The sequence below is a fragment of the Grampus griseus genome (genome assembly GCF_964374135.1).
Source record: "Grampus griseus genome assembly, chromosome: 4".
Classification (NCBI taxonomy): Eukaryota; Metazoa; Chordata; class Mammalia; order Artiodactyla; family Delphinidae; genus Grampus; species Grampus griseus.
In genome coordinates, this window is record NC_138997.1 from 143,700,610 (window position 1) to 143,822,868 (window position 122,259).

At 56.0% G+C, this 122,259-nt stretch overlaps 3 protein-coding genes across 6 annotated transcripts; all 3 read left to right on the forward strand.

Annotated features, from left to right (window-relative positions):
• The first annotated feature begins 26,091 nt into the window (after nt 1-26,091).
• On the forward strand, nt 26,092-50,097 carry CTBP1 (C-terminal binding protein 1). Of its 3 annotated transcripts, XM_082653605.1 has the most exons (10): nt 26,092-26,289; nt 33,393-33,585; nt 34,987-35,141; nt 43,169-43,313; nt 44,590-44,796; nt 46,686-46,900; nt 47,578-47,708; nt 48,299-48,426; nt 48,922-49,039; nt 49,195-50,097. In XM_082653605.1, the coding sequence occupies exons 2-10, from the start codon at nt 33,579-33,581 to the stop codon at nt 49,379-49,381; spliced, it is 1,293 nt and encodes a 430-aa protein (XP_082509731.1). In that variant the 5' UTR covers nt 26,092-26,289; nt 33,393-33,578; the 3' UTR covers nt 49,382-50,097. The 3 variants fall into 3 exon arrangements, with proteins under 3 accessions (XP_082509731.1, XP_082509729.1, XP_082509730.1); XM_082653603.1 differs by lacking the exon at nt 33,393-33,585; XM_082653604.1 differs by lacking the exon at nt 33,393-33,585 and having other exon boundaries at nt 49,198-50,097.
• A 29,558-nt stretch (nt 50,098-79,655) lies between these two features.
• On the forward strand, nt 79,656-83,187 carry SPON2 (spondin 2). Of its 2 annotated transcripts, XM_082653937.1 has the most exons (6): nt 79,664-79,835; nt 80,260-80,485; nt 80,848-81,071; nt 81,150-81,341; nt 81,443-81,614; nt 82,776-83,187. In XM_082653937.1, exons 2-6 carry the CDS (start codon nt 80,263-80,265, stop codon nt 82,958-82,960), a joined length of 996 nt encoding a protein of 331 aa, XP_082510063.1. In that variant the 5' UTR covers nt 79,664-79,835; nt 80,260-80,262; the 3' UTR covers nt 82,961-83,187. The 2 variants fall into 2 exon arrangements, with proteins under 2 accessions (XP_082510064.1, XP_082510063.1); XM_082653938.1 differs by lacking the exon at nt 81,443-81,614 and having other exon boundaries at nt 79,656-79,835.
• Nucleotides 83,188-96,994: 13,807 nt separating this feature from the next.
• On the forward strand, nt 96,995-120,959 carry LOC309821431 (transmembrane emp24 domain-containing protein 11; the record flags this gene model as incomplete). Its single annotated transcript, XM_082652705.1, has 5 exons — nt 96,995-97,184; nt 108,147-108,247; nt 119,067-119,192; nt 119,878-120,024; nt 120,810-120,959. The coding sequence occupies exons 1-5, from the start codon at nt 97,061-97,063 to the stop codon at nt 120,957-120,959; spliced, it is 648 nt and encodes a 215-aa protein (XP_082508831.1). The 5' UTR covers nt 96,995-97,060.
• Nucleotides 120,960-122,259: the final 1,300 nt, after the last annotated feature.

The following is a 122,259-nucleotide window of genomic DNA, read 5'->3' on the forward strand; positions in this document are numbered from 1 at the left end:
CTGGTGGCGCAGTGGTTAAGAATCCGCCTGCCAGTGCTGGGGACATAGGTTCGAGCCCTGGTCCGGGAAGCTCCCACATGCCGTGGAGCAACTAAGCCTGTGCGCCACAACTACTGAGCCTGCGCTCTAGAGCCCGCGAGCCACAACTGCTGAAGCCCAGACGCCTAGAGCCTGTGCTCTGTAATAAGAGAAGCCACCGCAATGAGAAGCCCGCTCACTGCAACGAAGAGTGGTCCCCACTTGCCGCAACTAGAGAAAGGCCATGCCCAGCAACAAAGACCCAACTCAGGCAAAAATAAATAAATAAATAAATTTATATATAAAAAAAGATTAGAGCAGAAATAAATGAAATAAGGGATAGGAAAACAATAGAGAAAATCAGTAAAGCCAAAAGTTGGTTATTTGGAAAGATCAACATAATTCATGTCATCTAGATGGACAAAGAAAAATAGCTCAAATGACTAAAGTCAGAAATGAAAGTGGAAACACTAAAACTAATGCTACAGAAATAAAAAGGATTATAAGAGAGCACTGTGAACAATGTACACCAACAAATTAGATAATTTAGCTGAAATGGACAAATTCCTGGAAATACAACACCTACCAGGACTGGATCATGAAAAAATAGAAAATAAGAATAGAAATATGACTAGTAAGGAGATTGAATCGGTAATAACAGCAATAATAAACCTCTCAACAAAGAAACTGGACCTGATGGCTGCACTGGTGAATTCTACCAAACATTTAAAGAGGAACTAATACGAATCCTTCTCAAACTTTTCAAAAAATTTAAGAGGGGGGAACACTTCCTGACTCATTCTTTGAGGCCAGTGTTACCCTAAACCAAAGCCACACACACTAAGACACTACAAGGAAACTACAGACCAGTACCCTTTATGCGCTCACTGGGCACACACTGGGCACACAGGGAGTACTGGCTCCCTGCCCCTCCCTGTCTGCGCCCCCGAGGACTGCCCTCCCGACCCTTCACCCCATAAATCAGCTTCCTCAAGCTTCATGGAAGTGGACTTGCACAGACCTGACCTTACGTGTTGGCACGATAATGTGAATAGACTTCCTCCCATGCTCGTCCCCTCCTTTCTTTTTTTTTTCCAGCTTGTGGGATCTTAGTACCCCAGCCAGCCATTGAACCTGGGCCGCCTGCGGCGTCTTAGCCACTGGACCCCCAGGGAAGTCCCAACTTGCTCCCTCTTCTTGAGACAGCAGTGGTCTGGTCTCAGGGGCGCTGCCCACAGCACCCAAGCCCTTCCCGGGGGCCCCACCTCCAGTTACCTCCAAATACAGGAGGTAGGATGTCAACATAAGAGTTTGGGGACGCAAACACTCAGCCCAGAGTTTGCATGTCACAGAAGTGTGTAAACCCTCACAGTTCATGTGCGGCATGCATTCTCGGAATCCACTTATTTGAAGACAAAACTGCATTTGGATTACTTGGTTCTTTCTGAATAAGCTTCATTAGTATAAAAACCTTATTTCCTTTGCGTCCCTCGCCGTAAAGATGGTTCGCGCCCCAACCCCAGCTTCTGGAACCACGTTGGTCCCGTGGCCGTGTGGCTGGTGCTCTGGCCGGTCAGCTCCGTGGGAATGGCCACCGCTTCATCTCTGAGGGCCCCGGGGCTGCACAACCCCATTCTTTGAGGCAACCAAGTGACTGCCTCTTTTAAACGCTTTTCACTTATCGTCTGTTTTGTGACCGCCCTGGACCTGAGGGACGTTATTACCCCTTTCGCTTTAGCAGGATGTGTGGTGCTCATGCAACACAGACGTCAGGACTGGGGCGCTGGGGGGGAAGCCTCCTCTGTACTTGCCCCGGGACCAGGCGTCACTTGTTGCCCTCGGATGCAGCTTCCCCGGCAGATCTTCCCTCTGGGACGCCGGTGGTGTCCGGCGCCTGGCGCCCGGGGAGCCCACAGCCCACAGCCCACAGCGTCCCGCCTGTGGCGCCCCTGACTCAGGGGCACGGCCATGCTTTTGAAGTTGTTTCTGGAAGGTTTAGCCTCAACAAAAGTAGAATAAAAGGGGAAAGTCTGTGTCACAGGCGGTGTCTGGGTGAGGGGGACCCTTGTCTGCAGGCGAGCCTGGCTCACCCTGCGGGGTTGCACTGGGGTCCAGAGTGAGGAGGGTGCCTGATCTCGGCGGGATTAAGGTCAAGTGGAAAGGCCGCGCTTTTCCGCTAATCCAGATGCTATGAGCCAGCAAGACGCGGCATCTGGGCCCTGGACACAGAGGCGAGTGGCTTCCCGGCCGCCACTGCACCCCGTCCTCCTGCCGCGTCCCCGCGTGGCCCTGGCGTCAAGTGAGCCGAGGGCCCAGCCACGCGGAGTCGCTCGGGCCTCCGGGATCACAGGTCACAGAACCGTCTCGGGGGAGGCGGCTTGTCTCTGGCCCATCTGTGTTCGCGAGACGCCCTCGGAGCGGAGCCTGTGGGAGCCCGTGGGCACGTGCGGCTGAAGAGGTTCTCGCACGACGTGTACCTTTCTGTATTTTACGCCTCTTATTAAAATCCATGTGTTTGTACACGTAACCTTTGTCCACGTGGGAGCAGCGCTCGCGCGCCCTTTTCTCTCTGACGCTTCGTTTCGGGCCACGCAGAGCCACTGCCCCCTCTGTGCTCCGGAAGCACATTTGGCACAAACTCCGGCGGACGCCTGCCCGCGGTGGGAGGGCGGGGCTGGGGACAGGTCCTCCGGCTCCGGTGAGTCACACCTTCGCATCCCGGAAACGCCTCGGGCGGCTGGCCCAAGGGCCGCACCCAGGGTCCCTCCTGCCTGCGGGGTCTTCCTGCGGGTCCCCTCACTCTGCAGCTCCTGAGGGCACCGTCGGCAGGGCCCGGCACAGGACCGGGCATGGGGAGGGGGCTCTGGGGGCGGGGCAGAATGGGGCCTGACCAGGCCGCGAAGCAAGACGCGCTCGAGCTCCAGGGCAGAGGGGTAAAAAGGACCCTAGTCCTGAGTAATGGGAGTTAATTCAAGCCCCCTGTGAAAGGGAGAGACGGGAGAGACACAGAGACGCAGAGATAGAGATGGAAAGAGGCTGGGAGAGACACAGAGAGAGGTGGAGACGGGGCGTGGAGGCTGCATCGCCTGAGGGAGACCGGGGGCTCCCGGAAGCCGGCTTCCCTCCCGGACCCCACCAGTCACATGCCCGGCGCGTCCTCCACCATCTGGATGCCCCTCCCCCCGAGTCAGCGCCGCCCGCAGTAGGGCTGAGTCCCGCGGGGCTGCCCCCTCCAGCGCCACCTGTACGTGGGCCCCCACCACCACGTGGGACTTCTCCCTGGCGGTGACAACTTCGGTGGTTCCCACCCTTCCTCTGGTTCACCGATTCACTAGAACGATTCAGATCTCAGGAAAATGTATTTACTTGTTCATGATAAAGGACACAGCTCAGGACCAGTGGAAGAGCCCAGTATGGGGCGGGGGTTGCCGGGGTGGGGGCGGGATGGAGCCACTCACTCTCGGCCGTGAGCCTCCCAGCGTCCCCTCGCATTCACCAACCTGGTGCTCTCCAGTCTCACCATTCAAGAGCTCTGACTCTGTCTCCAGCCCCGTCCCCTCCCCGGAGGTCTGGGGGTGGGGGCGCTGAGGGTTCCCACCCTGGTCACTTGGCTTTTCTAGTGACCAACCCCTGTCCTGAAGCTCTCACAGGCCCCAGCGGCGTCGCCTCATTGGCATAAACTCAGCTGTGCTTGGAAGGAGATGGTTATGAACCGCAGAAGACACTCATCACCCAGGAGATCCCGGGGGTCTGAGGGGCAAAGGCCAAGTCTGGCTTTGTTGTCACATAGCGCCCATGAGCTGCCAGGTCCTCTCCATTCAAGCTTCCAGCATCTCAGGATCCGACTCATCAGCTGTGCTAGGGGTGCAGGGTGGCTCATGCGCGAGTACCAACACCCCCTTCCCGGTGGGTCAGGGGGATCTAGAGAAGAGAGGCTGGCGGCTCCCGGACAGGTCTGTGGGAGGACGTCCCGGCGGGGCTGTGCAGATGAGGGTGGGAGGCTGTTTGTTACAGGATGGGGGCTTCCCTGTCCGGCCCCGGGGCCCCTTCTTTCATCTCAGCTGCCCACAGGACAGCCAGGGCGTCAATAACCCCCCAGGGCTCAGGGACACTGCCCAGTCCGCTGTCCAACCAGAACTGACCTCCGGTGATTTTGATCTCACAGGAGGCGGCTGACACCTGCCCATTCTGTTTAAAATACTGATTCTTGAATCAAACACGTGCCCCACACAGGAGGATAAGATTTTACACGCAGTTAGCTGGCTTACTGGTAAAAAAATAACATTTTTTGGTTTTCCCCTGAAATCATTTAGTAAAACAACCTATAATTAGTTTCTATGATCAGCCGTAGAGATAGAATCCACCCAGACTACGTGACTGTCATTTTCACAACACCCGCCGCTAAACTCTCCAGGCGGCAGCCTCCAGGGCTGCGAGGCTGGAGGCCAGGGCAGCGGCCAGGCTGTGGGCCCTCCCTGGTCCTGAGTGGGGCTCAGACGTGTGCTCGGTGTTCAAGACCACTCCTGTCAGGGCCCAGCATTGTAAGCGTTCCTTCGGAAAGGTGCTATGAGCCTGAAAATAAGAAGGCTGGGACGCAGGACAGAGCTAAGACCTAGCTGGTGTGTGTCGCTGCTAGAGGGGCAGCCCTGCAGGGACTCAAGAGCTGAGGAAGCTACAGGGAGTGGGGCCGGCCGCCTGGGTCCAGGTGTCCCTGTGACTCTCGCTAAAGAAATCAGGCACCCGTGTGCACGTACGTGTGTGCACGTGTGTGTGTGTGTGTGTACGGCCCGTCCTCCCCAACGTGCGGCCCCCTCCGAAAGGACGCAATCGGTGTCTTGGTAAATCTGCCTGGAGACACCCCTACCCCCATGGTTTAATTATGGAAATGGGTGCTGGGAAGGAGAAAATGGTAACCGGGGTGGAGAGTAGATCGTCTGTGGCATGAGGCCGCCCAGGCGGTGTAAAGAGTTTTCTTCTTACTCGGGGCCACGTTAGTGAAATGCACCCACCCTGTCCCAAACTCTCAAGAACCGAGCCCAGAAGGTAATCCAGGCACTCACAGGAGAGGTGCTGCTGAGACGGCCCACCCAGCAGCCTGCAAAGGAGACAGCGGGCACTGCAGAGCAGAAACAGGACGGGCGACTTTCTCGATCACGTCGCACCCAAACTAGGAGAAAAGAGTGTTTCCGCCCAGAAACGGCAAAGCCTCTCTCTGGAGCCAAAGAGAAGCTAGGTACAGAGCACAGAACTTCTAGAGAACAGTAAAAATAGAAGAGTGCAGTAAAATTCACAGCTTTAGAAAGTTGCATTAAAATCAAAACCACAATGAGATATCACAGCACACCTGTCAGAACGGCTGCTATGAAAAAGAACACAGACATTGGAGAGGGTGTGGAGAAAAGAGAACCCTCGTGCACTGTTGGTGGGAATGTAAACTGGTGCAGCTACTGTGGAGAACAGTACGGAGGGTCCTTAAGAAACTAAAAATAGAGCTACCATATGACCCAGCAATCCCACTCCTGAGTATATATCTGAAAAAAACAAACACACTAAGTCGAAAAGATATGTGCACCCCAATGTTCATAGCAGCATTATTCACAGTAGCCAAGGCGTGGAAGCAACCTAAGTGTTGATCAACAGATGAAGAGATAAAGAAGATGTGGTACATATACACAATGGGATATTACTCAGCCATAAAACAGAACGAAATAATGCCTCTTGCAGCAACATTGTTGGACTTGGAGGGCATTATGCTGATAAGTCAGACAGAAAGACAAATACTATGATATCACTTATATGTGGAATCTAAAGAAATGGACAAAGCACTTGAACAGACATTTCCCCATAGAACATACACGAACGGCGATGAGCTCGTGAAAGGACGCTCAGCGTGGCGAGGGCAGGGGCTCAGGACGTGCCGCTCCGTGCTGCGCTGCTGTGGCACATTGGTTACCTTGTGTTAAAGGCGCTTGCAAAACAGCAGGTGCAGGGAGGGCGCTCTGTCTCCCCTTTTCCTCCTGAAGGCAGAGGTGAGACTCGACGTGGAGGACATCCTCCCTGCACCGAGAAGAAACACTCGTCACCAGAGGCGGGTTGCCAGGCGAGGACCCTGCGAGCAGACCTCGTTAAATCCCTCGTATTTTCCTTCCATCCCCCAGATACTCCCCCTTCTGTCCCACAGTTGCCACTCCTTGTTCAACCTACCTTATAAACACCTGGCCCTCACCACCTCTCGGGGCGTCCTTGTCCTGGGAGGACTCCCACGTACACATAACATTTTATTAAATAAAATGTGTCTGCTTTTCTCCTGCTGCTCTGTCCTGTGTCAGTCCGGCGAAGGCTAAGGGGATAAAGGAGAAGTCTTACCTCCCACCTCAGTCACTAGGAAAACGCAAATCAAAACCACAGTGAGAAAACAAAAAAACAAAACACAGTGAGATGCCACTTCAAACAACAAAATAATCCCCAAACAGAAAATAGCGAGCGTTAGTGAGGGTGTGGAGAGGCGGGAACCCTCCCACTGCGCAAGTAGGGATGCAAATGGTGACGCTGCTGTGGACACCGTGCTGGTGGCTTCTCAGAAAGTGACACACGGGACGCAGAGTTCCACTCCTAGGGAGAAGCCCCAGAGAACCTAGAGCAGACGTTCAGACGAACGCTTCCTGGACAACACGCTTCGGCGCGGTCCCGGTGAGCTGTGTCGCCGCAGATGAGACCTGGAGGGTTGCCAGGCCGGACGGTGGGGTAACCAGACCTCCCGGTCCCTTCTCGGCAAGTCGGAACCTGGGGCACAAAACGACAGTTCAACACGTCAAGACGCTTTGCTGTTGCTGCCGAGATTGTCACAGTCATAACTCATGTGTTCTGGAAAATAAATGGAAGCCACAGGCACACAGGCCCTGTGCCACCCGCGCAGAGACCCCTCGGTGGAGGGCGAGCCCCCAGGCCGAGGAGCGCCACACTCCTTCTCCACATGGAAGCCAGGCCTGGGCCTCGGCCCCACGGGCTCCTGGGCTCCTTCGAGCCCAGGCATGGAGGCTCCGGGCCGAGTGGACGGGTCAGCTGCTGCCACCACCCTCCATCTCCAAGTCCGCTCTGAGGGCCGGACACCCCCAGCTGCTGTGCCCGAGTCCCGGCCGCGCTGACGCGGAGGCCCTGGGTCTCCAGGGGTCCCACAGCTCTGCTCGGGGGTGGGAAGGTGGAGGGGCGCTGAGGGCCAGGGCAGCCGGGCCCTCGGTGTGTGAGCCCTGACTTTGCTTTTGGCACCACCGCGAACCTGTCCTTCCAGCAGCTGGACAAGTAGGGGTGCAGAGGCAGCAGTGGGACCCCACGGCAGGGTGGTGGAAGAGGTCAGAGATCCCCCCGAACGCAGACACACACCGCAGTCAAGATGTCTCATCTCCCAGACTGATCTCCGGGTTTAACACATTCCTACAGAAATCCCAGAAAGTTTTATTTTATAGACACTGACAAAACTATTCTAAAGTTTATATGGAAACGCAAAGGAACTAGGACAGCCAGAACAACTTGAAAAGGGACAAAATGGAAGAATGAAGTCAGTGCACTCCATCGCAAGACGGGTATGGGTGGAGGCAAAGACCCAGGACCAGCGAGAAGAGCAGGGGACCCGGAAGTAGACCACACTCACTCACCACCCGGAAGTAGACCACACCCACGTGGCTGATCTTTGACAAAGGTGAAAAGTCGTTTTAACATAGAAGGATGGTCTTTGCAGAGCAACTAGACAGCCACAGGCCACGAAACAAGGACAAAACAAAGGAACAAAAATACCACGACCTAAGCTTCACCCCTCATACAAAAGTGGACACAAATCGACCACAGCCTAGATTTAAAAGTAAGATGTAGAGCTACAAGACTACCAGAAGGAAGCACAGGAGAAAATCTCCAGGACGCAGACGCGACACTAAAAGCACAATCCGTAAAATAAAGCACGTGCTAAATCGGACTTCAGCAAAATGAAATCTGTTTTCTCTACTAAAGATCCTGTTCGGATGAAAAGACAAGCAAGGTACAGACTAGGAGGACACACCTGCAAACCGCACATCTGACAAAGGAGCTCTCAAACTCAGCGGTAAAAAACACAAGCCACCCGAATAGAAAATGCACAAAAGACATGAACAGACATTCACCAAAGAGAATACACAGGGGGCAAATAAGCACATGAAACATTGCCCGGTATCACCAGCCCCAAGGGAGACGCAAAGGGAAACCTGAAGGACGCCACTGCGCACCTGCCAGAAGACAGCAGACCGGAAGGGGCGCAGGGCTCTCACGGCTGGTGGGAATGTGCGTGCGCTGCTAAGACAGCTTGACGGGTTCTAAAAAGCTAAACACAAGCCCGAGCAGTATCTCAAAAGGTCACGGCCGTATGACTCCATTCAGGCCACACTCTCGAGATGACAAAGCTCCCAAGATGGAGAGCGGATGGGTGGCTGCCGCGGGCAGGGCGACGGAAGGACAGGACCCTGCACGCATGCCACACTGACCCCAGCTTCCTAGGGAGTGCTGTCTTACGGTGACGTGAGATGTCACCACCGGGGCGAAATGGGTGAAGTGTGCCCGGGGCCTCTCGGCCCTATCTGCACCCTCCTGTGAACCCATACATATTTCAGAACATATACATATGTTCTAATGCCGCATCTGTCAACACTCCCTCAAGCCAGCCGTCCCAGCCCGGCTCCCTGGAGCTCAAAGCTTCCCTGTGCACCCCGAGCCCCGAGGTGAGGGGCGGTGGCCAGCGGCATTGAGGAAGTAAGAGGGTTCTGGGCAGAGCAGGTGCTGAGCTGCAGCCTGTGGCCGAGTGGGGGAGAGAGGGAGCAAGAGCACTGCCCTGCGCCCCGGCGCACCTGAGCTCCCCCCAGCCCCGGCATCCAACTCCTCAGCTCTGCCTCGTGGAGGCAGCCACCTCCCTCATCCCCCAGATGCACCTGTTCCCACCTGCCCCCCATCCCGCAGGGCCTCCCTCCCGCGCACGCAGCCCGCCAGCCCGGCCCCCTCTCCGGTCTCCCACCTGCTGTCCTCACCCCACACCCCTCACCCGATGCCCCTGGCCTCTCTCCACCCTGGTCTCACCCCTCACATTTGCTCATCAGAGACCTGCATCAGACCGGCACCTGCTGCTGTAACGCCAAGGTCCAAACCCAAGTTTTGCCACAGACTGGCTGGGAGGCCTTGGGCCAGAAACGGTCTTTGTTGGAATCCCTGGGTTCGGGCCCTCTGCTTGGTTTGCTGCCCCTGAGAACAGCGCCCGGCTCGGCGCTGGCTTTGAGTGTTGGCGGGTCTGCAGTTCAGACCCAGTTGGGACCCAATCAGCTGGAGGCTGTGAGCACGCGTGTCGGGGGGAGCGACCGCGACCCCTGGTGTCCCCATCACCAGGAACACTTCTGTCCCCTTCCAACGCGGTTTATTCAAAACTCCTATACGTGGTGAAGCACCTCTACCCCGCTTCTAGGCCCCCCTCCCAGGGTGGGGTGCACAGGGGTGCCAGGCCTTCGTACCGCGAAAACGTCCGCGGTGCAAAAGCTTCCAGGAAGCCCCGCATCTTAAGGAAGAAGCTCTCCAGCTCTCGGACCTGGGCCTCCTTCCCACCCCAACGCTCAGCCTGTTCTTGTAATGCCTCCCCCTCCCCTTCAGGCGGGGGAACCTGTCCTTGACCTGGAGGAGCTCTGCCGAGGACCCCTCCGCGCTCAGGGCCCACGGCTCCCCCTGGGATGTGCTCGCAGGCTCCCTCATCTCCAGCCGCGTCCTGGGACGTCTGTTCTCTGGCGAGTTCTTTAAATGGTGTCCTTCTGTGACAAGTGGAATAGATTTTTCCTCCTGTGGTTTTCTTCAGACATTCCGAGCAATTCCTTCAGTTCAGACACTTTCTTGGATAGATTTTTATTAATTTCCCTTTCTGTGAAAAACTGTCTTCATAAATTTAAGCTTTCTGTCAAATTCCTCCAAAGTTTATCCGCGAGTTTCCTGCCTGTGGACAGCTCTCCTGTCCTTGTCCTGTTCTAAGCCCTCCCCAGAAGACGAAGACTCCTCAGGTGATATACCACCAGAAGAGCAAAGGTCTCCAGGCCAGAGGCCCATCAGCACCTCGGCACGGTGACCCTCCCGGGGGACCACGCCACGCACGGCTCCAAGCACCGGCCATGAGGCGCTGCCGTTTCTGAGTCGGAGCCCCGGCCATGGAAGGCCGAGTCCCGCCTGGCTGGTGGCCTTGGATTTCTCCTGTCTGGGTCAGGAGGCCCCACTTCTTTGGGTCCAGGTCGCTCTCCCTGTCCCACTTCCTGCTTTCCGCCAGTCTCACAGAGCGATTGAACTGCTGTTGGGTGGGGGGGGCTGCCGGGGCTGGTCCTTCCCTTTCTGGTGGCTGGGGCCCAGAGTCAGGGAGCGGGTCAGGGCCATGGTCGCCCGGCAGCAATGGGAGGTGTCCAAGGTGGCTTGGGAGGGCCGTGCGGTGGTGGGGTGCACGGTGAGTGGGACGAGGCATTTCTCTTCTACCAGGTAGTAGCCCCTTCCAGCCAGAGGTGCCGAGGGCCACAGGCACAAGAGGACTCGGGGAACATCAAGGGAAAGCTCAGGGCTGGATTCCCCATGCACATGTGGGTGGGGTCCTGTAGGAGGGGGAGTGGGGCTGGATTCCCCATGCACACGTGGGTGGGGTCCTGTAGGAGGGGGAGTGGGGCTGGATTCCCCATGCACACGTGGGTGGGGTCCTGTAGGAGGGGGAGTGGGGCTGGATTCCCCATGCACACGTGGGTGGGGTCCTGTAGGAGGGGGAGTGGGGCTGGATACCCCATGCCCACGTGGGTGGGGTCCTGTAGGAGGGGGGGTGGGGCTGGATTCCCCATGCACACGTGGGTGGGGTCCTGTGGGGGGGGGTGGGGCTGGATTCCCCATGCACACGTGGGTGGGGTCCTGTAGGAGGGGGGGTGGGGCTGGATTCCCCATGCACACGTGGGTGGGGTCCTGTAGGAGGGGGAGTGGGGCTGGATTCCGCATGCACACGTGGGTGGGGTCCTGTAGGAGGGGGAGTGGGGCTGGATTCCCCATGCACACGTGGGTGGGGTCCTGTAGGAGGGGGAGTGGGGCTGGATTCCCCATGCACACGTGGGTGGGGTCCTGTAGGGGGGGAGTGGGGCTGGATTCCCCATGCACACGTGGGTGGGGTCCTGTAGGAGGGGGAGTGGGGCTGGATTCCCCATGCACACAGCTTGGGTGGTGGTGGGCGGAGGTCCAGGGCACGCTCAGTTGGATGAGAAGGTTGCCTTTTCTCCTGGGGGGAGACCAAAGCAGAGACCTTGGGATCTGGTTCCCTAAGTCCAGGGGCACCCAAGGGGCTCTGGGTGCTGGTAGGTGGGAGTCCCCTGCTCAGTGGGGCATCCAAGGTGGGGACCTGCTGCTACATGGATGACTCTGGGGGCTGACTGTGGGATGGTGCTTTGTCCTCTTATGGGAGTAGATTCAAGTGCAGTTAAGATTAGATGTAAGGTCCCCAGGCTCAGGTAGGGCCACGGGACTGTCAGTGCACATCAGTGGTTGGCCTCTGCCCGGCTTGGGGTCCAAGGAGACCTTGGTTTAAGGTTCCTAGGTGGGTCAGGGCACACGGGCCTGTGACTGCTCTGCAGGGAGCCCACTGAGAGGTTGCATGGAGGTGGGCAGGGGTCCCAGGAACTCTCCCTGTGAGTCAGCGGCTGGCCTTTGTGGAGCAGGAAGTCCAAGGTGCAGGCCCTGGATCTGGCGTCCGGCGGTGGTCCAAGGCCGACCGGTGTCCCAGTAGGGGGTTGGCGGCCACCCTCTGACCAGCGCGGAGCTGGAGGCCCGGCCCGGCGTCTGTCGGGGGCGCTCCGCCGGCGTGTGCGGAGCCGGTTTGCGACGCTGGAGGTCTGGGAGGGGCAATCTCCGGCGGGGTAGGGGTCCGCTGTGCTGCGGTTCCCGGCGCCCGATCCCTCGCTGCTGGACGGGACCGCGAGGGCGAGGGGCCGGGCCAGCCCCGCCAAGGGGCGAGGGTGCAGGAGGCGCCCGGTGCGGGTGCGTGAACTCGCCAGCCCGCAGAGAGGCGCGAAGGTGCACGCGAGCACCAACGTGGAGTGCACGGTGTGGGCGAGGGGCCCGGGGCAGGACGAGTGCGCGCGGGTCGCGCCGTGGGCTGGCTCGGGGAAGGCGGCGGCGGAGGACGCGGCGACGAGCTGCAGGAGTTGCAGCAGAAGCGCCACGTCCTCTGGGAGACCACGGCCGCGCCGGGCTCTTATAACAGCCCCGCGCGTCCCAATGCCTCCCTGTGATGTCCCGCCGCGCTTCCAAGCCTGCCTGGGTCCTGACGCTGCAACCGCTCGCTTTTGTTCCTCAGCTTCTGCCATCTGATAGCTGGTTCAGAAGACAGGCCCTCAGAGAAAGGGAGATGGAGTACGGGCGGATGGGCTGCAGGCGGCATGGGGCAAGGACAGGGGAGGCGAGGCTCTAAGAAGAGGAAGGACCTTCATACCGCAGGGTCCAGGACAGCAGAGGGAGTGGGCCACCCATGTGGAGAGGTGGATGTATCCTTCCTAGATAGCACCTCATCGCTCCTGTGCAGTCGTCACCAGACACAAGTCCGTGTGCCTGAGGCACCGTGAGGCCAAACAACACCAGAACATCAGAGCTGGGAACAGAGAGAGGTTCATTGCAGGGCCACGCAAGGAGACGGGTGGCTCATGCCTTAAAACCCCCAACTCCCCGAAACCCTTCAGCAAAGCCCTGTTATGGGAAAGGAGGGGGGGGCGTGGTTAGCTGTTGCACACTCCTTGGTGTCAGAGCCTTTGTTTTTGAGGTCAGGTCATGGTCAGGTCACAATGTTCCTGTAAACCTCCACCAAACAAACGTTATTCTCTCTTCTGACAGGAAAGGGCAAGGTCCCAAGGCACAGCTGTCACCCTCTGAGGTCCAGGTCCTGGCTAAGAGGAAGGGGTCCCTGCTTGGGAGTGTTCATCAGCACCCGGTCTGGGTCCTCCCGCCAGTGCCCGGGCCCAGCTGAAGAGGCAGATCTCAGGCTGGTGGAACACAATTCCGGTGCTTGGATCTGGGCTGTGGTCCTAACAGCCCCCAGATAAGCGCCTCTTCATTACAGCCAGGTCTTTGTTCTTGGTTAACAGAGAGAAGAAACAAGCAACCATGGGGGCTTTCGGGCCCTGGTGGAGGGCCGTGGGGAGGGTGGCTCTGGCTTCGCTCTGGCTTCTTTCCGGCACTGGATGAGTCTGACCCGGAGCTGTGTGACCCTTTGTGGGGACAAGATGACTAAGGAGATGCATCAGACGGCACCCCTTCTCCCCTCCCTCACTGTGCCCCCGGCTCCGGGAGGACCCCGTGGCCCAGGCACTTGGCTGAGTTGGCCCCTCAGGACCCAGGCAGGGCGTCACGTTAGGGGGCAGCTGGGTTACCTGAGGCCGGCTGTCTCCTTGCACAAGGGCCACGGCCTCTGTCCAGAGGGATCTCCAGGCAGCTCCCCATGCAGCCACAGGGACTGCCTCCTTCACCCTTCAGCTCTCCCATCACTAGCCCCACACTATCTTCAAGTGCACAGTGTCCTTTATCATTTTCCAATAGTAATTAGGCTGGGACTTCCCTGGGGGCCCAGTGGTAAAGAATCCGCCTGCCAATGCAGGGGACACAGGTTCGACCCCGGTCCGGGAAGATCCCACATGCCGCGGAGCAACTAGGCCTGTGCACCACAACTACTGAGCCTGCGCTCTAGAGCCCGCGAGCCACAGCCACTGAGCCCACGTGCCACAACTACTGAAGCCTGCGTGCCTAGAGCCCGTGTTCTGCAACAAGAGAAGCCACCACAATGAGAAGCCCACACACCGCAACGAACAGTAGCCCCCGCTCGCCACAACTACAGAAAGCCCACGTGCAGCAAGGAGGACCCAATGCAGCCAAAAATAAATAAATAAATTTAAAAAGAAAAAAAGAAGAACACTCACTTTGTTGTGTAACCATTGCCACACCATCGCTTACAGTGCTTGCGGCTGACTTGTGGTTAATACTCTTTATCAAGTCAAGGAATTTCCCAGCTACTCATAGTTTTCTCACAGGGTTTCATCAGCAATGTTTGTTAAGGAGTGACATCAGTGCAAATGGTGCAGTAAGGGACTCCAAAAGCTAGCAGATACTCTCGCAGAAACTATCAGAATAAACTTTATCAAAACTCTGGAATACAGTCAAGGATTTAAAGAAACAAGGTGAATGAATAATAAGGGGAAAGGCAGCTCACTCTCAGCATGAGGGCTCTGGGTCACTTTTCTCACCCTTGCCCTACTGCCCCCATCCCTGGCCTGGCTTGGCAGTCTTGACGATGGCAGCCCATGTGCCAGGTGTGGGTGTCTGGTGCCAGAGGCAGCAGAGTGGACCTCCTTCCCAAGGAGCTGTGGTTCTTTGTTTTGACCTTCTGGTGGCTCCCTGAAGGACTGTTGCAAAGGGCTTGCCTTTATTTTACCGAACTAGGAACTCTCTCAGCATGGAGAAGTAGCTACCTAAGGGGCTGATTTTTGTCAAAACATTTATCGAAAACATTTAAAGGCAAAGGTATTAGCTGTTGCTACTGGGGCAAACAACAGACACACTAAAAAGTTTGGGAGGAAAAGCTGGGCAGTGAGGTACTTTGGGGAATAAGGTTTTGAAAACCTCCCACATATCCTTGGGAATCTAGAGGTGCATGTGCATAGCCAGGGCTGGGCACATCCTCAGAAAAGAATTGAGAGGCCCTAATCGCTCACCTCTGTGTGACCTTTGGGCTCCATGTAAATGGAAGTGAAGGCTAAGGCAGAGCTGTCAGCTCCTTGGGTGAGAGGTGAAGGCACTGAGCTCACACACAGCCCCTCTGCAAAGACTCGGAGGGTTTTTGGTGTTTCTGTTACTTATCTGTTTTTTTCTTTTGTTTCAGGCTTTTAAGAAAGTCTTTGTCAAATCACTAACTAACTATGAAGCTAACTGACCAGAGATTTCAGTGGCCACATGACAAAGGACACAGACTTTACAAATTTAGTTCAGAAAAATCACTAAAGAAAACAACAGTAACCACAAGACATGACAACAAGTCCTGGAGAAGGAGGAGAATCTGATTTCCAAAGTTGCCACATTGTAATATTCAAAATGTCCAGTTTCCAACAGCAAAAATTGTTATGAGGCATGCAAAGAAATGAGAGAGTATGGTTCATACAAAATAAGTATACAGAAGCTGTCCCTGAGAAAGCTTAGACATTAGACTTATTATACAAAGGCTTTAAATATACTATTTAAATATGCTCAAAGAGCTAAATATACATGTACAAATAACCAAAGGAAACCATGAGAACAATGTCAAACCAAATGGAGACTATCAATAAAAATATAGAAATGATCAGAATGAACCAAATAGTAATTCTGGTGTTGAGCAGTACAGTAACTGAAAGGAAAAATTCACTAGAGGTGTTTCAACAGAAGATTTGAGCAGACAAAAGACTCAGTATACCTGAAAATAAGTCAATAGGCATTAGACCATCTGAGAAGCAGAAAGAAAAAGGAATAATGAAAAGAGCCTGAGACTTGTGGAATATCACCAAGTGAACCAACATATGCATAACGGGAGTCACAGAAGGAGGAGATAGAGGAAAAGGGGCAGAAAGAATATTTGAAGAAACAATGGCCAAAATCTTTCCAAATATGATGAAAATAATGAATGTACTCATCCCAGAAGCTTAACAAATTCCAAGTAGGATAAACTCAAAGAGATCCACACTAAGACACATAACAATCAGGCTGCTGAAAACCAAATACAAAGTGAGAATACTGACTTGTAGGAGGGAACCTCTGTAATAGTAACAGCTGATTTCTCGTCAGAGATCATGGAGGCCAGGAGGCAGTGGAATGATAAACACATTGAAGTAGCTATCAACCGAGAATTCGACACCCACAGAACTATCCTTCGAAATTTAAGAAGAAATTAAGACATTCTCAGATAAACAAAAACTGAGAGAATCTGTCACTAGTAGACCGGCCCTGCAAGAAATGCTAAAGAGACTCCTTCAGGTTGAAATGAAAGGACACTAGACAGTAACTCAAATCCATACAAAGAAGTAAAGAGCATAGGTAAATATAAAAGCCAGTATCACTGTGCTTTGGTTTCTAAGTCCACTTTTATTTCCTATTGATTTAAAAGACGTTTACATAAAACAATAATTATAAATGATATCGATGGACGTACAATGTATAAAAGTGTGATTTGTGATGAAAACAACAGAAGGGGGTGGGGATGGAACTAAATAGGAGCAAAGTTTTTAAACTACTGAACATAAGTGTGTATTAATTCAGACGAGATTATTATAAATTAAGATATTACTTGTAATCCACAGAACCACCACTAAGAAATTAACAAATATATATATATATATATATATTTCCGGGAACAAAATATATGTAAGATAAATAGAAAACAAGTAGCAAAATGGCAGAAGTAAGTCCCTCTTCATCAGTAATTACACTAAATATAAGTGGATTGAACTCTCTGATAAAAAGGCAGGCAAAAAAAAAAAACAAAACAAAAACAAACAAACAAACAAAAACAAAACAAAACAAAAAACAACAAAAAAAAGGCAGGCAAAAAAGTGGAAAACACTCAAATGTCTATCAACTGATGAATGGACTAACAAAATGTATAACTATACAATGCAATTGTATCCAGCCATAAAAAGGAATGATGTACTGATACGTGCTACAACATGGATGAACCTTGAAAACATTACACTAAGTGAAAGAAATCAGACACAACAGTCTACATATGGCATGACTCAATTTAAATGTAATTATAGGCAAATTCATGGGGACATTAATCTGCAGCTTAATGGTTGTCGGGGTCTGAGGGGAGGGGGAAATAGGGAGTGACTGCTAAATGGACACAGGGTTTCTTTGGGGGTTGATGAAAATGGTCTGGAATTATATAGTGGTGATGGTTGCGTAACACTGTGAATATACTAGAAGCTACTGAATTGTCCAGTTTAAAATAATTGAATTTTATGTTATGTCAATTTCACCTTGATGAAAAAATAATTTTTACCAGATTTTACCAAATATTTTTCTTGTATTTATTGCGATGATTCAATGAAAAAGTTCTACTGATTTTTTAAAAAATTTATTTATTTTTGGCTGCATTGGGTCTTTGTTGCTGTGCACAGGCCTTCTCTAGTTGTGGTGAGCGGGGGTTACTCTTCATTGTGGTGTGCGGGCTTCTCTTTGCGGTGGCTTCTCTTGTTGCAGAGCATGGGCTCTAGGCACGCAGGCTTCACTAGTTGTGGCTCGCGGGCTCTAGAGCGCAGGCTCAGTAGTTGTGGCGCACAGGCTTAGTTGCTCCGCGGCATGTGGGATCTTCTCGGACCAGGGCTTGAACCTGTGTCCCCGGCATTGGCAGGTGGATTCTTAACCACTGCACCACCAGGGAAGCCCCTCCATTGATTTTTAGTGTGTTAAATGTTAATATATTTTCTAATGATAAATCATCTTTACATGCCTGAAATTAACCTAATTTGGTGTAATTATTTTTATACATATTGATGGGTTTGGTTTGCTGGTATTTTATTTGATAATCTTGTATTTCTGTTTCTAAATATGACTAGTCTATATCTTAAAATTTTTCATTGTAACATCTGAGTTTGATGCCTCAAGATTATTTGGGTAGCTTTCCTACTTCTTTTTTTTGTGGTTCGCGGGCCTCTCACTGTTGTGGCCTCTCCCGTTGCGGAGCACAGGCTCCAGACGCGTAGGCTCAGCGGCCATGGCTCACGGGCCCAGCCGCTCCGCGGCATGTGGGATCTTCCCGGACGGGGGCACGAACCCGGTCCCCTGCATTGGCAGGCGGACTCTCAACCACTACGCCACCAGGGAAGCCCTTTCCTACTTCTTAATTACCTGAAACACTTTAATAAGATTTGTATTACCTGCTCTTTAAATATTTGACAGAACTTTCCTTTAAACCATCTGCATTTTTGCAGGGGGTCCACCTTTAAACGAGTGATCCATTTTCTCTGTGGTTACTGGGTTATTTGGGTATTCTATTGTTTCTTGAGTGAGTTTTGGTTAGCTTAATTTTTAACAGAATATTGTTTATTTTATTTAAGCTTTGAATTTCTTGGCAAAATTGGTTATATCTTCTTTTGATTTTAAAATCTCTGTTCTATCTGTGGTTATATCTCACTGTTCATTGCTAATATTTAGTAAAGCCATCCTTCCTCCTTTCTTTTTCAATCTTGCCACATTGTGACTTTTGTAGTTTGTATTAGTTATTGATTGCTGTGTAACAGGTTACATCGAAACTCAGTGATTGAAAACCACAAACATGTATCACCTCACAGTTTCCCAGTGTTAGGAACCAGACGTGATGAGCTTGGGGCTTCTTCCTCAGGGTCTCACAAGTCTGCCATCAATGTGTCAACTGGGGCTGCAGTCATCTGAGGGCTCAACTGGGGTCACAGCCACTTCCCAGCTCACTCACAGAGCCATTGACTGGAGACCTCAGTGTCTCCACATGGGGCCCCTCCACGGGACAGCTCACAACAGAGCAACCACTTTTCCCAGAGCAAGGAGCCGGAGAGAGATAGAGAGAAGGAGATGGAGATAGAGATAAAGATGCAGATGGAGAGGGAGAGGGAGAGGGAGATGGGGATGGGGATGGAGATAGGGCTGGAGAAGGAGGGAGAGAGAAACAGGAGCCACAGCCTTCTTGTAGCTTCACCTTGGAGGTGACATCCCATTGCTTCTGCTGTATTCTAGTCTGTGGAACCATCAGGTAATCCAGGCGGGTTCTGGCTTTGCTCATCCTGCCTAATGTTTACTTTCCTTCTGATCTTTAGTCCTGTGAATCGCTTCTCTAGACCTGACTGTTTTCCTCCTTCTTCTCTCCATGGCTGTGCTCTGCTATCCACGTCTAACCTCCTGAATCGGACACTTAGGTCCCTGCTTCTCCACTTCTCTTCTTTTCCCACATGTGCAGTTTCAGAACAGTTTCCCTTCCAAGTGTGTGTTTAGCTGCATCCTAAGCATTTTCTTTATCGCCAAGTTCTACATGGTTTAAGTTTCATTCTGATTCTTCAGTATCTCACCTCCTCTCTGCCTTTCTTCCCCAAAGTACCGTCATTATCACCTTGTGTGAGTAGCTCGCAGTTGCTTCTTTTGCTCACGCCCTTTCCTTCTCAGCCCCACTCCTTTCTTCCTGAAGTGCTTCCTCTAGCAGTGTCTTCGGCAAGGACCTGTCACTGATAAACTCCTTAGTCACGCATGTTGGAAGATGTTTTGGTTTAAGCCCTCTCTCTCAAGTGACAATCTGACTATTGAGTTAGACGGACTTCTGACGAGACCTTTACGATCCTCCGCTCCTTGTGGAATTCCCCCCCCACACACACACTGTTACCTAGTAACAGCGTTAACATAGTAACCTGGTAACTGGTAACCAACAGAATGTGGCAAACGGGCTTCACACCCACGATTTGGTTACAAATGCCTGTGACCTCCACCTTGCTGGAAGACTCCTGTCACCAAGATGCCATTTGGGAGAAGCCCGTGAGGCCAGCAAGTGAGGTGCCTCAGCCCAACAGCCAGGGGCAGCCAAGCACTGAGTGAGCCCGGCAGCAGACCCTTCCCCAGGGGCGCCTTCGGGCGGGACCCCGACCCGGGCCAGCGCCTTGACTGCGGCCTCGTGAGACCATCAGGCCAACCCCGGCCACTCCTGTGCTCCTGACCGGCAGAAGCTGAGATACTAGATGCGTTCTGTTCTAACTTGTTTAGTTTGGGGTAATTTTTTTATACCACAGCAGATAACCACGCTGTGTGTAAAATCCCGTCAGTAGTTATTTTATCTCGAGACTTTGACAAAATAGGTATAGAATTATTGTTTGTTTTTATCATCTTAACAAGTCTGCTGTCGTCATCGCTACTTTGGAGGTATCTGGGGTGCTTTCGTCTCCTGCACTGTTTGGCTTTTGTGCTCTGTGGTTTCTCTCCCACACGTACAAGCACAGGTTCCTTTTTCCAGCTCTAGACTCAGGTGCTCCGGAGTCCGAGGACTGCATCTCTCAGCCGGAGGAAAGTTCCCAGGCGTTATCGTTCCTTCCTCACCCTCTCAGTCTCCCTGAATGGCAGCCCCTGGACACTCTGCCTGCCCCTCTGCGTCCCCCGCACTCCACGCCGCGTCCTGGGTGGCGTGCACACACCTGGCAAACTCAACGTCCAGGGGCTTCCCGGCCGCTCACCCAGCGGCCGGTTCCTTGCAGTGAGTGTGGCTTCCTGCTGGAGGTTCCATTCTCCCCACCGGGGGTCTCGCCCCTGCTGGCTCGCCTGTCCTCTTATTCCCTTAGCCCTGGCAGTGCCTCACCGTGTGGACCGGCCGGCCGTGTGGAGACTGCGCCTGCTGCCCCCGGCCTCCCTCTCCCGCTTCCCATTGTGAGTTCACCTTCGCTGGTCAGAATCCAACGGTGCTGGAAGGAGAGCTTCTCCCCGCAGTGATGATGTGTTTGCCTCCGTCCTGGGCCCCGCGGGTGTCGTTGGCCGAGGCCCGGGCTCCGTGTCAGTTTATCTGCTGCAGGGGTGACGGGGCCTGTACTGTGAGACCCGTGAAGATCCAGGGTCTCAGCTCCAGGGAGGCTCCGAGCCTGTGTCTGAGCAGCCCAGGCACACAGGCCTCCTACTTCGTGTTCCTCCCTGCAAGGGCCCTCGTCTCATGAGGGCTGATGCGGGTGTCAAGACGGACACCCTGAGACTCTGAGACCAGCTCTCCTGGGTGCCACCCGTCTGCCCTCACTCTGTTTGTGTCCGGCTGCTGGAATATCCCGGCTTCCTCAGGAGCTGGTTCCACATGGAAAGGATGCTGCTTCCATCTTGCCTTTGCAAGTTTGAAGTGGGAGGGGCCTGGGGCTCTGCCGTCATGGGTAACGCCAGAGCGGGGAGTCTCCTTTCGCTTTGTTTCTAAGATCATTTTCCGGTCTGGTCTTCAGAACATTTGCCATTCCCCTCTGTGCCGATTTTCTAGGGCTGCCCTTTCAAAGCACCACAGACTGGGTGGCTTGTACAACAGCAGTTTATTGTCTTAGTTCTGGAGGCCACAAGTCCACGTTCAAGACGGTAGTAGGTGGTTACTTCTGAGGCTCTGAGAAGAACCTGTCCAGGCCTCTCCCCTCGCTCTGGTGGTTGCTGGAAACCTTTGGCCTCACCCTGATCTCCGCCCCCATCTTCACCCAGCCTTCTCCCTGTCCCAATATCTCTTTCCTTCTCTTATAAGGACACCAGTCATTGGATTAGGGCCCACCTTACTGACCTCATCCTAATTTGATTACCTGCAAAGCCCCTCTCTCCAAATAAGGTCACATTTGAGGTCCTGGGGGCACGAGTCAACCCGTAACAGACTCTGTTACCCGGAACTCAATGAATGGGTCACAGGTTCCATGTTCCTGCTGAACTCACCAAGGTGACCTGTCTCAAGAGGAGCTCTGCACTGGCGGGACACCTTCTCCCTGAACGTCCAAGGTCACATCCACACGCTTACCAGGAGAGCCTCCTCAGGGCTGGGAGCTGGGCCGGGGGGACTTGCCAGGGGGTGGGCCCCCCACGCGTGCCCCAGCCCCACACATCAGGGAGTAAGAAGCAGCCTTCGGGTAGCGTGTTTCATCGAGTCCCAGCCAGCCTGCCGGACAGGCGACTTTTTATTCCCTCTTTATGATGGAGGAAACTGGGACCTGGGGGGAGGCGGAGAACACCCACCCAGCCGCCGCAGCCCCTCTCCACCTCTCCACCCTGGGAGCACTTCACAGTCTGCAATCCCCTCGAAGGGAGACGTCATTATTCTTCTCATCTTACGGCTGGCATCCTGAGTGTCACGGAAGTTGTTTGGTAGTTTTCAGTCTGGATAAGTTATTGTAGGTATCTGTCCATTTCTGCTTCAAGCGCGCCTGTGGTGGTTTTGCTGACCAGCCGTTTCTGGCCATGTGTCCGGCTGGCAGCCGGGGGCTCTCCTTCAGCACCTCATGGTTTCCAGGCCCTGCGTTTGCGGACCACGACAAGACGCTGAGACTTTACTGACCAGGCAACCTGAAGCCTGGGGTGGAGCGCTGGGCGCTGGGCAAGGCGCTGACCCTCAGCCTCTGGAGCGTGCTCGGGCAGCGGAGCCGTGGACGCAGCGCCCCTCCTGGTCGGTTCCAGCGTGAAATGACTTGGACCGGAGCGCGGCTCCCACACGTGGCCAGCACGAGTGTTTAAACTGAGTTCAAGGCCACAGACGCGGGGCCCCACGAAGAACATTTGTTTTTTAACCAAAACGCTCGCTTCTGGTTCCTTACGGGTGTGGTATCCCTGAGCCCCACCGTTCCCTGGTCACGGCTTCCCCACCCAGGTGACCCTCCGGGGCCTCCTGCGCTCAGGCATGTGGTGGGCCCAGGCACAGGAGAAGGGAAGGGGTGCCAAGGTGGCTGGCACGCACGCCCCGTGCGCGCGCGCGCGCACACACACACACACACACACACACACACACACACACACACACACGGCACCTGCTGGTCCCAGGCCAGGAGGGGGGAAGGAGGGAAGGACGCAGCGGGAGAGCCGGAGCAGAGCCGCACTGCAGGAAGCAGGGACACACTTGCGGGCCACGTGGTCACATCTGGGAGCGCGTGCGGGGAGACACAGAACTTTGTGGCTGGAGCCCCAGTGCCAGAAGACGGTGCTCGGGGACACCGGGACAGGGGTCAGGGCCAAAGAGGAGCCCCGGGAAAGCAGCCATGCGGCTGCAGCGCTGGGCTGGGGGAACTTCACTCGGTCTCAGCTGCACCTGTGAAGTCCCTGGTGCTTGCTTTTGCTACAAAATGAACCTACGGGTGAAAGGGAGCCTAGAAAGAAACTTGAACTCTGCCTGGGATGGCCCGCTTCTGGGTGGTCCCTGGTGGAGTCCAAAGTCCGACTCAGAGTGTGAGAGCTGTCCAGGCCTTCTCCTGGATTGCCACATGGGGTCCCTGCCCTGTGCACCCCACCGTCCAGCAGTGGGAATAGAAGCCCCTGCCCCTGCCCTTGTGAGCCCACGGTCTTCCACCTCTCCTGGCCTCGGCCCTCTGTCCCCCTAGCTCCTCCAAGCCTTAGAGTTTGCTTCTCCCTTTTCTGGAATGCTCTTTTCCCAGATCTCTGCAGGGCTGCCCCTTCCCCGCATCAGGACACTGCACTTTTCCCCTTCTCCGGGACCCCACTGAGCCCACCGTGGGCCCATCGGCCCCCAGGTTCTCCCCTGTGCGCAGCCCACTGGCACGGGGCAGCCAGGAGACCCTCAGCACAGCGGCCCCAGTGGTGTGAAAGTGGGGAGCAGCCAGTGCTCCCCGATGCCGAGGAGAGCCTCAGAGCCCCTTTGTTCAACCGGAAGCTGGATCCCGAGGCCACCTCTCAATGCCAGTAGGAGAGACAGCTTTCCTGGGGGCGCCCACGTTGCGCCCTCAGGGACCGCCAAACACAGGGAGAGTGAATGTCCCACAGCAACTGATGAGACCAGGGAACATGGCTGGATGCCGAACTGATTGTTTCATAAATTATGCAGGTATCTGAACACGTTTCAGCATAAAGACAAAGGCTCTTTTCTTGTCCACGGACAGAAAAGTAAAACATTAACCTCTGGCGTTAGAGAAACGTCTCGCATTCCTCAAGAAGCCTGTGCTTCGGGGGCAGCACCTCTGGTGACCTGGCGGGCGGCCTGGTCTCTGGAGCAGCATATTCCGGTCTTCCTGGGCTCAGGGCCACTTTCTGCCATCCGCAGAGTTAGGCTAAGTTCCCAGGACATACTTTGGGTACAAACGCGGGTCCAGCCCAAGAGCGAAGGGCTGGGGTTCCTCCAGTCCTTCCTTCTGGGTGGCGAGTCCTCCTGGGAGGGGGCTTCGCCGGGAGGTGGCAGCACAGCTGGCCGGGCGGGGTGGGCAGCTCTGTCCTAGTCCAGGCCCCCGCCTCCCCCGGGCTGTGGGGAGACGGGGATGAGCTTCTCTGGGCCTCTCGTCTGCCCGCCCAGCCCTGGTCTGCAGGCCAGTAGTTCCCCGAGGGTGATTCAGGGTCTTCAGAGCCATGTGCGAAGGCGGGGGTGGCGGAGGGGCGTGGAGGGCAGCAGAGGCGGGGGGCCTGTGGCCTGGGTGCCTCTGAGCACGGCAAGCGTGAGACAGGCACATTCGGAAGGCAGGTCAGTCCTCCCACACCTCCGCCTCGGTTCCCACCTCAGATGCACGAGGGCGGGGGGAACAGATGCCCTGTCCTCAGGGAGCTGACAGCACAGCGAGAAGGACGCCCAGACAGAAAGGTAAATCCTAGAGCAGGCACAGGGTAAGGAGGAGAAAGTGGCCACGGGAAGAGCTGGGGAAGGCAGCAGAAACGGCAGTGCAGAGTCCTGTGGCAGGTGGGGAGACAGGCACGCTGCTGGAGCATGGGGGGTGGGGGAGGCAGGGGCGCCTGGCCAGGGAGTGGAAGGGAGGCTGGGGGAGATGCAGCTGGCCTGGGCCCAGGGCTCTCTGACCGGCTCAGTGCGATGCCAAGCCTGCAGGCTTTGAGCAGGACTCAGTGGAATCTGATTTCTGTTCTACCATTCACTGTGCCGCTCACAGGGATGGAGCGAGGCAGGTGACCCTGGGCTAGGGGCTGCGTGGGGGAGGGAGCAGGTATCAAGGGGCACCTCGGGTCTCAGCGATCGAGATGCCGAGAGGGGACAGGAAGGGCTGGAGGAGTTGGTCCAGGCCATGTCAGGGGCTCTGTTCCCGGACAGCGTTAACTAAGAAAATGAGAGGGGTGTGTGGGCAAGACACGCGCCCGGGTCCGGAAGTTTCATCTTTCCCTTGTGACTGCTTTTGCATCTGTGTTTAGGAAAGTTCTCTAAGAGATTTGCTGAATGCTCATTTACAACCCATTTTCTCCATACGTTTTAATTAATCCAATTTGGGAGGTATTTTCACAGGTGAGTACCAAGTGAGAATTTAAAAGCATATGTTTTGCAAATAAACACCCAGTTCCCTATCATCCTTTATTGAACCCACCCACACTTTCTCACTGATCATGGATTTTAAGGATATATAGATAACACAGTTGATTTCAGGATGGTCCATCATGTTTCATCAAACCGTACCGACAGTTTACTGGTACCCACTGCTGTCGTGTTTAATGACGTGCTTTTTACCTAAGAGGACAGTTACATCGCCCATCCTCAAGGTCACCTGACAGCGTTCCGACTCCCAGGACATCCCTGCTCTGGGGATCAGGTTCTCCCAGGGCTGGCCTTGGCCCTTCCCCATAACCGGATCACCTTGCTCTTGAGGCCTGGCGAGCTCCCACCCTGGAGAGTCCTCCTGACCCTCGGGTGCCAGGTCCCCTCTGGACTTCTGGAACTAAGCACAGGTGCTGTCTTTGGGGCCGCGGCGGTGATCAGACTGACACCCACTTCAGCCACACCTGGCCACCTCCCAGGGACCACCTGCACCGCCCCAGGCCCAGGGAAGTCCCTGCCACTGGCTTCGGGAAGCTGTCCTGGGGGCTCCTGTGTAGGCCTCCCCGCACAGCATAAGGGCGGGTTTTCCCAGAAAAACCCTCCGGGGTTTGAGCCGCTGCCTCCCCCGACCTTGACCTTGCGGCCGCCTGGACACTTAAACCACCGGTGCCCAGGAGCCCGCTCGGCGGCCCACGGGTAGGTGCGGAATGGGTGCGGCCGGAAGGTGAGGATGAGGGGCCCGTTCAGCCCAGCAGTCAAGGCCCAGTGGGATCCAGGCAGGTGGGGCCTGGCAGGTTCAGAGCAGGTGCGTGTGCATGTGTAGGGCAAGTGGGGCCTTGGGGGTTCTCAGCAAGTGCGTGTGCTCATTCGGGCAGGAGGCGCCTGGTGTGTGCGGGTAGGTGCCTGCGCGGTTGCCGGGAAGGCGCGGCCAGCGGGGGCGGGGGAGCCTGGCGGCCGGGCGGGGCGGGCGGGCGCGGCTTGCAGCCGCCCGCGTGGTCCTGCGCGGCGCCCGCGCCTGGAAACAGGAGACCGCCGCGCCGGAAGCCCCGCCCGCGCGCGCGCCCTGTCCCCGCCCGGTGGAGCGGCTGCTGGCGCGGCGCGGCGGCTCGGCACGGCGGCGCCCGGGCGCAGGCGAGCGGGCGGAGTAGCGGACGGCGCCCAGGCCGCCCCACGCGCCGGGCTCGCGGCGGAGCGCTCCGGACTCGTCGGGGCCCGCGGCCGCCCGCGCCTTTCAATGGGCAGCTCGCACTTGCTCAACAAGGGCCTGCCGCTCGGTAAGGCCGCGCGCGCGCATTTCCGGCCGCGGGGGCGGGGCGGGGCGGGGCCGCGGGGGCGGGCGGGGCGGGCGCGGGCCCCGGCTTTTGTGTGCGAGTGCGCGTGCGCGCCGGCGTCCGCGCGCCGGCGCCCGGGGGCGGGGCCGGGGGGCGGGACCGAGGGAGCGCCGTGCGCGTGCGCGTGCTGCTGCGTGCGCGTGCGCCGCCGCCCCGCCCGCGCAGGTGGCACAAAGGGGCGCGGGGGCCTCGGGACCCCCGCAGCCGGGACCTCGCACTCGGTGCGCAAGTCCCGGCGGCCCGTCCGTCCTAAGGGCCGGGCTGGCCGGGTCCCCGCTGACGGGGCCCCGCAGGGAGGACGGGCGCGCCGGTGACCCCGCGTCCTTCGGGGCCGGACCTCGGACCGCAGCCGGGGGACGTGCGGGGCCGCAGCCTCGGACCCGAACCGGCCTCTCTGCGGGGCCGCGGCGCCGGGTCTTCCCGCAGGCGATCTTTACTCGTTTTTGAAGTGACGTTTTTGAAATGAAATGACCGTTTTGAGATCTTTATTCGTTTTGAAATGACAGAAGTGATGCGTCAGCTGGGAGGCGCGCCGTTCCCGCTCACCCGGCAGAGGTGGCGGCAGTGCGCCCTTTTCTTTATGAGTCCGTTTCCACCTGAGTAACGGGACAGGTGTGACCCGCTTCCGTTTGTCCCCAGGCACCTTGTGCCCTTCCTCTTTTGAAAGGTGTCAGGAACAGGCGTTCTCCGTGCCCTGGGTAGCTCTGGGGGCCCTGAGCCTGGGGCTGGGGGGCGCCACGGGTGGTGTTGGTTTGCCGGCCGCTGCCCTACGCCCCCGTCAGGCCACTTCCGTGTCATGCCCACCTGTTTTTCCACCCTTGCACAGCCCCAGCTTCTCCGGGCTTCCAGCCACCGGGCTGGGGCCTCCTCATGGTAGGGGTGCATCCTGTCGGCAGGGGAGGGCCCCCACCCTCAGCTTCCAGTGCCACCACCCTGCCGCTGGGGCCTGCAGGTCGGGGCCCCAGGCTCCGAGGCCTGTGGAGGGAGGAGCTGCCGCGGCACCTGAGCCGCGGGTTTGGACGGAGCTTTCTCTGGCTGGTGCCTGCTTGTCCCGGAAGGGTGCAGCGGCCCTGGGCTTGCCGGGAGGACGGCCTTTAGCTGGCAGCCTCTTAAGCCGGAAACCTGGCCGGGGCAGCCCCTTTCTCGTGATGCTCTTCTTCGTGGTTGGTTAGGACAGGTTGCTCTCGGGAAGTGGGATGGCTTTCTTCCGGGTGCTCTGAGTTGAGTAGCACGAGGGTAAGCCCCTCACCCAGCTCCCCCTTCTCTGGGTGGCTGGAGAGTTGGCTCGCACAAAGGAGGTCCAGAGCCGGGACTGCTGGTCGTATCCCATGGGGGCGTCCTCCACCTGTCCAGGACCCCCCCACTTTTCAAGAGAAACAACTTTATTTCTATAAAAGCATACACAGGCAAATACTCAGGAGAAAGCCAGTTCCCAGCAGTGTGGACGTCTGGGATGCCCTGTGGGTCAGTGTAGCCTGTCTACTCCTGAATGGGGCAGCATCTTTTAGCCTCTGGGGGAGTGACCACAGCAGCCAAGAGCACAGAATTGTCCCTGGGGGAATCCCAGCTGAGCCCCTGACCAACACTGATTTCTCTGTGTCATGTCTGTAAAGTGGGGATGGAGCGTGTGAAGAGGTGGGATCACATGAGTGAGCGTGTGCCAGGTGTTGGGGATGGAGGGACAGGGCCGGGGGCGGGGCTGAGGGACAGGGTCTCCACACAGCAGCTGTGAAACCTCACTCTGGAAGGTAGGAAGGTGACATTCCCTAAGTTACGGTGGCATCATGATGAATCCGCCCCAACCTGCGTTCTTCCGACGTGGATGACGTTCTCGTTTCCGGGATTCTGAGCATCACGAAGGTAGCAGAACACGCACGCACGTGGGCGTACATGAAGATGGTGAAAGAGGTGAACGCGCGTGGGGCAGTCTTGGTGACGCATCCTCGCCTCTTGTCACGGTTTTTATCTAGCACGTGTGTGGGGCATCTTCTGGTTTCCGAGGAGTTGCGAAGTTGAGGCTGACTCTGGCTGGTGGTCCTGCTGGAGGTTTTACTTGGCCACGCGTTGCCTGCGGGAGCGCCTCGGCCTTGGCTGCAGGGGCTCAGCGCCCACCCCAGCCAGACTCTGCCCAGGGCACACGGCGGACCCCGGCCAGACGGCTGGGCTGTGGGCAGCGGGGCGAGCTGGAGACGGCGGGCTGCTGCTGGCTCTTCAGGCAGAGTGACGCGGGGGCAGGCGCGGGGCCGCCCTTGGGTCCTCGGGTTCCTGTCTCGGGAGGTGGCTTTCCAGAGGGCGTGCCTGCTGGTCAAGCTGGAGGACCGGTGCTGGCTTCACACAGGAGGGTGGGGAGGTGGCAGGGGCAGCGGCCGCCAGCGGTGCCAAGGAGTTTGCCTTTCCTGCTGCTGAGCGGTGCGCGTGACAGGCCCCGGCTGCGGTGACTGGGGCTCTGCGGCGACTGGGGCTCTGCGGCGCGCGGGTCAGAGGCCTGGTGGAGTAAGGAGAGCACACCCTCGCCGTGGGCCCCAGGGAGACTGGCCTGGCCGTTGGACGGGCCGTGGGGCCAGAGACCCTGTCCGTGGCTGCCGCGTTTGGGGCCTGGGTTGGGCAGGGCAGTTACTGGGGCTGGAGAGGAGCAGAGGCCGTTCTGGGGGTGAGTTCTGGGTGCGCTGAGCTTATGATGCTCATCTGTGCTGTGGAAGGAGGCGGGAGCTGGCCCGGGACCCTGACCCGGTGCTCAGGGCGTGGTGTGGCCGAGGGCCGGGTTCTCGGGAAGCCTGGGCTTCCTGCAGGCCCTGGTGCCAGGGATGCGCCGTGATGGGTCTGGGGGGCTCAGCGACTCGGGTGACCCCAGAGCGTGCCAGCTGCAGCCCCTGGACCCTCCGAGGGTAGCCCCACACTGGGGAGCCGTGGCCGAGGACGCGTCTTAGGTGCGTGGTGGGGGAGGGGAGGAGGGCCGCGCGGCCAGTGTGTAGAGCTGGGCAGGAGGGAGCGCGAAGACGGTGCCCGAGTGTCCACGTCCCCCCATGCGGCTCCCCGTCGTTGGCGTCTTCCCTTGGCGTGGAATGCAAGTTGCAGCCCAAGTCCCCTTTCGTCCTTTCCTGTCCCTCTTGCTGCTGCGTGGTGAGGCTCAAGGGAACCGTCGACCGGTCCTGGGGTCTGGGCGGGTGTTAGGGCAGCCGCCTGCCAGGCCTTCAGCAAGCGCCCTCCTGTCGGGCCCGAGCTGGGTGGCGGCTGGCACGGACGTCCTCTTCGGCCCCGCAGGTCTGGCCACCGCCCGCTCCCGGCGTTTGCCCGGGAGCCGGGACAGCCCAGGGCCGCGGCGCTGCCAGCTCTGGGCACGGGCTTCCTCTCTCCGCAGCCGCGCTGGCCCCTGCGTTCCCCTCCCCCCTTTACTGAGCCGCTGGGTTACGGGCATGCACTGCCTCTGCCCGTGGCGGGCACCTGGCGCCTCTGACGTGGGATAGAGCCGTCTGTGTGTCAGGCTGGTCGTCAGAAATCCCTCCCTTCCCACGTGCTCGCTGGGTGCCCCCGGAAGCCTGTCCTGGCAGAGCTCGTGTTCTGACCGTATGGCCCCAGTGGTCAGCCGGCACCCACGTCCATCCCTGAGCAGAAACTGGGCGGGCAGGAGGAGACCAGGGAAGCTGGGGGTGGTGGGAGGAGGTGAGGCCCGGGAGTGTCACGTGTTGGAAGTGCGGGGCCGTAGCCCCCGGCAGGTGCTCCCGGCAGCAGGTGCCACCCTGACAGCACCTCTGCGTGGTTGGTGAGCAGGTGCGGGGAGAGCGGGGGGTGCTGGAGAGGGTCCAAGTGAGGACGGGACGGGCCCTCCTGCGCCCAGAGCCCCGGGTCTGGGGCTGACCAAGGAGGGCGTCTGGACACCCGGGAACCTGGGGCCAGCCTCACGCCCTCGGGAGATGACCCGTCTGCTCCTCGGCTGTCCCATCGCTGAGGGGACAGAGTCTCCGTCCTGACAGGTGTCCTGGCTGCCAGCCACCCGCTCCCCAGGGTGGCCCCTCACGGTCACTGAGGTCACCAAGGGGCTGGGGCCGTCCCTGTCGTATCTGGTCCCCAGAGTTTCTTTGCAAGGAGCCGGCCCTGCGTCCCACCCTCCCAGATGGGGTCCAGTTTCTAGTAAGGGGGAGGGGCAGGTGTGTCTGGAATCTGGCCGGGGGGCTTCCGGCCAGAACCCCGTCCCTGCCACGCCCCCGGCCACGAACCGAGCCCCTGGCTCACCTGGTGGGGGAGGGGTGCAGACCCTTGTGGCTCCCGAGAGACAGGCGGGTGAGTAGAGGGCAGGAGCCCCTGAGACTCGTCCAGTCAGCACAGGGCCGGGGGGCCAGGCTGGTGGCACTGCACCCACCGGACGCGTGGGACGTGGCCTGCGTGCCACCCCCAGGGTCCACGCCTGTTGGCCACGGGCCTTGCCCTCTTTAGCCATCCTTCACTCCCTCTTTAAACGGGGGGCTGTTCCCCCGGAGGGCAGAAGGCCTCCTGTAGTTCCTGTGCAGGGTGTTTGGGGCAGCGGTGGCTGTAGGAGGTGGCTTGGTGGCCCTGAGGTCCCTGGGGCTACCTGCTGGCCTGCTCTGGGCTTAACCGTGACCCTCCCCTCCCCTGGCCTGAGCTTGTCCACCCTCCAGCGCACCCCCTGCTGCCCTGTGCGTCCAGGGGCTCTCCCGTCGGTGTCTTGAGCAATGAAGTCACTTACGGGGCTTCTGTTTGGCTTATTTGTAGAAACGAGGTGCAGCTTAGCGTTTTCACCCATGAGCGTCCCCAGCACGAGCCCAGAAGCTTCTTGCGACTATGGTCTTGCTGTTATTTCAAGCACAATTGGACGGTTGGATCCCTGTGTCTCAGCCACTGCTGGACGCTGCCGTCCTGCCCACAGGGCACTGGGGCCGGGGAGGGGAGAGCCAGACTCACCCAGTCTGTCTGCAGTGCCCACCAGAGGTCGCCTCCTGTCTGCACGTTGGGCCTGAGACCTGCCCAGGGCCCTGCGTCTGTGCAGGCTGGCCTCTGAGGCCCGCCAGCTGCTCCGGGCAGGCACCCACCACCCCCATGGGGAAGCAGGGATGCATCTGACTCCTTCTAGCTGCTCAGCAGTGCCAAAGCAGAGCTTCCTTTTGAGACCATTTTCACAGAAGGATTGGTGGGCGGTGGACATGGGAGAGCCCAGGGGTCCAGGTTGTTTCACCAGGGCTGGGAAGACGCAGTGCTGGGCCGCACTTGAGGCCTGTGAGCCCCGGGCCCTCGGGGTACAGGGAACCGTCTTGGCCGTTGGCATGTAGCCGGCGTGTAGGGGCGCTGCTGGCTGGTGGGAGCGCGAGTGAGCCAGGGAAGGCCCGGCTGGGCACTGTCCTGCTTCCCAGTGCAGCTGGCCTTGGTTACTCCAGGGTTTAGGGAGGGGACTGAAGAAGTCCTCGTGACCAGACGGCCGGCTGTGACTTCTCTGGGGTTTCCATCACCTGCACACACTGTCTCCCGTGTGGTTCCCGGGGACCCTCGGGTAGGAGGGCAAGGCGCCTAGGTCGGCCTGACTCGGCTGTGTGGAGCTGACTGCCCTGGTGCCTTGCCCAGTGCTGCCCCTGCAGTTTAGAATGAGTTTGGGGCCGACTTTGGAAGAGACGATGGGATCAGTGGGACCTGGGTGGCAGGTGTTTGAGGTCCTGGAGCTCGCTCTCCTGCCTCTGCAGCGGGGGTGCCCACCCCGGCGGCGGTGTGGTCGGTCAGCGGGAGCGAGGCTGGGGCCCCAGAGCCAGCGAGACCGCAAGCGAGGCCCGTCCTTGCCGCCCGGCCCGGCACCCCACCCCCGTCGCCGTTCCCGATCCCCTCCTGTGAGAATCAGGGTAGGAAGGTGAGGAGGGCCTGAGGACTGGCACTGAGGGTCCCTGAGGTGCTGGGGGTGTCGTCCTGTCCTGGGGCCGTGTCTGGGGTGTGGGGTGACACCTGCTGCCTTACGGCTCGCTGAGTACGGTTTCTACCGGAGGAAGTTAGATCAAAGGAGCCTCTGCTGTTTGCAGGTGGAAGCGTTCCGATTCCTCGTGTTTGGTGATTCCGGAGAGGAGCGTGGCTGCATGGGGGGGGGGCCCGGCGTGAGTTGCGGGAGCTCTGGTAGCGCGACCCCTTGGGCACGAGTCCCTTCGCGGCGGGGCTGCTGTCCACGCTGCGTGGCCCGGGAAGCAGAGCGGGTGCGGCGGGACAGGGACCTGGGCCGGGGCGTCGTGACCCCCGCCTGTGGGAGCGCGGGGGGCCTTGGCGCACGTGGCCGCACGGGGCTGAGAGGGGCCGAGGCCGCCTGGGAGCCGGTGGTGAGGTCAGTTCGGGTGCTAGACACCCACTGGGTGGCAGGCACTGAGGGCCGCCGCTGGCCCGTGGCTGCAGGCTGCCCCCTGGCCCTGCCGCCCGTGTCCTGGGGTCGTGGGCTGTGTCTGGCTGGCCGGCTGGAGCTTTTCAGGAGTGGCTGGCCAGTCCCCACAGCTGAGCCGGATCAGGGAGGGCTCGGGTGTGCCCGAGGTGTGGGTCATGACCAGGTCGTCCTGGCCGCCGGGAACGGCTGGGCAGCTCTCTGGGAAGGACTGCACCTGAATCTGGCCCCGGTCCCGGGACCCCGCCTGGGGGGCTCGGGGGTGCGGTACAGGAAGCGTCCAGGTCAGGGTCTGTGTCCCGGGGCCCTTTCCCCCAGCAGCCTGTGCCCCGTCACGGACCCAGGAAGCGATGGGCCCCGTGAGATAGGAGCTTGCGGAACTGGCCACAGACCCGCTTTCTGGGCCATCCTGTCCCCAGGCCTCCCAGCTAGTGCACACGGTGGCATCCGGGCGGGCTCCCGGGTACGTGGCGGCGACCTTCGGGGTGAGCCTCTTGCCTCTGCGTCCGAGCCGTGGCCCCGCCGGTCACTCCCACGCAGGGCCGGGCCTGGTTCCAGGTAGGTCCCAGCCCAGCAGCCACGGGCTTGGGGTCAAGGTGCAGGGAAGCCCCTCCTCCATGGACCTGAGGTTCGTGAGTCTAGTTGACCCTCAGTGGTGTTTAACGTGTCTCTTGTGTTTAATTTTTAGTCAGACTTTGACCCGGCGTGGGCTTCAGTGGTCGCCGTGGACGGGAGCCTAGGAGCTTTGGTTCGAGACAATTAAAGACGTGGGATGAGGATCCAGTGACAGGACGCGGTTCTGCAGGGGGCTTCTGAAGATAGACGCTTTGAACAGTCGAATTCATGGTCGTGGAAGCCGAGCCCATATTAAGAGATGTCAGGTTGGTCGGGGCTCGGGAGAGTGAGGCCGCCGAGGCCGGTGTCCCCGCGGCCGTGGAGGAGGCGCTGCTCCGGGGCCCCCTGCGTGTGCTGGGGTTAGGACAGGGGCGTCCCGAGGGGGCGAGTCGCCCGGGCCAGCGAGGCCTCGGTCGGGCCTCACGTTTGCCGTGGGGTTTGCTTCTGTCGAGGGTGTCGAGGGAGGGGCGCCCGGCCAGGCTGCAGGTCGGCGCGGGGTTTCTCGGGGCGTTCCCGTGGACACGCTGCGGTTGGCAGCCCTCCCGGTCGCAGTGCCCTCCGTTGGGGCTTCCCATCCTCTCTGACCGCTGGGCGCTTCAGACGAGGCTCTGCAGGCGCTTTTCAGCTAAGACACCTTCGCAGACCCGGAGGGCTCGGTTTCTTGCGGTCGCGTGGATCGATGTTGGGCAAAGTTCCAGCTGAGTGAGGCTGGGAGCGGGTGTTTGTCACGCGCTAAAATGAGTAACATCTTTAAGTGAGACGTTGCTGTTCTCCCAGTGGAGCTGGAGAGACCAGGGCACCGTCTGCACAGGACTCCCGCCGTCGCATCACAGACAGAGGGGGCCTGGACGCTCTGCTCGTGACGCGGGGGGAGGTGACCAGGGAGGTCCTGGCCTTTGGACCCCACGCCAGGAGCCCTCCCGGCGGTCTTGGCGCCTTTGCCGCCGGTCCTGACGGCCGTGCGCTCTCGTGGGTGGTGGGCGCTGGCGGGCCGCCGCGGAACCCGCACCCGGTTCTCGTCCTGCACCGCACGCGCCGGCTGCCACGTCCCAGGGCGAGCCTTGCGGGGCCGTGGTGAGGGGGCGGGCTGGTGCGGCCCCCACTGTCTCGCGTGTCACCTGTGAAGCCCTACCGTCTCCACCTGGGCCTCGTGTGGAGGGAGTGAGTGTTTAATCATTCTTCGCTGTCTCATTTTGGGGAGGTGAGGGGTTCTGGCCTTCTTCCCGTGTCCTGACCCTGTTCTACCCTTACACTGTTTCTTGCTCCTCAAACCTACAAGCAGAGGCGATGCTGGTGCTGGGTGGGTCCCTGCCGGGTTTTTGGGTGGCAACACCACAGCATCGAGTGCAAGAGAAACGTCGGGTGCGTCCCCGAGCCCATCGTTCCAACCTGCGTGTCTGGACGCCAGCTGGAGCGTGGGGCTGCCAGGGCCTCTGCATCCTTGAGGCCCTGATCCGTGGAGGGGGGCAGTCACCACCGTCGGTGTCCACTCAGGTGGCACTGAGCTGTGGCAAACATCAGTGTGTTTTCCTTCCTGGTTTTTAACTTATTTTTGACAAAGATCCTGGTGGCTGGACACGTAGAATTGGAAGTCCTTGGGGTGGGCTGAGGTTTCAGCGGGGGCTGTGCTGCCGCGGGAAGCTGAGCGTCCGGCCCTGTCGTTGCAGGCGTCCGACCTCCGATCATGAACGGGCCCCTGCACCCCCGGCCCCTGGTGGCACTGCTGGACGGCCGGGACTGCACGGTGGAGATGCCCATCCTGAAGGACGTGGCCACAGTGGCCTTCTGTGACGCACAGTCCACACAGGAGATCCACGAGAAGGTACCACGGGCGGGGGCGGGGAGGTGGGGAGACGTGGCCTCGCCAGCGCTGAGGCAGGTGTCCCAGGGTTCCTGCTGGAGTGGGCAGGTGTGGCGCTGCCCTCACCACCTGGCCTGTCGGGAGGCGGGGGTGGGATGTCTCCATTATAACCAGTTCTTTCCCAGAAAGTGGCATCTGGGGACGTGGCTGCGGTGGACGGTGCTGGGGGCGGGCATGCTGCACCTCCATCACCTGACGACTCAGGCCGCGGCAGTCGCCGGGACGCGCTGAGCCTGTGCCACGCGGTCTGCAGCTCTCAGCTCCCCTGGGACAGGAAGTATGTTAACCTGGTTTCTGTTTGTAGTCACAGCCAACCGGGTACTTCAGCAGCACCTTCCCCTGAGTCAGTGAGGAAGCTGGGCCGAGGTTTATAAAACCAGGCTGCTTCGGAGACCAACAGCGTCAGGAGAGGCCCCGATGCCGCAGGGGTGGACAGGTCGTGCCCGCCGGGCCGGGGCGTCAGCTGTGCCGGAAGAGGCGGCTGAGGGGCCAGGGCGGCTCTGGCAGCCTCATGGGCTGGTGAGGTTGGAGCCCCGCTGGACCCTGGCTCTGGGCTGGACCCTTGGAGAAAGGACGAGCTGGAGCCAGATGCACCCTCACATGTCCCCCCACCGGCCCCGCAACGTCCACATCAAGCCTCGAACTTGGATCACAGGCGCCCCTGTGCCCTCCGCTCAGGTGGCTGGCAGAGACAAGGGAGAACGGCCCTCTTTACGGGAAGAGCCCGTAGGCCTGGGCCCCCAGTTGTCTCTGCAGATCACCTCCTAGCACAATGTTCATCGCACAGTCGAAGATAACAAGATAGTAGGAGAAGAAAGAACTGAGCAAAAACCAGCAGAGACAAAGGCCTAGAGGGACCCACGGGGCCGGTGGGGTGTCTGCTGCTACCACCACAGCGTGAAAACCAAGCCTGAGCACTTCAAGGGAGCCGAGAGCAGAAGACGTGACGACGGCAGAGGCTTCGGGGGAGTTTTTAGAAGATCTAGGAGCAGAAACAGCGAAGCTGAAAGTGAGAGCTCACTGGGCGGACTCGACAGCCACCTGGGTCAGCGGCAGGACGGAGGCTTGGGGTGCGGGGCCCGGTGGGGAGCCAGCCTCTGACACGAGTCTCAGGGACCGAGGGGAGGGGATGGGCCGCGGGCAGAATTGGATGAGGAAAAGGCTGACGACGGTCCAGAGCCGAGGGGAGGCAGCAGTAAGCGGGTGAGAGAAGTGCGGCGGCGTGCACGCCCGGGCCGCCCCTCCGGGAACTCGGGCCGGCGGCTGCCCAAAGCTGAGCAGGTGCGGGCCACCTGCCTGGCCGCCCCAGTGCCGGCATTTCCCCCCGAGAAGCGGAGCACACGTCCACTCAGACACCTCCCGCGAGCCCCCCCAGCAGCTTCGTTCCTCGGGGCCGGAACCAGAGGGAACCAGGTGGCCTTCCGCCTGGCACGGGTACCGAGGAGCCCCACTGGGCAGAGCAGGAAGGGTGAGCCACGGGCACCGGCGTCGGCCGGGCCAGAGCAGCCAGCTCTTCAGGGTCACGGGCGTCGTCACTCTGGCCAGCCACTGTGACGGGGCCGGCAAAGGGGACCGAGGTGCCAGGTTCAGGTGCCGCTAACACGGGGGTGTCTCTGTGGCGACGGCAGTCCTGCTTTCTGTGTCCTGTTGTGAGGCGGCTGCTTGAACAGACCCACGGTGAAGTTCCACAGAACAGCACACAAGCAAGGACAAGACGGCCAAGGGCACCTGGCGCACAGATTACCTCCCGGGCGCAGGCTCGCTGCCCACCACGGGCCGGGCCAGGGGACGCAGGATCCCTCTCGTTGGCAGCATCTTGTGAATCTTACACCGCTTCAAACTAAAAAGATACTTTTTAAAAAAACAGTAGTGGAATGAAAAAGAGATATACCGAGAGAAAGTTTAAAAACTGTAAGCAGTAATAAAACAAGTTTTGCCAGTAAATTTGAAAACTAAGACAAAACGTGTTTTTTTCAGAACTGTAACTTACCAAAACTATTTCAACAAGTTAATATAAAACCCAGGGCTTCCCTGGTGGCGCAGTGGTTGAGAGTCTGCCTGCCAATGCAGGGGACCCAGGTTCGAGCCCTGGTCCGGGAGGATCCCACATGCTGCGGAGCAACTGGGCCCGTGAGCCACAACTACTGAGCCTGCGCGTCTGGAGCCCGTGCTCCGCAACAAGAGAGGCCGCGACACTGAGAGGCCCGCGCACCGCCATGAAGAGTGGCCCCCGCTCGCCGCAACTGGAGAAAGTCCTCGCACAGAAACGAAGACTCAACACAGCCATAAATAAATAAATAAAGGAATGAATGAATGTTGACAGACCCCTGGGGAGGGGCATAGGGCCCTCAGAGCCCCCCCCAACGGGCAGGCGGCGTCCCCCCCGAGCCCTACGCCTCCTGACACCCACGGGAAGCCACAGAAAGGCCTTGCCTGCCAGAGAAGAACAGGCAGAAAAAGTGTCCTGGGGACGGAATTTTATGCTCCTGACAGAAGAGACGTTAGGACTGTGTAATTGGGGTCCTTAGGCCTGAGGTAACGCCTGATTGTACACCAGGCAGGATGCAGCGAGAAAGGAGCCACGGGAGAACTAGAGGGAGCTCCTGGAAACTAAAATGGGAGCGGAAGGTTTAAACCTCAATGGGAAGCTCAGAAGACACAGCCAGGGGAAGCCCAGAGGAGAGACGCAAGCGATGAGGAGCGAGGAGAGATTCGCAGCCTCCGCGGGGCGCCGGGCCCAGCTGGCCAGTGCAGCCGCTCTCGGGAGCTTCCCGTTCCCCATCCCGGGCAAGCACTGCCTTCCCCCTCTTTGCTGCCAGGGGTGGCCAGATGACTAAGTGCAGCCAGGGAGAGGACAGCAGCCTTTGTGTGCAGAGCCACCTTCCCTCTTTCTGCTGGCTGGAAACCAGATGTGATGGCTGGAGCCTGGGCAGCCACCCAGACCACAAAAGGAATCCGTGTGGAGCCAGGGGAGCCCGGGAATGGCGGGGCAGCAAGACAGGAGCCCAGGACCCTGGTGGCTCTGGAGCTGACACGGGGTCCGTGGACCACCTGGCTGCAGGCTTTGGCCTAGAAGGGAAGTATCAGCCTGTCTTACGCGTCACGTCTGATCAGGGGTTTCTACCTCCTCACAGCTGGTTGGACGTCCATCCGACGTTATTTGAGCGTTAAGGAGGAGAGGCTGACGTTTTCGCCACAACATGAGGAAAACTACCAAAGCTGAACAGAGGCTCCCGGGCTCCTGCCACGAACCCAGCATGAGTGTCGGGGGCCCGAGAGGCCCTGCCATTCAGGATCCAGATTTCACCAGCGTCAGGGGTGGGGGACGAGAACCGGAGCGGCCCCAGCTGGGCACGTCAAAGCCCCTGAGAGGAGGGTTTTAGCCAGGCTCGCTCGCCCGCCCACGCGCGGGGCCGGCGGAGGCGTTTCTCCCCTCCGCCGCTCTCTCCGAAGCTCCTCAGAGATCAGGTGCCCGTGAGGTGGAGGGGGCCGTGGAAAAGGAAGACCTGGGGTCCCGTTGAGGGGCCGGGCCAGGGTGGGAGTGACACGGGGACGCGCCTGGGGTTCCAGGGGCACCAGCGGGGGCCTCGTTGGAGTGAAGCGCCCTGTCCCAGGAGGGAGGCGCCGGGGCCGGGTAAGACATGAAGTAAAATCCAGGGGAAACGCAGAAACAGGCATTGCAGCCAGCGGGGGGGTGGCTCCCAGTCGGTGGGACCTGAGGACCCTGGAGGCAGAGAGGACTGGTCAGCCCACGAGCCCTGGGGATGCTGGCCGGCGCCTTCGTGCGCGGCCGCCGTCACCAAGAGTGAGAGGGGCGTCCGAGGGGAGCGTGTTTGCCCTGGTCAGGACAGGACCAAACGTGGGCAGTTCTGCAGAAAGCACGGCGTGGGAAGGAGGGGCATCCGCGTACAAGGCGGTCACAACAGTCTCCCTGCAAGAGAAATAACACACAACAGGAAGTGAGGGGGCGAAGGAGACGCGTCTGCAGTGCGTGTAACAGTCGGGGGGGAAGAGCTGAAATACTCAGACTCCTCAACCCACGGGAGAAAGATCCCAGTGGGAAGTGGGCACGGGAGGGGGGGTGTGGACAGAGCAGGTGACACTGCCCCCCCGCCCCCCCAGGGGCAGCCGGGCTGTCAGCTTGCAGGTCTGGGTGGCGCTCCAGCAGGCCTGTGGGAACCTGTCTGCGGTCTTCAGCCCGCTGTCCCTCTACCTGGGCCTCCTGTCATCGGGAAAGCCCTCGAGCCGTCTGCGTGGCCTCTCACAGAACATGTTCATCTGGAAAGATGAGAAGTCGCTGAGGGTGTGTGTGTGTGTGAGTGTGTGTGTGTGAGAGAGAGTGATGCTGGGAGGGGAGACTCGGGCCGAGGAGGCGCCCTGAGTGTGTGTGTGAGTGTGTGAGATGCTGGGAGGGGAGACTCGGGCTGAGGAGGTGCCCTGAGTGTGTGTGTGTGTCTGTGTGTGTATCTGTGTGTGTGATGTTGGGAGGGGAGACTCGGGCCGAGGAGGCGCCCTGACCGGTGGCCTGCCTCTGGTGTGGTGCCCAGTGAGTACCCCTCAGGCCCTCTGCTCTGAGCGCCTGGCCAGGTGGGCTGCGTTTCCTCCTGTGGACCTGAGGACGCCAGGTCATTGACTAGCTGGTGACACAGCAGGTAGAGGCTGGCAGCAGTGGACGCTGGGAGGTCAGTGCCATACCGGGGGTGTCATGGCCACTTTGCAACCAGGAAAGGGGTCAGGAGCCAGCAGGAGCGTGGACCTGGAGTCTGGACGGGGCAGCGTGGTGCCCCTGCAGTGCTCTCTTCCTGTAGCTGGTACAGGGTGGGCGCTGCTCTGAGGGGAGCCCGGGCTCCCCTGAGAACACTTCTCCGGGTACCCTGGGATTCGAGAGACGCTCAGTAGAAGGACCAGGCGTGAAAAAAATAATTTACCCAGAAACGCACCTGGGTGTCTGAGTCACACCCAGAAATGCAAGTGAAAGCTGAAATAACAGTTCCAGTTGGCGTGCGTCACACGGAGTATTCGGACGTTGGGGATGCCTGGTACTGGGCGGTCGGTGCTGATGGGCAGACTGTGCCCCGGGGGCAGCGGCAGCAAGACTGGAGCCTGAGAGGGTCTGCAGGGATCCACTCACTTCTCACCTCAAGGAAACAAGCAAACGTGGGGTTTTGCTACAGCACAGCCAGCGCTGGAAGCCACACAGTCTCTCCAGCTTTAGAAACGTTCAGACCGTCGTGGACCGTCCCTGCTTAAAAGTGCAGCCCGGGGGCTTCCCTGGTGGCACAGTGGCTGGGAGTCCGCCTGCCGATGCGGGGGACACGGGCTCGTGCCCCGGCCCAGGAGGATCCCGCGTGGCGCAGAGCAGCTGGGCCCGTGGGCCATGGCCACTGAGCCTGCGCGTCCAGAGCCTGTGCTCCGCAACGGGAGAGGCCGCAGCGGTGAGAGGCCCGCGTACCGCAAAAAAAAACAAAAAAAGTTTAGCCCAGGACACTTAAGGACCACAGCTGGGTGCAATGCTCAGGAAAAGCTGGCCCTGCGCACGCGTCTGAGCCGCGAGGACCACCTGCCCCGCCCCGCCTGCCCACAGCCCATCCGCACGCCCGTTGTAGCCGAGGGCCCCGCGGGCGTCCAGCTGATGCATCTGCCCCTGCGTCCGGGGCAGCCCCTCCCAGTGCCAGCAGGGACGTGTCCGTCTCTCTGGTTCTAGCATCCAGCCGTGCCGGACAACGCGGGCACCGACAGATCTCTGTCTGCATGCAGCCTGACCTCCAGCTCCTGCCCACCTGCCCCAAGGGGGCCCTCCTCACCAGCTCTTGTCCACACAGCACAGGGCGGCCAGAGGGGCCTTCGGGGGAAACCGCCAGCCGAGCCCTCCCCTCTCCCCTGCACCTGCCCGTGGCCTTAGCCATGTCCACTGCCCTGTATCTTCCTGCCCACCCTCCCCACGTGCCCCTGCTTAATGTCCTCTGCTGCTGCTCTGCTGTCACACGTCGGGCCTCACCCCGTCCACACCGGGTCCCGTCGAGTCACGGCACCGGAAGTCTGCGCGTGTGTCTGTGGCCCTCCCAGGAGGCCGGGGGAGCTGTCAGGACTCGGGCATGATCCAGCCGGTCCATTCACACGCCCGCTGGCAGCCCCCTGCTCCCGGAGCTGAACTTCCTAGATCTTCCGAGCTGGGGCCAGAGCGGGACTGGCAGCGCCCCGTCGCCTCCTTGCAGGGTCAGGGGCCCAGGACCCCCTGCCCTGCTTCCCAGCTGCCCTTACCTTGGTCCTTTCTGTGAGGTCCCCTGTGGCCGTGTCCTCCAGGCCACCGCAGGCAGCAGGAGGGGAACGGAGGCCAGGCCAGCCTCAGAGGAAACTGAGTTCCGGGTGGTCACGTGTCCGGCTGGGACCAGGGCTCAGTCATCGTAGAAGGGGCGAGCCGGGGCCGTTAGCAGTCTCCCCAGGGCTGCAGTCCCCTGCCCTGCGTCCCACGCTCAGAGCCCGCTCCACCCCGCTTACTGTGTCAGCCACGGGCCAGCTGCTGCCTCAGCTCACATGTGGCCCCTTGTGGTCCAGCAGCCTCTGTCGCCCCGGGGGACCCAGGGTGAGCACTGGAAGCTCGGTCCAGAGGGGGGCCTGCAGACACATCACCACGGGTTCCCAGCGGACTCTGTTTCACTGAATTTGAGACGTCATCGATTATAACGTCCCGTTAGGGAGGAGTAAACCTCGTTCCCAAGTACGGCAGGATTTGGATTACGTGATGCGTTGGAACGGGGTGGGCCCGCTCCGCAGACCCTGCCTTTGGGCCCAGATATGGCAGACCATGCGTCCCTGGCCTTGGCCAGACTGCGTCCCGCTGCGGACCGGGCTCACGGTCCTGGGCTGTGGCCCCGCCCTCCTCGACCCGCGCTCCCCGCCCCCCCCCCCCAGGAGCGAGGTGCGTCCCACGTTGGTGGGCCCGGCCCTGGCAGAGCTCATGGACTTAAGCTGGCAGGTGGGTGGGGGGGGGTCTCCTCGAGGGGGGTCGTGGGCGGACGTCGCCCACGGGGAGGTCTGTGCGCTTGGCACCAACCTCCCCGCGTGGGCCTCGCCTGGAACAGACTCACCGAGACACGCGGGCCGCCCCCAGGTGTCCTGGAGCCCCGCACTTGGGGGCGACGGCCCCGGCCACGCTCCGAAGGGTGCACAGACAGAGCTGGCGGGCCCCTCCTGCGGGCTGCAGCTGGCTAGGCCCACCTTAGGCGCAGGCGCGCCCGGAGCGCGTACCCGACCTTGACGCCCCTCCCAGTGGTGGGCGGGGGCTGGGGGGAGGCGGCCCCCCAGGTCCGCGGCGCGGTGGATAGTGCGCAGGGGCTGCGGCTGCTCCCTGCTCCTTTCTGGGGGGTAATCCTCCAACCCTGGGCCGTGCAGGGCGGACCTGGAGGCCGGGCCCTGTGCACGGTGACGGCGGGGTCGGCACATCAGCCCTCTCCCCATTTGAAAGGGGTGCCCTGCTCACTGCGGCGCGTTCACTGTCCCCAGGGACTTATCCGACGCTCCGAGCCCATTGCGGCCTTGCGGCCGCTCCTGTTCTAGGAACGGTGTGTCAAAGTGGCCGCTGGCTTCTCATTCTCTCGGCGGGGTCTGGAGGTCTCGGGTGCGCCGGGTCCTCCCAGCAACCGGTGTTTGTCGTCTATCGTAGCGCCTGGTGCCCAAGGAGAAGGCAGCCCCCGCCCACCCCACTGCGTCAGGCAGGCAGAGCGCCGTCCTCTGTGTCGACCGGGGCGGGGACCTTCGGTGTGCTTCGCGCGTTTGCTGATCCGTCACATTCGGGTCACTGCAGGCCGCTCACGTGGGGATCGGGCACCTTCCCCCTGAGAGGGCCTGCCACGCGCACCGGAGGGAAGGCCGCTCGGGTGGGAACCTGCTGGAGCCCTGGGACTTGCCTAGCGGGGGCCGCGCTTGGGGGGAGTGCCCGCGTGGCTTCTCCCGCAGCGGCACCGGCTCACGTGCCCCCTTCACTGCAGGTGCTGAACGAGGCCGTTGGGGCGCTGATGTATCACACCATCACGCTGACCAGGGAGGACCTGGAGAAGTTCAAGGCGCTGCGGATAATCGTCCGAATCGGCAGCGGCTTTGACAACATCGACATCAAGTCAGCTGGGGACTTAGGTAGGACGAGCTTGGATTCTTCTCTTTGCAACTTTGCGCACTGCTCCCTTGGTGTGACCTCATCACGTTTTGTCTGTTGGTTTTACTGGGAAGAGGAGAGTCCCGTTGCAGCCGACTGCCTGGTTAGAGGTGGCCTGGAGGCCGGCAGCGTGTGGGCCCCACGCCAGCTCCCCTCAGGCAGGTGCAGGGTGGCAGCAGCATCCCTCAGGAAGCCCCCGGGCGTTGTGGGCAGCGTGTCCGCCGCCCTCCTGCACTGCCTCCTGGGGACCGCGGGGAAGGGACATCAGCCGGGGCGGGGGGGGGCGGCCAGTACATCTGTGTCAGGGTTTGCGCGGCACTGTGCACGAGACTTGCTGGGAAAGGAGGTTTGTGTTGTGATTTAGGACACGTGGGAGCGTGTACACACAGGTGTGTGACACACTCACGGAAACAGATTGCAGCATGCTTCTCCGGGTGCAGTGTTCAGCCTCTTGTGATGTTCTGATCTAGTCTCTCCTTATCCTCTGTGTTGGTCACGGCATAAGGGCAGGTCAGGACGCGCCCTGCCACGGTCCGCGGTCACCGATGGCGGCCTCAGACCGCAGCGTGAAAACGGCTCCCGCTGTCGGCTGCCACGCGTCCCAGGGTTCATTCTGCTCTGCCAGCCCAGCTCCCTCACCCCGCTATCACCTGTCCCCAGGAAGGCACCGCAGTGTCAGGCTGCGGTCTGGGCACTTTTCGAGCTGGGCCGCCCTCCGGGCCTCGTCCCCGTTCGCGGAGCGGGTCCTCGTTGCCTCGCGATTTCACGGGCTGGGGCTCCGTCCTTCGTCCAGGGACAGTCTGGGGCGTGCTGTGCGGTCATCCCTGCCAGACCTCCGCAGGGCCTGGTCCTCTGTCAGGCAGCAGCCTTGTTCCCGAGTGTGACGGGGCCTCCAGCTCTGTTGTCGCTCGGTCTCCCCTGCATGATCTCTTGACCCTGTCTTAACGTTTTGTTGCAAGCCGAGCTGGGGGGGGGGCTGGGGGGGAGGGCAGGGCCCGGGGAGGGGTGGCCTGGCCAAGACCCCTTTCCAGAAGGTTCAGTGGCAAGTGGTCCAGGAGGAGCAGAAGCAGGTGTGGGCATCCGCCCAGGTGGCCTCTCTCTCTTCCTGTCCCCCACCCTGTCTGCCCACTGGACCCATGGGTGGCTTTCCCACGCGGCACGGGGCAGGTAACCTGCATCTGTCTCCTAGCATCCTGGGGCAGGGACGTGAGGCCCAGGACCGTGCTAGTGACTGCCCCGCGTATCTCATGTCCGCAGGCATCGCCGTCTGCAACGTGCCGGCCGCGTCCGTGGAGGAGACCGCCGACTCCACCCTGTGCCACATCCTGAACCTGTACCGCAGGACCACGTGGCTTCACCAGGCGCTCCGGGAAGGCACGCGGGTCCAGAGTGTCGAGCAGATCCGAGAGGTGGCTTCCGGAGCCGCCAGGATCCGCGGGGAGACCTTGGGCATCATCGGGCTAGGTGCGATGGCTTTCGCCCCCATGCACAGGCTCTGTGGACCCGGAGGCTGGGGCTGCGCTGTGCTGCTAGCACGTGGTCGCCCAGCCAGGGGACAGCGTGGGGTTGAGGGGTCTCTGCCCCAGAGACTGTGCTGGTCCTTCTCCACCCTGGGAACACCTAGTGGGGCCCACGCACACAACAGATGTTAAACAGGTGCTCTTGGGGTCACACGTGCTCGTGTGGTCACGCACACTCACGCACGCTTGCTCTGCCGTTCCCTTGCCCCGCGACTGAACACACAAGGCCTTCGGGTGGTGGCCGGGCAGGCTGCCCTGAGCCCTGCTCTGGGTGGACGGAGGCTGCTCCCTCCACTCACCCGCTCAGTCGCGTGCCCTGCAGGCCGGTGTCCTGGGCCAGCCCTGGGCCCCTTGCGCTCAGACAGCAAACCAGGGAACGGAGACGTGGGCGGGGGGCGGGGGCAGAGGTGCCGGGGTGGTGCGGGCCTTAGGGGTTGGGGAAGCAGGGGAGGGCAGTGTGGCGGGAGGGGCCTGCCCGTCCACCTGGGCCACCCAGCATGGGCGGGACCGTAGCTCCTTGCGACCCCATCAGCTGTTTCACAGGTTCTCCACGGCAAAGGCGCCGCCTCGTGCAGCTGTGGGGGAACTGCAGGGCAGAGACGCGCCTGCATTAGTGCAGGGGGTCAGGGTCACGGGCGTCCGTGGGGCACAGGGGTGTCCCTCCCCGACACGACTTGCTGGATGTGCACACACAGACGCCAGGGCTGGCCAGAGCCCCGTAGCCCTGTGAGTGCCCTGCACCCGGCACCTAGGCCCCCAGCGCCCTCGGCCTGTCTGAGGGCAGGGCTGGCCCGGCCCACGCGATGTGCTGCAGGCCGGGAGGAAGGAGCCAGGATGGGGAGCTGCTGTGCCTGGCCAGTGGGCTTGGGGCGGCCACCTCCAGGCAGTGTCTGTCAAGACACTCAGTGCGGTGGGGACGCCCCAGAGGCTGCATCTCAACCAGCGCCCGGCGGCCCTGGGGACCACGGCCCCTGGGCACCTGCTCCGGCCCTCCCCGCGCCCCTCGGGACTCCGAGAGTCTCTGTTCTGGTTCCCCACCGCCCCAAGCAGAGTGGTCCCCTGAAACCTGCGGCCCGAGTGGCGTAAAGGGAAGAAGCAGCAGCCTTTGGCCCCGTGTCGCTCGTGGAGGCCAAGCCCACAGCAGCTCCACACTGAGACACGGAGCGCGGTTCCCGGGGACAGGAGGGGCTCTGTGACGGCACCTGCCAGACACACTGAGCGCAATTTCGCTTTTGCCTTTTCTCATAAAAGTGAAAATCCTCCTCGGGTTTCTCTTGGTTCCTGGAACTGGGGACTGACGTCGTAGGGGAAGTGGCTTCAGGCGAGGCCAGCCGAGCGGGGGCTTCCGTGCCAGCGTCGCCCACCGGGCAGTGTGAGTGACTGCTCTGAGGCGCTGGCACCGTGGCGGGTCGGCAGGACCGCTGGGTGCCCGTCCTCCCCGGGCCCTCTGCGCTGGCGCCTTACCAGCCTCCATGGTGTCCCGTGGCCCCAAGCGCAGGGCCCTGGCGTGCCTGCCCCCCCCCCCCAGCTCCTGGCCTGCGCTGCTCCCCTGCTTTGTCTTCTCGGGAGCCGAGGACAGAGGGCTTCAGCCCCCGGGGCACTGGGGCCTATCCTGACACTGCAGCCCCTGCCTCTCCGCCCCGTGCATCCGCGGGGCACCCGTCGGCGCTCCCCAGCCCCCCGGAGCCCCGCCCCTTCTCTGCAAAGCCTCGTCCCGCGCACGTCCTGCCGCTGGGCCTCTGGGGGCAGACGCCTCAGGCTCACCCCGGGCAGACGGGGAACCGAGGCGGGGCGGCCAGAGAGGTGCCGCGGTGACACCCTGTCGCTCCCCAGGTCGCGTGGGGCAGGCGGTGGCGCTGCGGGCCAAGGCCTTTGGCTTCAACGTGCTGTTCTACGACCCCTACCTGGCGGACGGCACGGAGCGGGCGCTGGGGCTGCAGCGGGTCAGCACGCTGCAGGACCTGCTCTTCCACAGCGACTGCGTGACCCTGCACTGCGGCCTCAACGAGCACAACCACCACCTCATCAACGACTTCACCGTCAAACAGGTGTGCGGCCCGGGGCCCCCGCCTGCCCGCCACGCCTGCCGGCCACCGGCCGCCGCGCGGGCCTGCCACGGGGCCTTCTCTTCCCCGAGCCGCGGCACAGGGCCTTTCAAGTGCCCGCGTGCTCAGAGACCTGTGTTGCAGGCGTGCACAGTGTATGCACGTGGGGGCGGGTCAGCTTTGACGATGGTGCCCACCCCACGTGTGTGTGTGCACGTGGGCTTGTACACACGTGTGTGTACGTGTATTTAAGTGTGGAGTGGCCACTTACATTGATGTGTGCACGTGTGGTTCCACTCGCGTCCGCGTGTGCACGTGTACGTGTGGGTGGGCGTGCGTGTACATTCAGTGTGCCCGCCTGGGGCCTCACCTGCTGTCCGCCCCAGGCTCCTGAAGCCCTGGAGAGGGTGAGGCCAGGCACCTTCGTTGGTTCTCACCCAGTGGGTCTGGGTCTCTGGGGGACAGGGCGTGGCCGGGGGCTGTGCGGTCCCCGAGGACTCAGTGGGGCCCGGACAGGCACGAGCTGCCCCGAGCTGGTGGACGGCCACCGGAGCCCCACGACGGGGTGGGCTTAGTTGGGGTGAGATAGGGGTCACAAGGAATCCCTCACCGGGGAGCAGGGAAGCCACTTCCTGACCCGGCGGGGGAGTGTCTTCAGGCCGCACTGTCGTGTCTTCCAGATGAGACAAGGGGCCTTCCTGGTGAACACGGCCCGGGGCGGCCTCGTGGACGAGAAGGCGCTGGCCCAGGCCCTGAAGGAGGGGCGGATCCGCGGTGCGGCCCTGGACGTGCACGAGTCAGAGCCATTCAGGTGCTTGCCGGGGGTGCCCTGGGGTCCCCGAGCCGGCGCTCACCCGCTTACGGCCCGCGCTTGCCTACGTCCGACCCGGCGGCCACAGCGCCGCGAGGGAGTGGGGCCCCGACGCCCACCACGGCCTGCAGGCCCCGGCCTCGGGCACTGAGATCCCACGTGGGGCAGACCTTCCTCCCTGGCCGAGTCTCAGAGCGGGGGGAGGCCACCACTGTAGGCCAGGACGGCCCAGTCCCCTGCACGTGGTGGGAAGGGCTCAGACCAGGCAGCCTGTTGAGTGCCCGGGGGCACGAGGCGGCTGCCCCCACGTGGCCTCGTCAGACGCCTCCCGGCTGAAACGCCCGTCGGGGGCGGCCGGGCAGCTCCAGGTGGGCCTTCACCCTTCCAGGTCCGGAGGGCCTGGGGTCTGCAACTCACAGCCACTTGCGGGAGGGGCGGGCAGCATCCCCACCCCCCGTGAAGGCCCCTCCCCACTGCGGTCAGGAGCCCGTGGGCAGGTTTGTCTTTCGGGGGGAGCCACCGAGTCTGGCGGAGGGTGGGGTGTGGCTCCGGGCAGGCGCAGGGCCTCTGACCTCCTGTGTGCCGTGCAGTTTTAGCCAGGGTCCCCTGAAGGACGCGCCCAACCTGATCTGCACCCCACACGCGGCCTGGTACAGCGAGCAGGCCTCCATCGAGATGCGTGAGGAGGCGGCCCGGGAGATCCGCAGAGCCGTCACAGGTGCGCCGGCGGGGGCCCGAGGCCGCGGCGCCTTCTGCGGGGTTGGGGGGGGGGTGGCTAGGGAGACGGCCGCCCGGGGCCGGGCGTGGCAGACCCCAAGCACGGAGGGGCCGAGCACAGCCCAGGCCCTCGCGTCGCGTGTGTGGCGCTCGCTGGCTGTCCTGCTCAGGGTGCCAGCTCGTGGGGTGTTTCCCCCACCTTGTAAAAAGTCACTTACACGTGTAAGCCTTCCGGGCCGGGCCCTGTCAGCTTCTGACTGAAACCCCCGGGCCAAGCAGATGGGGTGGGGGGCACTGCTGAGCTGAGATCGGTTGCTTGGGGTTGGGGGTCCCCGAGCTTTGAGGGCAACACTGCCCAGACAGGACCCGGCTGTGCCTAAGGGGAGCGAGTCTGTGGAGACTGCCCGTGTCCCCGGTGGAGCCCCTGCCTCTGGGGTCCCCTTGGCAGCCGCCTGACGCAGGCGCCGTCCCTCCCGTTCTCCCCGACGTCCCCCAGGCCGGATCCCTGACAGTCTGAAGAACTGCGTGAACAAAGACCACCTGGCAGCCGCCACCCACTGGGCCAGTGTGGACCCGGCCGTGGTGCACCCCGAGCTCAACGGGGCCGCCTACAGGTGAGCGGGGGCGACCTTCAGGGCCCGGTGGACGTGAGACCGTCTGTCTGGGTGGTGGCCACACAGGGAGTGGGACGGCGTCCCCCAGCAGGCGGCCTTCAGGCGCAGCCTGGGGTCCTGCCCCGCTGGCCTCACCTGCCTCCTTCTTCTCCCAGCAGGTACCCCCCAGGCGTCGTGGGCGTGGCCCCCAGCGGCATCCCCGCCGCAGTCGAAGGCATCGTCCCCAGCGCCATGTCCCTGTCCCACGGCCTGCCCCCCGTGTCCCACCCACCCCACGCGCCTTCTCCCGGCCAAACCGTCAAGCCCGAGGCAGATAGAGACCATGCGAGCGACCAGTTGTAGCCCGGGCAGAGCTCCGCAGCCTGGGCACCGGCCAAGCCCTCGGACAGGTGTGTGCAGGGGCGGCGCCGCAGGCGGCCACGGCCTCCGGGACGGTCCGGGCGCCAGGGGTGAGAGGTGACGCCCTCTCCCCGCATCAGCTGTAGTTGTCCCGTCCCGGGGGCCGGCCGCTGCCGTGTCCTTTGCGTCCCCGCTCAGCAGCGGAAGAGTCAGTAGTTAATTCTATCATGAGTGTCCCCGTCTGTGTACAGTCTTTAGAACGTCGCAAAGGATTTGTTTGCTTAGCTGTCGGCAGGAGAAGCCCGAGGCAGGGCTCCGCGGGTCTGCTTCAGACGTTCTCCCTTTTGTGTGTGGATCGCATCCCGAACCAAGCAGTTGGCAAACTTCTCAGGACAATGAATCCTCCCCGTTTTCTTTTTACGCCACTCAGTGCATTGTTTTTTCTACCTGCTTGTCTTATTTTTAGAATAATTTAGAAAAACAAAACAAAGGCTGTCTTTCCTAACTTTGGCATGAACCCCCCCTGTTCCAAACGAAGACGGCGTCGCTAGCGGTGCAGAGGAGCGCGCGGGCCTCCGTCCCGGGCGGCGGGGCTGCGGCGCCTGGCCGCGCGGTGCCGTCCTGCTGATGTGGTAGGCTAGCAATATTTTGGTTAAAATCATGTTTGTGACCGTAACCATTTGTATGAATTATTTTAAAGAAATAAAAGTCCCAGAAAGAGCCGGCACGCCTAGCATCTGTTTCATCGGCTGCGTCTCACCGGGACACAGGCGGGGTCAGTCCTCTTCTCTCCTAGCGCTGGTGGCCTTGGGGCTGGATGGACGGCCCAGTGAGCCCCGCTGTCACCACAGGAGGGGCGCTGCGGCCTGAGTGCTGGCCTCTGCCACCCCCGCCCTCCGCCCTCGGGCAGCCTTGGACCCGGGCCCCTGGGGGCGGCAGAGGCCGCTGGCTCCGGGCTCGCAGGGACGTGCCCAGCGACACCACTTTGTCCTCGTCACGCCGCCGCCTCCGGAAGCCCCGCCGCGCCCGTGGGTCCGGCCGCACCACGTGGCTGGGATGCGTGGCTGCACTTAGACGGGGGCCTGAGGGCGGGGACGGGGTGCGTCCCTCCTGCGACCTGCCGCAGCAGGTCCCGGGCCCGCCAGCTCCGGCCCCTCGGCCTCTCGCCCCTGGACTCCTCCCTGGGTCCTGCGAGGGCAAACACTCGCTTACGGGAAACTTCTGGGAAAGTGCCTCGGTTTTGCCCACGTCCCCGCCTGGGTGTGGGCACTGAGCCCGGGGCGGGAGCCGTGTCGCACTCCACACTCGCCACCTGCCACGCTCCCCGCGGCCACCGTCCCCACCACTCGCGTCCACGCCGGGTTAGGGTTCATCTCTGCTTCTGGAGCCGCTTACCCTCGAGTTGTTAACTTGACTGTGGAAGGTTCTCAGCTGTTCCGTCTTCAGCGGCCCCCTCGGGAGTCCTGAACAGCAGTGAAAGAACAACTTGCACAAGCTGGGCAGCAGCTAACGTACCTGGGAGCGGGCGGAGCAGTGACTTAGAAGAAAAGTGAGAGGCGGTACGACTTTGAGAAAAGAATATAAAGGCTGGAATAAGGACGTATTTATATGTATCTTGGCAACTAGGAAAAACACCGAAAAAATCAACTTTTAAATTATAGATGGATGTACGTGATAAATATAAGATTGGAATTAATCGAATACAACGCAAATATATAGAAGAGTGTCGCGTTCGCTGGTTGGTTCTCTAAATTAGTAAAATGACTAAATTCAGATAAAGGAATTTACCACCAGAACAGGACTGAAAAGGAGCCTGTTACAACAGTTGGCGATGTCAATAAATGACAGAGAATGTGATGACGACTTTCTGATGAGAATTTAGAAAAAAAGGAAAACACACTTCTGCTAAAACAGGCAAAGAGTAAAAGATCTGAATTGCTCTATGACTTAAGAAATGGAACTAAAAAAACAACTTCCTGAAAGAAAATTGCAAGTGGCATCAATGGTTAGTTCTAAAAAATATTTAAAGTAGAAAATACACGAATTACCAACTGATTCCACAGGACAGAAAGAAAGGAGGTGCACCTTCCAGTCATTTTATGAGATTAACTCTGATTCAAATCTCCTAGGAGAAAAAGACACTCCAGCCTCATCTCCAGGAGTGAGTGCAGGTGGGGCGACTCCTACACCGTCAGCCCAGGAGGTGCACGGGGCCGCCTACGGGGACCAGGGCCCCCAGGTGTCCCCCAGGCTGAAGGGTGGCCGTATAGGGACAGGGCCCCCAGGTGTCCCCCAGGCTGAAGGGTGGCCATATAGGGACAGGGCCCCCAGGCGTCCCCCAGGCGTCCCCCAGGCTGAAGGGTGGCCGTATAGGGACAGGGCCCCCAGGTGTCCCCCGTAGAGGACAGTGTCGATGGTTGGCCCAGCCCCGAGCTCCCGTAGAGACACCAGCCCTCTGCCCGGGCATGTCCCCTCCGGGCCTTGTAGGGGCTGCTGAGAGCACTAGGTGTACGTCTGCTGTGTGTGGACACACGCCCTTCGTCCCTTCCCTGGGCCCAGTTATCACCCAGTCCCTGCATCTCTACTCTTGGTATGGCCACAGAATTGCGACGTGCAGAGGCTGGGAGACGCGTCCAGGAATCTGACAGTGGCTTCATCACTTCATCACATCATCTGTCAGCCCCGGCCTGGGCAGGTCAGTGTGGGCCTCGCCCAGCGGGTCGGAGCCAGATGTCGGGTGTGCGCACGGAGCTCGGCGGGACAGCTGCTCACAGCGCACGTGTTGGTCGGGGGTCCGGTGACTGGGGGCGGCGAGGCTTCTGTCCTGGAGGCGTCCTCTCTCGGGGCCGCCCTGCCCCCTGGGACGCTTCCTACCAGCTTCTGCTCCCATGGCCTCAGCTCCGGGGATCTGCTCTCAGCTGGGATGCTGTTGTCAGCTGTCCCCCCAGATTTCAGGGTGGCGCTTTGCCCTGTGACCTCGGTTCTGGAATGGGTCCAGGAAACCCTGTTGATTTTTCCTTGTTGTAAGGACAGGGCTGACGCTTCTGAGCTCTTTCCATGTCAGAGCTGAAGCTTGATATTTTAATTTGAGCCCTTTTTTGGTCTAACTGCCTTTGCAGAAGTGTGAGCTTCCGGAGGCCGGCCCTTCGTCCGTTTTGTTCTCTGCCCCGTGCCCAGCGTGTGAGGGTGGGAATGACTCAGTGGATCTGGGCCTTTCCTCAGATTGGAGACGCGGGTCACCCTCAGAACTCCCCGTGTTGGCGGCCCTATTTCCCGAGCCCGCGACTCCCTCTTCTTGGGTTTTCACACTCATTTTGCTGAGGCACATCCTTCAGTAGCTTCCTGACAGTGGGCTCAGGGGAGCTGATTTCGTAAAACCTCACGTGTCTGAGACACCCTCCTGTCGCCCGCACGCGGACTGGTGGGGAGGCGGGGGTCAGGCCCAGCGTGCTGCTCCAGGGGCTCCGGGACCCCTCGCCGGGCACCCTTCCCAGCCGGGTGGGGCAGCACCTGGCGGGGAGGAGGCCTTGCAGACATGGCCGCTCTGCGGCAGGGAGGGCAAAGTTCTGGGCCCCAGCCCAACCCCACTGGGCGAGACCCTGGGCCAGTGCCCACCGCAGACCATCTTGCGAGGGTGACAGATAGGATGGCGCTGCCCCTCTGGGCCTGGCCTGCACCTGCTCTGTCCAGTGGCTGGTTCCGGGCCTGGAGGCTTCTCAGCGCTCACCCTGGGGCCTCTGATCACCCCCATCTTTAAGGAGAAACCTCTCCTGCCCCCTCCTGACCTGGTGCCTGGCCTCAGGGGACAGCACCCCACCCGGAGCTCCTGTCCCCAACTCCTTGGAGGTCACTGGCAGGTGTGGCCAGTGCCTGTGGTCTCGAGGCCGACCCCGCAGGTGGCCCCTGTGACACGTCACTGCCTCGTGGAGCAGCCCCCATCGGCTCCAGGGCCTAAGTCAGGAGCCCAAGAGCCGCCAGGCCCCATGTGCTCAGGCCCTGCACCGCGTCCTGGGATCCCCTCCCACAGGCCTGCACCTGGAGCGGGGGTCCCTCACCTCATCACCAGCAGCCCCAGGAGCCCGTCCGGCCCTGCCTGGACGCCCAGGTTGCTGAGGGACCCGAGAGCCCGAAGGTGGCTGACCTCGTGGGAAAGGGGGTGGCTTCCAGACGTGCTTGGAGAAAACAGCCGCCGGCCTTGCCGGTTCGGGGTGTGGGCTAGCGAAGGGGGCGGTCCGGGTGACTCCAGGGTCTCGGGCACAGGCTGGAAGGGGCTGGGGGCTGCAGGGAGGGCGGCGGGGAGGCAAGGAGCTTCCCTCTGACCTCGGGCCCCCGTGGGCCCCAGGTGCCCCTCAGCGCCCAGGGCAGCCCCTCCGCACACCCTGTGACCTCAGCGGGTCCCACCCTGGCAGCCAGGGTTTCCCTCTGGGAATGGAGGTCGCAGGGCTGAGGCTGGGGGTCACAGCCACAGCTACGAGGCGGGAGCATGACGGAAGGGGTCGGGCTATGGGAAAGGAAGAGACAAGCCTGCCGACGTGTGCCAATAGGCATCGGCACAGAAATCCTGGCTCCACCAGGACCCGTCAGAAGACGGCAGGGCCGTTTCACACCAAGAGCTCTGCCGGCGGCTCACAAATGGCTTTGATGAACCCACGGAAAGACATGTGAGCAAACGTCCTTCAACACCCTCCCCGATCTTAAGATCCAGTGTGCGGCACACTGCGCCGACTCCAGAAGGAAGAAGCTTGACGAGCAATTAGCAAAGGCCACCGGCCTCTGGGGAGGCGCTGACCCATCAGGACGCGACCACCGGTCTCTGTCGGTGGGTGGCGTCGGGGGTAGCACTGAAATACACCTTCTCTGCACAGGAGCACTGGGGTTCACTGCAGCCTGGTCAAAACGCCAGCTGTTTATCGTCAGCAGATTCTTATCTCCAAGTGTATATGGACTAACGGGTCTGTGAATTTGAGCTTATAAAACTCGAAGGCACGTTAAAAAGTAGACATAGCAACAGAGACAGAGATGGGGCCAAACGGAAGAGAACCCGGAGAGAGCTGGCTCGGGGTGTGTGTGCTTGTGTGCACTTGTGTATCTGTGCGTGGAACCTTGAGATGCCACGGGGACACGAGTCAATGGGAAAGGACACCCTTCTGTGGACGGCATCTCCCTGTGGCCGGAATCGGGGTGGAACGGCTCCTTAAACATCTGGACTGCAAAAGCGCAGCCCACGAGGGAGAAAACGGCTGGATCTGCGTGTCCCCATCATGGGCTCCATCCAAGGAGGGGCCGGGACAACAGGGGGGTCAGGGCACACCCCGCTGGCGGTCCTGTGATCTGCAGAGCAAAGCAGAACCTGGCACAGGAGTGGGGGCCGAGGTCAGACTGCCCGCCCATCTGCAGGCCCGGCCATCTGGCCTCCCCTCCATCAGGGCTGCCCCCGCCGTGGTCCTTCGAGGAACCCAGTGGTGGCTGCCCTCCGGCCTCTGCCCTGGATCTGGGGCTCAGGGCCATGGGGACAGTGAGTGGGTGCCCATCGCCAGGGTCTGTGAATGCGCCGGGCCCTGGGCCGGAGCTTGGGACAGTTGTCCTGGGGGTGGCCTGAGTAGGACACGGGGCGGGGGGCAGGCTCTCTCCCTGCGCCCTCTGAGTCTCTGCCCGGCTGGCCCCCTTCTGCCCCGCCTCCCCGCTTTGGGCCCAGAAAGGGCCCAGAGGAGGCAGGAAGAGGCACTGGGTCCGCATCTGCCAGAGAACCAGCTGCTCCACCCCCAGCTGCTCCGGGCCAGGGCCCAGCTGGATTTGCAGAATTGATTTTCCAGCAAAAAACAACATCAGGGAGAAGCATGGAGACGAGGGCCAGCTGCAGGCTTTTCCGGGCTCTCTGCCCCTGGCCGCCAGCGCTCCCCTCGTAAAGAGAACCATCTGGTCCTCTGGGCCGGCGCCCGGCACCCGGAGGAGGACCTCGGGCCCCCGTGACCATCCCTGCTCCCCGGGCTGCCCTGCCGGCCTCTCCTCTGGCGCACGGCATCCAGGCCTGCCCTGGTCATGGCACGGAGCCCAGTCCGCCTCGCCCAGTGGCCCTGGCAGGGACACCCTGCCCCCATCTGTGTTCCTGACCCTCTGGCCTCAGACCTGAAGCACCGGGGCCCAAGCACGAGTCCACCTCTGCTCCAGGCTCCCGGCCCCCGCAGGCTACTCCAACAGAAGCCAGAGGGGCTTCGTCATAGAATCAAGGGATGTCTCTGGCGGGCATCCCAGACGGCCTGGAACCATCTCCGAGAGGCGCAGAGAGACAGAAGGGAGGGGCACAAGACCCCCAGCCCGGCAGCCGCCCCCCCACCAGGGCACCCGTGCTTCCTGCGTCCCTCTCACACGGCCAGGGGTCTGGTGATGTCTGTATGGGACTCCAGCGTGGGGATGAGTCACTGTTTATTCCCCATCCACGTGCCTTCCCCTCTTTTGCTCTTACAAACAGCAGCTCAGCCTGGGGTTGTCCTCGGTCATTGTCCTGGGTGCTTCCTAGGAGTGGAATAGCCTCTGTGTAATCTGGGGAGATATTCCCCAACTGGCCAATTTACACTCCCAACTGCGTCTACGAGAGCTATTTCCCCACAGCCACCCAGACACTGGTTATCAGACTTCCCAATTCACGTCAATGTCACAGTGAGAAACGGCGCTTCTGTGTGTGCCTGTCTGCTGGTACTAGTGAAGTTGCACGCTGTCCTGGGACGTGTCTTTGTTTGTTTTCTATTTGGGAAATTATGGCTGGTCTTTTTCTTATATTGTAAGAGCTCTTTATATATTAAGGAATTAGACTTATCTACAACATGAGTTGTAAATACTTTCCTCACTTGTTGTTTGTTTGCATACACGTTTACTGACTTTCCTTGGGAAGGTCAGCCCCGGGGGGGAGTGTCTTGGCTGCCCCGGCACCATGTCCTCTTCACCTGGAAGCCTGCCCTACCCAGACCTGGCTCAGGTGAGACTCTCCTTGCCCGGTGCCCTGGACTTTGCCAGGGGTGGAGGCCAGGGCAGGGCCCAGATCAAGAGGCTGGTGGGCCCCTTGGGGGTCAGGAGAGAAGTGCACCCCCAGGAGGCCCCCACTCGGGAGGACAGACTCCCTCCTCACTCTGATAAAGGCCTTCGGTCCAGGGCAGCTGGTGTCTGATGGTCCTAACTGGGTCCAGAAACTAAGATGTCCCACGGAGGAGAACAGCCCCAAATCGACAGCAGGGTCAGAGCTGGTGTGTGGTGCCCAGAGCACAGAGCCCTCGGACCTGGAGGTGGGGACGGGGCAGACCCCCTCCTTCCTGTCCTTGAGGAGGAAATGCATGTTTTTCGGCAAATGTCCAGTCTCACAGGACACTGGAGGCCCCCACCTGCCTTGTATCTCCTGGCTGTCCCAGGGCATTTCCTCCAAACCCACACCCACAGCCCCTGATCGTTCGAGAGCAGCCTGCCCCTGCCCCGTGGCCCTGCTCCAGGAAGTAGCTCTTCCCAGCCACTCTCCCTCGCCTGCCCCTGGCCCACAGCTGACCCCGGTGCGTCCCATCCGGTGTGAGCTGGGCCTGTCCCCTGGGTGTGGAGCTGCAGCTGGGTGGGGGGAGTTAGTCCTGTCCCCTCCCACCCAGGCACAGGCAGGAGGCCTGGGGCTGGGCGGGCAGAGGGCAGGCAGCGGAGGTCCCTCTGGTGAGGGCCAGGCTGGGCCCTTGGGGACGCGAGGCTGGGGAGAGAGGCCACCTCCGTCCTGCTCTCGGGACACGTGGATTTCCAGGAGCCAGACCCGCCCACGTCCACCCCCGCCTCCCGCGAGTCTCGGTGTCCCCATCTGAGCAGTGGGTGGTCACTGCTGCCTCAGGGCTGTGGCAGGCTGCCCAGTGCACCGTCCCCTGGGGGCCTGGTACCCGGGTGGGGGCAGGGCAGGGGTGGCAGCCCGAGCTCAGGGCTGGGGACCAGCTTTCCAATAAAAGCAGTGAGTGTTTTGACAGATGGAAGGTCCTGGAAGTTGCTGAGGAAAAAACCAGTCCTTGGGCCCATCTGGCTTGGCTGGGACGACCACGGAGGAGTAGCCGCCCTGGGCCCCCTGGACTCACAGGAGAAGAGGGGTGCGCGGGTGGCCGTGGGGAGGACGGGGCTGGCCCTTGCCCCTACCCCAGGCCGCGCTGTGGACACTGGTTTTCTTTGGAATGGAATCCCTGGGCCCGGCAAGCTCAGACCCCGGGCGCCCCCAGCTGGAGCCGGGAGTGGGGCTGCTGCAGCTGTCCCCCCGGGGCCCCGTTCAGGGAGCCTGGGGTTAGCAGGTCTGTGCTGCTCCCTCAGCTGTGCCCGACACTCAGGGCCCACCTGCCCTGGGCCAGCAGTGATGACCCTACAGGCCTTCAGGGCCTCCCTCGGGCCCTCCCCCAGCTGACCTTGGCCAACAGTGCCCCTCCCTCCCTCCCCCCACCGCTCTCCACCAGTGGCCCAGCCACCTGCTCTCACCCCCACACGCAGGGCTGGGCGTCAGTTTGCGCACCCCCTGTGCTCCTGGCAGAGCTCCACCCACCCACCTCATGGGCTGCCCCAGCCCTTCTGCCCCATGGCCGAGAGCTCCCCAGGCCAGGCCTGCTCCCCGTCGAGGGACCCTCCCCTGCTCTCCGCAGAGTTAGGCCAAGCACTGGGCCCAGAGGCGGGGCTGCTGGGGGGCTCTTTCTATCCTGAGCTGCCGTGAACGCTGCTGGGGTCTGTCTCCGAAGGAGACCCCTCTTACTCCAGGACCCCTGTCGGCAACAGGTGCCCCCTCCCCCAGGAGGCCAGCGGCCCTGGCATCCTGGCTGAGCCAGTGGCCCTCCGCTGGGCAGACTGGTCCCCATCCGGGTGCAGGGCCAAGGTGCCTGCTGGGGGTCCCAGGCCTCAGGCCTCTCGTCACCTGTGGACCCTCATCGTTGGTCTCTGCCCCTGGGATGCGGTCCCCACCGAGGTCACCCTGGGTGGCAAGTGTGAATGGACGGATGGGGACGCCCAGCAGTCGGAGGGGTGGGTGGTGGCTGTGTGACACACTGGCCAGGGTCACACTCTAGCCAGGTGACCTTGGCTACTGGCCCCTCTGCCCTGGCAGAGCTGTGGCAGCTCCACGTGGGCCCATGGTCGGCCCAGGGGAGCTGGGGCCTGGCGTTGGTGGGCATGCCGCGGTCTGCGGCTGGGCCCTCCACGGGAGAAGCGGGTGGGCAGTGCCAGTCCACCCTGTGCTGGGCCCTTTTAGTTCCAGAGGCTGGGCTGGACCGGCCCTCAGGCAGGCACCCTGAGGGATGGCTGAGGTCGGGAGCTGCCCACCGGCTGGCGTGGTGGGACACGGGGACGCCAGAGAGGGACACCTCCCACTCAGGGCCTTGTGCCGGCCCTGGGCAGAGCAGGGTCGCCCTGGTGGCCCCCGGTCTAGGGACTGGGGCAGGAGGACTCTGGCGGGAGACGCCATCACCCGACGTCAAGACCACACGCTGGGGCCTGGCCGCCCCCCAGGCCGTCCCCCAGGCCGTCCCCACGCTGCGCTGCTCCCAGACCCTCCCTGGCCGGGGCGGACCTTCAAGTCCACCTGGTGCCCCGGGAAAGCTCAAGGTGGGGCCAGGGACCAGGCTGCTTCCTGCCACCCTGCCTCCTGGGGCCTGGGGACCCCACTCCTGCTGGCCGCTGAGCCCCGAGCCTCCCCAGCCTGGGAAAGGCTGCCTGACTTCAGAGGTGGGAGCTGCCCCGCTGGACCCGTGGTGACAGGGGGAGGGGGCACCTCGAGGGGGCCTGGGTGGTGGGCAGCCTGGGGCTCTTACGGAGGAGGCATCTGGGTGAGTGAGGATCCCCACTGCGGCCACCCCACCCTCTCTGAGGCCACCATCCCTGCAGGTGAACACCTCAGGCTGCCTGGCCGGGCAGGGTGAACCCGGCAGGTGCCGGCGGGGGCCCTGGGGTGGTGGGTGCTGGGCTGTGTCCTGGCTTCCCCAAGGGAGACTCAAGTTCCTCTTAGTGACCCAAATCCTGACACCCACCCAGTGCCCGCAAGTGCCAGGCACTCTCGGCAACAGCCACAGACAGCACGGACGACGGCACAGACGCACAGACGCGCAGACAGACACAGTTCTCCTCAGAACGAGGCCCCAGCCTGGCGGCCCCTCGCCAGTGATGACAGCTCGGGCCCAGGCCTCACCGGGCCTGGCCTCCAGAGCCCACCATGCCCCGTCCGCGTGTCCCCCAGACCACGCGCGCGCGCACGCACACAGGCCCCCCTGCAACTTCGTGCCGGCCCTGGAACAAGCAGGAACCACAGAAGCCACAGGTGAGTTCAGGAGGGCGGCTGTGCACAGAACCAGCGCTCAGAAAGCAGGGCAGCTTCCAGTTAGGAGAGAAGATAAGGAGCGCACGGCGCTTACGCTGTCGATGGTCTAAGCTCAAACTTCGCGCCCAGTGGTTGAGAGTCCACCTGCCGTTGCAGGGGACATGGGTTCGTGCCCCGGTCCAGGAGGATCCCACATGCCGCAGAGTGGCTGGGCCCGTGAGCCATGGCCGCTGGGCCTGCGCGTCCAGAGCCTGTGCTCTGCAACGGGAGAGACCACAACAGTGAGAGGCCCGTGTACCGCAAAAAAAAAAAACATCGCGCCCGGTCTCCGTGGAAAAGCCCCAGAAGGCGGCCGGCCACCCTCCACCCGCACCCACACTGCCCGAGGTGGGGAGTCCCAGCATCCCCGAGATGACATTTCACCCTGAGCTCATCTGAAACGGGACTCGGGCCATTGAGGTCACCAAAGAACTTCTCAGTTGCTGGAAAGCAGAGTGAGATGAGAAGAATCTGGAGGGACCGGGCAGTGGGGACTCTGCCAGATGTTAACGCCCATTCCCGGCCCGGAGAGCAGGTGGACCTGATACACAAGGGACTCCGGCGGCGCGGCAGCTTCTCCACCCGGGGGGGGGGGCAGGCGACCCCCTTCCTGGGCTCTAACCCAGTCGACACCCCTAAAACGTGCCCTGCGCCCCCTTCGAGCTGGGCTCAAGAGGTCCTGTGACTATTTCTGGACAGAGGCAATGTTTGTCACCCCAGGGTGAGGCAGTTATAAACCGACGTGCTAACAACCTCCTACAAGTCAACAGTCAAACGATGAACAGCTGAGAGGGAGAGCGGGCGAAACACACGTGCGCACGGGTTCCTGCTAATTGACACGAATGCCGACAGGCACGTGAAGAGATGCTCAGCGTCTGTGGTCATCGAGGAAAGCAGATCTGCGAGTCAGGGCTTCACGCCCACCTGGAAGCGGCCTCTGGGGGCCCAGGTGGGCCCTTGTGAAGGTTAGACGGTCGCCACCCAGCCCACCAGTTCCACTCCCCGGCACAAACCCGAGAGAGTCTGAACACCTGTCCACACAAGCAGATGTGCACCCTAGTACACAGATGTTCACACGGGTGTTCACAGCAGCTGGAACGGGGAAACAGCCCAGCGGCGTCGATGGATGAAGCGATAAACAAGACGTGTTCCATCCACACAGGGAGGACTGTTCAGCCCCCAGAAGGAAGCCAGTCCTCACACGCGTAGGAACAGGGATGAACCTTGAAGACGTGATGTGACGTCAAGGGGCGGCTCCTGAAGGCCACACCTGCAGGTTCCTTGCGTGCAGACGCCCAGCACAGACAGATTCCAAGAGGCAGAGGTGGACTCCGGGGGCAGCTGGAGGGAACGGGTGACTGCTAATGGGCACAGGGTTTCTCTGGGGAGTGGCGGAATGTTCTGGAATTAGAGGTGACGGTTGCACAACCTTGTGAAGAAACTAAAAACCACTGAATTGCACCCTTTAAAAGGGTGAATTTATGTCATGTGAATTATGTCTCAGGAAAGGTCTCGTTTTTAGAAAATCCAGCGTGCTTCCTCCATCTGTCTTCGGGGGCAACGGCAGGGCCCGTGATGGGCCGGCAGGAAGCCGCGCTGCGTCCCGAGTGTGGCCCCCCTTCCGTGAGGACGGCGTGGAGGGTGGCTTCCCCCGAGGCTGTGTGAGCCCTCTGCCCTTCTGCCCGTCAGGGCGCCTCCTCTTTTCTTTTAGGGCCTCTGTCCTCCCTTGTGGTTTTGCGAGGTCATCCCATACTCTGCCTGGACTGTGGGGCCCAGGCCTGCTCCCCCCACACCTGGGTCCTGTCCTCCCCACAGGGCTGCCTGGAGCAGGGCAGTGGCGGGAGAGGCGTCCACACCCGGCCCGCAGCCGTGGGGCCCCGTGCTTCCTGCTGGGGGGGCTGTGGGGAGCAGCTGTCAGCCCCGGGCCCAGCAGGAAGCCCACTCCCCCGCAGTTAGCTCGTGGCTACACGTTCTCCGCAGACCAATGAGATGTCTTGGGAGGGGGCGGGCCCCGGGGTGCTGAGGCAGCGCGCCCCCCAGAGCCTCGCCCCCAGAGCCTCGTCCTCCCAGAGCCGCGCCCCCCAGAGCCTCGCCCTCCCAGAGCCTCGTCCCCCCAGAGCCTCGCCCCCCCAGAGCCTCGCCCCCCCAGAGCCTCGCCCCCCCAGAGCCTCGTCCTCCCAGAGCCTCGCCCCCCCAGAGCCTCGTCCTCCCAGAGCCTCGTCCTCCCAGAGCCTCGCCCCCCCAGAGCCTCGCCCTCCCAGAGCCTCGCCCCCCCAGAGCCTCGCCCCCCCAGAGCCTCGACCCCCCAGAGCCTCGTCCCCCCAGAGCCTCGCCCCCCCAGAGCCTCGCCCCCCAGAGCCTCGTCCTCCCAGAGCCTCGCCCCCCAGAGCCTCGCCCCCCAGAGCCTCGCCCCCCCGGAGCCTCGCCCTCCCAGAGCCTCGTCCTCCCAGAGCCTCGCCCTCCGCGCCGGGGCTGGTTTTTCTGAGGCCACACCTCCTCCGGCGGCCCCTCATCGGGGCCCCTTCAACACCCCAGCCGAGCCCCAGCCCTGTCACTGCAGGACCGCTCCGGGCTACTTCACCAAGAGGTTCTTTATGACTTGATCAAACCACCGTCTTCTGCACCGACTGTCTATCTGGTTTTACTCACATATTCCAGAAGCCGATTCCGGCCTCTATTCTGGGCAGCAGACGACTTACTCTGCGTCTCACTAGCGCACGGACGGGGCTTCCGTGGTGGTAGGTATGTTCTGAGTCGTGCAAATACCGCCACCAAGACGAGCTGACCTTCGCCCAGCGCTTGGCAGGCGCCATGTGCTCTCGCGGGTCCCCACACTTCACGCGGAACAGCCCACCGCCACAGCCCCTCGACAGCCTGGAGCCCGGGCTCTGGAGGCGCAGTGGCCGCCCAAGGTCCCTCGGCTGGATCTGGCCCAGGGCCGCTGCCCCTCGGCCTCCATCCCTCCATGTGTTCCACGTGTGCCCTCCACGGCGACTGTAAGTGTCCATCGCGGGAGACGCTGGGATCCCACCGGGAGCGTGTGCACCTGCTGCGTGTGGGTTTCAGGGCCTCCGAGAGCCTGGAGCTCGTCCATCTGTTTAGGTCTTGCTTGCTCTGCACTCAGCGGGTGTGCCTCTGCTCCTGCCATTTTGCTCTCGTGGGGAGACTGCTGCTTGCCACGCTGGGTGCCCCTCCGCGGCATCGTGCCCTCACCACGCACACGGCGAGGCTGCACCCGGGCCCCTGGCAGCCCGGCGAGGCCTGGCCGAGCAGTGACCACGCGAAGCAGATGGGCTGACGTGGACCTCCCAGATGTGGCCTCGGAAGAGGCGGCGGCTGCTTCCTCCCGCAGCCCGGAAGGCAGACCCGGAGGCCAGTGCGGAGGCACGGCGGAGGGGCCGGTTCCTGGGCCTGCGCGAGCGGAGCGGCCACCGGGGTGAGCGCTGTGAGTGCCTTTGGCCATTCCCGTCGCCTGTACTCTTGGGGCCGCTTGACCACGGCTGCCGCTTTGAACGGAACCGCTGCTGCCTTGGCTTCCAGGTGCTCGTCGCTCGAGAAGTTGCTGGCTTTTGTGCATTTCTCTAGTATCGTCCTCTTGCTCATTTTTAATTTTTTAAGCTCGGGGATGCGGGGGAGGCGTTAGGTTTATAAACGCGTCATCGGCACTGAACATTTCATCTGTTGTTTCTAAGGCTGATGTCATTTATTTTTCTTCTCTTGTTGCATTTGCTAGAACCTCCGAGAAAATGTTGAATTACAACAGACAAGGGGGCACCACTGCCTCTCCTGCCTTTGAGACAGTTTTGGGTTTTCCACGTAGCGTGATCTTGCTTCTGTTGTGGGCAAAGTCTTCACTTTCTCCTTCTATTTTAATTAACGTTGTTGCTATTAATAATTGCTGAATTTTGTCACATTTCTTTTCAGCACTTATTGATTTGGTTTTATGAGTTTTCTGTGCTAATTTGTCCATTAAATTATTTAGGTGAATCACTGAGCCACCCTTGGAAGCCTGCCCTAGACCAGTCGTAGTACGTAGCTCTGCAGACTTCTTACTGGGTTCTCTCTGCTACTCTCTTATTTAGATATTTCCCTCGTCTTCATTTGTAAGTAATATTTGTCTATAGTTTTCTTTTTCTGTACTACATAAGGTTTTTGTATTAAATTATCCTGGTTTCATGAGGTGAATTACAGAGTTTTCCATCTTTTTATGTGTCTCGGAAAAGTGAAACTAACACTGGAATAACTTTGCTTGTAGCCTGAGGTGGAGCTTACTCAGCTGGGAACATCTGTCCCGGGTGCTTCTCCCTATTTGCTCCTTTTACATCACCTTCCCAGGCTCTTGTCCTCGTCTGTTCATGTTTTCCCTATTTTAGGTCATTTTGGTGATTTGCATCCACTAGAAAATTACCAGTTTGCTTCAGGTTTCGGAACAGTTGTCCCAGATTTGAAAGTTGTGGTGTGTGTCATCCTTCCCACCTTTTCTGTCCCTGAGTCTCCTTCCTCGTTCCTAATTATAGGCGGGTTTCTAAATTTCATACATAAATTCTAAATCAAGACTGCCATTCCTTCGTCGGGCTTTTGGGCAGGGCCAGGCAGCTCCATTTTATTTTCTTTTAGAGAAAAACACTTTTCTCATTTCTCTTTTTTTCTTATTTGTTGTCACTCAACTACTTTCTGGTTTTACCTTCATAATTTCCTCGCTCTACTTCCTAAACTGTACCTTACTGCTCTCATTCTCATTTCCTAAGATGGGCGCGAAATCCCCGTTATTCTTTCCTTGGAGTGCCTGAGCTTCCCAGAGAGCCTGCGTGTTCAGATTTGACTTCCCACTTTTATAAGTGTTACCTCGGAATGTCTTTCTTAGTTTCTGAGTGGTCAAGATTGGGGCTATGTGCGTGACACCTTTTAAAATTTATTTTAAATTTTGTTGGATTATAATAAGATCATGTTTGTTAACCTCGTTTTTGCTCATTGAGGTTTCCTTTGTGGGTGAGTCCACATCATGGCCTCATAGAAAGTACAGTGTTTTCTCTCTGAGGAACATGGAGATCCGTATCTACACCCACATCTGCTTGTTTTCCAGTTGCCACGAGACCTAACTGTGAAGAGGTCCAGGGAGAAGTCCCATGTCTGCATCCACAGTCCTTGTTTTACCTTTCAGTTGGCTTTATGTGTTTAGCCCCTGTGTTATCTGGCGCGTATGTTTACGGCTTCCTAACACCTGCTTGCTCATCGAACGCGTGTGTCAGCGCGTCCAGTGCTTACGTCGGTCTCCGTGCCCAACCTGCTTCCTGTGCTCAGCTGCGTCTGGACAGCAGCTTGTACCCTCTATTCTGATCCATGGTCAGTGCTGATCTGTTTCTGGAATTCTCCTTGGATGGGACGTGTGGATGCCACGCTCACAGCCACTACTTCTGGGCTAGTGTGCCACGCTGCAGGGTGTCCTCCTCCCTCTGAGACCCATGGATGACGTTTCACTGTCCTCCACTTCCAGGGCTGCCGATGAGAACTGCAGCCCTCCTTAGTATTTTCTCTCTTGAAGTAACATGTTCGTTCGGAAAGCAGGCACGAAACCTTCCCCGCCTGCGAGGGTCTGGGAGGGTGAGGAGGGCGCCGGGGCTGCTGCGGCCACGATCACAGCAGCAGCTTCTGCGAGCCCCTGCCTGGCGCCCGCTGTGCTGCTGCCACACCCGCCTCCATGCGTTCAGTCGGCCGCGACCCTGTGGGACACCTGCGGGTTTGCCCAGTACAGCGGCCGACGTGAGGGGTCAAGGCAGAGCCCCGCAGCCCTTTAGTGCCTTGCAGACCCTGTGCTCAGACGGGGAGAGGCAAGGCCCTGAGAGGCACAGCACCTCCCTGGAGGTGCGTGGCTGGTGCGTGAAGGCTCCCCACGGCCTCCTGCGGGCGTGGCCCAATAGGGAAGCGGGAGAGGCCGCTCCTTCCCTGGGCACGTCCCCTGGGCTCCCTCTGGGTACAGCTTCCTGGCCCACTGGGGGTGAAGGGGAAAGGTCGGTGGGAGGGCGGGCAGCCTCCAGCCTCCACAAGCCTCCTAAGAGGCCAGGGTGCCAAGAACTCCCCGAATCGGCCCCCTCTCACATCAGTCACAGGACCCCAGCTCAGATCACCACGGCAAAGGGGAAGCTTACTGCCTTAAGAGGGGAGTGGTGGACAGCCCCCGCCAGGCCCTGCGGGACCCAGGTGTACCCACTTCCCTGCACTGCGTCCCCCAGGGTGGGCTGCCCCCCAGACAGCTGACGAGGGGCCGAGCCAAAGCCCACACCGCTTGGCACCCTCCCAGGCCCACTGCGGTCAGGACGTCCAGGACATCAGGGGTCTGGTTGCCAGCCCCTCGCCCACAGAAGGCAGGACCCCCAGGACAGGGGGAGCCAGGAGAGCGGAGACAGGACAGGGTCGCTCTGCAGAGGACCTGGGGAAGGTTGGCCAGAGCCACCGTCTCCCCACAAATCCCATCTGCACCCGCAGGGCCTGTGCCTGGCTGGGGGCCTCACCCTAGCAGCTTGGGGCCCAGGTGCCGACCCCTGGGGACTCTCGCCCTGGCCTGAACACAGGGACCTACACATTAGCATCCCAACCTGACCCCTGAGGGGGACGACCGCCCTGCCGCCCCCACGGGACTGCTGCCCAAGCCAGCCTCCGACGCCTGATCACACCCTTCAAACCGCCCAGGACTCACGGGTCCACAGGGCAGCGCAGGGTCCGGGAGGGGGTCCTGCACGGAGGGACGCCAGCAGAAGGCTGCTGCCGTTTGGGCGGGTCTGCGGCTTGGCTAGCGACAGGTGTTAGCGTTAGCGTTCCTGTTCTGACCGCTCTCTGGGGCACTTGAAGCTTTAACGGTGGACGGGACAAGCAACTCGACTGTTCCAGCAACTTTTCTGTAAGCCGAAAGTCAGTTCAGAAACAAACGTTTTCTTCACAAGTGCCCGGGGAGCACGCTGGCTCAGCAGAGGCTGGACGTTCGTCCCCACCCCTGTCCCGTCACCCGACCGAGGCGGGCTCTGTGCACCCCCAGCCGATGAGCGGCTGCTGGTCTCCCGCCCATTCCTCTCCTTCTCTGTGGCTGGGGGGACAGCTGATGCTTTAAATCACTAAGAACAAGGCCCACTTTCCACATTTGCAAGATGTCCTCTGGGAAGTCCCAGAAGGAGGGGGGCATCGCACAAGGTGCGCGGGGTCCTCCGAGCCCCCCACTGCTCTGCTCTCCGCGGTCTGTAGGGGCCGCAGCAGGTGCCGCGCCAGGGGCGCCCTCCCCAGTTGGGGTGCTCCTCTCCCCGCGAGCAGAGCTCTTTGGAGGATCGGGGCCCTGTGGGCTGCTCAGGGGGGCCGAGGACTCTGGGAGGTGCTGCGGACCCCCTGCAGAGGCGGTAGGGGCACCCACGGGGCAGGCAGGCCCTGTCAGGTGCCCCTGGGGGAGGAGTGGGCCCCAGGGCGGGGTGCAGCACCTTCTTCTGGCAGCGGGCCAGCCTGACCCAGTCTGAGCAGCGGCAGCAGGAATGCACGGGGCAGGGGCCCCGCCGGCAGCCAGGGCTGCGCCGCATGTGTTTCCTACCAGTGGCTCTGGCCCCCGGCCACGTGAGCTGACGCTGACCCACATTTCCACCGCGCCCGGCAGAAAGCAGGCCACCATGAGGCTGGAGCCAGGGCGTCTGGCCGCAAGGCTGTGGGCTCAGAATTTCTAGGCTGGGAAGTGGGTCCCGAGGGGGAGGGAGGCCTCCCCCGGTCCTCGGGGTGCCGGCCTCGCCAGGCTTGTGGGGCGAAGCGGGGAGGCCGCCTGGGCAGGGGGAAAGGGGCAGAGCCCGGTGCTCTCGCACTCCGCCCTGGCGACCCCTCCCCAGCAGGGCTGGTCCGGGGGCCCCCACCCTGGGGCTGGCTCCTCCGGTGATGCCCCCCGTCTGAAGGCGGGCCCTTGACCGGGCTCCCTCTGGTTGAACCTGACACCCTGACTAGGCAGGACAGGTCTGGACGCTGCAACACAGACCCCCGGAGGGGCCGTTCCCCACCTTGAGGGAGGGGTGGATGGAGGCCGGGGGCACGGCTTGGGGAGGGTTCCTTGCCCTCCAGTAGCCCCGCCTGCTGTGCTCAAAGCCCAGGCGGTGTGTCTCCCCCACGATGGGGAGCCCTAGCTGTCGCTTCCCCCCAGGACCCCCCAGCAATGCTGAGGGCCACAGCGAGTGAGGCCACCAAGGGTGTCACGGCCTCACGTGCCGGCCCTGAGGCCAGGGCCGCTGGCACTGCAGGGGCTCTGGGGAGAAGGGCCAGGTCCCTGAGCTGCAGTGTGGTCTCTCTCCACTGGACAGACGGGTGGACCCATCTCAGGACAGCTACCCCAGCAAAGTGACAGGGGCGAGGGGGCGTGGGGCAGGTGCGTCCTCGAAAACAGCTGCAGGGTCAGCCTGGGACGCGGGCTGCGATCACGGGGGCGCAAGGCTGTGCGTGGGGTGTGTACGCGTGTGCCGCCCCGTGCCCCGGCGCGGGTGGAGAGAAGCAGAGCCCGGCAGCCCCTGTCCCGCCAGACACTGAGGCCTGCGGCCCGCGGATTCTTCACCCGCACACCTCGGCCCCCCGCCTCCCTCCCCCGGTGCTGGGCCGGCTCTGCTCCGCAGAAGAGCCCAGCCCGAGGGTTTGCCCGCCGTCTGCAGCCTCAGCCAGCCCCTTCCCCATGGCTCTGTCTCCTTGCTGACAGGATCAGGGGGTGGTGTGGACCAGGTGAGGCTGCGGCACAGGGAGCGCTGAGGCAGATGCCCTGGGGCTGGGGCACCCCGGACAGCGGGACACGCCCAGGCTTTCAGCAGCAACAGGCTGTGCCTCCCCCTCTACGCCCCACCCCTCCCCAGCCTGTAACCGACTGTGAGTCCTGTGAACCGGCAGACGAGGGGGAAGGCGTCAATGCAGGTGCTCTCTGCCCCAGGAGCGAGGCGTCTCCTGGGGCCCCCTGCTTGGCCAGAGAGCACCCCTCTGCTGGGAGCACCCCTCTGCTGGGAGCACCCCTCTGCTAGGAGCACCCCTCTGCTGGGAGCACCCCTCTGCTGGGAGCACCCCTCTGGTGAGAGCACCCCTCTGCTAGGAGCACCCCTCTGCTGGGAGCAGCCCTCTGCTGGGAGCACCCCTCTGCTGAGAGCACCCCTCTGCTGGGAGCACCCCTCTGCTGAGAGCACCCCTCTGCTAGGAGCACCCCTCTGCTGAGAGCACCCCTCTGCTAGGAGCACCCCTCTGCTGAGAGCACCCCTCTGCTGGGAGCACCCCTCTGCCGGGAACACCCCTCTGCTGGGAGCACCCCTCTGCTGGGAGCACCCCTCTGCTGAGAGCACCCCTCTGCTAGGAGCACCCCTCTGCTGGCTCTCTCCAAAGCTGCCCCTCTCCCCACCACATGTCCTTCCAAGGAAAGACGCTTTTCCTGTGGAGACTCAGCTCCCTGAGCCCATCAGAACTCAGCTTCCAGGTTCAGATATAGCAGATGACTTCACAGCCCCGTGGACAGCAACAGAGGAAAATCCAGGGGAAGGAAGAAAATGTGAAAATTAAAGCGTAAATCCCCAAATTCCAAAACTCCCCAGGATCCACGGCCAGCCTGGCCACCAGGGAGGGCCTCTGACTCAGGGCTTGCACGGAGCTCCATTCCTGCACGGCCGCTGCACTGGCCTGTGGGGTCATGAGGACAGGGGTTGCCTCTGTGGGAAAGCACCGGGAGCCAGAGGGGCTGGAGGGCCATCAGGGAGCTGGTCACACCCCACACTCTGCAGAGACACCGAGGCAACTCTGGCTCGGGGATCCCTCAGCCCAGCTCACCCCCGGGCGCGGAGCGTCTGCCGCCCCGTCAGAGCCCAGAAGCCCAGGGCCACCACCCTGGTGCTGGGCGCCCAGGCCCAGAGGCAGGGGCTGCTGTCCTGGGGGCCTGCCCCCTCCACCTGCCCTGGCCCAAACCCCCTCGGGAGTGTGTGTTGGGGTCCTGCCCGTGGGTTCAGCATCCCCTCTGCACTGTACAGACATTCAAGCACCGTCCCCTGCTGCCCACTCCAGCCAGTGCACCCCTCCCCCGACCCCCAGGCTGTCCCTGCAGATCTCAGAGCCCTTCCCAAGGCCGAGCTCTGCTAGACAGGGTCCCAGAGAGGGTGTAAGAGGCAGCGGAGCACACAGCCCGGGAAGAGGCCATCGGGCCGGGTGTTGGGTGAGAGCAGTGAGGACCCTCCTGCCCCCGCCCCCCGGTCCTTCCCGTGTGCGACCATTCAGCACTGTCTGTCTGCACTCGTGGCCGACACCCAGAGCAGACGGGGAAGCACAGCCTCAACCCGCCCCATATCCTGCTGGGTGGGAGCTCACACTGGGCACCCTTGTCGTGGGCTTGGGCACGAAGGGAGCATGGCGTGGGGTCCCAGCCCTCGTCTGTATCTCAGCCCCGCCCCCTCCGGGTAAACGTCCTACAAGGCTCTCACCTGCTCTCTGAGCGCCCGACCTCTGGCTGCCCTGCAGCCGCTTCCCTGCTCGATGCTGCTCAGCTGGTGACTCAGTGTCACCTCTGGAGCCCACCTCTGATGGGTGGGTTGCATTGGGACCGGGGTCTGCAAGAAACCTGGGGCACTTGATCCTCTTCAGCACGCCACGCTTTGGCCCCTGGGTGCGTGACCCTGTAACTGGTGCGTCCCCGCAGGGACCTGGAAGCTCCCGAGAGCTGCGGCCACAGCAAGACCCAAGGGCAGCTCGTAGCCCCGAATGCCCACAAGCCCTCGGGCCACACGCCTTCTAGAACGGCGCCACTCCCCGTGAGAGGGGGCGTCCGCTGCCTGGCCCGTGACCCGGGGCTGTGGCTCCACGACGCACGAGGGCAGGTCGGGAACGGCCATGCAGCTTCCTCCTGGCTCGTGTGCCCAGGGCACCTGCCCGGGAAGCAGCCACCACGCCGAGAGGAAGCGCGGCGCACGCAGAAGCCACGTGCCGGGGCTCCAGGCCCCGCCAAGGTCCCAGCCCAGCACGAAACCCCTGGCAGTGAGCGCAAGGGCCTCTGGAGGACTTCCAGCCACCCAGTGACACCCAGAGGAGCAGGGACCAGCTGCCCACTGAGCCCTGCCCACGTGCAGGTTTGTGGGCAAAACAGGGCGGTGGTTTCCAGGCACTCGGTCCCCAGCTGGCCGGTTAAGCGCCGGCCGATAACCAGAGCAGACCCCACGCGGGGCCCTAGGGGGCTCCTTCCAGACCCTTCTGAGGCGCGTGGTCCCTGCAGCGCTGGTGGTCTGAGTGCTCACGGGAGCCCCAAAAGGCTTCCTGCCCTGAATCCAAAGCCCCACGGCTGCGTCTTCCAGAACACTCTGCAGGGGCGGTGCAGGCAGTCGGGCCTTCCCCCAGGACCGTTGCTCATGGGTCTATTGGGTTCCTTCTCCTCGGGGTCCACGTATCCACCAACCCCCCCACCCCTGAGATGTCCAGACTCTCGGTTACTCCCGGCGGTACCACTGTGTGAATCTGCCCGTCCAGAACCTCCTTCGCTGAAGGGGCGTTTCCTTCTACACTAAGTCCCCTACATACCGACCTTCAAGTGGTGAACTTTCAGAGATGCGAACGTGTGTTCCCACGTCCAATCACGCAAGCTAGCCATGCGTCTGCATACATTGTCGTGTGTGCAGTCTCTGCCAGTGGTTGTGTTTTGTGCACTTTACTGTACAGAGTACGGTAGTAAAGCATCTTTATTTCAGGGCCAGGATGTCTGGAAGCAAGCGTAAAAGCAGCAGTGATGTAGCTGGTACTGCTGTACTTTTCAAGGTACTGTACCGTAAGGTTAAAAATGTTTTATTTTTCGTTTGTTTTTATGTATTATATGTGTGAAAAGTATAAACCTATTACAGTGCAGTACTATATAGCCGATTGTGTTAGTTGGGTACCTGGGCTAACTTTGCTGGACGTACGAATAAATTGGATTTATGAACACGCTCTTGGAACAGAACTTGTTCGTACGTAGGGAACTTACTATGCTGTATCTTTGAGACAAATTTCCCTGTGTCTTCTTCTCTCTGGAAATACCAGCAGTTTATTGTGAACCCGTGTGCGTGTCTGGTTTCCTCTGTTTTTTCTCCTTTGCATCTCATCTTGAATACCAGGCTCCACTCGGGCTGGCATCTTTGCTCTACCCCTTGACGTATCTGGTGCTGAGGACTGTGCCTGGCACACAGGAGTCACCGATTGTTTTGACTGTCTTTTCTTCTTTTTTTTAAAAAATAAATTTATTTATTTTATTTATTTGTTTTTGGCTACGTTGGGTCTTCGTTGCTGTGCGTGGGCTTTCTCTAGTTGCAGTGAGTGGGGGCTACTCTTCGTTGCCGTGTGCAGGCTTCTCATTGCAGTGGCTTCTCTTGTTGTGCAGCACGGGCTGTAGGCGCACGGGCTTCAGTAGTTGTGGCATGTGGGCTCAGTAGTTGTGGCGCACGGGCTTAGTTGCTCCTCGGCATGTGGGATCTTCCTGGACCAGGGCTCAAACCCGTGTCCCCTGCATTGGCAGGTGGATTCTTAACCACTGTGCCACCAGGGAAGTCCTTGACTGTCTTTTCTTGATGATGGTGTCTTTTGAAGAACAAAGGTTTTTCATTTTGATGAAGCATAATTTATTTTTCCTTTGTTTGTTTGTGCTTCAGGTGTCAAAGCTAAGACATCATTGCTTAAGTCCACGGTCACAAAATTTATACCTAAGATTCCTTTTATAGTTTTATAGTTTTAGTTTTACGTTTGGGTCTTTGATCTGTTTTGACCTAATTTTTGTATACGGTGTGAGGTGGGAACCAAGTTCTCTCTTCTGCATGTGGACGTCCATTTGTCTCGGCACCATCTGTGAAGACACTGTTCTTTCCTCTAGCACATGGTTTTGGCAACCTTGTCAAACAAAGATCAATTGACCATAAATGTGAGGGTTCATTTCTGAACTATCAATAATGTTCCATTGGCTTCTATGTCTATTCTCATGCCAGTGACACACTGTCTTGATTCCTGTAGCTTTGTAATAATTTTTGAAATTGGTAAGTGTGAGTTCTCCCACTTAGTGCCTCTTTTATAAGGTTATTTTGGTTATCTGGGGCCCTATGCAAATCCATATGCGTTTTAAGATCAGCCTTTCCATTTCTGGAGGGGAAAAAAGAGAGGTTGGAATTTTGATAGGGATCGTAATGAATACGTGATGAATTTGGGGAATGTTTCCATCTCAACAATACTAACTCTCCCAATCAACGAATGTGAGATGTCTGTACGTCTTCTTTAATTTCTTCCAACAATGTTCTGTAGTTTTCAGTGTACGACTCTTATACTTCTTTGCTTAAATTGATTCCTAAGGTTTTTATCCTTTTTGATGCTGTTGTGAATGGAATTGTTTTCTTCATTTCACTTTCAGATCATTTCTTGCTAGCGTGTAGAAATACAACTGATTTTTGCGTATTGATCTTATATCTGCAACCTTGCTAAGCTCATTTATTAGCTCCAATATTTTTTGTACGGATTTCTTTTGACTTTGTATACAAAATCATGTCATCCGCAAACAGAGATAGTTTTACTTCTACTTTGTCAACCGGTTGCCTTTTGTTTCATTTTCTTGTCTAATTTTCCTGGCTAGAACCTCCAACACAATGTTGAATAGAAGTAACAAGAGGGGGCAACCTTGTCTTGTTCCTAATTTTAGGGGGAAAGCTTTCCTTTTTCTTTTCTTGCAATGGCTTTACCTAGTTTTGGTATCAGGGTAATACTAGCCTTGTAGAATGAGTTGGGAAGTGTTCCCTCTTCTATTTTTTTGGAAGATTTAGAGAAGGATTGGTGTTAATTCTCCTTTAAATATTTTGTGAAACTCACCGGTGAAGCCATATGGTCCTGGATTTTCTTTATGGTAAGTTATCTTTTATAACTTACCACAATCTCTTTATTATAGATCTATTCAGATTTTCTATTTCTTCTTCCGTCAGCATTGGTAGTTTGTGACTTTCTAGGAATTTATGCATTTCATGTAGGTTATATTGGTGTACTTTTGTTCATAGGATTCTCTTATAATTCTTTTTTATGTCTGTAAGGTCATTAATAATGTCTCCTATTTCACTGCTGATTTTAGTAATTTGAATCTCCTCTTTTTTTTTCTTGGTCTAGCTGGTCAATTTTCTTGATCGTTTCAAAGAACCATCTTTTGTTTTCATCGATTTCTCTCAATTTTTGAAATTCTCCGTTTCATGCATTTCTGCTCTAATATTTATTACTTCCTTCTCCTTGATTCGGAATTAGTTTGCTCTCCTTTTTCTAGTTTCTTTAGGTGGATGGTTAAGTTACTGCTTTGAGACCTTATTTATTTCCTTCTAAGTACTGCTTTGCTTCATCCCATAAGTTTCCATATATTGTGTTTTCATTTTCATTTATCTCAAAAGTATTTTCTAAATTATAATGTGATTTTTTTCTTTGACCCATTGGTTACTAAGGAGTACAAGGTTTAATTTCAATGTATTTTTTAATTTCCCAAATGTCCTCCTGTTACTGATTTTTAATTTCATTCCGTTGTGGTGAGAGAACATATCTTGCCTGATTTCCATCATTTTACGTTTGCTGAGACGTCTTGTCACGTGGTCTGCTCTGGAGATGCTCCGTGCGCTGAAGAGCACGGCTGCTGGGCCGAGTCTACCCTGGGTCTGCAGAGTAGCTCACGTCCTCTGTTTCCTTTTGATCTGCTGTCTTGTTGCTTTATCCGTCATTGAAAACAGGCTGTTGAAAGTCGACAGTCCCCAGTGATTATTGCTGAACTGCCCGTTTCACCCTTCATTTGTCCGGTTTGCTTCACGCGCTGTGGGACTCTATTGTGAGACGCACATGCTTTATAACGGTTACATCTTCCTGACGGATTCGCCTGCCATCATTATCAAACGCCCTTCTCTGTCTCTTGTAACCGTATTTGTCCGGAAGCCTCTTTTGCCTCCTATGGTAGAGTCACTCTCACTTTTGTTTACCGTTTGGTTCATCTGGTTCATCCTTTTATGGGGGGGCTCCGAACCAAGTCAAATACAGACAGCCTTGCAAGCGGGGGTCTTCCAGGAAACCACCGGACAGGTCAAATAATGACAAGTTTCTGGGGACACTCGGCTCCATTCTGATCCCTCCAGTGGCGCTGGGTTGTTGGTTTTCACCATGAATCTGGGCTGTCAATTTTCAACGCTACTACAGAGCTGGAGGGTGGGGCATGGGCCTAGGGCAAATTAAAACACCTAATAGCTTGGAGAGGATGCGGGGAACCTGGAACCCTTGTGCACTGTTAACAGGAATGCGAAATGGTGCAGCAGCTGTGGAAAACAATGTGGCTGTCCCTCAAAACATTAAAAACGGAGCTACCAACTATACTTCAACAAAAAAAAATTTAAAAAAAGAATTTCCATATGATTCAGCAATTCTACTTCTACCCAAAAGACTTGAAAGCAGGGTCCTGAAGAGATATTTGTGCCAGCTTGTTCGGCAGCTAAGATGTGGAGGTGCCCATCGTCAGATGAATGAATAAGCAAAGTGTGGTACATACGTACAGTGGACTATTATTCAGCCTTGAAAAGGAAGCGAATCCTATGAAGGAAGTCAAACACCAACCGGCCACTATGTGACTATTTGCATCAAGCATAACAAGAGGCAAAAATAACTGATAAAGTTGGAAATTAGGACAGTGCTCACTTTGGGGGTGGTAGTGACTGGAAGGTAACAGAAGAGGGGGTTTCACGTGTTCTTAAATTTCTACTCCTTGATCCAATTACTGATTACATGAATGCCTTCCATTTCTGAGAATCCACTGGGCTACAGTCAAGGAAAAATATAATTTTCTTTATGTCCGTTACACTTTGTAAACATTGACTTACAAGAAAAAAAAATTACGGGGACATCAAAAGACACCTGCTACAACATGGACGAACCCAAGAATATTATGCTGAGTAAATAAGCCAGATAGAAAAGGACACACACTGTATGACTGCACTCAGATCATGTCCCTAGAGTCGTCAAAACGACAGAGACGAAAAGTAGCGTGAGGGTTTCCGGGGCTGAGAGGAGGGGCCGGGGAGCCATTGCTGGAAAGGGACAGAGTTTCAGATTCAGAAGATGCAAAGTTCTGTGGACGGAGGGTGGTGACGGCGGCACAACGATGCGAATGTGCTTAATGCCACTGAGCTGTCACTGAAAAATGGTTGAGATGGGAAAAAACAAAAGCCTCACAGCTGCTCTTACCAAGATTCAGCTAGTTTTCTTGATTGAAAAACAGAAAACAAAAAACAGCTCTCCAAGGACTGCTGCAAGCTTCTGGTTAATTTCCAGAGTACAGAAAAAGTCGGTTCTGACCGCTTTTGCCTATTTTCTCCTTGCTGTTACAACGGACAGTGTTTCCAGAGGTCCTCACTCTGCCATTTTTGCTGAGGTCCTGGCATCTTAACTGGGATGGAGACACAGCAAATTCTGCTGCACAGACAGTCCTGTGTTTCTGGAAGCCGGCTGCTGAGCAGAGGAGGGAACGCTCATGTTTACAGCCAGACGGAAGCATATCTCCTCCCAGGCCTGCGGTCGGCGGCCATGGGGGCCTCCTCCGTGCAGGTGAGGCTTGGCGAGAGCCCCGGCTCCCCTGGCCCTTCTGCAAGCCAGGCTTGCTCGCAGGGGTGACACCCACAGAGGCCGAGCCAGCGGCGAGGCCCCCACTGGGCCTCCCTGCACGAGCACGGGGAGCCGGGTGCTGTGGGGGGGCTCAGCTCGCCCAGCACCCATCCTGGTGCCTCCCGGACCCAGGGTTCCCTGACCTGACTCAGGCCCCACCAATCGGATTCCGGGGCCCTGTCAGGAGGGGCTCTCCCTGGGACCTGAGACGGGAAGAGGCCGGCCGGGAAAGAGCTGTCCAGATAGAGGGAGCCGCAGTGCAAAGGCCCTGGGGCACACGGGGAGGAGGTGCTGGGACAGGAGGGTGGGCGGGCAAGGGGCCAGCAGGGTGCTGGGAGGGCTCAGCCTCGGGGATGGGAAGCCCATGTGTGGGCTGTGGCGTCTGGCAGGAACTTGGCCCTCGGTCAACGTCTGGTGAGGGGACAGACCAGCAACAAGCGCGTGCCTGTCAGCCGGCCCCTGAGGAGCCAGATTCCACGCCAGGTCTGGGTGCTCCCAAGGAGATGGGCGTCCCCACACCCAGGGCCCCACCTGAAAGAGCCCTTGTTACCCCGGCCTCAAGAGCCCCTTGGCCAGGATACAAATGGAAGGTCCCGCCGGAGCCCAATGCCCTTCAGGCCCCTTGGGTCCTGGGCCGTGGCAGGGCCCCAGCCCGGGGCACGGACATGACCACTGCGTCCCCAGCATCCCGTGTGCCTGGCCCAGCCTCAGCGGCTCACACAGGGACTCCTGCTAACTCCACGCCCCACCGGGGCCAGTTGGGGCGGCCCAGACCCCGCCCCAAGTCCACCACAGGCAACAATCAGCTAGACGACACCTTTGAGAACCGCCAGCCCCTGGGAGGACAGTGTCAGCGGCTCGCCCTGCGCTGTGCACTCATTTGAGCTACAGTGGCCCTGGGGGGGGGGGGTCTGGGGTCAGGGTGCCCGGTGCAGCCATCGGAGTCGTGGGTGGGCGGGGGATGTAGGCAGGCCTGGGAAGCGGGGCTTGGACAGGGCTCTGCCACTGGGGCAAGTGGGGAGGGGCAGCAGTCAGCGAGTGTGGAGTCTGCAGAGGCCTGGCCACAGCACAGCCCTGAGCCTCAGTCCCCTGAAGCCACCTCGGGGTGACTGACCATAGACTGACTTACGGGAGGGGACCCTGGCCTCAGTGTCGGCCAAAGAACCATGCAGTCGCCGAAGAACAGAATTCCACCCACAGATGCACCCAGGTCCCCAGCCCCACAGCCTTGGGGAGCAGGGCTTCTGTCCGTTGGGGTCACTCCCGTGTGCCCGGCGCTGAGACCCGGGAGGTGCCGGACATGCGTTTGCAAAGGGATGACTTTACCCGGCGGGGGGCACCTGTGTGCAGAGGAGCCTGCCGTCAAGTGCTGCTCAGATGCCGCCTCACCTGGTGCCTGTGACGGACGGGGCACCGCATCCTGGCTGGTGGAGGAGCCCGGGGCTCAGAGTGTAAGCTGACCCTGACTGGCCAGGCTGCCCCGCCGGAGACCCAGCCCAGGCCAAGGGGCCACAGGCCGCCGGTTCCCAAGGCTCCGTCTGCATCCCTCTCTGAGCAGGGCACCCCGTGCCCCGCTGCGTCCCAAGGACTCCTCAGGCATGCTCTCAGGGTCACTCCAACACCAAAGCAAGTACCTCCCTGTTCACCCTCCCCCAGGCCCCTCCCAGGGGAGCCCTGAGCAAACAGAAGGGCCAGCCTTCAGTCCTCACTGGCCGCACGTCGAGGTGGGGCCCCGGGAGGGCAGAGCTGTGGGTGTCAGGCGTAGGACGGGAGCCTCCTGTAAAATGGGGCGAGCCCTGAGGCCCCCGCGGCCACTGGACGGCAGGCCAGGGCTGCGCAAGCACGTCCTCGCTTCCTGGCACGAAACGGCCCAGGCCCACCTCCCACTTTCTCTCCTCAAACCCGGATCAGCCACTTCTCCAAGGACACGGTGTGAGCAAAGACACCCCTGCCTGTTCTGCTGGCGCTCGCGAGGGTGTGGGGACGTCCCCAGAGGCCACGTGGCACATCCACGTGTGACGAGCCTTCCGAGCTCCAGCTGCGTCCCTGCACGGCTGGCCTTTCTGCGCGGATGCCAACTAGCATGACACGCACCTCGGAGCGACTGCGGGGTGGCGGTGACCGTCCCACGTCTCCCAGGAAGCCAGACAGAAAAAGATCTGCACTCCCCGCTTTTTTCACAAAGGTTTTCTTTTTGAAAAAGAGTTGTTTTTCATAAAGCATTGCTATTTATGTTAATGTGCAGTAGGTTTAGTTTTGTTATTTCTAAGTGAATTGATAAGTATTCCAAGCATTTCCATTAGGATCTCAAACACGGTGAGATCGATGGATGTCACCCACACAAACAGAAGCTCCTTGTGGGTCTCAGTGACTGTTCAGAGTGTAAGGGGTCCCGAGATCAAAGTGTTTGAGAACCACTGCGTTGGGCTCTGCCGGGAGCCTGAGGACCCGCAGTCTGAACGCGGTGCTCACAGCCGCTTCCCGGCGGTTGTGTTGTTTACTTGAAATACGGTTAGGTCATTTGTTTTTGTTTGCGTTCTATTCTTGTGGGTTCTGTTTATTTTTCTCTCTCTTTTTTGGAATGTGTAAAACATTAACGCGGTTTCAAAACTCCGAATGCTTCCTTTTAAGCTTTAAAGCTCCCTGGGCGGTTCTTACAAGCCAGACCACCCCACTGTCCTTGTCCTTCCCGGCTCCCAGGCCCCGTGATGAGGGTTCTGGAAATGTTCTCCTGACAGGGAGCAGAGATAAGAATCCGCTGGCATCTTCTTCCGTATGCCAGGCATCCTTGGAGCTCTTCCCCATGCAGGGAAGTTGGGGGGCCCGGGGTCACCTCCTGGCCCTTGGGGAAGGCGGCCTCATGGCTTCGACTCCCCTCGGGGGGACGGTCCAGATGCCCTGGCCACGGCGTGGACAGCGTGGCTCCCCCATGCAGCTCTGCACGCGGGAAGAAGGCAGCTGTGTCCGCTGAACCCAGGACCCCTGCTTCCCCGCCCGCCCCCAGCACTCGGACAGACGGACAGATGTCAGGCCTGACTGTGGCCCCCACGTCCCAACCTGCCCTGCGGGCAGTGCACGCTGGCGGCCCTGGCCCAGTTCTCTTCCCAGCTGCTGGCTTTGGCACCCCCTCCGGGGAGACACCAGGGAGGGCCTGATGGGAAAGGAGAGAACTGGGGGGAGAGGGGGGGCGGGAGGAAAAGACAAAGGAAGGGGTGCGGCGAGTGGCCGGCGCCCAAGGGAGGAGTGACCTCAGCGCTGAAGCAGCATCTGCTCGCGTCAGAGCAGGCGGGCGGCCAGGCCAGCTCCAGCACTGAGGTCCCTTTCTCTCCCTCTCCCCGCGTCCTATCTGCCGCTCCTCTCCGGCGGCCACAGTGGCGGACCTGGGGCCTCATTGGCCGGCTGGGTGCCGCGTCTGCAGCATAAATTGGAGCTCTGGGCTCTTGCTGGGACGTTCGGCTGCCCACAGCCTCCAGTCGCTCTTGCTGGGTGAGTACTGCGTGCGCTGGCCCCAGCCCCGCAGCCGCACTGGCCTCCTGGCGCTGCCCCCGCCCAGAAACCCGCAGCACCCCAAGAGGGGCAGCACCCCAAGAGGGAGGCCCATCTAGTCCGGGGCACGGCGACCCTCCTGGTTCCCGGGGTTCCCTCAGACGGCAGCGCCAGAGGTGTTTCCCCCAGGAAAGCCGCAGGGCGCTGAGCTGGCTGTGAGCTCCGTGCCAGGTGTAACCGGCCAGGCACCTTGGGTTCCTGTAACCCAACACGGCTTGGCTTTCCAGCCACGGGGTGAGGCCCAGCTGGAGCCTGGAGAGGGAACGTGGAGGGAGGTGCCCGGCGTCCTCGGGGACCTGTAACCAGGGGCCGTGCGCAGGGCATCGGGGACCAGCGGTGCAGCATGTGGCCCCCCTTCTCGTAGGTGATGGGAACCCCGAGTCCGGCTGCCCCCTGGGGCGGAGCCCTCTGGGCCCTCCTCCTGGCCACACTTGGCTGCTCGGCCGGCCAGCCGCTGGGGGGAGAGTCCATGTGCACGGCCCAGCCCCTGGCCAAGTACAGCATCACCTTCACGGGCAAGTGGAGCCAGGCATCCTTCCCCAAGCAGTACCCGCTGTTCCGCCCACCCGCGCAGTGGTCATCCCTGCTGGGTGAGTGCAGTCCCTGCCGTCCCGTGCCCGGCGGGCCTGGCGGTGACCCCCACTGCTCGGGAGGGTACGGTCATCTGACCGTGGCCCCGCACTTCACAGCGTGGAGGGGACCTCACCCAATTCACTTCAGTGCAGGAGGTCCTGGCTGAGTGCCTACTGTGTGCCAGCAGCAGTGTCCTGGGCTTCGGGGACGTGGCGGGGCAGGGTGGCCTGGGTCATGGGAAGGGCCGGCCGGCTGCCCGTCCTACCCGCGAGGCGCCGGGCAGTGTGAGGCCACCTGCGGGACATCCCGCCCGGCCCCACGAGGGGCGGGACGGTGCCCAGGGGTGATGCTTACACGGGTGGGTGGTGGTGGTGCGCAGGGGCAGTGCACAGCCCCGACTACAGCCTGTGGAGGAAGGGCCAGTATGTGAGCAATGGGCTGAGGGACTTCGCGGAGCGCAGCGAGGCCTGGGCACTGATGCGGGAGATGGAAGCTGCCGGGGAGAAGCTGCAGAGCGTGCATGGCGTGTTCTCAGCCCCAGCCGTGCCCAGCGGCACCGGGCAGACGTCCGCGGAGTTTGAGGCCCACTCCAGGCACTCGCTCGTGAGTGGGGCGGCGTGGACGGTGGGCGGGCGGGCAGGAGGGGGGCGCGGGGGCTGCCGCTGAGCCCTCGGCCCCCAGGTGTCCTTCGTGGTCCGCATCGTCCCCAGCCCCGACTGGTTCGTGGGCATCGACAGCCTGGACCTGTGTGACGGGGGCCGCTGGAGGGAGCAGGTGGTGGTGGACCTCCACCCTTACGATGCCGGGACCGACAGCGGCTTCACCTTCTCATCCCCCAAGTTCGCGACCGTCCCGCAGGACACGGTGACCGAGGTGAGGGGATGGCAGCTCTCTGGGCGGCGCTCCCCGGGAGGACAGTGAGGGGGCGGGGCTGGCCCTTCCTGACCCATCTCCGGGCCGGGCCCCTCCTGCAGATCACGGCCTCCTCTCCCAGCCACCCCGCGAACTCCTTCTACTACCCGCGGCTTAAGTCTTTGCCTCCCATCGCTACGGTGACCCTGGCGCGGCTCCCGCACAGCCCCAGGGCCTTCCCGCCCGCCCCGGCCTTCGGGGGCGGGGGCAACGAGGTCGCCGACAGCCTGCCAGGTGAGCCCAGCTCCCACCCCTCCGTAGCGCCCACGGCCACCCCCCAGCCCCGCTTCACATGCGTGCTCCTGGGTTGCAGGCGCTCGGGCTGGCGGGCAGCCGCGACGTTCACCACTGGCTGCGCCGGAGCAGGAGCAGCACTTGGGTTTGGGGGTCAGTCGGGACTTGCTCGGACATCACCTGGTCCTGAGCTCCCGCTCCAGCTCTTACCTCTCACCCTAAATAACCCTCGAAGGCCAGTGCCCGCCCCAGGGGGAACGCCTGTGAAGTGACACCCGCTGCTTTCACAGGGGCAGCCCCGCCCCCGCGTGCGCCCCGCCCCCAGGGCCCTGGGTCCAGGGCTCAGCCCTGCGCCGCCGGCCCGCCCCACGCAGAGCACCCGTCGCCAGGCCACAGAGCTGGGTTGCGTGGCCGCGTGGAGTGTGAGGACGGGTCAAACCGGGAGAGGCTGCCGGTGCTCAGAGGGCGGGGCAGCGCCGCCGGGGCTGCGTGAACCCGCGTCTCCGAGCGGCTTCAAAAGCAGGATGGGAGCATTTGGTTGGGACGCTGGTTCTGAGAGATTTGGGATTTGGTTCATTCGACTCCAAACTGAAGAGTTAACTCGTGCCCAGCATTTTCAACTGAAAGCCTTTCACACTTCCACAGCCCAGAGTGAGTCGGAGAGGCCCCAGGCCCTGCCCGGTGTCCCCGCTGACCCCTGTGTGCCCTCCTGGCAGCGGGTCGGTGGGGGCGGTGCCGCCCGCGGGGGAGGGGCGAGCGGTGCGCAGGTGCCGGGCGAGCGAGGGGGGCCGCGGCCCCAGTGTGGCCAGCCTCCCGAAGGGTCCGCACCTGGAACAGCAGCGCAGCGGTGGAGACCCTGCCGGTCTGTGCCCACGTCAGAGAACGTTTCACGACAGGATCTCCGCTCTCCCCCAGCCCCACGCCCCGCACCCCGGAGAGCGGGGATCCAGCCGGCATCGGGCTCTCAGGGCGGAAACCTTCACCCAGTCGCTCGGGGGTGGCTTTTCGGGGGGTGTGCTTGGTGGCGTCGCCCTGGAGGTGGCTGGAAAGCGCAATGATAAAATCAGGAGTTTCCCGGCCAAGTTCGGAGGCGGTGTCGGGCGAGGACCCCCTTCCTCTCCCGCAGCCCCGCCTCGCTCACCGTCCTCCTTGCGCCCCCAGCTCCGGAGACGCCGCTGGACTGCGAGGTGTCGCTGTGGTCGTCCTGGGGGCTGTGCGCAGGCCCGTGCGGGCGGCCCGGGGCCAAGAGCAGGACGCGCTACGTCCGTGCGCGACCCGCCAACCACGGGGCGCCCTGCCCGGGGCTGGAGGAGGAGGCCCCGTGCGTCCCCGACAACTGCGTCTGACGCCGGGGCCTCCGAGCCCCCTGAGCCCCGCCGCCGGCGACCTCCGCGCAGAGACTGGCACCTGGCCCGGCGGCCGCGCTGCACGAGAGGCACACCCCGGCCGTGAAATACCTCAGACCTGGTCGCCAGGCAGCCGCCCGGGGCCGCCGGGTCGCCGGCGCGAGACCAACACCTGCCTCCTCGCGTTCCCATCCCAGCTCTTGAATAAAGACCAGCAGGAGACCTGACACCCGGTGCTGTGGTCTGTGTGTCCTGGGCAGGCACCGGGTGAAGGCGGGGCCGGCAGATGGGCCACCAGACTTCCCTGATGAGCAGGTGTCACCCTGCGGGGAGGAGCCAGTGGACCACCACGCGCACACACACGCGGCGCGCACACACACGGCACATGGGGAACTCAGAGGACCAGCATTACCGCCCCCCCCCGGGCCTCTGACCATCGAGGCCCCTGGCCTCGCAGGGGGGGCCCTGAGGCCTCACTCCCGACCTGCCCTAGCCCTTGTCTGAGGTCGGGGTTCACGACCTCGTCCTGCTGGTGTGGATCCCGGCTGGTCCCTCAGGGGACTGCCTGCTCCCTTGACGCCCCCAGACCACTCTTTCTCCTGCTTGGCCTCCTTAGACGCAGAGCCCTCGGCCGCCCACCGCCCAGCGCCACGCCCTCTGCCCTCCTCAGCCTGCTCCGGCCGGTTCTCGGCTCTCGGGCCCTTTCTCTCCCTCGTGGAGATCCACTCGCCCACCCTCTCCATTCCCTTAGGGTCACCTGTCCACCTGAAGGTTGCTCTGGGCGGCCCCCCGGGCTCCCCACGGCCTCGGTCCTCGCTCGAGTCAGCACAGGTGACCCTCCGTGTCCCGTCCAAGCGGCTTCCTCAGGCCCTCCCCCGAGCTCCGCGCACCTGCCGCGGGGTCTCCGTCACCAGTCTCCCCTCTGTGCCCCTTGTCCCTCTGCCCCAGCAGACGTGCTCCCCCTTCCACCCAAGGACACGGTTCTCTTGGGCCCGCCCCCGCCGGCTTGCAGACACGCCTGGAAAGGGCTCTCGCGTTTCCCACCAGCGCCTACCCGTCCTCGCAGCCGCCCCCCTCTCCCTGCCGTCCAGGGCCCTGTCTGCCCATCCCTGCACCTGGGGGCCCGTGACTTTGCTCCTGTTCCTTGCCCCGCATGTGCCCTTGACCCCCAGGCTCCCGCCCCAACCCCCCACTGGCCTGTCTCCTCTGATGGCGCCCCTCTCCTCCCTGACACCCCTCCCCACGAGCTCGACCTCGGACCCCCCCAACTCATCCTCTCCACAACAGATTTCTATCCCCCACGGTCATCTTGACCCTTGACCTCAGGGAGGAAGGAGTGGAAGCAGTCGCTCCCAGTCAGGGGTTGGAAGCCCAGCGGAGCCCTGCTCGACAGACGGCACGGGTGCTAGGAGGGGGCTCGTGTGCCCGAGGTTCCCAGCAGACGCGCTCCATGCACTTACGGGCACAGTGCTCCCCAGTGGGGGTGCCAGCCCGCACCCCACCAGGCGCCGCACCCACATCCCGCATCCCTGGCTCCCTGCACGTCACTGGAGCGCCACCCTGTCCAGATCCCTGGGAGTCCAGGGGCACAGACGTTCCTGCCCCGCAGGCACCCAGCAAGCGGCCCTGGGGTGCAGGGCAGGGGCAGCGGGACTTCAAGTGATTGAGAAGCCTGATTTGCTTCATGTATTTGGCAGGAGCCCTGACACTGAGTACCAGACAGAGGAGCTGGCTGGTTTGGCAGAGGGCGGCCACTGCTGAGCAGTGGCGCAGCAGCCAGACTCCACCCTGAACAGCCCCTCTGACCTCTGAACCCTCTGCCTGGTGTCTGAGGCGCTCGCAGCGGCAGCCCCAGCATGGGAGCCAGCGCACAGCCGGCCCTGCGAGAGCACAGCCTCCGGCACGGGGCTCTGCACGGAGAACACGATTCCCGAACGCACCCCGACGCTCGCCGGGCTTGCGGTCTGAGACCACAGCAAAGGTCTGAAAACCCCACCTAACATCCCGAGGCACTGAGAAGAAATAAGCATAGGCGCCCCCTGCAGGCCGCACTGCGGACTCGGACTCAGAATCCACACCTTGACGCGCACTCAACTCAAACCCCCCGAACACGGGAAAGCGGCGCCCCTCACCTGGAGGAGACACCAAGCTCCAAAATCAGACCACAAAGCCATTGACCTCGGGATGATCCCGTGTGAGACGCAGCCATTGACCTTGGGATGATCCCGTGTGAGACGCGGCCATTGACCTTGGGATGATCCCATGTGAGACGCGGTGAAGCGGGCTGACTGTGTCATCCACACCTGGGCTCAAAACTCAAGGGTACCACTGAACCGAGCATGTAACGCAATTACAGATTGAACCCTGAATCAATGGGCTAAACGCTCTGGTCAAATGAGAGACTGTAGGCTGGACTCACAAAGCACGCGCCATTTACAGGACAGGGGCCACCCTGTGAGAACACTGAAAGGCTGGGGAAAGATAGTGGGGGGCACCCCTGGGACACCCATGTCCACCCCCCTCCTTCTGGAGCACAGGCTTGGGTGGGGCCAGAACATCTACTGCCCGCGTGGGAGCGCGAGTCAACATGGAGGCGCCTGTGCAGAAGGCTCGGCCGGCACCCGGAGGACAGCACCCTGGACAGTGCCCAGGGCTTAGAGCGGATCGGAAACGAGTTTGGCGTGTTCAGGAACGAGACTTGAAGGAAGCACATGCTGAAAGTAAACTGTAAAGGAATCCTGCACTAGGTGACGCTCAGGCTCTGACGAAGAGGGGCTGGGGCGCTGCTGCCGCTGGTGCTGGTGATGTGGGTGTGGGGTTGGCGCTGCTGGTGCCGGTGCTGGTGGTGATGTGGGTGTGGGGCTGGCGGTGCCGCTGGTGCTGGTGATGTGGGTGTGGGGCTGGCGGTGCCGCTGGTGCTGGTGATGTGGGTGTGGGGCTGGCGGTGCCGCTGGTGCTGGTGGTGATGTGGGTGTGGGGTTGGCGCTGCTGGTGCCGGTGCTGGTGGTGATGTGGGTGTGGGGTTGGCGCTGCTGCCACTGGTGCTGGTGATGTGGGTGTGGGGTTGGCGCTGCTGGTGCCGGTGCTGGTGGTGATGTGGGTGTGGGGCTGGCGGTGCCGCTGGTGCTGGATGGTGTTGGTACTGGTGGTGGTGGCGGAGGTGATGTTGATGGTGGTAGTGGTGGTGGTGATGCAGGTGGTGGTGCTGTTGGTACAAGACGCTCTTTCAGGAAGGTGGTTGGGGACACCCTCCTGACAGGCCCCTCCAAGCAGAGCTCTGAAGGAGGGAGGGAAAGCCTTGCAGAGATATGGCAGTGAGTGTCCGGGCAGAGGAACAGCGAGAGGCAGAGGACACAGCCAGGGGGCCTGTGTGGCCAGCACAGAGGGCAGGGGTAGCCCGGCAGGAGGCCGGGGCAGACAGGCTGTGAGCTTCTGCTCCTGAAGAGGTGAAGAGTGGATGGGGCGTCACAGGAGGGCTTTGGGTAGAGAAATCACTCATCAGTGCGCATTCTAAATGGCTGTCTGGTCATTTTGAGAGCAGAGTGTAGGGGGGCAAAGGCAGAAAAAGAGAGAGGTAGGGGCCACTGCACTAACCCAGAGAAGAGGGAGGTTTGGGCCACAAGGATATGGTGGAAGGGGTTGGAAGTTAATGAATTCCAGGCTTACTTTGATGTAAAGGCAGGAACGGTACTCACAGACTGGAGGCTAACGGTACGTCCCCCAGCCGGCTGCGTCGGCCCAGCCCACCTCAGAGCACTAAGTTCAGCAGGGTCCTGGCTTGAATGGGTCGGCCCGGGTAGGGGGGACCAGCGCGGACAGGCTCCCTCCTGAGGGAGTGCACCACATGTCAAATAGATGAGGGACACCGGGCCAAGCAAAGTGATCCCAGCATCTATGCTAATGCCTGAAGGCCCCGCACATGGGCTAGAAAGGCGTCTGCTGGGATTTCAGGGGGCTGCTGGCTGGGCCAGACAGCCAGCAGCCCTCTGTGTGGGTGGCCGGACACAGAGCCAGCCCATTGCAAAGGAGGCAGAAGTGGTGAGAATGTCCACTGCTGGAGAAGGCAGGGGAGATCATGAAAGCAAGCAGGTCACGGGGATGGGGTGAGCAGTGGGTGGCACTGGGGGGACGGAGGCAGAGGGTAGGACACTGAGGAGTGACAAGAGGGGGCTTCCTGGCAGAGATGGTGGGCTGCAAACCCTATTCCCACCCAAACCCCACTGTTTAGATGGCATAACCCAGATGCCTGCCTGGGGTGCTAGGTCTGCTCGTACACCCTGAGGAGGCTTCTTCCACCACCACTGCACGACTAGACCCCACACTCTGGATGGAAACGCCACTTGAGACGCTGCCCTTTTCCTAAGAGATAGGGGAGAACTGTCACCTCCTCGTCCACTTCTACAAATAAGCAAACAAAAAACTGAACGGGGCCTGGAGCAAAGAGGAGCTGGGGTTAAGCCACATAAGTAAGCGCGTGAGCTGCGGGGTGAGGGCTGAGCTGGGGCTGAGCTTAGGTCAGCGGCAGGACGGGGAAGACGACCAGTCTTCTGCACCAAGTTCAGCCCTCAAGGTCAGCAGCAGCCCCTTGCGTAAGGGAAGAGCAGAAAGTAATCTCTCTGTAGAAAGCTTTCCCAGCTCCCACCCATCAAAACCAAGCAGTGAGTGCCACACAGAAATCACCAATTAAACAAGTCACTAAAATTGAAGGTCAGCAGAAAAAGACCCAAGATCACAGGTAATGAAATTGTCAGAAATAAAATATAGAACAATGGCAACAAAAAATGACCAATAACACGGGATAATTAGAAACAAACAGATAAATCTGGAAAGGAAAAACTGCAGAATGACAAGTCCTCAGTCAGTTGAAGAGCTGAGCTAGGCGTAGCTGGAGAAAGAATTAGTGAACTGGAAGATATATGACCCAGAATGCAGCACACAGAGACAAAGAGATGGAAATATTCAAAAAGATATGGGATATAAAGTTATAAAATGTTTTAAGTTAAACACTCTGAAGGATATAATAGGGATAATGGAGAAGAGATAATATTTAAAGAAAAAACAGTACAAAAGTTACAGAACTGGCTAAAATAAAAAACACCTTTTAGACCACATGCTTTCGTATTTAAGAACCAGTGTTATTCTGTCCAACGGACACAGGAACCAAGAGACAGGGAAGATGGCAGAGTAGGAGGCACCTGTGAGGTGAGACTCCGTCTCCCACCTGGACAGCAACTGCAGGGGAAGAACCCTCTGATGTAACCGTCTGGGAACTCTGGAGTCTGCTGATGGCTTCCAGGGGAAGCCTTGGATGGTAAACCGCAGTTCATTTTGGTCAGTTTCAGCTCTTGGTACCATAGAAGCTACCCACCCCACCTCCCCCAGACAGGAGGCCCGAGGCCAGGAGGCCATGCACCTGTTTCTGGAGCAGCCTGCCCACAGCCTGCAGGAACTGGTGGGGCAAAAAAGACCCTGTACAGATATTGGGGGCCTCTGCTCTGATCACTCATTGCTGCTTCTGATCACAGAGGTGCAGATGAACAGGCCATTGTTGTTGCACTTCCCCCATTATTGCAAGACCCTCTCCCTCCAGCTTAAGTGACTTCCAGGGGACTTAAAAGGGTTGGCAACCTTCCCCACCCCTTCATTTTTTACTTTTTCTCCCTTTTAGGAACCAAACATTAAAGACAGGGACATTCAAAAACAACTGCAAACGCAGGGAAAATTATTGATGGAAACTGACCATGCACGCCCAGAAATGACCTGAGAAGACCTTAGGTTTACACCTTAGGCTGGTCCTCAGCACAGAGACAGCCTACAACTACGAACAACAGTAATAACACCAAACAGCAAACTCTGGGGAAGGGGGAGAATCTGATTTCCAGAATTACCACATTATGAGATCCGACTGTCCAGTGTGCAACAAAAAAGAACGATCACAAGGCCCACAAATAAACAGGAAAGGTACGGCCTACACACCTACACAGAGGAAAACATAAATCAACAGAAACTGCTCCTGAGAAGAGATCTAACGGCAAACACGCTGGACAAAGGCTTTAAAACAACTGCCTTAAAGGTGCTCAAAGAAGTAAAGGAAGATATGGGGAAAATCAAGAAAACAATGTGAAAACAAAACGGAAATACCAGTAAAGAGATGGAAGACCCATAAAGAAACCAAACAGAAATTCTGGAGCTGAAAAGCATAATAACTGAAATTTAAAATCCACCAGAGGGATTCAAAGGCAGACTTTGGCAGGTGGAAGAATCAGTAAACTTAAAGCTAAGACGATGGAAATTATCAAGTTCGAAAAACAGAATGAAAACGATGAAAGAAGAGTGAACAGAGCCTAAGGGATGCGCAGGGCACCATCGTGCAGGGCACCATCGTGCAGGGCAATGTGCATGCTTGGGAGTCGCAGAAGGAGAAGAGGAAGGAAAGGGCAGAGAGAACATCTGCACAAATAACGGCTGGAAACCGCTGGAATCTGATAAAAGACATCAAGACAAAAAGCCCAATGAACTCCAAGTAAAATGAACTCAAAGAGACCCCCACCAATACATATTACAATCGAACTTTCAAAAGACGAAGAATCTTGAGAGCAGCAAGAGAAGCAAACTGTCACATACAAGGGACCCTTAAGACTGTGGGGGCCAGAAGACTAATGTATTAAAAGTGCCAAAAGGAAAAAGAAGCTATCAACCAAGAACCCAGTATCTGGCAAAACTGTCCTTCAAAAGTGAGGGAGAAATGAAGACCTTCCCAGAAAAACAAAAGCTGAGGGGGCTCATGACTACTAGACCTGCCCTGCAAGAAGTATCCTTCAGGTGAAATGAAAGGACATCTAAGCTGCATGGAGAAATAAATACCCCAGTAAAGGTAAATACACGAGCAATTATAAAAGCCGGTGTCGTTATAACAATGGTTTGCAGCTGCAACTTCATTTTCTACACGATTTAAGAGACGAATACGTTTAAAGAAAAAATTGTTAGTGTAAAATCTAGTAATACTACACCTTTGGTTTGTAACAACAAATCTTGTTTTCTACATAATAGAAATAAGAGACTAATGCATTTAAGATAATTATGAGTTTGTGTTTCGGGGCATACAATGCATAAAAGTGTAACTTTGTGGGACTTCCCTGGCAGTCCAGTGGTTAAGACTCTGTGCTTCCACTGCACGGGGCACAGGTTTGATCCCTGGTCAGGGAACTTAGATCCCGCATGCTGCATGGCATGGCCAAAAATGATAATAATAAAAATAAAATTTCAAAATGTAACTTTGTGACATCAGAAACTGAAAGGGATGGGAAGAGTGCTGTGAAGGAGCAGAGTTTCTGGATGTTTTTGAAGTTGCGCTGGCATAAATTCAAATTGAGAGTGTTATAACTTTAGGATTCAAATGTGATCCCTGTGACAACCACAAAGAAAATAGACATAAAGTACACACAAAAAGAAATGAGGAAGGAATGTAAACACTCCTCAACAGAAAAATCAACTAAACACACAGAAAAGACCGTAATGCAGGACATCGGGGCCAAAACAACCCTCTAAGGCTTATAGAAAACAAACAGCAAAGTGACAGTAGTCCCTCCCTATCAGTAGTGACTTTACATTTAAATGAATTAATTTTTCTCATCGACAGACGCAGATTGGCAGAATGGATAAAAACACATGATCCAACTTTATGCTGTCTGCAAGAGACCCACTTTAAATCCAAAGACACAAATAGAGTGAAACTGAAAGGATGGAAAGAGACGACATTCCTTCCTGATTTCCTGCATTACTGTCTTTTCTGTGTGTTTAGTTGATTTTTCTGTAGAGGAGTGTTTACATTCCTTCCCATTTCTTTTTCTGTGTACTTTATATCTATCTTCTTTGTGGTTATCACAGGGATTACATTTAAATCCTAAAGAGAGCAGGGGTGGCTATACTAATATCATATAAAGCAAATTTTAAATCAAAAATAGTTGTAAGAAACTAAGAAGGACATTATACATTAATAAAATTTTCAATACAACAAGGAAATATAGGGACTTCCCTGGTGGTCCAGTGGTTAAAACTCTGTGCTTCCACTGAAGGGGGAGTGGGTTCGATCCCTGCTCAGGGAACTTAGATCCCGCATGCCATGCGGTGCAGCCAAAAAATCTTTTTTTAAAAAAAAAGAATAAAAAAAGGAAAATATAATTATAAACATTTACACACTTAATGACAGAATATCAAAATATATGAAGAAAAAACTGACAAAATTGAAGGGAGAAATAGACAGTTTTACAATAATAGTTGGAGACCTCAATACCCCACTCACAATAATGGATAGAACCACCAGACAGAAGATAAGTAAGGAAACAGAGGACTTAACCAACACCATAAACCAACTAGATCTAACAGACATGCACAGAACACTCTACCCAATGACAACAGTATACACAGTCTTCTCAAGCGCACATGGGACACTTTACAGAATAGATCATATGTTAGGCCACATATTAAGTCTCAATGGATTTTAAAAGGTGATATCATATCAAATGTCTTCTCCAACCACAACAGGATGAAGTTAGAAATCAACAGCAGAAGTAAAACTGGAACATTCACAACTTTGTGGAAATTAAACAACACACTCTTAAACCAATGGATTAAAGAGGAAATCACAAGGAAATTAGAAAATACTTAGAAAGGAATGAAAACAAAAACACAGCATACCAAAACGCATGGGATGCAGTGAAAATAGTGCTGGGGGGTGGGGGTGGGGGTTATAGCTATAAACACATTAAAAAACAGGAAAGAGCTCAAGTAATCAATCTACCTTTACAATCTAAGGAACTAGAAGAAGAAGAAAAAACTACACCCAAAGCTAGCAGAAGGAAGGAAATAATAAAGATTAGAGATAAACAAAATACAGAATAGAAAAACAACAGAGAAAAGTCAATGAAACCAAAAGCTTGCTCTTTGAAAATACCAAAAAAATTGACAAACCTTTATCTATATGGACTAAGAAAAGAAGAGAGAAGACTCAACTTACTAAATCAGAAATGAAAGTAGGAACATTAAAATCAATACTACAGAATAAAAAGGATTACAAGAATACTATGAATAACCGTACACCAATAAATTAGATAATTTAGCTGAAATGGACAAATTCCTGGAAATACAAAACCTACCAGGACTGGATCATAGAGAAATAGAAAATCTGAATAAAACTATAACTAGTAAGGAGATTGAATCAGTTGTAATAATAATAATAAATCTCTTGACAAGGAAGCTGGGCCTGATGGCTTCACTGGTGAATTCTACCAAACATTTAATGAGGAACTAATACCAATCTTCTCAAACTTTCCAAAAAAATTTAAGAGGAGGGGACACTTCCTAACTCATTCTTTGAGGCCATTATCACCCTGAGCCAACGCCAAACAAAGACACTACAAGAAAACTACAGACCAATATCCTTTATGAACACCGATGCAAAAACCGTCAATAAAATATTTGCAAACTGAATTCAGCAGCATATTAAAAGGATTACACACCACAACAAAGTGGGATTTATTCCTGGAATGCAAGGATGGTTCAACATATGGAAATCAATCAATGTATTGAATATTATGACACATCAATAGAATGAAGGCAAAAGAAAACAACACATGATCATCTCAAGTGATACAGAAAAACCATCTGACAAATTTCAAATTGATGCAGAAAAGCATCTGACAAAATTTCATGATAAAAACATTCAAAAAACTGGAAATAGAAGGAAATTACCTCAACATAATAAAAGTCATTTATGAAAAACTCACCACAAGCATCATACTCAATGGTGAAAGAAAAAAGCATTTCCTCTAAGATCAGGAACAAAGCAAGGATGCCCACTTTCATCACTTCTATTCAACATAGTACCGGAGGTTCCAGCCAGAGCAATTAGACAAGAAAAAGAAATAAAAGGCAACTAAATTGGAAAGGAAGAAGTAAAATTGTCTCTGTTTGCATATGTTCTTAAACGTAAGAAATCCTAAACATCCCACCAAAAATCTGTCAGACCTAATAAATGAATTCAGCAAAGTACCAGGGCACAAAGTCAACACACAAAAATCAGTTGCATTTCTATTCATGAACAATGAAAAGTCTGAAAAGAAACTTACAAAAACAATTACATTTATAGCAGCCTCAAAAAGAAGAAAATACTTAGGAATCAATTTAACCAAGGAGATGAAAGACTTGTACAGTGAAAACTATAAAATATTGCCAAAAAAAAAAAAAAACTATTGCCAAAGAAATTAAAGAAGACATAAATAAATGGAAACACATTCTATGTTCATGGATTGAAAGACTTAAAGTTGTGAGAATGCCAAAACGACCCAAAGCAAGCTAAAGATTCAATGCAATCCCTATCAAAATCTCAATGATGTTTTTTCAGAAATAGAAAAACCCATCCTAAAATTCATATGGAATCTCAAGGAAACTCAAATAGTCCAAACAATCTTGAAAAAGAAGACCAAAACTGGAGGACTTAAACTTCGGGATTTCAAAACTTACTACAAAGCTACAGTAATCAAAACAATTTGGTATTGGCATAAAGGCAGGGATATAGATGAATGGATTGGAATAGAGGGCCCCAAAATAAACTCTTGCATATATGGTGAAATGATTTTGACAAGGGTGCCAAGACCATTCAATGGGGAAAGGACAGTCTTTTCAACAAATGATTCTGAGAAAATTGGATATCCATATGTAAAAGAATGGTGTTGGACCCTTATCTATACCATATACAAAAATTAACTCAAAATGTATCAAGAATCTAAATATAAGACCTAAAACAATAAAACTCTTAGATGAAAACAGTAGAAAAGCTTCATGACATTGGATTTGGCAATGATCTCTTGAATATGATACCAAAGGCAGAGACAACAACAAGAAAAAATAGACAAATTGAACTTCATGAAAATTTAAAACTTTTATGCATCAAAAGGCACTAGCAACAGAATAAAAAACCATATATCTGATAAGGGATTAATATCCTGAATATATAGAGAACTCCTAAAACTCAACAACAACAAAAACAAACAACACGATTCAAAAATGGGTAAATGACTTGAATAGACATTTGTACAAAGAAGATATCAAATGGACAATAAGCACATGAAAAGATGCTCAATGTAACTAATTATTAGGGAAATGCAAATCAAAACTACAACAAGATACCACTTCACACCCAATAGGAGAGCTACTATCAAAAAACAGAAAAAAATGAGTGTTGGCCAGGATGTAGAGAAGTTGGGACCCTTGTGCATTGTTGGCGGGAATGTAAAATGGTGCAGCCACTGTGGAAAACAGTATGGCAGTTCCTCGAAATGTTAAAAGTAGAACTACCCTAGGATCCAGCAATTCCACTTCTGGGTATATACCCAAAAGAATTCAAAGCAGCCTCAAAGAGATATCTGTACACCCATGTTCGTAGCAACATTATTCACAATAGCTAAGATGTGGAAGCAACCCAAGTGTCCACTGATGCACGAATGGATTAACAAAATGTGCTACGTCCACAAAACGGCGTAAGAAGGAAAGAAATTCCGCAACATGCTACAGCGTGGATGAATGAACCAGTCACAAAAAGACAGACACAGCATGACTCCACTTAGCTGAGCTACTCACAGCAGTCAGAGTCATAGAGACAGAAAGCAGAAGAGTGGTTGCTAGGGGCTGGGCAGGGCGGGGAAAGGAGAGCTACTGTTCAACAGGCTTCAGCTCCATGAGATGAAGAGGATTATGGAGACGCAAAGTGCTGATGGTTTCACAACAGTGTAAATGTCTTTAATACCACTGAACTGTACACTTAATATTGGTTAAGAAAGTAAATTTTGTTATGTGTAATTTACCACACACACAATAAAAGGACATAGGAGCCAAACTGAAGGGACTGCCACTGGCCAAATGTGGGGTCATGTGCGCATCTAGAAGAATAACGACTACAATATATGGGGAAAGCATTAAATACGTAACAACTCATGAGTTCATGATGATACAAGACGGAAGCCCCACTGGTCACCACAGGAGGTTACTGAGGCACCGGTGTCTCACTTTGGAAGTTGATAATTACAGGGAAAGAATCAAGCATGCAGCCTGCCTCTGCTGTGCGGACTGTACTTCAGGGTAACCCACCAGCTGATGAGGGACCGCTAAGGAGCTTGTCCGAGGTCACACAGGGGTACGTGAGGAGGCATTCCAGACGGGCCCACGTCTGGGCTGTGAACACCACCCCGTAGCCCTTCTCAAAGGGAAAGCATGGTGGTTGCTATGGTCTAAATGTCCCATCAAAATTCGTATGCTGGAACCCTAACGCCCAACATGATGGTGTTAGGAGGTCGGCTCTGGGATGTGATTAGGTCACGGATGGGACCAGTGCCTCACAGGAGGCCCCACAGAGCCCCCTCGCCCATTCTGTCACATGAGGACACAGTGTGAGTGTGGCCCTCTGCAGCCCGGAAGCAGGCCCTCACCAGAACCCAACCAACCTCCAGAACCGTGAGAAACAAACGTCTGTTGTCTGTGCACTGCGCGGTCTGTGGTGTTTGGTTGTAGCAGCCCAAACAGACTACGCGGGTGGTCAGGGAGGGACATGGCGTGGAGGACACGGGTCAACAGGAAGGGAAAGGCTGAAGCCCCCGATAGAGCAAGGTCCCTGACGACAAGGAGGAGGGCTCCAGTGCCAGGAGGGCTGGGGGCGCGGTCACAGGTGGAGACAGAGACAGAGGACCTGTGCCTGGTGGCCACTGCCTCCCACTAGGAATGCACCCAGCAGCCGCCCCACCCAGTGCCAGAAAGGCCACCGTGCACATCTTGTACTGAAGGCCTACTGTGTGCCTGGCACAGAGCTAGGACCTCCTACTACCGGCCTCACCTAGGCCCAACCACATTGCTGTGAGGTCAGTGCTACCACTAGCTCCCTGCTTTACAGATGACAACCCTGGGGTCTGCTGGCCTGTCTGTGTTCTCACAGCTAAAAAGCAGGTCAGTGAAACAACCCAGCCATAGGAGCCTAATCTCTTAATCCAAAAGCAATGCTGCATTTTCCCCCTGTTTTTCTACTTGTTTCAAGAGTATTCATAATTACTTGCTGAAGCATTCTTTTGACAGCACACTCACATTTTTAAAAAATGGCGGGAGGTGGGGGGAGGAGGGAGTGAAGGCTGCTTCGCAGGGGAGAGAAACGCAAGTCTGCCGGGCCTGGGAAGGGGTGAGAGCTGGAGTCTAACAGAGTCCTCACCCCAAACTCTCTGAGTCTCATTAAAAAATGAGTGTGCAAATGCTGATGAAATCCGTGTAAGGTCTGCAGTCTAGTTAGCTGCACTCTGCCAACGTCAAAGTCCTGGTTTCCTTGACGGCTGTGCAGTCAGCTGGTCACGCAAGATGTTACCGCTGTGGGGATCTGGGCGATGGGTACGATTTCTGCAACTTTTTCTGAGTCTATAAATATTTCAAAATAAAAGGTTTAAAAAGAAAACATTGCGTGCCAGAGCTGAAAGAACATCATAAATCACACTGGGCGACTTTAACTGTTTTGTTTTTTAATGAGAAAACGGAGACTCAGAGAGTTTGGGGTGAGGACTCTGTTAGACTCCAGCTCTCACCCCTTCCCAGGCCCGGCGGACTTGCGTTTCTCTCCCCCCCCGAAGCAGCCTTCACTCCCTCCTCCCCCCACCTCCCGCCAAGCAGTGGAAGCGACCAGAGAATGGCCATTTGCGTTTGGTCACTCCCGCACAGCTCAGGCCATCTCTGGGCCTCTGCCGGGTGCGGCGCTTCGGGGTGTCCATGGCTTGTCCCTTGGCCTCACTTTGTCTTTCATTCCATTGGAACATTTCAAAATCCTTAAAAGGAACCGATCCAAAGGAATTCTGATGTCATCACGCTTGGCAAGGTCCCAGGGTTCAGGCGTCTTTTATCTTGTTCTCTGGGACCTGCTGCAATCACCTGCCCAAGTGTAGCCACCATATGTCCCTTCTCACAAAAATCAATTTTCAAAGCTGTCCAATGAAATGTAAGCACTCGGTAAGCAGTATCACCTGCAACGGATCCATTTCAGAAGAAGCAGAACCAGAGGCGGCAAAAGCAACAGAAATGCAAATGTTAACATTTCTTTTGAGTTTTTGTTTTTCACTTTCAACGGCTTTTTATTTCCACGTAGGGGAAAGAGAGGAGAAATGCATAATAGAAGACATTCCAAGTGACACCTGGATAACAGGTGGGTTAGATGAGCTCTGCTGAATGTTGAACTCGAGATGTCATCTTGCGGTGGTGTCACGCTAACCTCCGGTGGTGTCGCGCTAACCTCTTCTGTTTCTAACATCTTTATTGGACGTGCTATCCTCTTGACGTGCATGCTCTTTGGCAGAGAGCTTCAAGCTGTGCGCTTTTCTCTCGAGACACATTAGCAAATTATGCAGAACTGGCTTGAAAACAGCCTTAAGAGGGAATTGCATAATTCGTAAAACAGGAAACCCAAACACAAGACCACAGGATCCAAGCTTGATTTGTTTTTCCAGTTGTCAGGTTACCTTAAGTCAAACAATCTCTGATGCCATTAATCATGCTAATTGTGGTTGAATTCTCAAAGGATAAGTGAGGTCTGTAGACGGGTCCAGGAACACGAGACAAAGCAGCAGAGGTCAGTGTGCCTTCTGAACTTCAGCTTCCAGAGGCTGAGTTAATCAGCAGCCTGCTACTCACATGTGCCAAATGCTATAATAGCGCCCCCTCGACACAGTTCTTAAACATCTCCTTTAAAAGTCCTTTTTGTAAAAAATTTCATTGCACATTTACTCTCTGCTTTTTGTTCACTGTGTGCTGCAAGCCCCTAAGTCCACAGCCAGGACCTTAGCTCAGCCCATCTGCTCTGAGCGTGAACACATTCCCGACCGCTGTGGGCTCTCCGCGCTTAGGCTGCCCGCACCCCAAATAACTGTTTCCACTCCTGTCTCACTGAACTATCCCTGAACCTTCGCTGCCTGTCAAATCCCTGACTCTCACTTAGTGATACTTGATCATAAATGCACGTGTCAAACCCTGCCTGGTTAAGAAGCGTCGATCCAGAATATGCTAGATTTAATGTTTAGATCACCACTAAAATGGAAAAACAAATGTTAAAATTTCTGTGGATCTGTGGGGACCTGAGGCCATGCCTGGTGGCCCAAGTCTAGGAAGAGCACATGGCAGCTATGCCTTTTCTCTTCACATCTCTGAGTTCCTATGAAGTCCGATGAAACACACCGTCTCGAACGTCCAAGAGAGATGACCTCAGACCCAGTCATTTAGTCAAATCTACCTAAAAGCGTGATTTTGTTCCTCGGGACTAAAAGTAGGCTGCCGCCTTCCCCAGGCGGAGGCCGCGCAGGGCACCGCAGGAGGACAGAGGTGTGCCGGCCATCGCCGTCATTGCCAGCAGCTTGGTGGCGACTTTGAGCCTCGTCCCCTTATCCATGAGCTGGAGGCAGCACCTGCCTGGAGCACCTGGCCCCCGACCAGCTGCAGGCGTGCGTCCCACTTTCTCCCAGCCTCTTGGACTCTGTTTCCAACCTGTCAACTCGGCCTCCCAGGGTCTGTCCGAAGGTACCAGAGAAGCAGGTGTGGCCCTGATTCTGGCTCCAACCCCTCCCTGAAAGGAAGGAAATTCCTGAGAAGCAGAGGAGAGCCTGGAATCCCTCTGCTGGAGGCTGAAAGGGAGACAAACCCACCTGCGCACCTGTGAACCGTGCCAGTGCAGGGCACTGCAGCCAAGTGCAGGACTAGCAATCCTTGCTCTGTAAATTTGCTTGGAAACTTCAAAGTCAAATATGTTGTGTACTTTTATACTGTTTCTCTTAGCTCCTCTTAGTAATGCTCTTTAATGATAAATTCCAGGTTGTTTTGAATGAACACAGGGGGCGAGGTTTTTAGGACGAGGGGGACGAGAGGGACGAGGGAGCTCTGGGGGGCTGTGGGGTAAGTGACCGCCGCTGGCCTGACGAGCTTTACAACCACCTACTTGCTGATCCTTGGAAACACTTTTTTAAAATATAAATTCATTTATTTTTCATTTATTTATTTTTTGCTGCATTGGGTCTTCATTGCTGTGCACAGGCTTCCTCTAGTTGCGGCGAGCGGGGGCTACTCTTCATTGCAGTGTGCAGGCTTCTCATTACGGTGGCTTCTCTTGCTGTGGAACACTGGCTCTAGGCACATGGGCTTCAGTAGACGCAGCACGTGGGCTCAGTAGTTGTGGCGCACAGGCTTAGTTGCTCCGCGGCATGTGGGGTCTTCCCGGACCAGGGCTTGACCCGTGTCCCCTGCGTTGGCAGGCGGATTCTCAACCACTGCACCACCAGGTAAGTGCGGAAACACTTTTTAAACAAGGCTGTCAGTTCTTATAGAAAGCAGGTGCTGAGAGAAGGCGAGAAGTACCGCGGAGCACAGCGATCCTGTGTGGGAGGCTGTTCATTAAAAGGAAAAGAAGTCGAATTCAGAAGCAATGAAGTCTCGCTCCTGGTCGCTCCCTTTCACAGGGTCCTTGGACATGACCCTTGCACTCGGCCGAAGTCTCCAGGGTTCTGTAGTTCTTTTTCTTCAGAGTGCAAACCTTCAGCAAGACCAGGAGATGGAGGAGGAAGAAGCAAAGCTAAACGAGGATCATCGCTCATCACCACACCTCAGGGGGTCAAGGGCTGGGTGCCTGCTGAAGCCCCCCCACTCCGAGCCAAGGAGTCAAGCGCAAGTGATTCATTAAGGGGGCGTCCCCCAGGGGAAGGAGGGAGAGAGGCCAGGCTCAGACTGAGCCCGGGGAGCTCGGGAACGTGAGCCAGCACTGCAGATGCCCACCCAGTGCCCCCACCGCCGAGAGGACACCTGGGAGTGAGGCTGGGGACCCAGACAGACCCTCAGACCCCTCGTTTGGGCAGCATCATTCACAACAGCCAAAGGAGGCAGTGACCCGTGTCCGTCAACAAACGGATGCATGAACAAAATGCGGTCCATGGCACAGTGGAATATTATTCAGTCGTGAAAAGGAGTGAAATGAATAAAAATGAAATTCAGAACCCACTGTAGCACGCAACAGGACAGATGCTGTGTGGTTCCACTTGTACGAGGTCCCTAGAAGAGTCAGATCAAAAATCAAGAAGTAGGAGTGACGTGACCAGGAGCTAGACAGGGAGGGGAAGGGCAGCTACTGCTTAACCAGGTGCAGCTTCTGTTTGGTGGAGAAGTTCTGGAAACGGATGGTGACGGCTGCACAGCAAAGTGAACATCCTTAATGCCATCGATTTGCACACTTTAAAATGCTTACAGTGTTAAATTTTGTTATATATGTTCTACCACAATTTAAAAAACTTAAAAAGTAGTTGGCTAAGAAGCCCCCCAGAGTTTTCCCACCTCCCAGCAAAGGAGCTGGTGGCCGGGCCCCACCCCACACGCCGCCTCTGACGCTCTGGACCCCTCCCAGGCCCCGCTCCAGCCTCGGGGCACACAAGCTATGAGAGTCACGGCCGCTCTTTCTGCCGTCTCAGCGGTACCAACGTCTCTGGACGCCCCGCCTGCCCCAGGCCCTCTGTCTGCAGACACCCCCGGATTCTACGGACACGGGTTCGGGAGATGTGTCTGCATGTCCGGCCTCTCCTTGGTGACACAACTTTGACACCCAGAACGAGTGTGCAACTAAGATGCACACCTCTGCACGGAAGGGACCAGCGTGGAGGGGACCATCCACGGGAGGGAGACGCGAGCTGAAGAGCAGCAGACACTTCACAGGAGGCGGAACGCAAACAGCCAGGAGCGGGGGGAAAGGCGCTTGACTCCGTGCCCGCCAGGCAACACAAAGCCCATGAGACGCTGCCACGCACCCACCGGTGAGAAAACCGAGTGTGCCGGTAGGTGTGCACCGCCACCCCCGCTCCAGGCTGCAGACTTCACCCCCAAAATGGTGCCCCTCCGAAGATGAACACAGGCCCAGTCCACAAGCTGGGTAAATGCAGGACATGCCCAACAGAAATGCACACACGTGCTCAGCTGCACAAGAATCTTCAGAGAGGCACGACCCAAGATGGCCCAAACCAGGCCCGTCCAGTGTCCATCCACGGACAGACGGACAATAAAGCCAGCCGTTCACATGACGAGGCACTAACGAGGCACTCAGCAGCCACAACAGGGACGGTCTCCACCGCATGTGACACGGACGGACCCCCACACACGCTGACGGTGTTCACAGGAGGACACGCACTATATAAAGTACAAAGACACAAAAACGCTGTCTTCACAAGCCAGGGGCTGGCGGCCTCCGGGACGGGTGGTGAGGCCGCGGGGTGTCTGGGGCGTCAGCAATGTTTCACAAGCCAGGGGGCTGGCGGCCTCCGGGGACGGATGGTGAGGCCGCGGGGTGTCTGGGGCGCCAGCAATGTTTCACAAGCCAGGGGGCTGGCGGCCTCTGGGGACGGGTGGTGAGGTCGCGGGGTGTCTGGGGTGCCAGCAATGTTTCGGCTGGTGAGTTAGTGGCAATTACTCATTGACTGTACCCTGATGGCATGTGTGGCGTAGGAAGTGTGTGCTCACGTCCCGTCAGTGACACGTCACCTCCTGCGTTCCCTCCACACAGGAAGGATCTCAGAAAGGCTCACAGGTCAGAGGGAAGCCAAGGTGCTCGGGGAGCCTGGAGCGCCTGGAAAAGGCCACTCTGTATTCACGGCGACTCTTGGGAGCAGCTGCTTTCTATGCCCACGTTGCACCCGGGTCAACAGGATGAGCTGGCTTTGAACCCCCTCCTGTCAGGCGGCCCATCCCAGTTCCTTCTCTCGTTCCTCAGACACTGCGTGGCCAGTTTGTCTGTAGAGCTCTGTGCTCAGCACTGGACAAACGACACTGGATCTTTCTTCAGCTCTCTGAATAGACCTCAATTAGGTTACAGAAGAACATTTAAGGACATAGAAACATGGTCACGAAAAAATTGGGTGGAAAAACCAAATCAGAGATGTACAGTATGATTTCATTTTTTTATAAAATATACGATGTGTACTTACAGGGAAAAAAGGTTAGCAGGATAATACTGAATACCAAAGGCTTCTGGAGGGGATTTTTACTTTCTAAAATTCCTACAAGAGATGCATTTTACTTTTCTAGTATCAACTCAGATGGCCCTCAGTTCCAGGCTCAAGGACTCACAGGCCGGAGCAGAAGAGCGAGCCACCTCAGGGGTCGCAGGACGAGCTGAGTGCCTGAACGGGGCGCACACAGGGTCCCAGGGAGGCAGGTGGCCTCCTGTGGCATGCGGCTCACGCCTGGCACCCAATAGGTCCCACCCAGGGTCACTGAGTGGAGCCCCCAGGAGGAAGGGCCCCTGGGGAGCTAGGTCAGCACAGAAGTTCTGCCGGAACTACACCTGGGGTTTAACACGCGCCACACAGCCCGGGGCTGCGTGCAGAGCCGGGGTGGAGTTTGTGATGAGGGGCCGAGCGCTGAGTTGGGAACCGAGCCTGCGGAGTCTGCATCCGGGCTCAGCCTTTTATTTTCTGGCTGGTGTTAGACAAGTCCCGTAGCCTCGTCTGCAAAGGTGGGTATTATTATACCGACTTTCCAGGGTTGTAGGCCCTAATGGGCGTTGACATCAAAAGCCCAATAATAACGTAAGGAATAATTCATCAAGTGCTTGCATAGCGCTTACAACGTGATAAGTGCTGCATTAAGCCGTTTACAAATACTAACTGGGTCTTCACACCCCAAGGGGTATACACCGTTGTTATCCTGATGAGAAACACGTGAGGCAGCCTGGCCCGCTCTGGGCGCCCGTCACATGGACTGTCCTGTCCACGCTGGGAGGACCGCCGGGCCCATGCACCCGCGAGCAGTGCTACTCTTCTGCCACCTGGTGGTAGCCATAGGGCATAACACCTCCCTCTGGGCCAGGAACACCGGCGCTGTAACCAGGGACCAAGGGTGCGCATCCGTTCAAAACCCGTTATCGAACACGTACAGATCCTCAGCGAGCTCTGCCCTCGCTCAGTCCGGGCCCAGGAGGCCCACAGAGGAAGACGCCGTACGTCCCCAGACCCCAGCCCCTCCCAGAATAAATGCGGGGGCGGGGGGCCGGCACTGGGACAGTTGGCACGCGGACAAGAAGAGGGCGGATGGTGAGTGTGGGGAGAGTGACAAGCGCAGAGCCCTAGAGGACAGGGAGGGGAGGCAGAGGGCGGTGAGCTGCCGGGGTGAGGGTGCTCGAGGTGGAGGACGGAGACGCTGAGTGCGTCCACGTGGGCAAGGCAAGCCCCGGACGGGCGAGGGGCTGGAAGAGGCTCCCGAGGAGACCGTCGTCTCGGAGGACGGGAACCCACGCGGGCATTTCCAGGCGCTGTCCGCCTGCCTGGCTGTGTGCTTTTCTCCAGGACGTTCGGCTGCTTCAGCAAAGGTGCCGCATCAGGTTTAGGGCTTTGTGGCCTAACTCGGTGAAGGTTCCACGTACACTTGAAATGTGTACCTGCTGTTTGGGGGCCATCCCCGAAGTGCCAAGCCAGGCCCTGCAGGTGGACGGTGCAAGTCAGCTCTCCCACGCCCACTAGCCCTGTCCACGGCCGAGGAGCGCTGCCGACCCATGGGGTGGACTCGACCACGTCTCCTTTCAGCAGTTTTACTTCGTGTGTTTTGAAACTGTTGATGCATGTAGGATGGTTATGTCTTCATATTGAATTGACCCCTTTATCATTACGTTAAGGCCCCGCTCCGTCCGTGGTAATTTCCTTTGCTGTGGAGTCTACGTTATCTGATATTTATAGAGCCACGTGAGCTTTCTTTTGACTGTCGTAATGATGTCTTTTCTATCCTTTTAACTTAGCTATAGCATTATACCCAAAGTGATTTTCTCAAAGACTGAATAGTTGGTTCATTTTTTTAAAAATCCATTCTGACAATCTTTGTCTTATCTCCGTTTATACCATTTGCTTGTAATGTAATTACTGATACGTCAGGATTTAGGTCTGCTGTTTTATTATTTGTTTTCTTTTTGCTCCCTTTGGGTTTTGTTCCCATTTTCTGTTTTGTACCTTCCTGTGGGTCACTTGAATGTTTTGTAATGCATTTTGTGTTATCTGTAGTATTTTTCACTGTATCTCTTTGTATAGTTTTTGTTAGTGGTTGCTCTAGGGGTTACAATACACATACTTACCACAGTCTACAAGGATCAATATTTTACCATAGCAAGAGGAATATAGAACCTTATGACCATGTAAATCCCTCTGCCCCCCACCCTGTAACATAGTTGTTGTAAATATTATGTCTACATACTTTGAGAACACCACCAGGCAATGTTGATTTTTTTTTACCTTCAACTGTCAAACAGCTTTTTTTTTTTTTTTTTTTATTGCGGTACGCGGGCCTCTCACTGCTGTGGCCTCTCCCATTGCGGAGCACAGGCTCCGGACGCGCAGGCTCAGCGGCCATGGCTCACGGGCCCAGCCGCTCTGTGGCATGTGGGATCTTCCCGGACCGGGGCACGAACCCGTGTCCCCTGCATCGGCAGGCAGACTCTCAACCACTGCGCCACCAGGGAAGCCCCAAACAGCTTTTTTTTAAAGGGGAAGAGAATCCTCTATTGTGGTTTCCCCGGTGTTGACTTCCCCATTGTTCTCCCTTCATTCCTGCTATTCCAAGTTTCCGTCTTACCGTTCTCTTTCTGTCTGCAGAAGTTCCTTTAGCAATTGTTTTACAGTAGGTGTTCAAGTGAAAAAATCCTTAGTTTTCCTTGAGCTTAAGAATATTTTGACTTCATTCTGAAGGGTATTTTTGGTGGATATAGATTTGACAATGCTTTTTCTTTCAACACTTGGGAATGTGCCCCTTCCTTCTGGCCTCCATGTTTCTGATGAGAAGTCTGCTGTTACTCAAATTGTTTTTCCCCATCAGTAATGCAGTGTTTCCCTCTGGCTATTTTTCATAGGTTCCCCCCTCTTTGGTTTTGAGAAATTTAATCATGATGTATCCGGTGGTAGATTTGGGGGAGTCTGACCTTGTAGGGTTCACTTAGCTTCTTGAGTATGTAGGCTTATCTCTTTCATCTCTTTCCCCCAGTTTGGGAAGTCTTTAGCCATCATTTCCTCCAGTGTTTACTCAGCCTTACACGCTTCCTCCTTTCTTCTGGGACTCGCAAATTATAGACCTTTGAGTATTGTCCCACAAGTTCGTAAGACTGTTTGAGTTTTGTTTTTTTTTTCAATCTATTTTCTCTCCATTGACCAGATTTGATTACTTCTATTGATCTATAGTTTTTTGTTTGTTTGTGGTTTTCTTTGTTGTTGTTTTGGCCATGCCATGCAGCATGTGGGATCTTAGTTCCCCGACCAGGAATGGAACCCACGCCCCCTGCAGTGGAAGCGCGGAGTCTTAATCACTGGACCACCAGGGAAGTCTCCATTGATCTAGTTTCAAGTTCACTGACTCTTTCCCTGTCGTCTCTATTCTTTTATTGAGTCCATTTGGTTATTTTTCAGTTTCAAATATTATATTTTTCCTGTTCTAATGTGTCCATTTATTTTTTATATCTCTATTCTTTTTCTGAGACTTTCTACTTTTCCATTTAAGGGTTTCAAACTCCTTGTTGATGCATTTTTATGACGACTTTAAAATTCTTGTCAGATAATTTCAATGTCTATGTCATTTTGGTGTGTCTACTAGCTGTCTTTTCTCATTCAAGTTGAGGCTTTCTTGGTTCTTGACATCGTACGTAATTTTGTAATGTATCCTGGACATTTTGAGTATTATAACTCTGGTTCCTATTTAAATATTCTATTCTAACAAGTAGTCAACCCATTTAGTTTCAGATCACACATCCTAACCTTATTTCTCTGAGACTCTGCACTATTATTCTGGCCTACCCTGCTTGCGTACTACCCAGGGGCCAATCTGAAACCTGGGTGTTTTCCACACCACGATTGGATTCTCAGAGTTTCTGCTGTACTTATTCTGGTTGGCCTCATGCATAGGCTGCTTAGGGGTGTGCCCAGGACACCCATACACAGATTTAAAGATCGCCTCTCCAGCTCCCGCCTCTCTGTCACCCTCCCCATCTCTGCCTCTTCACTGTCCTTCACTAAGTGCAGGTCAGGCATCTCCACAGGTCTTCACCCCAGTCCCCACATGAAGCAGCCAGTGGAGAGGGTGCCGTTTCTTTCACAGGGTTCGTCTGGAGTAGGGCGGGTGTAGTCAAAGGGTTCCACCCTGTTGGGTCACCCTATTCCAGATCCTTTTGCACGAGAGCGCAGACTTCTCCTGAGCGGGTTCTCTTTCCTCCTCCCTGCCTCTCTTTCAGTTTCGTGGGGACTGCTGTTTGCTCCAGCACCCAGGCCAGGATATGGGGGTGGGGGACAGACAGGGAACTCACAGCTGAGTCACACTTTGAGTCCTTGGCAGTCACCTTCTTTTCTCCACCTTTCAGAGTCTTCTGATACTTGCTTTAGACATTTTGGCCAGGGTTTTTAGTTGTAATTAGCGGGAGAAATAGGGTGGAATGGGCTTACCCCATCTTTTCTGGTATCACCAATGACACCTTTTTTAAAGATCCTCTTCAGCTGGAACATTCTAAACAGTCTATAACGTACACGACACAGAGTTAACAAACTTGTGGAGACAAGACAACCAGGACTGCTCAGTGAGGCCTGAACTGAAGCCGCTCCGAAGTGCAGGCAGGGCTCAGGGGCGTTGCCGCCCGCCCGTCCCAGGAAACCCGTTCTCTCCCCAGGGCTGCCCGTGCAGTCATGTCCAGGGTGAGGTTCCCGTCAGGGATGCGTCTCCCTCTGCCTCCCAGGGAGTCAGGGTGGTTCTGGGCTTCGGGATCAAACCACCTCGGATCTAATTCTGCCCCTACAGCTTATTCACTGTGTGACTTTGGGCCGTGACTCTGACACTCAGTTTCCGCCTTGTGAAATAGGGACAATACAGAATCCAACACTTTTTACAACCTCTGACACTAGCACCTGGTCCAAGCCACCTAGACTATGATGACAGCCTCCCTTCTTCCACTCCTATCCTTCTTCATTCCTTACTCCATGCAAAAAAAATGTTCAAATGAAAGCCACATCATTTCACTCACCTGCCCAATTGCTTCCCCCCAATTTTTTTGGGGGGGAATAGGGTCTTTTTTTAAAATTTATTAATTTTTGTCTGTTGGGTCTTTGTTGCTGCGCACAGGCTTTCTCTAGTTGCGGCGAGCGGGGTGTACTCTTTGTTGCGGAGCGCGGGCTTCTCATTGCGGTGGCTTCTTTTGTTGCGGAGCACGGGCTCTAGGCACACGAGCTTCCGTAGTTGTAGCACGCGGGCTCAGTAGTTGTGGCTTGCAGGCTCTAGCGCACAGGCTCAGTAGTTGTGGTGCTCGGGCTTAGTTGCTCCACAGCATGTGGGATCTTCCTGGACCAGGGCTCGAACCCATGTCCCCTGCATTGGCAGGCAGATTCTTAACCACTGTGCCACCAGGGAAGCCTTTCCCCAAAATTTTAAAAAGGATTTGTAGACCATCCACGATCTGGCCCATTACCCCTTCAGCCTCATCTCCTGTGATTTTCTTCCTGTTAACTTCACTCCAGCACTCTGCTGTTCCTTGAACACTCCAAGCATTCTCCTGCCCCAGGACCTTTGCATGTCCTCCTGCATGGGACGATCTTTCACCAGTGGAGGGAGCATCACGAGGTAGTAAGGAAAAAGGCACTACACTGCCTAGATTGAATCTTGACTCTGCTACTTGCTAGGTACGTGACCTTGGGCAAATTACTTTATGCTTCAGTGTCATCACACGTAAAATCGTCATAAAATATTAGCTACCTACATAGCGCTGTTGTCATGACAATTCAGATTACACGTGTAAGTTTCTTAGAACGGTGCTTGGCACACAATTAGCACTGAATGTGATGTATAGATAGATATGGATGTAATCTGCATGTATGTGATAAACAAATATTATAGAAGCGGATATATTTTTACTCCCCTATCCTTTCAGGTCTTTGCTCAAATGTCAGAGAAGCCTTCCCTGACTTCCCCACATAATGCTTCCAAGTCCCCTACCACTCCCACCCTGTCTGTTGCTGCTTCTTGTAGCATATATAACATCTTCAACATTATATATTTACTAGTTGTATGTTTCTCAATGAGATTTAATAAAGACTTAAAAAAGATAAATAAAAATAAATGTCTTATATTTTTGAAACAGGGACTTTCAAGATACAACAGTGGGACTTGGGCAGACACGATTTCCTTGAATCTGCTCCTGGTCTGGGAATGGTTGTGACTGTTACAACTTACAATGATGAGGTAAAACACACTTTTTGTCTTGCTACTGAAATCTTTTATTTTCTAAAAAGCCACGTGTCATGTACACCCACACACTTCACATCTCCACACAGCGCTCACTGTCCAGCATCTCATTTCTGACATGTGTAGCCCTGACAGAGGCACTGCACCAAGACACAGACGCCTGCCTTCAACGGGCCTACAGTCCAGCTGAGGAACAGAGACTCCTTAACACACAAGGGAGAGACAGTACAAAGGGCAGGCCTCGCACTCATCATCCTGAGGTTTTGCTGGTCTTGCTGGGCAGGGGGAACCCACAGGGCCAATGCATCCCGCTGGTCGTGCAGGGCCAGGCTTCACCTGCTCTGCAGGTGCCACAGCCTCACCCAGACACGAGGATCGGATAGGCTGCCTCTCCCTCCTCCCGTCTGGTGGGCTTTCTGTAGGAATGCGGCCTCTGGGTCTGTCTGGCCTCACAGGGCGCCTCCTCACTGGGAGCTGCAGAGTAGAAAAGGCACCACGGTCAAAGGGAAAGAATGTGGATCTTGGGGTCGGAGGCAGGTGTGAGTGCAGACGGTCATCTACAAGCTGGACCTCGAGGGGTTACTTGGCTGCTTTAACCCTCCATTTTCTCCTCTGTCCAACGGTCGCAGCAGATGTTGTCCCCACCATGCCAGCTCAAGGGACTGTGACCTGCTCCGTCCAATAATTCCAACGTGACTGCAGGAACTACTTCCCTTTGGACTTGCTGTCCTGGGGATGTGCTCATGACGTAGCAGGATGGTGGTGGAGCAGAGCCTCACAGAACAGACAGGCATCTCTCTAGCTGGCAAGGAGAGGGTACTTGATGTAGACAGGCCCAATTTCCTGTCCTCATGAGGGCTGCGCTCAAGCCAGACACTGCGACGCCCCCACTCACGTGGAGCCCAGGAGACTCCATTCCAACTGGACCGGACACCTGATTCCGGCCCGCTGTAGCAGCCTTCTCCTGGTACACCAGGCACCTCCCTGGCAACAGTTCCACTGGGGCCACTTTCCTAATTCTCGTACAGCTACCCTCTCCTCCTGACACCCCCGCCTCCTTCACTTCCTGCCCAGTTAAACCAAAACAGAATTCTCTGCTGTCCTTCCCTGTAACCTTTCATGACTGATCTGGAAATGTCTGCATAGCTTGTTAAACCCAGAACCCAAATTTTAGTTGGACAAAACAGCTTCACAGAAAAACCTGTTCACTGTTTTTAAGACAGAGCTGTTTCATTCTCCAAAAAATACATTTATTCGAAACAATACCCCCTTCTAGATGGGAGGAGAAGTGTTTTCATTCTGCAAACATCCAACAGATATTTGCCACGGGCCTAGGAGAGAGAAAATTCTCACCCCAAAGGCCTGATTTTCAGGAAGGCTCTCTCCCTCTGGAAGTAAGAGGACCAGACACAGCTCTGGTTTAACATTCCTAACGAGCTAAGATCCTCTCTGAAGATCCTGAACAGCACCCCGCCAAGGACTCGGACTGCTCCTACCCGGGTCCATGTGCCTGGACGCAGGGTACTCTCGGATGCTAACCTGAACACATGTCCCTTCCTACGGCAGGTGACTGGCAGGCCAAGGGGTAACATGGCTGGTAGGGTAGGCAGGGCAGACAATGACAATATACAGGCACCATTCAAACTATGCATTTTGTATTCCATTGTCCCTTATTCCGTGTCCAATATTCCTATTCCATTTTGTAGAAGAGAAAACTGTGGTCCTGAGAGGTAAAATGACTTATACAAGATCACATCATCAGCAAGTGGAAACACTGAGGTCTAAATTCAAGCATGTCTTTTTCCAACACACCAAACTAACAGGCATTGCTGACTGACATGTTTGCTGACGTGAATAGTCACTGGAAGCAGACTCTGTAGAACCCTGACCCAACACTAAGGGTCAGAAATGGAATTTAACAGGTGATGAGTCATCACTGCATATTTTTCCAGGGAAAAGTAACTGTTATTCATAAAAAATTAGAAATCAAATGCAAACCTGACCTTGAATGCAGCTGTATTTACCAAAGTTTCCCTATCAACACTCTGTTAAGTGAAATTAAGTACATGGCAAGATCCTTTAATTTTCTCCAAATCAAAATTGAAAGATTTAAAAAAAGAATCTTGGTTGCATTTTTCTACGTGTAATACATACCTGTTTCTAAAGTGATTTAATAGGCTATCTTTTTGAGCAGTTTTAGGTTCACAGCAAAATTCTGCACGAAGTACAGAGTTCTCGTATGTCCTCTGCCCCCATGTGAACAGAGCCTCTCCCACTAGCAGGCCTGGAATGGCACAGCTGTTGCAGCTGATGGCTGCACTGACACATCATTCAAAGCCCACGGCTCACATTAGGGCTCCTTCTTGGCGTTGGACATTCTGTGGATTTGACAAATGTGTGATGACATGTATCCATCATCGTAGTATCAACAGAGTAGTTTCACTCCCGTAAACATCTTCTGGAACCCGTCTATTCATCCCTCCCCCCTCCCTAACCTTTGGCAACCACCGATCCTTTTACTGTCTCTACAGTTTTGACTTATCCAAAATGGCATACAGCTGGAGTCGTACAGCAGGCAGCCTTTTCAGAGTGGCCTCTTTCACTTAGGAATATGCACTTAAGTTTCCTCCGTGTCTTTTCATGGCTTGATAACTCATTTCTTTTTAGCACTGAACAATATTCCGTTGTCAGGATGTATACCATGGTTTACTGATCCATTCACATGCAGTGGGACATCTTAGTAGCTTCCAAATTTTGGCTATTATAAATAAAGCTGCTGTAAACATTTGTGTGCAGGTTTTCATGTGGACATAAGTTTCCATCTTATTTGGGTAAATAAATAGTGCAACTGCAGAACTGTACGTAGAAGTATGTTTAGTTTTGTAAGAAACCACCAAACCGTCTCCCAAATGGGAACACCATTCTGCGTTCCCGCCGGCAGTGACAAGCGTTCCTGTTGCTCCACATCCTCGCCAGCATTTAGTGTTGTCAGTGTTCTGGATTTTTGCCATTCCCATAGGTGTGAAGTATCTCGTTGTTTTTAACTGCAATTCCCTAATGACATACGATGGGGAGCATCTTTTCATGTGCTTATCTGCCATCTATATGTCTTCTTTGGTGAGTTGTCTGTTCAGATCTTTTGTCCATTTTTCAATTAATTTGTTCAGTTTCTTGTTGTTTTCAGAATTCTTTGTATATTTTGGATAACAGTACTTTATCAGATACGTCTTTTACAAATAGTTTCTCCCAGTCTGTGGCCTGTCTTTTCATTCTCTTGACAGAGAGACAGACAGCTCTCTCTTCTGCAGAGCAGTTTTTAATTCTAATGAAATTCAACGTTCAACGTTCAACATTAATGTCAAATGTTTAATGAAGCTTAATTTTAATGAAGTCCAGCTTCTCAATTCTTTCTTTCACGGATCGTCCTCTTGGTGTTGTACCTAAAAAGTCATAACTAAATCCACGGTCTTCTAGACTTTCTATGTTACCTTCTAATAGTTTTATAGTTTTGCATTTTACATTTAGACCTATGCTCCATTTTAAGTTAATTTTTGTAAAAAGTGTAAGGTCTGTGTCTACATTCATTTCTTTGCATATGGATGTCCAGTTGTTCCAGCACGATTTGTTGGAAAGGCTACCTTTTTCCATGGTATTGCCTTTGCTCCTTTGTCAAAGATCAGTGGGTCTACATTTGCGTGGGTCTGTTTCTGGGCTCTCTGATTCACTGATCTCTTTGTCTGCTCTTTCACCAATACCACACTACCTTGGTTACTGTAGCATGATAGTAAGGCTTTTTTAAATTAACTTTTATTGGAGTGTAGTTGCTTTACAATGTTGTGTTAGTTTCTGTGCAGCAAAATGGATCAGCTCTATATGCACATATAGCTCCTCTTTTCTGGATTTCCTTCCCGTTTAGGTCACCACAGCGCATTAAGCAGAGTTCCCTGTGCTACACAGTTATAGTAAGTCTTGAAATCAGGAACGTCAGTCCCCTGACTTTATTCTTATCCTTCAATATTGTGTTGGCTCTTCTGGATCTTCTGCCTCTCCATAGAAACTTTAGAATCAGCCTGAAGATATTCACAAAATAACCTGCTGACACTCTGACTGGGATTGTGTCAAATCTATAGATTAAGTTGGGAGGAACTGACTTTTTCACAATATCGAGTCTTCCTGGCATGAACACAGAACATCTCTCCATGTATTTTATCTTCTTTGATTTCTTTCATTACAGTTTTTTAGTTTTTCTCATATATCTCTTAAACATACTTTGTTTTATTTATACCTAAGTATTTCATTTGGGGGAGATGCTAATGTAAATGGTATCGGTTTTGATTTCACATTCCACTTGGTTCACTGCTGATACAGAGAAACTGATTAACATATTAACCTTGTATCCTGCAACCCTGCTATAATCACTTATTAGTTCCAGTAAGTTTTATTATTTTGAATTTTCTACATAGACAATCCTGTTATCTGTGAACAAACACAGCTTTATTTCTTCCTTCCCAACCTGTATACCATTTGTTTTCTTTTCTTCTCTTACTGCATTAGCTAGGAATTGAAGTATGATATTGAAAAGGAATACTGAGGGACTTCCCTGGTGGTCCAGTGGTTAAGAATCCACCTTCCAATGCAGGGGACGCGGGTTCAGTTGGGGAACTAAGATCCCACATGCCGTGGGGCAACTAAGCCTGCGTGCCACAACTAGTGAGCCCGCATGCCACAACTAGAAGCCATGCACCCTGGAGCCCGAGTGCCACAACTACTGAGCCCACGCACTCTGAAGCCTGCATGCCACAACTAGCGAGGAGGCCATGTGCTGCAATGAAGATCCCACATGCCACAACTAAGACCCAAAAACAGCCAAAAATAAAATAAATACATAATAAAAAAGAAAAGGAATAGTGAGAGAGGCAATCCTAGCCTTGTTTCTGATCATAGTGGGAAAGCCTCTAGTTTTTCACTATGAAGTATGCTAGCTGTAAGGTTTTTATAGATTTTTTAAATCAAATTGACAAAGTTCCCGTATTCTCAGTTTGCTGAGAGTTTTTGCCATGAATGGATGGTGGATCTTGTTAAATGCCTTTTCTACACCTATTGTTATGATCAAGTGATCTTTAACTTGTTGATGCGATGAATTACATTAACTGATTTTAAAATGCTGAACTAGCCTTGCGTATCTGGAATAAACCTGAGTTGGTCATGGTGCCTGATTCTTTTCATACATTGTTGGATTCAATTTGCTAATATTTTGTTGAGGATATTTGTATCGATGTCCATGAGAGATAATGGTCCATAGTTTCCTTGTGTCTTTCTCTGGTTTTGGTATTAGGCTAATGATGGCCTCAGAAAATGATTTAGAAAGTATTCTCTCTACTTCTGGAAGAGATTGTAGAGAATCGGTCTGATTTCCTACTTAAATCTTTGGTAGAATTCACCAGTGAACCCATCTTGGCCTGGTGCTTTCTGCTTGGAAAGTTATTATCAATTCCGTTGCTTTACTAGCTCTCAGCCTATCCAGACTGTCTATTTATTTTTGTGTGAGTTTTCACAAATCGCGCCTTTCAAGGAATTGGTCCATTTCATCCAGGTTACCACGTTTGTGAGCACAGAGCTGTTCATCGCATTCCTCTACTACCCCATTGATGCCCGTGAGACCTGTAGTAAGCCTCCTCTTTCATTTCTGATGTTATTAGCTTGGGTCTTCTTTTCTTAGTTAGCCTCCCTAGAGGTTTACTGATCTTTGCAGAGGACCAGCTTTCTGTTTGCTGGTTTTCTCTGCGTATCTCCTGTTCTCACTGGTTTCTGCATTAGCTTTATCAGCACGGATCTTATTTCTCTTCTTATGCTGATTTTGGATTTAGTTGCTCTTCTTGTTCTAGTTTCCTAGGCTTAGATGATTAATTTTAGACCTTTCTTTCTTTTTAATATATGCGTTCAATGTTATAAATTTCTCTGTAAATGCTTCTCTCACTGTATCCCCCAAGTTTTGATTAAGTTGTATTTTCATTTTAATTCAGTTCAAAATATTTTTTGAGATTTTTAAATTGTGGTAAAGTACACATGAAATTCATCATCTTAACCATTACTAAGTGCACAATTCAGTGGTATTAAATATATTCTTAATGTTGTATAATCATCATCCTCATAACTCTTTAAATCTTGTAAAACTGAAACTCTATACTCGTTAAACAATAACTCCCCTATGACTAAATACCTCGTATAAGTTGAGTCATACAGTGTTTGTCTCTTTGTGATTGGTTTACTTCAGTAAGCATAATTTCCACAACGTTCATCCATGCTGCAGCACGTGTCAGAATCTGCTTCCTTTTTAAGGCTGAATCATATGCCACTGTTATGTATGTACCACATGTTGCTTCTTCATCCATCTGTCAGTGGACACTTGTGTTGCTTCCACATCTTGGCTATTGTGAACACTGCTGCCATGAACATGGGGGTACAGACATCCTGATACCCTGCCTTGGATTCTTTGGGGTATATACCCAGAAGTGGAATTACTGGATCATATGATAATTCTATTTTCATATTTTTGAGGAGCCACCATAATGTTTTCCACAGCAGCTGCACCACTTTACATTCCCACCAACAATGCACAAGGGTTGAAATTTTTCCACATCCTTGCCAGTACGTTTTTTGTTTGTTGTATAGCAGCCATTCTAATGTGTGTGAGGTAGTGCCTCACTGTAGTTTTGATTTGCATTTCCCTAATGATCAGTGAAGTTGAGCATCTTTTCATGTGCTTGTTGGCCTTTTCTGGTTGTTTGGGGTTTTTTAAGCACTTTGAATGTATCCGCCCACTGCCTCTGGTCTCCGAAGTTTCTGATGAGAAATCTTGTTAATCTTATTGAGAATCCCTTCTATATGATGACATCAAAAACCCCTGACAGGGCTTCCCTGGTGGCGCAGTGGTTGAGAGTCCGCCTGCCGATGCGGGGGACGCGGGTTCGTGCCCTGGTCCGGGAAGATCCCACATGCCATGGAGTGGCTGGGCCCATGAGCCATGGCCGCTGAGCCTGCGCGTCCGGAGCCTGTGCTCTGCAATGGGAGAGGCCGCAGCGGTGAGAGGCCCACGCACCGCAAAAAAAAAAAACAAAAACAAAAAACCCTGACATTTGGAGGACAGGGTCCTTTTTGCCTACCCTGGCTTCTAAAAGATGCATGGGAGCTGCTCCAGGAACACCTGTGCAGCTGCCTGCCATGTGGCTGGCGGGGGGTGGGGGGTGGGAGGTAGGCAGCTGCCACTGTTCTAAGAGCTGATATTGACCAAAATTAACCACAATTTACCATCCAAGTCTTTCCCTGGAAGTTGCAAGCCTTCAATAGACTCCAGAGTTCCAAAACAGTTCCATCAGACAGATTCTTCCAGTGTAATTGTTGCCTAGAGACAGATTCCTGGTGCCTCCTATTCCACCATCTTCCCAGAATTCTCTTCCAATTCAAAACACTGTTAGTTTCTCTTGAGATTTCTTTCTCGACTCCTGTGTTATTTCGAGGTATGCTGTTTAATCTCTAAACATTTGGGGACTTTCCAGCTATCTTTTTGTTATTGATTTCTACTTTAATTGCATTATGGTCTAAGAGCATACATTGTATGGTTTCTATTATTTCAAATGTGTTAAGGTGTGTTTTATGGCCCAGAATGTGGTCTATCTTGGTGAGTGTTCCATGTGAGCTTGAAAAGAATGTGTATTCTGCTTTGTTGGATGAAGTAGTCTACAGATATTGATTACATCCAGTTGGTTGATGGTGCCATTGAGTCCAACTGTGTCCTTACTGATCTGCTGCTGGATCTGCCCACTTCTGATAGAGGAGTATCCAAGTCTCCGACTATAATACTAAATTCTTGTATTTATCCTTGCAGTTCTATCAGTTTTTGCTTCATGTATTTTGACACTCTGGTGTTAGACGCATACACATTAAGGTTTGTCTTCTTGGAGAAATGACCTATTTATTACTATGGTCCATTATGTAATTATCCGTGATAATTTTCCTTGTTTTGAAGTCTACTCTGTCTGAAGTTAATATAACTATTCCAGCTTTCTTTTGATTAAGGTTAGCTGAAAGTTGACATATACATCTTTCTCCGTCCCTTTTTTTTTTAATTAAAAATTTTTTTGATGTAGACCATTTTTAGTCTTTATTAAATCTGTTACAATATTGCTTACGTTTTGGATTTTTGGCCATGATGTGAGATCTTAGTTCCCCAACCAAGGGATCCAACCCACACCTCCCACATTGGAAGGCAAAGTCTTAACCACTGGACCACAAGGAAAGTCCCTCCATCCCTTAACTTTTAATATATATGTGTCTTTATATTTAAAGAGGGGTTCTTGTAGACAATACATAGTCGGGGTTTTGGTTTGTTTTTTGGATCCACTCTGACAATCTGTTTTAATTGATGCATTCAGACCACTGACATTCAAAGTGACTGTTGATACAGCTGAGTTAATATTCATCATATTTATTAGTTTTCTAGTTGTCATCCTTGTTATTTGTTCCTATTTTTGTTTTCCACTCTTTTTCTGTCTCTTGTGGTTTTAATTATTTTACGATTCCATTTTATCTCCTTTCATAGTTATCAATTATACTTCTTTTAACTTTTTGTCGGTGGTTGCCCTGGAGTTTGCAATATACATTTACAACTACTCCAAGTCCACTTTTGAATATCACCATATCACTTCACAGGTAGTACAAGTACTTTATAATAACAAAGTAATCCTAATTCTTATCTCCCATCCCTTGCATCTTTGCTGTTGCTAATTTCATTTATATATAAACTATAATCATCAAATACATTGCTATTATTTTGAAAGACGTATCTATTAACTCAGTTAATAAGAAAAATAAAAGTTTTAATTTTACCTTCACTGATTCCTTCTCTAATGCTTTCCAATCTTCACGTAGCTCCGAGTTTCTGACCAATATCATTATCCTTCTCTCTGAATAACTTTTAACATTCCTTGTAAGACAGGTCTATGAGGGACAAATTCCCTCAACTTTTGTTTGAGAAAATCTTTCTCTTTTACTTTTGAAGGAGAATTCTGCAGGATACAGAATTCTAGGTTGGTGAGTTTTTTTCTCTCAACACATTAAATGTTTACTCTCTCCCTGCTTGCATGGTTTCTGAGGAGAAGTCGGGTGTAATTCTTAGCTTTGCTCCTCTATAAATAAGGCTTCTTTCTAGATTTCCTCTCTATCTTTGATATTTGCAGTTTTAATATGATATGCCTAGGTGTAGTTTTATTGGCATTTATCCTGCTTGGTGTTCTCTGGGCTTCCCAGCTCTGTGGCTTGGTGTCTGACACTAATCTGAAATTCTCGGTCTTTATTTAAATATTTCTTCTGTTGCTTTCTCTTTCTTCTCCTTCTGGTATTCCCGTTATGTGTATGTTACACCTTTAATAGTTGTCCTGTAGTCCTTGGATATTGTTCCTTTTTTCCCCCAGTCTGTTTTTGCTTTGTAGTTTTGAAAGTTTCTGTTGCCATATCCTCAAGCTCAGAGAGTCTCTCCTCAGTCCTGTCCAGTGTGCTAAGGAGTCTATCAGAGGCACTCTTTATTTCTGCTACAGTGTTTCTGATCTCTGGCATTTCTTTTTATTCTTTCACAGAATTCTGATCTTTCTACTCACACTACCCATTTGTTCTTGCATGTTGTCTACTTTTTCCATTAGAGACCACAGACTATTAATCATAGGTTTTCTAAATTCCTTATATGATCGTTCCAATATCCCTGCCATATCTGAATCTGGTTTTGAGGCTTGTTTTGTCTCTTCAAACTGCGGTTTTTGCCTTTGAGTATGTCTTATTATTTTTCTGTTGTTGTTGAAAGTTGGACGTGATGTGCTGGGTAAAAGGAACCCGTACTGGTTCCCACAGGGGTTTGTGCTCAGGCTAAGCTGGGACTCTTTGCATTCGCCTCTCCCATTTTGGGGGCAGTTTACCCTGTGACCTCAATTCTCTTGACAGATCTAAGAACTGATTTTCTTTCTATGCAGCTTTTACTTTTTAAGACAGAGGGACAACTTCCAAGCTCCTTATATGCCAGACTTGAAGTCCTATACCTGTTTTTAAAATGCCAGACAATACAGAAATGTACTAAGCAGAAAAGTCAAAGTTCCCCAACAAATATAACTGCCTAATAACTTGGTATATATTCTTTAGAATCTTCTTCTAAGCACGTGTAGTTTTACAAACGATACTTTTTACAAAAATAGGATTCTATACAGACTATCCCTGAATATTGCGGACACCTTTCGTATAGATATGGGTGTTATAGTCTCTTTTACTGCTACCTAGCACCTCTTCATTTGGCTTTGCCTAAATTTAATCAATCCACACTCAAAGGTATTAGTTATTTCAAAACACAATTTTTTAAATAAATAACATCACACTGAATATCCTTTTACATATAACTGTCCATTTGGGCATTCCCATAGGATAAATTTCTATATGTAGCGCTGCTGGGTGAACGGTGTTATACGCTTGGCCAAAGCACTCTCTGAAACGGGTGTTCAACTTACATTCCCAGAACAGTGTCTAGAGATAGTATTTCTCCATACAGTCCCCGCCCCAGGTGCTTGTAAGTCTTTGCCAATCTGAAAACCAACAAGGAATATCTTACTGTGGTCTGTATTTTTTTGATTACCAGCAAGACTGAGTATTTTGCATGTTATTGGCCACTTGATTTCTTCTTTAAGAATTGCACAGTTTTCACTAGATTACATGGGGATGGTTTTTTTTAAATGGAAAGTAGAGAATAATAAACTTAAACTATGGAAATCCTCAATCCTAGGTATTACTGTCAAAGTTATATGGCCCACAGGGAACATTCTACTTCACTTCACATTCACCTGGCGAACACATCATTTGCTTAGAGTCTAATTCTACGAGGCTCGTGTCATTTGGAGGGAGTAAGCTGGTAAGTATGTGCCTCCGAGTACTTGGTGATGAGCAGCGTCAGCACTATTCAGGCGCGACAATGATATGCAGACCATTATACCCAGACCTCAGCACAGCAACCAAAGAGGGAGCTGGAGAGCTTGGAAGGGGTTCAAAGGAGAGCCACGGAGTTGATTAAAGGGCTTGAAAAATGAGAACTGGGAGGGAAGCTTAAGAGAACTGTGATTATTCAGGCTTGAAAACAATTGAAGGCTGAAGGGTGAATTAATAATGGAATTCCAATAAATAAAACTCTTACATGGTAGATGGTGATTGGCTATTTTCTAAATGTGCTGAGAACAGATGAAGAGAATCTGTACTTTAGCATCAGAAATTTAGTTATATGTAAAGAACATTCTCCTGAGTAAATCAAATTCTCTCAGGGGCAAAGGCTCTTGCCTAACAGTCTATTGATAATATAAGTACCCTTTCAGGTCAGCAGGTACTGTTTAATGCATTATTATTACAAAGAAAGACTACTGGGTATAACAGGGAATAGAGTGGCGGTGAAGAAAAATAGAGAGCTCGAGAATGAAGTAGTGTTTGCTCTCAAAAAGGAAGAGTGGAGAAAAAGGAAGGAATGGGAGGACACAAGGAGGGAAAAAGCAAAGAAAAAGAGTGAGCCACGTTAAAAACATGTTTCTTCCTTTTTACTGTTTGCACAGCGGATCCACTTAGATATTCGAGTTGGAGAACATGACCTTGATGCAGCCATTGCTCAAGCAAAGGACAAAGTTAATGAAGTTAGCTTCAAGCTTGAACACCTAATTGAGCAAATGGAGCAAATAGTCAAAGAACAAAACTATCAAAGGGTCAGTCTGCCTATTCAGCTTATGCTCCCTCTTCCTGCCCAGTACGTAATTCTCCACGAAGCCCGCGAACCAAGGAAAGAGTAAACTGCCGGCTCCCCGGGCCTCCTCTGAGCTAGGACTGCGTGGACATGCAGGGGATGCAGGGACAGCGCTCGTTCACCGTTTGCTGGACCATGAGCTCCTCTAGGAAGGGGACCGTGGCTCACTCGCCTTGGGGTGTGAGCTCACAGAATGAATAAATAAGCGTTTCCAAACACACCCCACATGGCCGCAGCGTCTCAGTGTGCCCACTTTCTAAATCACCATTTTGTTCTTGTGACATTATGCGTTTCCTGGGTCACTGTGCTCAGTGGACCCTGGTCAGACGTGGGCTCAAATCTGCCCCCCCACTCACTAACCTTCTGTCGTCTCTGAGCTTCTGTTTCTTTATCTGGAAAATAAAATGAGCACAGTGCCCAGCTTAAAGTAAAGTAAGAACCTGAATGATGAACATCTGTCAATTAGGTAATGTTCCCTTTGTTTGATGGTAACAAATAAAACATATAAAGTAATAGATCAAATACCTGATACTTTACGCCAAAACACAAAAGTGTGTTTTATAAGGTTGATTCTTCTTCCTTGTCTTTGACTAACAACACCGCTTGGCTTAGAAAATGATACTGCACTTTGGCGTAAGAGATTACCTGGGTGACATTAAGTACCTTGAATGCATACAGCACCTTCCCCTCAAATTCATGCAGGAAGTACCTTAAGAAACTTAACCTGCCTATTTCTCTTCTGCGTAGGACCGTGAAGAAGAATTTCGAATGACCAGTGAAGATACAAACAGCAACGTTTTATGGTGGGCCTTTGCACAAACACTAATCTTTATCTCAGTTGGAATTTTCCAAATAAAGTACCTTAAAGACTTCTTCATAGCTAAGAAACTTGTTTAAAAATATTAATAAAGGCAAATAACTACCTTCTACCTTGCATGTTTGAGTTAATATCAAAATATATTCATAAGTGTGCATAACTTTTCTGATTTCAAAGACATCAGAGGTTGGAATTGATGTTATATCATTGTAACACTGATAAAATGTCACTTTAACAATGTGGCTTCTGAGTTTGATAAAATAAATACATGATCCAGGCCTTATTTTAAAATTGGTATAGGTCAGCACTGTCCAACGGAAATAAATGTGAGCTATATATGTAAATTTTAAGTTTTCTGGTTGCCACATTAAAAAAGTTTTTTTTAAAAGAGTAAAATTAACCCTAGTGACCTATATTTAACCCAATAGATCAAATATATTACCATATTAACATGTAATCAATACATAATTATTAATGAGGTAGTTTACATTCCTTTCTTGATAGGAAGTCTTAGAAACCCAGGTGTATTTTGCAATCAAAGCACATCTCAATTTGGACCAGTCACATTTCAGAGGCCAATGGCCACACAAGGTTCATGGCTACAGCACGGGACAGAGGGAGTACCTCGTTTCCCCACGGCGTTCCACTTAGAGTGGTCCTGAATCTCTGCATTTCTCTATTTCCCTGAAAGATGGCCACTTTTCTCCACACAAGTGAATGGCCCAGAGACTTCCTCTGAACCAAGTTTTCTCAGTGGGTCCCACTCTGATCCACCTCCATAGGCGGATGGAAACTGCTCTTTGGAGAGGATGGGGCATCCCGCGAGGAGTGTAATTCTAGGAGAAGCAACTTCCATTTATTTCCTCTAAATTTTAAAATAAGCGTAAGCTCACTAGAAGTTACAAAAAACAGTACAGAGAGTCCCTTCCACCAACTCCCCTATCCACCGTTTTTAAAAGCGAAATAACCTCCCCCAGGTCAAGCCTTTTCACATGTGCGTGTTAGAGGCAAGCAACGGCGCCTGGCCCGACCCGGCCCACCTCGACCATGGGGTCCAGACAGCGGGCCCCGGGCCCCACTCACACCCCATCGTGATCCTGACATTCGTCCTGGGCTACCAGGTCTCCTAATGCCCCGGCCCCAGAGTTTCCCATCCCCTACCTCCGACGGCCCAGACCCCCTTGCTGTTCCTCTGGTCCCTCCTGTCTCCCGGCCCTCATCCTCCGGGGCCCCAAGGACCCTACGCCTCCCACTCCCAGTACGGCGAGCACCGAGGGGCCCTCCCCCTGACCTCCCCACCCCCTGCATAATGGAGGGCACGAGGGGCCACCTGGTCCACCTAGCCGGTCCGCTCAGCTCACCGTGTCTCAAGGTCGATGC

Excerpts from the sequence above, each read along its gene's own strand:
- CTBP1 (XM_082653603.1), top strand. The coding sequence starts at position 26,250 with ATGGGCAGCTCGCACTTGCTCAACAAGGGCCTGCCGCTCG. Across the intron at positions 35,142-43,168 it reads CACAGGAGATCCACGAGAAG|GTGCTGAACGAGGCCGTTGG; the intron begins GTACCACGGGCG and ends CCTTCACTGCAG. Across the intron at positions 43,314-44,589 it reads CAAGTCAGCTGGGGACTTAG|GCATCGCCGTCTGCAACGTG; the intron begins GTAGGACGAGCT and ends TCATGTCCGCAG.
- SPON2 (XM_082653937.1), top strand. The coding sequence starts at position 80,263 with ATGGGAACCCCGAGTCCGGCTGCCCCCTGGGGCGGAGCCCTCTGGGCC. Across the intron at positions 81,342-81,442 it reads CGCAGGACACGGTGACCGAG|ATCACGGCCTCCTCTCCCAG; the intron begins GTGAGGGGATGG and ends CCCCTCCTGCAG. Across the intron at positions 81,615-82,775 it reads GGTCGCCGACAGCCTGCCAG|CTCCGGAGACGCCGCTGGAC; the intron begins GTGAGCCCAGCT and ends TTGCGCCCCCAG.